Source organism: Urocitellus parryii, chromosome 13 (genome assembly GCF_045843805.1).
Source record: "Urocitellus parryii isolate mUroPar1 chromosome 13, mUroPar1.hap1, whole genome shotgun sequence".
NCBI classification, from domain to species: Eukaryota; Metazoa; Chordata; class Mammalia; order Rodentia; family Sciuridae; genus Urocitellus; species Urocitellus parryii.
Genome location: NC_135543.1, coordinates 15,701,969 through 15,846,147, shown reverse-complemented (window position 1 = coordinate 15,846,147; position 144,179 = coordinate 15,701,969). Strand labels below are relative to the sequence as shown.

The 144,179-nt window shown below is 42.1% G+C and overlaps 1 protein-coding gene and 1 pseudogene across 1 annotated transcript; both read left to right on the top strand.

Moving 5' to 3' along the window:
• The first annotated feature begins 45,382 nt into the window (after window positions 1–45,382).
• On the top strand, window positions 45,383–111,190 carry LOC144250020 (large ribosomal subunit protein eL27 pseudogene; annotated as a pseudogene).
• A 161-nt stretch (window positions 111,191–111,351) lies between these two features.
• Pmaip1 (phorbol-12-myristate-13-acetate-induced protein 1) lies at window positions 111,352–117,472 on the top strand. The gene is made up of 3 exons (XM_026393169.2): window positions 111,352–111,406; window positions 114,684–114,686; window positions 117,298–117,472. Exons 1-3 carry the CDS (start codon window positions 111,352–111,354, stop codon window positions 117,402–117,404), a joined length of 165 nt encoding a protein of 54 aa, XP_026248954.2. The 3' UTR covers window positions 117,405–117,472.
• The last annotated feature ends 26,707 nt before the right edge of the window (window positions 117,473–144,179 follow it).

Here is a 144,179-nt window from a genome sequence, read left to right as displayed (position 1 = left end):
TCAGTTCCTTTGCCCATTTATTAATTAGGGTATTTGGTTTTTTGGTGTTAAGTTTTCTGAGGTCCAGGCTAGCATCATTCTAAATGGAGAAAAACTGAAGGCATTCCCGCTAAAAACTGGAACAAGACAGGGATGCCCTCTCTCACCACTTCTATTTAATTTAGTCCTTGAAATACTAGCCAGAGCAATTAGACAGACAAAAGAAATTAAAGGCATAAAAATAGGAAAAGAAGAACTTAAAATATCACTATTTGCAGATGACATGATCCTATACCTAGAAGACCCAAAAGGGTCTACAAAGAAACTACTAGAACTAATAAATGAATTCAGCAAAGTGGCAGGATATAAAATCAACACGCATAAATCAAAGGCATTCCTGTATATCAGCAACAAAACTTCTGAAATGGAAATGAGGAAAACCACCCCATTCACAATATCCTCAAAAAAAAAATAAAATACTTGGGAATCAACCTAACAAAAGAGGTGAAAGATTTATACAATGAAAACTACAGAACCCTAAAGAGAGATATAGAAGAAGATCTTAGAAGATGGAAAAATGTACCCTGTTCATGGATAGGCAGAACCAACATCATCAAAATGGCGATATTACCCAAAGTTCTCTACAGGTTCAATGCAATGCCAATCAAAATCCCAATGGCATTTCTTGTAGAAATAGATAAAGCAATCATGAAATTCATATGGAAAACCAAAAGACCCAGAATAGCAAAAGCAAATCTAAGCAGGAAGTGTGAGTCTGGAGGTATAGCGATACCAGATTTCAAACTGTACTACAGAGCAATAGTAACAAAAACAGCATGGTACTGGTACCAAAATAGGCGCGTGGACCAATGATATAGAATAGAGGACACAGAGACCAATCCACAAAATTACAACTTTCTTATATTTGATAAAGGGGCTAAAAGCATGCAATGGAGAAAGGATAGCATCTTCAACAAATGGTGCTGGGAAAACTGGAAATCCATATGCAACAAAATGAAGCTGAACCCCTTTCTCTCGCCATGCACAAAAGTTAATTCAAAATGGATCAAAGAGCTTGATATCATATCAGAGATTCTGCGCCTGATAATAGAAAAAGTTGGCTCCGATCTACATATTGTGGGGTCGGGCTCCAGATTCCTTAATAGGACGCCCATAGCCCAAGAGTTAAATACAAGAATAAACAAATGGGACTTACTTAAACTAAAAAGTTTTTTCTCAGCAAGAGAAACAATAAGAGAGGTAAATAGGGAACCTACATCCTGGGAACAAATTTTTACTCCTCACACTTAAGATAGAGCCCTAATATCCAGAGTATACAAAGAACTCAAAAAATTAAACAACAAGATAACAAATAACCCTATCAACAAATGGGCCAAGGACCTGAACAGACACTTCTCAGAGGAGGACATACAATCAATCAACAAGTACATGAAAAAATGCTCACCATCTCTAGCAGTCAGAGAAATGCAAATCAAAATCACCCTAAGATACCATCTCACTCCAGTAAGATTGGCAGCCATTATGAAGTCAAACAACAATAAGTGCTGGCAAGGATGTGGGGAAAAGGGTACACTTGTACATTGCTGGTGGGACTGCAAACTGGTGCGGCCAATATGGAAAGCAGTATGGAGATTCCTGGGAAAGCTGGGAATGGAACCACCATTTGACCCAGCTATTCCCCTTCTCGGTCTATTCCCTGAGGACCTTAAAAGAGAATACTATAGAGATACTGCCACATCAATGATCATAGCAGCACAATTCACAATAGCTAGACTCTGGAATCAACCTAGATGCCCTTCAATAGATGAATGGATAAAAAAAAATGTGGCATTTATACACAATGGAGTATTACACAGCACTAAAAAATGACAAAATCATGGATTTTGCAGGGAAATGGATGACATTAGAGCAGATTATGCTAAGTGAAGCTAGCCAATCCTTAAAAAACAAATGCCAAATGTCTTCTTTGATTTAAAGAGAGCAACTAAGAACAGAACAGGGAAGAAAAGCAAGAGGAAAATATTAACATTAAACAGAGACGAGTGGGGGGAGAGAAAGGGAGAGAGAAGGGAAACTGTATGGAAATGGAAGGAGACCCTCAGGGTTACACAAAATTACATATAAGAGTTGGTGAGGGGAAAGGGGAAAAAAACAAGGGAGAGAATTAAACGACAGCAGATGGGGTACAGAGGGAAGATGGGAGGGAAGGGGAGGGGGGATAGTAGGGGATAGGAAAGGTAGCAGAATACAACAGTCACTAATATGGCATTATGTAAAAATGTGGTTGTGTAACCGATGTGATTCTGCAACTTGTACTTGGGGTAAAAGTGGGAGTTCATAACCCACTTGAATCAAATGTACGAAAGATGATATGTCATGAGCTTTGTAATGTTTTGAACAACCAATAAAAAAAAGTTTTCTGAGGTCTTTATAATGTGAAGAGAGAGTCTACAGAATTGGGAGAAAATCTTTACCACAAGTACCTCAGACAGAGCCTTACTCTCCAGGATATATAAAGAACTCATTCAACTTTTACTTCATGCTACTACTACATCTGGATGTGAACTTGAAAACTCTTACTGTTCATGCTGTCATTGCTGACATTACCTAACATTCATAAAGATAAATCTTTTCAACTTTTTCTAATACAGTAATTTATATTTTAATAAAATAACCTGAGTAGGTATAGAGAATTAGAATTTCCAAATTGAAAGCAACCTTAATGTCTTCCAATCATATCTCATGTTTGTAGTCTGGATGCATTTTTTAAAAAAGTGTTCATTCAACTTCTTTTTAAGTACTTCACTTATAGGAAATTTACCATCACATGATCAGAGTGTATCATTTAAAAATATCTTTCTTTTTTTTAATTTTTTTATTCCAGAGCCGGTGCGGTGGCACACACCTGTAAACCCAGCGGCTCGGGAGGCTGAGGCAAGAGGATCACAAGTTCAAAGCCAGCCTCAGCAGGTTAGTGAGGCACTAAGCAACTCAGTGAGACCCTGTCTCTAAATGAAATATAAAATAGGGCTGAGGATGGGGCTCAGTGGTTGAATGCCCCTGAGTTCAATCCCAGTACCAAAAAAAAAAATTATTCCAGAGATATAAAAACTTAGATTCACATAGAAACTTGTGCATAAATGTTTATAGCAGCTTTACTGATAAGAAACCCAAACTGGAATCATCCCAGATGTTCTTCATTAGTGAATAGTTAAAATAAATGCATACTATAGAATCCTTTTAAGCAATAAAAAGGAATGATACACAAAATAACTTGGCTGAATCTCCAGGGAATTATTCTGAATTAAAGAGAACCAATCTTTAAAGGTCACATGCTGAGTGATTCCCTTTATATAACATTCTTGAAATGACAAGATTGTGAAATGAAGAACATTAGTTATTGCCTGGAGTCAGGCAGGAGTACGGGGGAAGGAGATGAAGGAGGTGGTTGTGTCTATAAAAGGACAACAGTATAGGTCTTTGTAGGTGTTAAAGTAGGCCTTGAACTTGGATCTCTTTTCCCCTTAGTAGGGAAAAAAGAATCCCCTTTGTTGCTTGGTAAAGCTTACAAATCTGGCCAGAGACCCTAGTTAGCATTGAGACGGAACCTGGGATTCTACAGGTTTCCGTGTAAACAAAATGTCTAAACAACACAGAAACAGTGGAGTTTCCTGCTTGGGTTTGGGTCCTTCCCCACCCATCCCAATGCCTGCCTGCCTGCCTGCTGGCATGCTCGTTCTCTCTCTCTCTCTCTCTCTCTCTCTCTCTCTCTCTCTCTCTCTCTCTCTCACTGGTGCATGTGTGTTTGTTAGTCATCTGCTCTGAGAGGCGGTCTGTTTATAACTCACTTCCCTCCAAGAAGGCCACATCAAATATGTGCTGCTGTCACAGGACACCAATAAGGAGACTGCAATGAGAAAAATGTACTTTTGTAATTGAATATTCAGTAGGGCCCATTCAAGCTTATCATTTTTAGCTACAAAGTGATACAATAAGAAAATCATTCTTTCTGGGGTATCTGCAGGCAAAAAGTTTTATGAAGGGATTCCAAACTTCAGAACCCCAAATCATACTGGGTCACGACTTGCTCAAAGCAAAATAAATGTTCATTCCCTTTAAGGAATGCATGTACAGTATCTGGCCCTTTTAAGAGACCCAAGAAATCAAAACAACCTTTGTGTGTTGCCAGGTCCTGGATTCAATTGCAGAAAGAAGTGAATCATCAGGATTTAGCCATCCTATGATGGCTCAGAGTCTAGGAGACCCATCCTCAGAGAGTATTGGGCTTGACCTGCTCTCCTAGGACAAGAAGAATGAGGGAAACTCAGACAGGAATTATCCTGATTATTCACACTGCCCAGCAAGGCTGGAAGAAAGTGTCCAGACCAATAACCACCTGGACTACGCCTAATTAAGAAGGTCTCTTGTACCTGTTCATTCATGCCCTCATTCAGTCATCCAGTCATTGGGCGGATTTTTTTTTTTTTTTGGTGTTGACCTTCCATCTTTTTTTTTTTATTGGTTGTTCAAAACTTACATAACTCTTGACATATCATCTTTCATACATTTGATTCAAGTGGGGTATGAACTCCCATTTTTACCCCGTACACAGATTGCAGAATCACATCAGTTACACATCCACATTTTTACATACTGCCATATTAGTGACTGTTGTATTCTGCTACCTTTCCTATCCTCTACTACCCCCCCTCCCCTTCCCTCCCATCTTCCCTCTCTACCCCATCAGCTGTTGTTCAATTCTCTCCCTTGTTTTTTTTTCCCCTTTCCCCTCACAAACTCTTATATGTAATTTTGTGTAACATTGAGGGTCTCCTTCCATTTCCATACAGTTTCCCTTCTCTCTCCCTTTCTCTCCCCCCACTCGTCTCTGTTTAATGTTAGTCTTTTCCTCATGCTCTTCCTCCCTGCTCTGTTCTTAGTTGCTCTCTTTATATCAAAGAAGACATTTGGCATTTGTTTTTTAAGGATTGGCTAGCTTCACTTAGCATAATCTGCTCTAATGCCATCCATTTCCCTGCAAATTCCATGATTTTGTCATTTTTTAGTGCTGCATAATACTCCATTGTGTATAAATGCCACATTTTTTTTATCCATTCATCTATTGAAGGGCATCTAGGTTGATTCCAGAGTCTAGCTATTGTGAATTGTGCTGCTATGATCATTGATGTGGCAGTATCCCTGTAATATGCTCTTTTAAGGTCCTCAGGGAATAGACCGAGAAGGGCGATAGCTGGGTCAAATGGTGGTTCCATTCCCAGCTTTCTGCCACCTTATCACTTAGGAACTGTACAAACAAGTTACATGTCTAAGTTATCATGTCTCATTTTTCTTATCTGCCAAACAGAGATAATTCAGTTTCCTCTTCGGGTAATCACAGGCTTTATGTGAGTGAATGGCCAGTGCCTGGTGCCCTGGGAAGCACTCAGCTGTTGGCTCTGGTGATTGTTCCTGGGAGCCCAGCACTGCCACGCAAGGTATGGGGTTAAAACAGCCCCCAGTGTGAACAGACAGGGGAGTGCGGCCACCCTCTGCATTCATGATCACCACTCTTTAATTACCTAAAGTTTCATGGCTAGACCAGACCAGGAAAATCACCTGGGATAAGCCCTTTATTTTACAAATGAGGACAATGAGACCCAGTGATAAAAAAGAGGGGGGGGTCCTGGTCACAGTGGGTAGAAGCCCAGCCCCGGGGAGTCATGTCTCCCAGCCCCCAGCTCCGTGGTTCTGCTGTTCCAAAGTGTTCTGGACCACTGCATCTCTGTGGTGTTTTGATTGGTACTCCACTGGGGTGTGGCCGGCCCTGCATTCCTAGGAACTGGGACAGTGAGGGCAGCCTGCCCTCATTTTGCCTGCCCTGGTCCCTTACTCTATATACCCAAAACAAAATCTGGAGTTGTTCTTGATAGAGACTTAATAATGTCTGTCTCTCTCTCTCTCTCTCTCTCTCTCTCTCTCTCTCTCTCACACACACACACACACACACACACACACACACACATTTATATACCCAACAGTTTTTCAGATACATACTGATGTTTTAATAAAAAAATCCTCAGCAATCTTCATTATTAAGCTTTAATATTAGAGCATTTACTATGGGTCAGACACTGCTGGAAACACTTTCACATATTGTCTCTCTAAGGGCGATGTACTTACTTCCTGGCAGTAGGTGGAGAAACACTGACCTAAAAGAGTTGATTTAATGTGATGAGTTCCTTGATCTTGGACAGTTCAGATGTATCCAGTTGGGTTCTGTCCCAGAGATGCAACCATGTGAGCCACTGGATTAAGTAAAAGTCAACACAGAGATTCCCTCTAATGGTTGTATAAAAAAAAAATCTTCTAGCTGGGCCTGGTGGCCCACGCCTGTAATCCCAGCAGCTTGGGAGGCTAAAACGGGAGGATTGCAAGTTCAAAGCCAGCCTCAGCAAAAGCGAGGCACTAAGCAACTCAGTGAGACCCTGTCTCTAAATAAAATACAAAATAGGGCTGGGGATGTGGTCGAGTGCCCCTGAGTTCAATCCCCAGTACCCCCCTTGCCCCCCCAAAAAAATCTTGGGAATTGCAAACATTTTGATCTATTCCTTGGTTTATCTGGACCAGCTTGAAAAGCACTGACAGAAGTTACTGTTCTGTAATAATGTCTTTTAATGATAATTATCACTGCAAAAGACAAGCTTTACCCATAGCACACCCAGTTTGATAAACCGTTTTAAACATCAAAACTATCCCAGATGCATGTTCTTCTACAAGCCTCAACATCATTTCAGAATTATGCACATGGTTCTTAGAGATCTATTGTGCAGCCAACTATAACAGGGAGCTTTGCTTTCCTGGTCTGGTCTCTTTCTGGCTTCAGAGAAAGAACTCTGTAGGCAAGGTTCTAGCACATTCCAGCATACCACTTTCAAACTGTAGCTAGCTACTCAAGCTTTTTCTAAATGAAATGGAGACATATCTCCAGTTTCCAAATATTCTTGAGCATATTTTGGAACATGATCAGATCGAGTGTGATGACTGTATTTCCGTTTGTACATTTTTAGCAAGGGAAGAAACTGTTTCTCCTGCCTGACCCAAAGGAGGAGCATAGAGTTCATAATTTTCAAGTAGTGTTTGGGGGCTTAACACTTCCATGGAAAGTAATTTACCCTTGCTGTTGTAAATGACCTGTTACACCTACTCTCACCCTACACAGATGTCTTCTTTGGGCTATGGTAACAGGATTCTAATTCAATTTAGTAACCTATTAAAATTTTATTCTATCAGTTGTTTTATTTAAGTCAGGAGTCCGCAAACATTTTCCACAAAGAGTCAAATGGTAAATATTTTAGGCATTGGAAGCCATATGATCTTTGTTGCAACCACTCAGTTCTTCCAGTATGGTCCAAAACAGCCTCAGGCAAGTCATAAATGAACCAGCATGGCTGCCTGAGTCGCAATGAAACCATTTTGATAGACATTAAAACTTGAACCTTATATCATTTTCATGGGTCATGAAATCTTATTCAACTGTTGATTTTTTTTCCCTCAACCATTGAAAAAATGTGAGAATCATTATTGTCTCATAGACCATACAAAAACAGGGCCAGAGTTGGCCACAGGCCATACTTTGTCAACCCCTGGTACGAAGGATTCCAACAAAATAGTTGGCTGAGTCACAGAATATCTTCACTGACTGATTTGTTATTAGTGTTAAAGAGATTCCAGCATCCCAATATGCAGTTGATACAGATAACTTCATACTAGGACCCTAAGGATTTTTAAGCTTACATAATGTTGGCAGTTTGTAGGTCAGTCATTGTGCTGGTCAATTTATGTGTCAACTTGTCTAGGCCAAGATACCAAAACATTTAGTCAAATACTAGTCTAGCTATTCCTGTGAAGGTATTTTTTAGATTAGATTAACATTTACATGTATGGGTTTGGAGTAATGCTGATTATAATGTGGTTGGGCCTCATCAGTTGAAGTTCTGAAAAGATTGATTTCCCCTAAAGAAGGGGTAATTCTTGGGGCTGGGGATGTGGCTCAAGCAGTGGCGCGCTCGCCTGGCATACGTGCAGCCCGGGTTCGATCCTCAGCACCACATACCAACAAAGATGTTGTGTCTGCCGAAAACTAAAAAATAAATATTAAAATTCTCTCTCTCTCAAAAAAAAAAAAAACAAACAAAACATGTCTTTTTAAAAAAAAGAAGAGGTAATTCTTCCACAGCTCTTCTTTGGATCTCACAGCCTGCAGAATTTGGACTTGTCAATCTTTCTCTACACACACACACACTTGGTTCTGTTTTTCTGGACAACCATAATGAATGCATTCTACTTTCACAATCTTTAAGAACTGGATTTGGGTCCCGCATGATTTTTTTTCCCCTTGGTGCTGGGAGAGAGCAGGGCCTCAAGCATTGATTATTCTCTTAATACAGAAAATGTTCCTTCAGATTTAATGGTATTGCTCCTTAAATCCCTTTATGGACTTTTGAGGTCCAGGTCAAGCAATTTATTGGATTTATTGTCTTAAATCTTTTTCTTAAGTTTAAAGCAATAATGCAGCTTAACCATACTCCCAGGAACACTTAAAATGGTTTAGACCAATGCATCTTCTACAACCTTACTAGCCAAACAGACATTTCTGTACTGGCAGGGTGTGCTGCTCTTCTACTATGTTTTGAAATCAACACATTCTTTAATATACCAGACTTAAATATATCACAGCTGAAGTCTGTCAACATACTCAAGCTCACAAATATTTAACAACTAAATTAATAGGTCTTTGTGACTTCTTTTAGACTAATTTTGATTTTCTTAAAGTATGTTCTGCTGGCAATCAGCCTCCTTGTCTTAAAAGCTGGCCCCAATTTTTTTTTCCAGAAAAATAAGCTCTGGAAGCTCTTCATGCTATATGCCACCTGTGGAGGTTTTTTAATATGCATGGCATACTGAAGATTTGAGAAGTCTGGTAGCAAAGAAACCTGTTTAAATTTGTTTAATCCACTGTTTCCAAATGTATTTCACCATAGAGATTTTCTCTCTCTCTCTCTCTCTTTCTCTTTCACTTTTCCCATAACATCTATTGGAACACATTCTGGAAAATTATAGTCTGTCCTCCTGAAGGGTCATAAAAGGGCTAGAAAGAATATTTCCTTAAGGACAAGTGATAAAGAAAAGCACAAATTATTTTATGAAACCTAGTAAACAATCAAGGTACTGATGATCCCTGGTAACGAGTGCAGGGTCAGTTAAATAAACTATCCTTTGCTATCTACTCTCTGTTTATATTTAAATACAATGTCTTCTCTTCACACCATTACCCTGGGGACAGTCTGTTACTTCCTTTGTAAAGCTAAGCAGTTTTATATTTGCTCCCAAGTCTATGCAAAGGGAATGTGACATTCCTCTTTTGCCTGTTTTTGGAAGTGCCTAATAACCATAAATGTGGATGGGCAGAAGTGAGTGAATCCATATCTCCCAAGGAAGGGGGAAATAAGTCACTTGCTTAGTTTGTGCCTTTCTGCAGCTCCCTTCCATCCACTTGTGCAACTTGGCTGTTTCCAGCTGCAGAGAGCAGGCACCTGGCATGCAAGATATACCTGATGCTTCATGCATGTCTGCTGGGGCCTTTCTGAGCTTTCCCCAAGGCTGTGCAAAGGAGCTCTGGGCTCATGCCGCGGCCCCTCTGCTCCTGCAGACCCCTATTCATGGATGTGGACATGTCAAATGCACGACAGTTCCTGGGACAGAGAGTGGCCCCCTCAGTTCCAGCTACTCCACTCTACATTTCCCAGCAAAAGCACAGAGCCAAGGCTCTGCAGACTGCTAACTCAGCCCCAGTCTGGTGGTTCCCAGCCTTGCTGCTTATTAGGATCACTTGGGGAGCTTTCAAAATATCAGGAAGCCTGGGACCTCACTCCCTGAAGCTCTGATTTAATTGTCTTGTGGTTGGTCCTCGGCATCTCTAGCTGCTGTGAAATCTGGGGTGACTAATACGCAGCGAGCACGTGAACTTCTGCCTCTTTGGGACATGATGCAGGGAGGTTCTGGATGAGGGGCGGGTCTCTTGACCTCTCGTTCCAGGAAACACATGGTCTGTTTCTTAAAAAGAACTTTCAGGTGCTGCATGCATCTTATTCCCTGTTGATTTATTGGGATCTTAACAATCATCTGAAAGAATGAAGGCCTCTGGTCAAACAACAAATGGTGCATTATATGTATCTGAGATAATATCAGTGGGGTAGGAAAACTGCTTATTGGCTCTGGATTTTGTTCACTGGGAGAAATTAGCTGAAAGCGAGTCCCCCAGCACAGCCCGCCCTGTCTTCCAAGGCAGTCTCCACTCTTGGATCTGGGAACTCACAGTCTGTAGCTCTCTGGCCAAAATGTCAGAGGTCCCATCTCTCACTCAACTCCTGCCCATCAGGAAATCCAGTCTGTGGCTGCCAGCTCACCCACCTGCTACTAGCAAGCTTATAGGTCTCTGAGGGGCCTTGGCGGGCCATACTCTTTCAAACTTTCTACTTTGGAATTTCAAGTTGTGTTTATCTACTTTATTTTCTGCTTTCCTCTTATTTTATTTTTCTTCTCATGGAAATGGTTTTGCAAATCCAGATTCTCATCCTGGCTTTGCCTCTTACTGGTTGTGCCCTTACCTGTTCTAATCTGCATAATGAGGTTATTAACATAAGACTGGCACTTTTCTCAAGAGAATGAATTGTTCAGTTTCAAAGATACTTGGAATCTGTTGCACCAGGAACTCAAGGCCATGAACTGCAATGTCCTTGCTGCAAACACCCTAGGCTTCCAACCAATCCACATCAACTACAGAGAAGGGGGAGGCACTCATGTCACACCCTCAGTGTGACCTTGCCCCAGTTTTCATCCTAAAAATGATCAGGTGATTGTGTTTCCTTTTTTTTTTTTTTTGCTCCTGTGGACCACAGTGTGACATTCCTAAAAGCCATCACAGATAAATTGTCCTGTTTCTCTGGATTGCTCTAGGTCTCTCTCACTACTCATTTATTTCTGTTTAGACTACCCTGCCTTCAGTGGCAGCCTCTGGCCTTTCTTACTTATGTGACCCTAGACATGCAGCCCTGGCATGGAAGGTGTACCCCAGTGGACCTCAGCATCCTCACTAGATCTGGATCAAAGACACCCCCTCTACCAGCTCTGATGCTGGCCAGCCTGGAACATCCCTCCCAACCAGGGAAGGAGAATTCAAGAAGACTTGAGCCCTTAGAGAACAGTTCTTAGGAGGAAACTGCAAGGCTATAATAACATTTTGGGAAAAGCTCCAACACCATCTTCCCTTTGCATCAGTCAGATTACACTGAGTCATCTCCAAGGAAGATGGGAGTTCCAATGGTGCAGCCTCTGTTGGAGGGGAGTCTGGAGTGTTGGGTGTTTGTCTTGGCTCAGTTTTGGAAAAGATTTCCCTTGTCCTCTCTGGAAGATAGGGTCCTTGTCTGTAAATGAGGAGATGAGACTGGGAGGTCTCCAAGGTCTCTGCCCGCCCTGATGTGCTAATGGTTCTGTGGTTCTCCCTGTGCACCCTTCCGCCTGAGGTCACTCACCCTGAACCAAGGACAAGACAGCCAAAGTGTGGATTATGCATGATGAATCTTAAATACTTAAATGCCTTTAGACCAGATGATATTTCCATGGAGTTTATTTTGAAATTTTAAACAACAGCCAATTCCAGTGTAATATACATTGTTCAAATATCTCTCTCTCTCTCTCTCTCTCTCTCTCTCTCTCTCTCTCTCTCTCTCTCTCTCACACACACACACACACACACACACACACACACACACGATGGGAGACTACCAAGTTCCTTTTTTTGAAACTACCACTATCTGGCAAAACACTACAATTCTAAAACTCTACAAAGAAGAACATTCATGCAAAGCTGTAAATTGAAGTCAGGAGTCCATTAAAGATCTAGAAGAGGAAAATTCATAGAAGCCCTAAGTACAATAGTGGCTGGGGTGGGGGGGAATGGAGGGGAGGGAGGGGAATGGGGGAGGGAAGGGGGTGTAATTTAATGGGTACAAAGATTCTGTTTGGAATGATGAAAAAATTCTGGAAACAGTTAGTGGTGATGGTTACATAAGGTTGTGAATATATTTAATGCCACAGAATTGCACAATTCAAAAAGGTTAAAGTCATGATTTTTTTTTGTTATGTATGTTACACCACACCAAAAACAAAATAAAGATCTCCAAAAAAACAGTAGCAAAGTAAAAAAAAAAAAAAAAGAAACAATTACCTACCCCCACACTATGCTGATTTCTGATTTGAGGTACCATAGTTACTTAAGAGGTAACCACTGGGACAAACTGGATGAAAGGAACCTGGAATCACCTCGTATTTTCTTTATAACTTCTTTTCAACCTAAAATTATTTTGAAATAAAAATTCAAACAAAAAGGATGCATTAAAAGAAGGAGCCACCATAAACAAGAAGTATTTACCTATAAATACAAGGTGGATTCACATTTGGGGATCCTAATGTTTCTTACCTATAGCAGAGTTAAGATAAAGACTATAATTCTTTTTATATGCTTAAAAGATTCTAATTCATGTAGACTTCCCGGTAACCAATATTTTTCCTTAACATCACCAAAAAGACTCTTCTCACCAACAAACAGGCTTAACACTCCAGCATTGTAGCTACCTTTTAGTTTTTTGTTTGGTTGGGTTTTTCCTCTAGGGCCTCATGCATGCTAGGCCAGCACTCTGCCCCAGAGCTACATCCACAGTCCACGTATGTGTTTTTAATAAAATTGGAAGTAATACCGGATGCGCAATATCATTGTTACCTAACATTGTTCTGGAAGTTCAAGTTACTATATGGTCAGTGGCTATGACTGATGAGACAGAGGCTGTTTTTACCTGGGCCATCACCTTTGTAGGTCTTGGATATATCTTTTAACTTCTTGGCCTTGTTTTCTTTATTTTAATAGCTGGGGATTTATTGGACTAAACCATTACTTTTTAAATTGTTTAGTTTCTTAGCATTAAACATTTTCCTTCAAAAAAAAATTTATACCAAAATATAAAACAGGTAAAACTGAAATGGCTCTGATTGAAACAGGGGTGAGGCCCCCAAATCCTGGTCCATCCTTTCCTTTTCCCAGCCAGCTCTGCATGAAATAATCCCGAAGACACACCCAAGGACCCCCAGATGCTGAGGCCCCTTTCGAGTTCCGGGCAGGGGTAACATGGTACATGTTACTCTTTGAAGCCCAACAGATGAGGGGACCTATGGGATGTGGTATGGAATGCACTGTGTCAAAGAGAAAAAGCACCGAGTCTCCAAGTGGTCTCCACTGGACCACCTGACCCAATTACAGACCCTGCTTCTGCCTCTGGGCTCCTCTGTCTGATTGAGAGCCCTTTCCTGCTCCTTATCTGTGATGTGAGATTTGTTTACTTAACATTCATTCAACAAAAATCACATTACTTTGTTGTTGGATCACTTTTGTCACTGGAGCTGAACTGATGTCTGAACTGACCACAAACTCCATTCCACAGGCCACCTCCTTGAGCTGCTAAGAGTCAGCAGCAGCTAGTTCCTACAGTAGGACTCGCCCTGGCTGCAGGTACAATCACAGGAGGGAGCTGTTAAGATGGACACTCAGCCCAATTAAATCAAATTCTACTCACTGTTGTTAGAAGTTTCCCTATGATTCTTATGAGCAGTCAAGATGCAAAACCATTGCTGTAGCAGAAACATAGGATGTGTTTCTAGCACTTTCACTCAAAAATAAGATAATCTGCAAGATCTTTTCATGGTTGGGGTGGCTAGCTGATAACACTTGCCCTGAATATTTTCAGATCAAACTTGTCTCCATTTTTTCATGACCCAGAACCACACCCTCTTAAGCAAATCCCTGCCCATGTACCTATGCAGATTCAAAGCTCTTTCTTGAGAAAAATGCAGACCCTGTCAAAGAAGCTGTCATTATCAGTAGTTGGTTACATTGCTCTAATGCCTTGCATGACTGCCGGGCCACAGGCAGTCATTCCCAGCTCTGTTCTGAGGGTCTGAGGCAAGGTCTCCCCTTTAAGGGGTGAACTTGTTTCTGGAGAGAGAGAGACATTACATACATTATATTTGAAGGCAGTAAGTGCGTGAGTGACTCTGTCTGGTAACTCTGAGGCTCTGTCTTGCTGGGGGTTGCTGGGGAGGTTGGTACCCTGTCAGTGTTCACTGGATCACAAGACAGCAAGGAGCCCCTTTTGTGGCAGGGTCACTGGGTCTCCCCTGTCTGCTGATGGCAGGCATTTCAAGAGGAAGGCGGGTTTGGGTGACATCCTATGAACCACGTAGACCTGTTAAGGTGATCCAATTTCCAGAGCAGTCCTCCCTCCCTCTTAGCACGCGCTTATCCCCAATATCTCACGGTTTTGCTGTCATGTACGCTAAAATTCAGAAAGCAATGTTAGAGAGAAGAGTAAGTTGCTTAACTCCCTAAAAAAGGAGAGTTGAACATTCAGGAGTTTTAGAACAGTGGAACTATTCCATATGACACTATGATGCTGGATACATGTTTGAAAAAATCCATATAATGGACATTACCAAGGGTGAGCCCTCACGTGAACCATGGACTTGGGGTGAACCATGGACTTGGAGTGAGAATGAGGTATTTGTGTTGGCTCATGGACTGTCACAAATGCACTGGGGGGACATGGATGGTGAGGAAAGGCTGTGTATGTGGGGGGCCGGGGGAATAGGGGAGCTCTCTGCACTTTCTGCTCAGTTTTGCAGTGAACCTAAAATTGCTCCTAAATAAATAAAGTTTATTTTTAAAATAAAGAAGAGTTTGGAATTCTGCTTCAAAACACATTTTTTTTTTTTATCCCAGCTATCGGAGAGTAGTGAAACAAAACAGAGCCCTGGGGAATAATCTCATCTCCTTTACAGGTCTCTCCCTTTCACGGGAGGCTTAGAGGCATCCGGTCCTCCGTCCTCGGTTCCTGGGTCTCCTCACACACTCTTCTCACTGTTTCTTCCCTACTGATGACGTCTGTTTATCCTTATCTAACCCAGAATTATCTCTTAAATTCCAGGCTCTTCCATCCAAAGGATCCAAGAAGTCTGCCTTCAAATGTCCCTTAGGAATTTCAACATCAACTTGCCCCAAATGGAAACCATTAACTCCTCACCCCAACTCCTTCCTCCATATTCTGACCTTTAAGTAAACGAGGTACGACCGAAGGTCTGTATGGACTAGAGCTGTAGCTATCCTCTGAAATCTTCCCACCGAAATAGCAATAGTCCCACTCTCCTTAGCCGTAGCACATTGAATACTCTCAATACTAAGGGTACCTGTGTTCCTCCTAAAAATCCAATAAAATTACATTACAATGAAAGGATTTAAAAAAAAAAGTATGAACCATCAAGGACAAATCCACCATGGAGAGAGGACAACTACACAACCTCAGAAGACGGAAAGGAGAAACTAGTTTGACCAACTAAAGAAACCCTGAGCCCAGGCTGGCAATGGGAAAAACCCAGAACATGTTGACTAACAAGGATGAACCCCATAAGAGCTCAAGAAGGAAAGCTCCAGGCACCCCTTGAAGACACAGTCGAATAAATCACATTTCAGACAATGGGAGGTCTCATTAGCACAGCCTTCTGGCTCATGCTTTCTGTTGGAAAGCGTGGAGAGACTGTGCTCCACCAAAGCAAAAGAGGAAGCCAAAAAAACTGACGACCTGGGATTTAATGAAGGAGGGAAGCTCAGGGCCTGGGGCGTCCTGAGCTGTTGATGAAGGAATGAATATTCCAGCACTTGGAAGTCAAAGAATTTGCTTGAAATCACAGGGCTCATCTAGTGAGTGTTGAAGCTAGGAAACCCAACCCAGGCATGTTGGATGCGAAGGCCACAATGGAACATTTCTGTAATTGTGGAATTCTGGACTGGAGGATGCCTACTGCAGATAAAAACAGTTTCAAGACACAAGCTTACAATGAGAATAAAATGAGATAGCGCCCAATTCAGTGCCTAGCACATGGGAACCTAGCTATTGCTGTCTTCTAGTTAAAAATATACACCGTGATTGTTGCCTCTACCAAATGTTCTGTAAAGGATTAGTATTTTAGCTGGATCTGGAAAGGTAATAATTTTGGTGGTTGGTATCCTATTCATCTTGGGAGACTATAACAAAATCCTATGGACTCAGTGACATAAACAACAGATAGCCACTTCTCATAGTTCTGAAGTCTGGGACGTGCAGGACCAATGTGTTGGCATGTTCAGTTCCTGGTGGGGGTCTCTCTTCCTGCTATCCAGATGGCCACCTTCTCACTGTGTCCTCACATGGCAGAAAAAGAAAGAGAGAGGAGAGAGAGAGAGAGAGAGATACACAGACAGACTAACCCCATCTTGGGAATCCCAACCTCATGACCTCATCTATGCCTAATCGCCCACCTCCAAATATGGTAGCATCCCTCTTCCATGAGGGATATATTCTAAGACCTCCAATTGGTACCTAAATCCAAGGACAGTACTGAACTATATGCATATTCTGTTTTTCCAATACACAGATATCTATAATAAAAATTTAATTTATAAATTAGGCAGAGTAAGAGATTAACAATAACTAATAATAAAGTAATAACATATTGTAAATTATGTGTTTCTACTCTCTTAAAATATGTTATTATACCATGCTCACCCTTCTTCCTATAAGGATGCGAGGTCATGCAGTGCCTAGGTGACGAGATGAAGTGAGGTGAGGGGCGCAGGTGTTGTGACATAGCGTCGGGCAAGGAGGATCATGGAGCCATGAAGACGCAGGTGGTGAAACTGCACAGGGGGACAACCGCGCCAGCACATTGGAGATTAGGACTTCAACCTAAGAAGGAGGGACAAGGTTAACAAAGGAAGAGAAGACAACAAAGATGTCCACTTTGACCATTTGTCAAAGGATCCAGTTGCAAACCAACTACAGTTCAGCACTTGCCAAAAGTTTGCTTGAAATGTTTGAGATTTGGAGGAAATATATCATCTCTCCATTTCTCTAGTTTCTGTAAGCCCTATCCCTGAAGTAAATTAGATCATCAGAAAGGAACAAACCTGCACTCTATTATCTTAACTCCCCACAGACTAACTTGCATAGGATTAAGATTAATGCAATGCCCTTAAACCTTGGAGAAGAGAAATAAATCATCAGCTTGAAGAATATTTTCTTATCTTGTGCAAAATCATAGTTGTAGACAACATGTACCATGTTACCCACCTTTAAAGGGTCTGAAAAAGACTTTGTCCCTAGATAAGTTTGTACGCTTGCTTTTATCATGCAATGACAACTTCATAACCCAGTGCCAGGAGAAGATTTAGTGCTCAACAGCAGTAATTTAATTTGTACCAAATGGTTAAAGACAGCTCTTTTCTCCTTGCAAATATTTTTTAAATAAATGAGTTTGTCTTGTCTTATAGCCTTAAAAATATTGTGTGTTATTTTTAAACAGATTAGTTTTAGACAAATAAAATTTTGAATATGATTGAATTCTGGCATAACACAAGTGTCAGAAAGTAAAGAAAATCATATTACCTGATAGAATACGATTTGGGGACACCTTATATTTAATGAAATCTATGCATCTTTGTGAGGAGGAGATTTAAAATACCAGCTAATTTGTTTACTAAACTTTTTTAAAAATTTTTTTTTTAGTTGTAGATGGACACAATATATTTATTTATTTATTTTTATGTGGTGCTGATGATCGAACCCAGTGCCTCACATGTGTGAGGCAAGTGCTGTACCACTGAGCCACTGTTTACTAAACTTTTAACAGAAATATGTGGAAAGTACTGGTGGAAGTATTCAGTAGGGCAAATTTAACTATTAGAAGACATTGTTTCTATGCATGAGGAAAATCTTTTAATATCCTGTTTAAACATTCCACCATCATTAGTCAGTATTAGCTAGGTTAGACTGCAGTAGTAATAAACAACCCCAACCTCTTAGGGGCTTAAAGCATGAAATGTTTCTTTCTTTCTTTTTTATTTTTATTTTTTTATAGTTTTTAGTTGTCAATGGACTTCTTTTTTATTTATTTATATGTGGTGCTGAGAAACGAACCCAGTGCCTCACATATGATGGGCAGGAGCTCTACCACTGAGCCACCACCCCAGCCCCCAAAAGCTTATTTCTTATTTCCACATGTCCCTCTTGGGTGGGCAGGGTTCCCAGTCTACATTGTCCTCACTCAGGGGCCTAGACTGGGAGAACCTCCACCTTCTGGAACATCAGTGGTTGCTAAAGTTCTGAGAAAAGGAACATGGCAAAGGAAGCCCTGCATCTGCGAGTCTGCCTAAAAATGGCGCAATGATTTTCATTCATGTTTCATTGGCCAAAACAAAACACTGGCCTGATGAACATCAAGGTAGCCAGACAGTACCTTCCTTTAATGATTAGAAGGAGAACCAGAAATATTTATGAACAGCCTTAATAACTACCAGAATTTGCTGTTTTTACTAATGAACATTCAGTTTCTTTCTGTTTGCAAAATATGCAAAGGATACAATCTTCCAAGGATGCAATCAGAAAGTCTCATTCCGACATGGCTTTCACTGCTAAATGTAAGATCTGGGGAGATACACAGCCAGTTTTACGCTGGGGATGGATATAGGATCTATTGATTCTGGGACCTGTGACTGAGAAGCTTTTTTCTGCCGCACCCTTCAACCACGTAACAGTAACATGATAACTACAATGAAGACCCCTCTTCAGAAATGGGGAGAGTGAGGGCTGGGAATGTAGTTCAGTGTTAAGAGTGCTTGCCTAGCATTCACGAGGTCCTGGGTTCAATCCTCAGTACAGGGAAAGAAATGGGGAGAGAATAAAGCTTGGCAGACCCTGGTCTGTAGCAATTCTAAATCCAACACAGCAGATGTTCCACAGTCTCCTACTTGAAGATAGGAAAAGTTCCTTGCTTGGGTCTCAGTCCTGCCCTATCAAAGGCTTTCTTATCCAGTCACCCTCCTGAAGCCTGGCCCAGCACCTGGATGAGCCTCTCACTATTCTCTGGAGCTGCTTTTGAAATGGATGCTATGGTCTGAATGGTTCATTTGCCTTGCTCCTTTTCTCAGAACTTTGGCAACCACTGCTGTTCTAGAAGGTGGAGTTTATACCAGTCTAGGTCCCTAAGTGAGGACAATGTAGACTGGAAACTCTGCCCACCCAAGATGGACATGTGGAAACAAGAAATAAGCTTTTCATGTTTTAAGCCCCTAAGAGGTTGGGGTTGTTTGTTACTGCAATCTAACCTAGCTAATACTGACTAATGATAGTCCAGATTCCTATGTTGAAATCCTAACCCTTAAGGTGATGGAATGAGGGGCAAAGCCTTTGGGAGGTGGTTAGGATGTGAAGGTGGAGCACTTGTGAATGGAATTAGTGCCCTGAGAAGGAAGGTTCCAGAGAGCTCATGCACCATAAGTGGATGCGTCTAGAAGACACCATGTAGGTACAGGAAACAGGCCATCACTGCATACTGAATCTGTTAGAATCTATAGCCTCTGTAACTATATGAAGTAGATTTCTGTTGTTCTTATAGTTAATGGCATTTTGCTATAACAACCGAATGGACTAAGACAAGAGCTGTAAAGTGTGTCCTCCTCTGGGACAGGCATCTTTCTCAATCCACTTCCTGCTCTTGTGATTGGAGTCCCCAAGTAATTTACATTTTCAACCATCACCCTCTGTCTGTCCCGATTGATGGACACTTCTTTTGTCAATACAACTCTATCAAAAACAGAGCTCCTTTTGTGTTTTATTCTAATCAGCCAATAGCCACAGTTCCTTTTGAGGCATGATTCACATATTTATGTTGCTTTTCTTTCTTGTTCCCAGGTCTCTATCAATTTAATTTCAATTCCCTGAAGATATGAGGCTTTAGGAGGAGTTACATTTTCAGTCTCTTTTCCCTAAACCATTTTGTTTAGGTGAAAGGGTACTTTTTCTTTTGAACACCACACCATTATCTGAACTGTTACTCAGAGACATCTTGATACAGGCTTTAACAATTGATATGATGATGGCACCCTGAATTTGTCCCTTGATACAAGACTGAAGTTTTCATTGATCCCTGTTGCTGCTGTTTAGGACTGAGTCTTATTTCAGGCTTATCAGTCCCTGAATTTTTTTTTTTACATTCCTGCTTGAAAATGTATCCATTTCTTTTTAAACTCACCTCTTTCTCGTAACATCTTGCCAAAATAACCATCAGTACATGCTACTAACAATAATCATCTCTCCCAATCTTCTCCCCTAGAGGCATGAGATCATCCAGAACACAATCTGCATCCTAAATTCCTGCAGGCACAGCCTCTTGCTGCCCCCTCCCTCTTTATGGCCCTTATCAAGACAGCAATTCATTTCAATATCCTAATTTCTGTATTATTTAGCACATTTGTGGTTATGTTACAGGAAAAAACCATCCCCACATCTCAGTAGCCTAGAACAAATTATTGTTTTTCTCTCTTGCTACATGTTCAGTACAGGTCAGCGAAGGACACTTCTCTATATTAGCTTCATTCAAGGACCCAACACGACAGAACTTCAACCAGGTGGAGCATCACCAGTTGCCATGGAAGGCAGAGGAGAACATGAAGAATTGTGAATCTGTCCAAAGGTGACACGTTATTTCTGCTTACATTTCATTGGCTAAAACTTGTCATTTTGTCAATCCTAACTTCATGGGGAAGACAAATCTTATCACGTCTCCAAAAGGAGAATTGACAGTATTGGTAAGCAGTTCCAACGACTCCCAGGAAGCCCACTTGATAAAACTGCAAGTAAGTGCGGACCTCCCCCCACATACTGTATGTTGGTCTTGCAATCTCCAGGGCCTGCAGAGTCTACAGTCTTAACCTTCCTGTTTCTCCAAAACATTAAAGAGACTGAAATTTAATTCTCAGAGCTTCCAATTTCAAGTGAATGTTATTGGCATTGTTGACACATTAAAGAGAAAAGGGGTAAAATGGAGAGGAGTGTTCACACACAGGTACCAAAATGGAGCAACCCAGGGTGTATTCCTTTGCAAACGTGTTTGCCTGTGCATCTATATGTTTATACTTTTGAAACCAAGTGGGTCTTCTCTACACTCCAAAGCAAAGATGAGCATTAGTGATTTTGGATGCCTTAGACCTCAAGACAGATCGACCCAGCCCAACGGTACAGAATACAATTTGATCCGAGCCTCAGTTTTGCATTGGTTGTCTGGTTACTCAATAAATATTTGATTGATTGAGTAATCCCATGGCCCAGACAAAGACTGTGGCCACAGAAGGGAAAGCAATAGGCCAGATGAAAACAGAGATTCCATTCCAACCCATTTGGCCGCAGTGTCAGAAGTTTAGTTATAAAACTGGAAGTGTTTGTTCAAGGTTGGTGCTGGAACCGAGTGAGGCACTATTTATAAACTTCGAGGAGATTCTCTAGATAAAATGTTTTTAAATAGGCTTTTGGAAAGCGAGTGGCTTTGTTCATGTTATTGTCCAAACACTCTTTGATCCCTTAATTTCACATTTCCTTTGATTTTTTCCAAACATTCAACAGAGAAAGTTCATTTTTTCTTAATATGGTGAGCAGCACAAATAGCTTGCTCATGATGGAGAGACCTCTGAGCACAGTATCACAGTATCCCACGGAGCCCTCTGTGTCCCCGAGCCTCACCTTCTGTGAAGACATTGAAGGCAAAAATGTCTTCTTCACATGGGCACACATGACAAATGGCCCTGACCACACCAGAGCTGGCCTTTCTAAGGACAGATCTAGGAAGGATGCTCTCAGAAACTTCTGCAATTGCTTTCAGAGCCTTCCTTGCTCCCCCCACCCCCACCCCATGGTGACCCTTTTGCTAAGGCAAAGCTCCACAAACTGGGACATACCAGGGCAGAGCAAGGACCTCTTTGTGCCAATATAAAGTAGTTTATTATTGTGGCTAGGGCTTTTTAAAGTAATACTAAGAATCTGTCCAATCACATTCATAAGTACTGGCAAGGTTGGGATTTCAACAGATCTTTTCGAAAGTCACAATTAGACCTACAGTAGCTGGCCTTGAAGGATGAATAAATGCCCCTCAGCTGAATGAAGCATCTACATGGACTCTGATCTCTTTACACCAGGGAAAGTACAGTTACCAAGGTCTGTGTATGAACAACAGAACAGCAGCTCACCCCATAGTCCATCTGAATGTTCAGCTATTTCAATGAATTCCTTAGCTTTAAAGCATGAGCTCTGCAGACCTTGGCCATTAGCAATGGTCCCAGGTGATCTGCTTGGTAGTCAATGTAAATGTTATTTAAAGCTGGACATGTTGGTGCATGCCTGTAATCCCAACAGCTCAGGAGGCGGAGGCAAGAAGATTGCAAGTTCAAAGCCAGGCTCAGCAACTTAGTGAGGGACTTAGCAAATCAGCAAGACCATGTGGCTCAGTGGTTAAGCGTCAGGTACCAAAAAAAAAAGAATTATCTAAGCCCTGGTATCAAAGCCATCTGATCCATCCTCCTGCCTGCAGAAAGAGCCTCAACCACAAACTGGAGAAATAAGACTAGACATCTTTTAAAGATCTTCTCATCTCTATACATCAATGTGAGTTGGTTACAAAAACAAGCAGTCATCAAAAAGTACAAAGAAATTTAATATACAATAAGAGTGGCATTTTAAATCCTTGAGGGAAGGTACTTTATAAAAGGGGGATGTTGGGACAAATTGGCAAAGTAAAAAAAGAGTGAGAACACTCCAAATTCCAGACTGATCAAACATTAAATTTAAAAGACTAACCATAAAAGAATAATTAAAAAAACAATGTGAGGCTAGAGATGTGGCTGAGAGGTACAGTGCTTGCTGGCATGCATGAAGCCCCAGGTCTGACCCCCAGAACTGCAAAACAAAAACAAAACAACAAAAACATGCAACAGTTTAATAATCTCAAGAAAAGGGAAGAACTTTCTATGTATAAAATTAAAACCCAAATAAGGGCTGGGGATGCAGCTCAGTGGTAGAGGACTTACTACATGTGTGAGACCCGGAGCTCGATACCCAGCACCAAAAACAAACAAGTCCCCCAAATAAGAAAAGGTTGCATGTCAAAAATCATCCTAAAGCAAAGTCAAAAGAGGAATGACACACTGGAAAAAAGTTGCAACTCACTCAACTCAAAGGGCTCACTGACCCAATAAATAAAAAGCTCCTACAAATCAGTTTTCAAAGACCAATAGCTCCATAGGAAAATGGATCAGGTATAAGGTGACAATTCACAGAGAAGAAAATCAGAAGAAGGGACTGGGGCTGTAGCTCAGTGGCAAAGCACTTGCCCAGCGTGTGAGAGTGGGAGGCCCTGGAGTCAATCCCTAGCAACACACACACACACACACACACACACACACACACACACACGAAGTTATTAGCTCACTCATAATGAGAGAAATGCAAAATAAAAATACCATACATTTTACCTATCAAATTAGCAGTAACATAAAAGTCCCCTGATAATGCAGTTTGTTGGTGTGTGAAGAAAAGTGCACTCTTATACATTATTCAGTGGGATGGAAATTGCTAAAGCTTGTGATAATGATGAAAATATTCCTTGATCACTGGGTTTGGGGGTGCTTGCCTGTAATCCTAGTGACTCAGGAGGCTAAGGCAGGAGGTTTGCAAGTTCAAGGCCAGCCTCAGCAATTTATTGAGACCCTCTTCAAAATAAAAAATAAAAAGGGCTGGGGATGTAATCCAGTGGGAAAGCACCCTGGCTGTTTTTCAATCCCCAGTACCCAAACCAACAAACAAGGCCTTTATCTTCCATTTCAAAACTTGCAATATTTAAGTATTTTGCATACTTAACATTTTAAAGCCAGGTAGTAAAATTCCTTAATTTCTTTCTCAACTGAGCACTCAATAAATGAGGTCTTAACTTTTGAATCCTCACCCCCACTTGGTGAGACCGTACAATAACTTCATGTTCATACCTTCTGAGTGATAAATTGGCCTCTTGAAAGATGGGTTTATTCTCAGGTAAACTCTCTCACAAAAGAAAATGCCTCTTGTTTTTCTCATGTGAGGCCCGCCCTCTGTTCTCTCCACCCTCACACACACATAACAAGGATCGAACCTTCAGCCACCCTTAACCCCTCAGTGGCCACACGTCACCAAATCCCTCGGATCCCACCTCGGAATCTCTGGGCTTTCTCTTTCCATCTCCAGGAGAACCCAGGGCCTTGAGCACAAGGGCTGTCCTCACTGCCGCTAGATGTCACCCTCACCTAACTAACAAGCAGTGCTTTACCTACCAACTCTGTCCGTCCGCGTGGACACTGGAACAGCTGGTGAACTCCAGAGAGCAAAGCGCTGACCACAACTGCACTCTCGAGGGACATCGGGCAAGAAAAGGAAGACTTCGGGGGTCTGGCTAGAAGGGAGGGCTGCAAAAACATGAAAGAATGCTGCGGGGTTGGAATCTGAGATTATCACTCAGTTTGTGGCAAAATGGATCTGGATAAAGTAAGGAAACAAGAGAAGCAAAGGTCCTGGGAGAAGTGGAGACAGAGGTGCCAGCGGCCTGACGCAGAGAGAGTTAGTGGTGAGTAGGGAGGAGACTGCAAAGGTAGATATTGCAGGGCCTTGGAGGGCTTGGTAAAGTGTGTAAATTTCATTCTGAATTAAAAAAAAAAAAGAAGAAGAAGAAGAACTATTAGAAGCGTTCATAACTTCTGGGTTTTCACATAAGAGCCCCTAAAAATCTACTTGGGTATAATCACCAGGAAACATCAGAAAAACCCAAATGGAAGAGCTTTCCATAAAATAAGTGGCCTTGAGTGTTCTTTAAAATGTCAATATTATAAAGACAAAGGGAAGCTGGAAAACCCTTCCAGAGTAAGGACACTGCAGGACCACTGAAGGCAGTAGTGATCCTGGGCTCACAGGGAAAACACAGCACCCAAAAGGGCCACGGACAATGTGGGAATATAGATTGTAGGTAAGATGAAATTACGGTGAATCTCCTGGAGTCGACGTCTGTGGTGTGGGCAGGTAAGGTAACCTATTTTGAGGGAATTCACAATGAAGTTTTAAAGGGTTAAGCGGGAGGCTTGGGGGCCTCTAAACACCGCTAGGCATCGGGAAACCAGCAAATTGCTATATTCATGTGACACATGTGACCATTTAGCCACCAAACCAAAGGGGATAAGGAACCTCACCAAGAAGACTAAAAATCTAAAGTCGCTTTTACAAACCTCATTGTCCACAACCCTGTTCTATTTCGGCTGATTTTTGTACTCCATCCCTGTAATGGTTTAAATGTGGTGTCCTCCAAAAGCTCACATGTAGAAAATGCAAGAAGGTTCAGAGGAGAAATGACTGGGTTGTAAGAGTCTTAACCCAATCGGTGGATTAATCCCCTGATAGGGATTAACTGAGTGGTAACTGAAGAGCTAGGGTGTGGCTGGAGGAGGTGGGAATTGGGCTGTGGCTTTGGGGTATGTATTTTGTATCTGGAGAGTGGAGACCATCTCTCTGTGGTTCCTGATCATGATGTGAGCTGCTTCCCTCTGCCACACTCTTCCGCCATGAAGTTGGGCCTCACCTAAAGCCCTGAGGAATGGGGCCAGCCTTCTATGGACTAAGACCTCTGAAGCTGTGAGCCCTCAAATAAACTTTCCTTCCTCCTATAATGGTGCTGGTCAGATCCTTTCAGTCACAGCAGCAAATACAAAGCTGACGAAAACAATCCCCAAAGCAGTTTCTGTGGTTTCTGCATCTCTGGAGAACCTTCAGCAGAACAGCTAGCCAGCCACTCGGGAGGCTTCCAGAGTGCTTCCCATCTGAGCAGAGGACAGTCACCCTTAGATAATGTGATAAACTCTGCTCAGATACGGAAACGGCCTCAAGGTTCTCCATAACTCACACCCCGAAGAGCACTGGCCTTTTGGCAAGAAAATCATTCCCAGCCTGTAATCCTTGCACTTAGAGAAAGGCGGCTCAAAAATGTGACAAGAGATTAAGCCTGGACGAAGCAGTGGAAATAGACGGCAATGGTTTAGAGTCCACATTTGGTGTGTTTGCTAAACATGGATGTGGGAAGACATGGGAAATGTAACGGACAAGAAAGCTGGTGTGGGCTGGAATGCCCGCTCTTCAGCACCCATTAATCAGCTAGCATTTTTATGGGCACCAATCCTAGGCAAGATGGTGCACTGAGTGGTGTGATCCGCATAGAGATCACTTGGACATCTGTCTGCCTGGTTTGAGAACCTTCCACTATAGGACCTCGGTGAAGTTCAGGGAAGGTCCAGAAAGGGACTGAGATTCAATTTTATTTTATTTCTAAAATGCTTACATCTGGGGAGGCATGACTGACAACATCCCCGAGGAACTAGAAGGCCTGTCAACCATGGAGCAAGCTGCACGGGCTGTTAGCTTTCCAAAGAAAACAGCAGCAGCCGTATCAAGTGGGCACAGCCCTTGTGCTTCGGAAATTATGTAAAAAAAAAAAAAAAAAGAAGCAAATCCAATAAAAGATTATGATAGTGTAAAACAGTGTGAAAGGGTTCTTACTAAGAGAAGGCTGGAGAGATCAAGGTTACATTGTCTGAGGAGAACAATACTCCATTGCTGTCCCCCCTGGTGTGATGGATCACTGAAGGAGGAGGGTTCTGGTCTGGTTGCTCTCCAGCTTTACTGAGATATAAACAGAAATTTTTACAGAATTTTTAATCAAACGTTTGGATGTTTTGATCTTGGAAAATCAAACCCAGAAATGAGCTGCAATGGTTTCTGTGGTTTCCGGGTTCCAAGAGGACTTTCAAATGAAAACACAACCATCTCCTCTGCACCACTTAGTCAGATTCTCGCCTGAACAGACAGTGGCCACCCGTGGATGAGGCTGATACGGGGCAATAAGCCAAGCATGCCTGGGAGCTGGGAGCTCACCTTAGCCCCTCCTTCCAGATCCAGCCGTTCAAGGCCTCAATGAAACTGTAAATGGGATCCATGGGATGATACATTCACACCCCATCTCATTAAATTATCACATTAGTAAATCACCTACGGGGAACCTTAGTTAATGAGCGACAAAACAAGTAAACAAGTAAGTTTTGACTCTAGAGGAGGAGTGGGGAGGTCCCTGGGACCTGAGAAAGTCCAGAACAAGTGTTTTGGTGGTAGAGAAGGAAGGAGGAAACTGGAATTCTGGAGAGGAAACCTCCGGGTGGGCTGCCGTGGTTTGCAACTTCAGGGACCCACGGGACAGAGTGGGGAGCATCTGGGCTTGGCTTCTCCTGTCATGGGCCTGCATCCCTCTCCCCCTCCCTCTCCTCCTCTCCCTCCTACAATTCTTTCTTCAGTGATCACCAGGCATGGTTAGGGCTCGAGGCCCTGGGCTGGATTTAGAAGGTCTGCACGCATGCTAGCTCCCTTAAATTTCTCAAAGGGAAATGCTATTATTTGTGTACTGCACAGAGTCAAATAAATCATTTCACCTCCTTTAGTTCACAGGGACTCTCTGGAACAAAGAGAACGCTGCAGGAAAAACCCTCATCCCCGAGACCCTCAGCTGCAGAGGAAGTGATGGGCCGCATCCTTCAGACCCTCGTGTCCCCTAAATGGAACCCACATGATCCGACCAGATGGGCGCTCACCTTTAACTGTCAGGACTACCTGAAGTTGATAGCCACTTTGTCTGGTTCACTGTCATAGTTTATTAACCTTTTTTCTTAAGTCCAGAGAGCCTATTGTTTGTTTCTGTCAATTACAGGATAGCATTTGACAGTATTTCTGTTGTCTCCTAAGTACTTGGTGTGCAATTAATTTGTGAGGCCACATCTTGGCTTTGTTGCCTCCTCTGTGGCTTTTCATTAAAACAACAGTAAAAGTTCCTTTCAGTTTCTCCAGGCTCCGTGGTGCATAGCCTACAATCCCAGCTACTCAGGGGACTGAAGCATCAACCAATGGAGGCTGGCCTGCACAACTAAGCAAAGTCCTGCCTCAAAATGAAATTTTAAAACAGGCTGGGGAGGTAGCTCATTAGGGGAGTACTTGCCTAGCAAGTTCAAGGCCCTGGGTTCAATCCCCAGGGTCACAGAAAAAAAAAAAAATTCCCTATGAGTGTATTTAACTCAGAAAGTTCAACTCATTCAGCCAGGTAGTTTTGCATTGATTTTTAAAGTTTATTGCATCATGCTGTAAACATGGAGACCAAGCTGGGCCCTGTGGCACACACCTGCAGTCCCAGCCACTCAGGAGGCTGATACAGGAGGATCACTTGAGCCCAGGAGGTCAGAAACCAGCCTGGGCAAAATAGCCAAACCCTCTCTCATAAATATAAAATTAAGTAAGATAAATAAAGAAAAATATCAAACCCACTTTGTATTAGGAACAATAGTTTGCCATAGAGCAAAACTTAGAGGATTAGACACAAATATCTGCAATTTGAAAATCTCCCTTTTAATACCTAATGAGTACAATGCTCTCACCCCAGTAGTGTTTAGTGGGTGCCCACTGTACAGATAGCACCCCGCCAACCCAGTTACTGCCAAGGGCTAGCTTTCCCGTTCTCCACCCACACTTCTCACCCGGGGCCTGAATAAAACCAGACCTGGAGACAGGTGGTTCCACTCTGAAGACTCAGGTGTAAAGTTGATTATTGGAGACCCACAACCTGATTTCCCTGGGGAAGGGTGACAGCAGGGTCAGTTATATTCCAGTGCTGCCTGCAAACAAGCCGTGTCCATCTGCCTGCAGTGCCGTCTGCAGATCTGCCTCTGCTGCCTCCAACCACCATGGACACGTTGGGGCTCACCAACACCCTGCAGCTGCAGGCGAGAGGAACTCAGCTGCCCCAGGAATCCCTGCAAAGGAGAGAAACTGGAGTGCAGAATAAAGCCGATACCCCAGGGCACCGTAAATCATTTTGCTACCTCTGTTGGCCCAGGAGAAGGCAATTCTCAAAATGCAGGGAGCTCAGATGTTTCCAGTTGTGGATCAAAAGGCAGCTGAGTGCGTGGGAGGGGGAAGTGTGAGATCATTCATAAATTCTTTATGGCTCTCCGACTGGAAGTCAACAAGCCTGTCGTGCAAGTACATGGCACTCAGCTAGAGGCAACTTCAGCAACCTCCAGCTTTGAGGTTCTGGGCCACGCTGGCTGTGTGTTCTGTGTGACTCATCCCCTAGTGACTGTCCCCACACAGCCTTGGAGGCCAGTATCGTTCTGTACTAAAGTTTTTTATTTTTTTGTACCTGGGATTGCACACCAGTGGCACTTAATCACTGAGGCACATCCCCAACCCTTTTTATTTTTTATTTTCAGACAGGGTCTCAATAAGTTGCTGAGGCTAGTTTCAACTCATAATCCTCCTGCCTCAGCCTCCGGAGTCCCTGGGATAACAGGCGTGTGCCACCACACCTGGCCTTATTTTACTTTGAATCGACAAATAATAGCTGTGTACACTAAGGATATGTCGTGGTATTTTGATCTACATTATCAAGCTACATTATCACCTCAACAATTTATCATTTTTTATTTTTTTAATTGTAGTTGGACACAATACCTTTATTTTATTTAGTCTTTTAATGTGGTGCTGAGGCTCAAACCTCACACGTGCTAGGCAAGTGCTCTACCACTGAGCCACAACCCTAGGCCCAGTTTATCATTTTTTTCTACCACATTGTTCTCTCCTTTCTCGGTTGCACTTGGTCTTCTCAGTGTTGATGGAAAGATTACGAGTCCACCTCACTGAATCTCCACAGGCGTATCCCAGAGCACCAAGGCAGTTTACTGTGATACTTACTGTCCACCAGGCTCTTCTCCCCCAGTGGTCAGGTAGAACAGGAACAATTAGGACATTTTAATTTTTTCCTCCTCTGTTTTCCTGACTCCCCTCTGTCTTCCTACCTGCCTATTCACCTACCCACTTCTCAGCCACAATTGATCCCTCCTTACCGGGTGCCAACCACGTGGATACACATGACTACTATGCACCTCTGAAGTTCCAGGACTAGTTCTCAGGGTTGATCCCCCATGAGATAACACTCATTGAGGCTTGGGACCTTGTCCTACTCGCCTTCAACTCTCCTGTCAAATGTAGCAATAAGCATTCAGAAAGAGTTTGATAGGGCTGGGGAGGTAGCTCAGTTGGTAGAGTGCTTGCCTCACATGCACAAAGCCCTGAGTTCAATCCCCAGCACCAAAAAAAAAAAAAAAAAAAAAAAGAGTTTGATAAACAGACACCAGTGTCACTGATGTTTCAAGATGGAGGAGCAAGTCACAGCATTGGTGTCAACTCCTTGCCCCTCCCCCAGTATGTGTGGGGAGGCAAGGTACATAATTTGACACACATACGTACTCAATTCTGTCTCCCTCCAGAAACACAAAGGAATCACATAGTGCTATTCTCTGATGCAGAAGAGCTTGTAAAGTTTTGTAATTATTGTACCAGGCTTATGATTTTTAAAATAAATAAATTAATTTACTTTATAAAAATAAATTTATAAAAAGTTCAGGATTTCAAGGAGATGATAATTTCTCCGAACACTATGGCAACCCTCAAAATGGTATTAGGTTAGTAAGGATCTTCTTAAAATTCAAATTCCAAAGTCGATGTCCTATGGGCTGGGGATGTGGCTCAAGCGGTGGCGCGCTCGTCTGGCATGCGTGCGGCCCGGGTTCGATCCTCAGCAGCACCACATACCAACAAAGATGTTGTGTCCGCCGAGAACTAAAAAATAAATATTAAAAAAAAAAAATTCTCTCTCTCTCTCTCTCTCTCTCCTCTCTCACTCTCTCTTAAAAAAAAAAACAAACAAAAAAAACAAAGTCGATGTCCTATTAACTGTATTTGATGTGATTATTAAGCATAACAACACATGTCAAGACCAAACTAAACTTTATGGTACAGTTCATTAATAAAATACCTCATGTAGCTATTATTGAAATTTTTCAACTTTGGCCCTTTTTCATTTTGGCAATAGTGAATTCAGATAACGATTCCTCCATTCTTGAGTAATCATCAGTTAATGCCTTGGTGAGGTCAGGAATGATTTATAGTTTAGAGAAATAACCTTGCTGCAATACCTGCACATGAAGGGAGAGTGTAGACAGATCCCACAGGTGGGAACAATTAGGAAACTAATATGCACAAAATGAGCAGTGCAGTATTTTCTGTACTGCCTGAAATCATCTTAAAAATAAATTAGAAAGCAGTTGATAGACAATGAGAAAATCAGCTAGACATCCTTCATCTCCCTGAAAAATACACTCAGTTCTGGTTTATGCTGCGTGAACAACTATTCCATACATCTCTGGGTCTCATTTTTGTGGAATGAATGTCAGAAAAATATTTCATTAAATAGCACAGACATGTAATCAAATGGTTGATGCTAGGGTAAGCGCTTCCCCAGCCATCTGAGGAGCGGGGTGAGATTCCCAGGCCCCTCGACCTCCCTCTCCTCCTAGCCAGCAGCTAGCATATGTCAGAGCTGAGCATTTATTGATTGAAATAATGAGCAAACAAATGAAAGCAGAAAAACTTTTGTTCTAACTCTTCTATTCTCCCTTCTAATACCTGCCTTAGGCACCAAGGCAATATACAATGGCAACATTGTGCCACATAAAACTCTAGTTCAGAGTTAATATTTGACATCTACAAATATTTATGGAATGCCTATTATGTGCCCCATATTAAGTTCAATGATTGTAGGGAAAATATCTAATCAGATATCCTTCCCACTATTATGATGGCTGTTAAGGGATCCAAAAGCACATACAACAGAAGCTATAACCCCTGGGGAAAATAGAAGCAGAATATTGATTGGCACATACCAGCTACATTTCTATTGATTTGTACATATACATACACACCCAGACACACCCTTAGACATAAATATGCAATTTCTATTCTAATGTCCTCTCCCTTTGTAAAGTGAAGATAATAATAAGGTCCTAGCTTCATGGACCTGCTGTAAAATACTCCAGAGAAACTGGCTGTCAGGACTGTAGATACTACTGTTCTTGCCCAGCAACCCTGGGAAAGAGCACCTGGGAAATTTGCACACTAATTTGCCCGCCATCATGCCTGAGGTTGTACCTGTGGCTTCAAGATATTCATCCTTTTCCCTCTGCTTTTTCACAGTCCATCCTTGGCTTGGGTCCTTCCTTTTCTGTCTCTCCCGACCTCATCTGGCACTTGCTGTTTCTCACCCAGGGTGGCCACTTTTCATCCACCCGTGCATGTCTCTGTGTGGATACTCCTCAAGGGCAAGACCCAGCAAGCCTTGGTCTTCAGTACTATTCCTACTAAAAACTTAATCAATAATTGTGAGAAATAATTGATATACTATAAATTTTACTTTCTTTCTGATTAAATTAATGCCATCCTTTCGGTGGAGAAAAGTATCTAGCTTCCCTGGCCAGTTTCAAATCCACTTTCGGAATTAAAAGTTGGCATAGCTAAATAAAGATTTAATATACCCTGGTATACAGGGACCCGCCTTATATAAGCTCAGGGAAAAATAAGATTAAAAATGTTTTTCTTCCTTGAAACACACTGAACAACTGGTTTACTTTTCGGCAGTATTTCTCTGACACACCTGAGAATTTCCATTTGCAAATCCCTATTCTCTGCATTGTGTGCTCCCTGGATACGTTAGAATTTATAGGGGCATCAAGACCCTTCTTACTGGAAGGGTAAGATCTGTCTTGACAGGGATCCCAACACCTTTGTAAGAAATTAATATGTCACGGCCTCAAGTGCTCTGTCACTGGGCTAATCCCAGGCCCCTGGTTCTTCCTACAATGCCTTTCATCATACATTGGATGGCACCCACATTTTCTGAACCAGCAGGGCCCAGAAAAAGAAGACAGATGTCCCAGGTGGGAAACTAGGACAGCCAATCCAATCAACTTTCACCAGTTTTAAAACATTCAAGTTAGCACATGATCCCACCTTTACTCTTTTTTTATTTTTATTTTTTAAAAGCCTTTATTTTCTAAAGTAGTTATCCAATATCCAATCTCTGGTGGTTTTACTTGTAGGGAATTCCTCCAACTTTATTTTTCCCAGCCTCATTGTTACTGTCTTCTCTAGTGGACCTTCTCTCTGAACTCTCCTCCTCTCATTTTAAAAATCTCCTTTCCTGGCTATGAGCTGGGCACGGTGGCCTGTAATCCCGGTGGCTCAGGAGGCTGAGACAGGAGGATTGCGAGTTCAAAGCCAGCCTCAGAAATGGTGAGGCACTAAGCAACTCCGTGAGACCCTGTCTCTAAATAAAATACAAAATAGGGCTAGGGATGTGGCTCAGTGGTCAAGTGACCCTGAGTCCAATCCTCAGTACAAAAACAAACAAACAAAAAAAAACAAAACAAAACAAAAAAACTCCTTTTCTGGCTACATATGAGATGGTTGTTAGGAGCACCATCACTTGGAAGATTCCTTTTCAATGAGTTTGAAGGGAAAAATGCACCTGCCCCCTAACATGTTGTTAATAGTCACCCTGGAGATGAAACAATTGCAGGTTCTTCAGAGGAATATATGCTGCTCCCTGTCAATCAGCCCTCCTGGAAGAGTCCAAAGTGGTTTCAGGTCCTTCCTGCAAAGCCAACATAAAATACGGTGGAAATTCTATGGAGCAACTCTTTGATATTCAGTAAAGAAGTGACACAAAGTTACCCGGGGAGCCGGCTTCCACCTGGGGTCTATTCTGGAAGAGCCACAATCCATGGGTGAGGTCTCATGTCACTGTATCTGATTTTTGACTCCTCTTCCTTCCATGGTCACCAAAATATTCCAAGTAGCTACAGTGCCTAGCATGGTGCCTTTTGTGTGTGTGAAAGAGGAGTCTGCTCCAGCTTTTAGTGTTCCTTCCTGGAGCTGACAATGGACAGTCTTGCCTGGGGCTATGCAGTAACTACAGGGGGCCAGGCTTGGAGTCTCCAGAGCTGGACCTTTCTGGCTTTTGTTCTTAAGAGAGACAAGTCAAGTGGGAGAGGATAGCAAGTTTCCCACAAACCTTAAAGAGAAACAGCTGTGAGAGCTTGTGTGCTGAGTTCAGCAGGAGAGAAGCCACCCCCTGACCAGGTCAGATCTCAGTTCTGGTGTCTTTACACTAAATTGAAAACTAACCAGATGGTATCAAGAGACATGTAAAAAAAAATCATTACGGTCAAAGTTATTGTAATAATTTCTTTACTTCTGGATTTAATGGGCAATGTTTGTGCTGACCCAGGCTGAGTCTAAATGACTGCTGTGAATTCAATAAGAATTCACTTTTCAAAGATACAAAAGGACACTAGGACCACCTCTGTTTGATGGTGCATGTTTGGATGACTACCAGCAGGACCAAAAACCACCAGGGTGAGTAGCATTGGAGGCAGCCCCTGGCAAATGGTCTCCATGCTGGCTAAATGCACTTGGCATTTGTACAGAAACAGCTTCAACATAGATGTGGTTCATCAATGTTAGTTTCCACATTGATGAAACATTGCCAGCTAGCCAGGCGTCGTGGTGCACACCTGTAATCACAGCTACTCAGGAGGCTGAAGCAGGAGGATTACAAGTTGGAGGCCAGTCTGGACAACTAAGCAAGACCCTGTCTAAAAATAAAACTTTAAAAAGGGTTTGGGGATGTGGCTCAGTGGTAGAGTACTTGCCTAGTATGTACAAGATCCTGGATTCAATCCCTAGTACCACACACACAAAAATGCTAATTAATACATGTAAAAGTATTAGGTTACAGCTGTTCTCTGTCCAGTGGCCTGGAATAGTCACAACATTGCTGGACCTTACTTTCTGTATTTGTAAAATTCAAATGACAGTATTATGCACACTTGCTTACCTGGTTGATGCATATTGCATATGCAGGGTGCTTTAACCTATTTATTTTATTTAGCAAGCAGCTAACCAGTACTAATTTTCCATTGAAAGTCATAAAGACTGATTTAGAACCAGCTGTGAGCTTGGTAAAATCCTTATTCTTGGCCTTAGCCAGGACAAAGAAGTTTCTTTTTGCTATTTGCTATTCACACAGTAGGGTGTTTCAGTTATCTAGATGGTCAGTGACCAAGTCCCTGGTTAAGCTGGGTGACGACAGGATGTGGAGGGTCTAGACCCCACCGCTGCTGGGCTTGCTTAGTTCTTGCATCTTTCTGCAGGAACTGTGGAGCACGGAGTTTTCTAGCCATCACTTATCTTGACCCTCACCCACTTCAGAAAAGGAAGTATTTCTAACATCCACTATTTAACAACTGCTCCATGAAGATTAAGTAACTGCATTTAAATAATGTAAGGTGAATGCAGCCCCCTTCCAGCTGTGGCTTCCTGATTAGGGTACGTTCAATATCCCCCACCCTGCATAGGTTATGAATGAAATTTATTGCACAAATACACCTCATATTGCTAATTATGTACTTGAAAGATTTTCAAATACATTGCCACATAAACAATATAAGTGAAGGCTTCTGTTGTTCTTTTGGGGGATTAATTAGTGATGAGCAATTAATCTACTCTCTTATACACATATATAAGGTTAGTTTTGTACCCATGCTTCATTAAGTCTCAAACATTGGTAGAAACAAAATCAGACATTCAAACATAAATAATGACAAGTTCTCACACACTGTTTGTTGCAGAAAGGTAGAGTAAATTTTAAAACACTCATATGAATGATTTTCTTAGAATAACTTCCTAGTATGGAAAATGCTATGTCAAGTGCAAGCACATTTTTAAGGCTTTCAATGTGTTCACTATATGGATCTGCAGACATGGGGTCGATTTACACTATCCAGTGGCATGGACTTCTTCACACCCTCTGCCAAACCTGGCTGTCACATTTTATTATGTTATAATTTTATCATAATTTTATTATATTGTTACAATTCATGATTTTATATTACAAATTCAGTATGACTTTATTACAATGGAAAATTAGTATAATGATTCATAATAATAGTTGTTATTGGTTATAATTTTATTAACTTTGAAATAGTTACCAATCTTCTATAAGAATATTCTATAAAAAAGGAATCTAATTGTCATTATTTGGCTTATCTACCATTTCTATAAGATTATTAGTCATTTGTATTTATTCTTCTGGTTATTTCTCTACTTTTTTGTTTGTTTGCTTGTTTGCAGTGCTGGGTATTGTATCTGGGGCCTCACCCATGCTGGGCAAATGCTTTATCACTGAGCTACATTCCCAAACCTCTACTATTTAAAAAAAAAAAAATGTGTAAATGGTTCTGAGCGAGTGGCTTCCTCATGTTGTCATACCACCCTTTCTGGGGTCCGCTCAGGCTGGGGTGAGCCTTTTATTCTGATAATGCCCCATGGGAACTCTCATCTGTATGCGCTCTGTATCCATGCACCACCCACCCCAGCCATCTGGATGTGGAAAAGAAAACTGTAAAAATCAGGCCACAGAGAAGCTGTCAAGTGGGATCAGAATGAAGAGCAGCTTGTGCCTGTGGCCAGAACCCAGGATCATGGGGTTGGCCACAAGAAGGAGGAGACAGCAGAGGAACAGGGAGGGAAATAGCTGTGCAAACCAGAGATCAGTGGCAAGACTCCCTGTGGCCCCAGGACAGCTGTGAGTGTGTCCTCGCTGTCCCTTCACCCCTGTAGTTCCCAGGGTTGTGCCCTGTTGCCCTGTGCTCCCTCCACACTCCCATCCTTGGACGCCAGCCGCCCGAGTTCTCTGCTTTTGCTTTGTCACAGGAGAGCTTGAGTGGGTTGTGGGCAGCCAGAAGGAACCTGGAACAGGATTTTGCACACATTCTTTCCAGGTTTGATGCTTTTATCCTGAACAAGAACAATAAAGCCAGGTGCAGTGGCACATGCCTGTAATCCCAGCAGCTCGGGAGGCCGAGGCAGGAGGATTTTGAGTTCAAAGTCAGCCTCAGCAATCGCACTAGGCAACTCAGTGAGACCCTGTCTCTAAATAAAATACAAAATAGGGCTGGGGATGTGGCTCAGTGATACTGGTTCAATCCCCAGTACCAAAAAAAAAAAAAAGAAAAGAAAAGAAAAGAAAAACCCAGGGGATTGAGGATGTAGCCCAGTGGATACTAGCATGCAAAAGGCCCTGGGTTCCATCCTCAATGCTGCAAAACAGAGTAGACATTTTTTTCTACTTGAATGAAATCTGATCTAACCCTAGTTTCCTTTATGAATAAACAAATTTTAACATTGGTTTTACTCTTCAAATTATCATAAGTATCTCAAAATCATATAAATGTTAGCCCTTATTTTTTACTTTTAGTTTTTCTTATTATTTTCCTGTACTTTCCCTTGGGTTTGTTTGTTTATTTGTTTGTTTGTTTTTAACCCAGGGGTGCTTAACCACTAAGCCACATATTCAACCCTTTTTTTATATATTTTACTTAGAGACAGGATCTCGCTGAGTTGCTTAAGGCCTTGCTAAATTGTTAAGGCTGACTTTGAACCCACGATCCTCCTGCCTCAGCCTCCTGAGCTGCTGGGATCATAGGTGTGTGTCACTGTGGCCGGCTCCTTTGGTTCTTAATGTGTTTTTATTTTTTATGTGAACATCACAAATCAGTCCGAAGTTTGTGTGAGTACAGGTGTGCGGAACTAGAGACAGATGAGCCTTTACTTTCTCAATGGTTAAAGAAAAAGAAGTACAGATTCGAGGAAAAGTGGCAGGAATATTATTCCATATCTGAGCCAGTTCCCAATGCCTTTAACTGAGCTTTTGGGTTCAAAAAAGCAGTCACATTTCTGAGGTTGGTCCTTTGCTCCTGACTGATGTGTCTTCATGGATTCCTGGACGTGAATAGAAGGGGCAATGTTTGGTTTCCTTCTGAGAGTTCCGTGAATATGGTACCTGGGAGGGGAGCCCGCAGCTCTCACAACTCCCTCTAACTATCTATATAAATGTCTCCCAGCCTCTCGTGTCTGAAATAAAGTCACAATCAGCTTTCCCCTTCCCTTTGCTATGTTCCTGGCAAATAATGCTATGAAAGCTGGTCCTCTAGAGAATAACTAACCCAAGGACACTGTGTTCCGTTTGTGCGATGAGATGCATATTTCCCAAACAAGACAAATCCCTTGTTTCAAAGGATTGAAGGATGGTACTTCTAAAACATTCCAGCTGCTCACGCGAAGGGCACTGACAAAAATCAGATGAAGCTGTTAGTTGGCTCTGAGCCCACAGTGTGTTCATTTGATTGCAAACTGGATAAACTTTTGCTCATTCGAAGCTCTTGCCTCTCTCACTTAGTTCTAAAAGAGGACGATGTGTTAGATGTCACGTTGGCCCCGCAGTTTAATCTGTCCAACTTGAAGTGCATGGTTCCAAGGAGCACCATTCTTATTGACGTGTCTTCAACAATTAGGAGTACACATCAGTGGACAGCCTCGGTGCCCCTCTGCCGCTCAACCTACAGGTGTGACTACCAGGGCTCCCGTCTTTCTGTAAGTGTTTTGCCTGGTCAAAATCTCTTTTAGGGGCTAGGGTTGTAGCTCAATGGTAGAATGTTTGCGTAGCATGTGCAAGGCCCTGGGTTCGATCCTCAGCACCACATATAAATAAAGGTATCGTGTGCAACTACAACTAAAAAATAAATAAATATTTTTAAAAAAAAAAAATCTCTTTTAGCTCCTGTTCTACTTTCTGTGTACACTTCCTTTTCTACCTCCTTCCTCTAACTTTCCTGACTCCATTATAGAATGAATATGAAATATGTATTTTTCCATTGCATTTATAATTGCTAACTAGTACCCCCTGTTACCTTTGTTAAAGTTGAAATGCAGATATGCAAAGCATTTTTTTTTAAAGTTTCTGGTCAGAAAAGATAAATCAGATTGCTTAAACGGATGTTAACCCAACACTGGTAATGTTTTGTTCATTCATTGGTTTTGATACTGGGAGTTGAATCCAGGGACACTTTACCACTGAACTATATCCCCAGCTCTTTTATTTGAGCTGAAGTTGCTGAAGTTGCTGAGGCTGGCCTTGAACTTGGCAATCCTCTTGCCTCAGGCTCCCTAGTTACAGGCAAGGGACACTACCCCAAGCCCATGGTGATAGTGGATATACTTGGTTGTTTTAATTATTTGTTCTTGTTTTTGTTGTTGTTGATGCTGTTGTTTTTGTTTTTAATTCCAAAGCTCTGGATTGTGGATGGATCCTAGACAAAGATAATAAATGGTCCTTATCCTTTTCATTCCATTTTCCATTAAAGACTGTTGTGATTCTCCTCTTTCATTTCTTTTCTCTCAGTTCAGAGCCCCCTGACCTCATGCCCAGCTCCCATCTTGCATCCTGTCAATAACCAGGTGCCTGCGGGGTTCCTTGTCTCTGTGTATCACAAGCCAATTACATGGTCCACTCTCATTTATTCTGTACATTTTTGTGGTCTCACTCCCACTAGATGGTGCTATTATCTCCCCACTTACCTACAGCCCTTAAATCAGACACTGTTCCCAGAGTTTAATCTTCCAAAACAGAGAACTACTGGCTGTTTTTTTAAAAATATTTATTTTTTATCTTTAGGTGGACATAATATCTTTATCTTATTTTTATGTGGTGCTGAGGATAGGCAAGTGTGCTACTACTTGAGCCATATCCCCAGCCCTACTGGCTAGTTTTTTTGACTTGGCTGCCCACTGCTCCCCAGGCTGTGCTCAGGCCAGCACCTCACCAGGCAAGATCTCAAGTACTCACAGACAATATGGTGGCAATACTTTCACTGGTCCATTCACAGACTTTTGGCTTTGTTGACTGCAGAGCAGGTGTGTCACCTGTGCTAGAAGAAAAATCATACCTAATTTTCTTTTGTTAAGAGAATTTTCAGCTAGGTATGGTGGTGCACACCTATAGTCCCAGTGACTTGGGAAGCTGAGGCAGGAGGATCACAAGTTCAAGGGCAGCTGCAGCAATTTAGCAAGATCCTAAGCAACTTAGTGAGACCTTGTTTCCAAATAAAAAAATGAAAAGTGGCAAAGCGCCCCTCGGTTCAATCCTCAATACAAAAAAAAAAAAAAAAAAGAATTTGTAAAAATTCTGCTAAAATGTTTGAAAAATGCTGAAGGGTCCAGAAACCTGTGACTAATAGCAGGTCCAAAGGAAAAGAAAGTTTGTAGTTGGGTGCAGTGGTGCACTCCTGTAATCCCAGTAGCTCGGGAGGCTGAGACAGGATAGCACGTTCAAAACCAGCCTCAGCAACAGTGAGGTGCTAAGCAATTCAGTGAGACCCTGTCTCTAAATAAAATACAAAATAGGGCTGGGGATGTGGCTCAGTGGTTAAGTGCCCCTGAGTTCAATCCTCAGTAACCTCCCCATCCCCATCAAAAAGAAGAAATTTTGTGCCAAATGAGCTGCAGGAGAGAGAAGAGGGCAAGCTGGGAACCAAGACTTGTCATTTGAATCCTGCACAGTTGAGGTCTTCACATGTCTGTGGGTTTTTGCTTTTGTTTTAATTATCTGTGAGACTTTTTTTTAAGGTTTGAAAACCCTTAGAAAAGGTACCTGTTGTTTCTGCAGGCTGAAAGTGCCCTCCAAGTTCTAAAAGTAAAAAGGAACCAGAAAAGAAAAAGGGGCTCTGGACATAAGCAGTCAATAGGGAAGGACTCAACTGCTTTAGAGACTGAGTGACCTACAGGAGGAGGAAGACACCACAGAAAGCTGAAGAAAGGCTGGAGTGTGGACATGGAGATGGCTCCGTTACACCATTATAAATGTGTGTGTGTGGCCAGGCACAGTGGCACACGCCTGTAATCCCAGAGGCCCCGGAGGCCTAGTAAGGCACTAAGCAACTCAGTGAGACCCTGTCTCTAAATAACATACAAAATAGGGCTGGGGATGTGGGTCAGGGGTTGAACGCCCTTGAGTTCAATCCTCGGAACAACAACAACAAAAAATGTGTGTGTGTGTGTGTGTGTGTGTGTGTGTACACATATACATCTCCATCTCCTTTTGACTTCGTGAAGTTTTGTAAGTTATTAGCACCACATAATACCTAGCAATAGATTAAAATTAGGAATGCAAATACTTGGATGAATGAAAAAAATGTGTATCTGATAATGTTTGCCAAGTTTACACCTCACCAATTTAGCTTTGTTGGGAGACTAGTTGAATTATAACTGTGTATGGGAAGAAAAGACCGAGGGGTTAATGGGATTGATGATAGGTGGTTGTGAAATCCCAGGTTATGTAAATGTGCAGGGCTGACCTCACCAACTCGCCCATGAGTTCCTTAAGGATGGTATACAGGAACCGCGCTAAGCATAAAAGGAATTCCTATTATATTGGCAGAACAGATGTTAAAGATGATGTTTAAAGGAGACTGTGTGACTGTGATGTGCAGGATGGGTTGAAAGGGGAGACTGCGAATGCAGGTGGACCAAGCTGGAATGCGGTACAGCGCCCCCTGCTGGGATAAGAAGATATGAGCAATAGGAGAAGGCAGGTTCATAGCAGAATGAGGGTTGATAACCTGGTCCCTCCCACATATGTCCCAAGAAAAAAATGATATGTAGATGGCAATTCCTAGGTATAAACTAGTCACAGTAATAGATTAACAACAACAACTAACAACAAAAAATTATAGCAATATGCTGCACTAGAAGTTTTGGTCTCTCTCCCCCCTCTCATTCTATCCTAATCCTCATTGCAGTATAATATAGTTTGAGACGGTGATTGACCATGGGTAACTGAACCCCAGAAAGTGAAACTCTGGAGAGTGAGGAAAGCGGGGAGCTGCTGCAATCTGTCAGAAACAACAGGGTGTTTCAGTGGTTGGCAGGGTCTCCGTCGCTGGTCATGAAACCTCCCATGTCGATAAATCAGGCTGACCCAGATGACATAATAATCACTATTGACAAGAACAAAACTCAGCTCTTGTCATAGCATGATCTATTTGCACTTAGTGGGAAACTGTCACTGCCAAACTGCCTTCTTTTCGGAAACCACAAATGGAAACCTTGAATTCACCTCCTCATGTTTAGTGAAAAACAAAACAAGTTCAATACTGAAACAGTTGTTTGGGTTTGAGATTGATCAACTTTGTTACTGTCATCCAGGATCTGGCTCATGGGCACTGTGTCACGACATTGCCAGGGATGGCAAGGAACACTTGCTCCCTTGGGGATCCTGTTTGATTTTTCTCTTGGCATTTCCTTAAGACTCCTTCACTCCCAAGCAATGACACGCATTTATTTCTCAGTGTCCCGTCACCAGAGCCACCTCCAGTCGCAGACACACCATCCCGACACTCACACGAAATGCTCCTGATTTAAAGCACAGTTCTGTCCTTTTGTGAAATTTTTCCTCCTGGTTTTAATTAACTGAAAAGGGTCAAGATAAAGTTTTGATAAATGGCAAAAGACAGAGCATGCAGAAACCTGCTCTTCTGGCCAAGGAATGGCCTCAATTTGGGAACATAAGAAACAGGAAATGAAAAAAATAAAATAAAAATCTCTCCCCAGTTGTAAAGTGTATTAATAGTCAATAACCTTCTGGAGATCGATGCTCTTTAAATATCCAGAAATTGGCTCTTGGTGTCTCGCTAGTGAGTTGAGCGTTACCTTTTATGTGATCGGTGACGTAGATCCACACAATTTGGAACAGGATTAAACGAGCTCCATTTTCCCAGTGACGGTCAATTGGTTCCTTCCTTCTTTCTTGCCCTCCTTCCTCCCTCCCTTCTCTCTCTTTCTTTTCCTAAAGTTGTTAACGGGACCTAAATCTCTACAGAACATGAATTTTGCCAATTACGCTCTTTCCTTTGTGTATTTATATATTTGATGAATATTTATTCTAAACCTAATATACTTAAGATAACTGGAACACACTTTTATGTTTCCTTCTCTCTGCTTTCCTTATGATGTGATCCAGGAACAAAGAGGGAAAAGCCATTGAAGGGCAGCGACCCATTAGCGACTACTTGAGAAAATACAAGAGTGTCATAATCCAGGTGGCAAAAATCCACTGGGAATTCCCACAATTCTCTTTAGGTAAGGTCACCTGTAATTCTGGTTGTCCTGGGTGTTTCTAGCACATGCTTCTAGTCTTGGGCCAATTATTAATAGGGTTCCTAATCACTCTCCACAAAGGGCCATGTTCGAAAAATAAATGATACAGTTTTGATCTCTGATTTCAACTTGGGAGGATACAGGATCTAAATTAGGGGGAGGCACTTATTCCTGTCCCTCATGTGTCCCACAGCTAAGAGGCTTTCCACATGAGACCCCTGATGGGAAGAGAGTGATAGAAGTCACTCTGGATTCTCTCCCCTCATCTCCAGCTGATCGGCCTGCAGCCATGTGACGGGGACTGAACGTGCTCAGCTCTGCCTTTTCTGAGATTTTTCTCTTTGAGGCGTGGCTGCCACACGTGGGTACTTTCTGGTCTGCCTGCCACTCGGTGGAGCCTGTGGTTGTCATTCATTCTCGTTCAGTGCCTGGTTGGGTAAATCTTACTCATTGCCTTTGGGACAGATATCAATAAACCTCATTAGGCCTTGGATTTGATATCACATTCTTCACTCTGCTTAATCAGTCATTTACTGCTTGATGGTCATTTGTTTGCCTCCTCTGCCTTATTTCTTCTCTGCTTCCAAATCGGAGTGAAAATGTTTACTGAATTCCAAAACTCCTATGTCTCAGGATTTTGGCTAGGAAACTCAGCTTGACCTCCAGGATCAAAATACAATATGGAGATGGATGTTTCTGGTATGAAAAGGGTCAGAAGAATGAACTTAAGAAATTAGTTCTCCGGCCTTGGTGTGAGGGGTTGAAGCTTGCCTTAAACTGCAGAGGCGCAGCTAAGCCAGTGTTCCAGTGAGGTTAAAGCAAGGGATAATAGTTAGTGAAAAAAATATATATATTTGAACTCAATAAAGGCTCACTGCAAAGCAAGCAGAACAAAACTATACAGATATTTTAGAAGTCATCTTAATTCACTTTGTGCTACTCTAACTGAGACTGGGTAGTTTATAAAGATGAGAGATTTATTTCTCACACTTCTGAAAGTTGGGAAGTCCATGAATGAGGGTCTGGCACCGGGGAGGGCCCTCTTGCTGCCTCATCATGACAGAGGGGAAGTAGAAAGCTCAAGAGAAGACAGGCGCAGTGGTGCACACCTGTAATCCCAATGGCTCTATCCTGAGATAGGAGGATCACCAGTTCAAAACCAGCCTCAGCAAAAGTGAGGTGCTAAGCAACTCAGCGAGACCCTGTCTCTGAATAAAATACAAAAATAGGGCTGGGGATGTAGCTCAGTGGTTGAGTGCCCCTGAGTTCAATCCCCAGTGTAAAAAAAAAAAAAAAGGGCAAGAGAGAGAGAAAAGGAGGCCAACTTCATCTTTTTATAAAGAATCCACTCCTGGGCGCTGGGGATATAGCTCAGTTGGTAGAGTGCTTGTCTCACATGCACAAGGTCCTGGGTTTAATCCCCAGCACCACTAATAATAATAATAATAATAATAATAAAAATAATAATAATAATAATACAAAATAACCCATTCCTGAGATAATAAACCCACCATGAGATAGAACATTTTAACCCATTCCTGAGGGCAGAGCCCACCTGGCCCCATCACTTCCCAGGAAGCTCGAGCTCTGGGGATTAAATTCCCAGCACAGACTTTCTGGGAGACATTCACACCATTGGTGTGAGGGGTTGAAGCTTGCCTTTTGCCAAGAAAATAGATTAGTTTGCTCTCCTCTGTGTGGTGAGGTTTATAGGCATGCATTACATGTGCAGAGAAGACCTGAAATTTATATCTGTGTTAATAGGGCTGTGAACTGGTCTCATTAGGGAAATACCTAGAGCCACATTCTCCAGTCAGTATTATCAGAAATAAAATTCTTGTTTTGATCTTTGTATACCTCAATTGATTCCAAGATCAGAAGTGGAATAAAGGGATATTATTTATTAACTCTCCTCCATTCTTAATAATCTAGGCATATAAACAAATACACCAAGGGCTTAGCATTTGCAGGATAAAAAGAGTTTATTGTAGTCAGATGGAGTGGCAGATGCCTGTAATTCCAGCCACGCAGGAAAATGAGGCAAGAGGATTGCAAGTTCAAAACCAGCCTGGGCAACTTAGCAAGACCCTGTCTTAAAACAATAACAACAAAAATTGCTACAGATATAGTTCAGTGATAGAGTACCTCTGGGATGGATCCCCAGAAAACACACACACACACACACACACACACAGGTATTATTGAAGATTAAAAAGTCCCTTCTATCACACAGAGTTTCTGGCTTTACTCCAGTCTTCTTGGGGCCTCACTAACTAGACAGTGGCCAAGAATGAGAGGAAATTACCTAATATAAAAAGGACAAGTCTTTCTGTCTGTGGTTGATCCTGATGGTTATCATCAAAATGTACAAGTTCATGAAAGCTGAAAAAGTCCTGGCCAGATACTACTCTGGATGCAAAGCTGTTATTGGGAAGAACATTGATGACAGCATCTCAGACCACCTCTGCAGCCATGTTTCGGTGACCAGAATTGATCAATATCCCTGCATGGGCAAGAAGAAAACTGCCAAGAGGTTAAATATCAAGTCTTCGGTGAATGTGTAGAACTACTGTCACCTCATGTTCACAAGATGTTCTATGGGGACATCCATAGAACACAGAACACCTTGTGAACATGAGGTGACGGTAGTTCTACACATTCACTGCTCTTTTTGTGGTGCCAGAGACTGAATCCAGCACCCATGCATGCTAGGCAAGTGTTCTACCAACTGAGTCATATCCCCAGAGACCCTGCTCTTAGATGCAAAGCCTAATGGTAGGCCAAAGTCATGTTCAAAATGAAATACAAGACAGGCAAGAACAAGTGGTTCTTCCAGAGTATTTATTGTTTCAGTCATTAAAAAAATTAAATTAAAAAGTGCTATGGGACAGGGTCCAACTAAGCAAATAAAGAAGCTTCAGTGGGAAAAAAAACAGTGCAGGAAAAAGAAAAAAAAACTCCTCCCAAAATCATTGAGTTCACAAAGTCACAGAGAAGAGAGAGCTTTCACAAAAAATGAGGTCATAGGAAATGAAATTTTCAAATGTTAACAAGGAAAATACTGGACACAGTGGCTCACACCTGTAATCCCAGCAACTCAGGAAGCAGAGGCAGGGGGATCACAACTTTGAGGCCAGCCTCAGCAATTTAGCAAGGGCCTAAGCAATTTAGAGAGATTCTGTCTCAAAATAAAAAATGAAAAGGGATAGGGATGTAGAGCAGAGGTAGAGCATTCCTGGATTTAATCCCCAGCACCAAAAGAGAGAGAGTAACAAGAAAAAGAAAAGGCTCTTGAAAATTAAAACTACTGTAGCAAAATAGAAAAATTCAATAGAAAAATTCAATAGAAGGGTTGGAAGAGAGGCTGGGGCTGCGGAAATTGCCTCCCCCCCAAAAAAAAGAATGCGAAAATGAAGTGGAAAAGAGGAAAAAGAAGAGGAAAAGCTTAAATCAGTTGGGAAGGTCCAATATCTTCATAATAGGAGGTCCAGAGAGAAAGAACTTAAAAAGTGGAGGTAGAAATTATTTAAAAATTAATTTGGGTTGGGGATAAAGCTCAGTGGTAGAACTAGCATGTGTGATGCCCTGGGTTCAATCTTCAATTCCTGTCACTGAACAAACACACACACACACCAAAAAAATAAAAACAAATTGGTGGTGGTCTGTGGGGTATTTAAAGGAAATTCCCAGAACTGAAAGATATGAGTTTGTGGATTAAAAGAACCCACTGAGTCACTAGACCAAAAAAATTTTTTTAATTACACCAACACAAATCATTGTGGAATTTCAGAATAGTGAGTATAAAAATAAGATGCTAAAAGCATCTAGAAAGAGGAATACAACACACACACACACACACACACACACATCTCATATAAAAGAGAGAAGAGAGATTCAAGGGCTGGGGATATAGCTCAGTTGGTAGAGTGTTTGCCTCGAATGCACAAAGTCTAGGTTTAATCCCCAGCAACACACACATACTCACACACACACACACACACACACACAAAAAAAAGAGAGATTCAAAATCAGGGCTGGGGTTGTGGCTCAGCAGTAGAGTGCTCATCTAGCATGTGCAAGACCTTGGGTTCAATCCTCAGCACCACATAAAAATAAGTGAATAAAATAAAGGTATTGTGTCCAACTATAGCTAAAAAATAAATATTTTTTTAAAAAGAGAGATTCAAAATTATATCAAGTTTCATAAAAATAGCACTGAAAACTAACAGTAAATGGAGTGGTTCCTTCAACATTCTGAAATACAGTAATTTCCAACTTGGAATTTTATACCCTGCAAAAATGTCAATCATGTATGAGGAAAAAATAGAGACACTTTTATACATTAAAAAAAAAAAATCTTGAGATATTTCTTCTCCCACAATCATTCTCAGGAATCCACAGGAATATGAACCCCATCAAAATGAGTGAGTTAACCAAGAAAATGAGATGGGATCCAGGAAACAAAATGAACCACAACAGAAACAAGGGCAGTTTCAGACAAAGGCAAAGGGAAATCCAAGGCAACTTTACAGCAAGCCTTGAGAGCAACCAGCCCAAAAAGTTGGTAGAGGAGCTTCAGAAGGGATGCGTGAAGAACAAGGAGAATCGGGGGTAGGGGAACAGAAAGGGGAAGAGGAGGAGGAGGAGGAGAGGAAGAAGAAAAAGAAAAAGAAAAAGAAGAAGAAGAAGAAGAAGAAGAAGAAGAAGAAGGAGAAGGAGAAGGAGAAGGAGAAGGAGAAGGAGAAGGAGATGGAGAAGGAGACAGAGAAGAAGAAGGAGAAGAAAAAAGAGAGAGAAGAACTGAGAGGTGTTCAAAATTACTGAAAGGAGATTCATGTTTTTGGCAGAAAGTTTGAGAATAGATTAACGATACAAAGACCACTAAGCAAATGAAAAAATGAGCCATTTATTACTTCCAAGAAAAATAAAAAGCTGTCATGGCTCATCTGTGCTTCCAAATATTGATTTAACCAAACCCTATGGCATATTTACAGCAATAAGGAGGGCAGGGTGGGAGAAGAAATATTGAGGAGAGGAAAGATTAAGGGCAATAAATCCTCATCTTCCAAATAAAGAAGCCACAAGGGAATATTTTAAAATATTAAATTTAAAGCAGTAGTATAAGAATATATAGATGTATAAGAAATATGGAAATAGGGCTAGGAACAATAGCTAAAATATTTAAGTGAAAGAATTTTTTATCCAAAAATTGAAAATCAAGATTGTGAAGGAGTGGGGCAGGGGAATGTGGGGTTTTATTTTAAGCAAATAAAACTATTTAACTTTTAAAACTGTGCATAGGCATAAATTTAATAAAAATATAAATTAAATTTAAAAGACTTTTCCTGGGGGGGAGAAGTATGACTTGGCTTACAAGAAATTGGTTTTCATTCAAATTACCAAGTATTCCCTAAACATCTCTCTCTCTCGAAAATGGATCAAAACTTCTCAAACCAAAATGAACAAAAAGAGGCTAATTTCATTTATTCATCTATGCAATGTGTAATCTGTACAGAGATTATTGTTCTAGTTGCCTGGGATATATCAACAAACAAAATGGACAAAACTCTTCTTTGCTAGGTTACATTCTTCTGGGGAAAAGAGATGATAAACTATTGACCTAAAAGATGGATACTCTATAGTATTTTATAAAGCAGAACTGAGTATAAAGTGATGAGGAGTCAGGTGGCATGGAAAGAGGCCCATTTAAATAGAGCGGTCAAGCTGGCTATGACAGTGTAATCCCAGCAGCTGAGGAGGATGGGGGCAGGAGGATTACAAGTTCAAAGCCAGCCTTGGCAACATAGTGAGGCCCTAAGCAACTCGGCCAGACCCTGTCTCCAAATAAAATATAAAAAGGGCTTGGGGATGTGGCTCAGTGGTTAAGCACCCCCAGGCTCCATTCTTGGAACCAAAACAAAATATTAATTAAATTAAATCAAAATTAAAAGGGCTCCATGGTAGCGTCCCCTGGGTTCAATCCCCAGTCCCCTACTTCCCAAGAGAAAAGTTAACCCTTCGTATGAGTCAGACATGAGATGGTTCTTCGTGGAGTTTAGGAGTTCTTACTGTCTTACGGGTTCGAGGGCCTTCCAGGTAGATAGGTCAGGTACATGGATTCTCACCAGGAGAGGACTGGTGGCCGACCACGTGCTGTCACCCCCCGTATTTCACCAAGTCCCCCCCTCTCTGAGGAGCAACTGACCCTGCCGTGCACACTGGCCATCTCTCTTACAGTTTGGGGAGCCGTGGGCCAAGCACAACCTGCCCTCAGTCACCCAGAAGGGTTCTGGCAGTGCCTGCAGGGCACTACCTGGCTTTCAGCCTTCAAGTTTTCCTTCATTTTTTTTAAGAGAGAGAGAGAGAGAGAGGAGAGAGAGAGAGAGAGAGAGAGAGAGAGAGAGAGAGAGAGAGAGAGAGAGAGAATTTTAATATTTATTTTTTAGTTCTCGGCGGACACAACATCTTTGTTGGTATGTGGTGCTGAGGATGGAACCCTGGCCACATGCATGCCAGGCGAGCGCGCTACCGCTTGAGCCACATCCCCAGCCCCCCTTCATTTGTTTTTGCAGCACCCGGGATCAAACCCTGGGCCTCAAGTGCTCTACCACCGTGCCAGTCCCAGGCCCCCGTTCTTCCTACAGTGCCTTTCATCATACACTGGATGGGGCCGACCTTTCCTGAACCAGTGGGGCCCAGAAAAAGGAGACAGATGTCCCTTGAGAAACTAGCTCAGCCAATCCAATCTACTTCCACCTCTTTCAAAACACTGAAAGTAGCACAGGATCCCACCTTTACTCTTTTTGTATTTAAAAAAAAAAAAAAAAAAGCCGTCAGAACAGGTCTCATGGTGAAGTTGATAACTAAGCAAAGATAAAAAGGAAACAGGATATTAACAAAAGTGGTCTACTTCAGATGGAAGAAAGAGTACAAGGCCAGAGAGGGAGCATGCGCTCATTATGAGCCTTAGCCAGAAACACTGCCACAGTGTCAAACCTCAGTTCTAAACCTTGTTGTGGTTTAGATATGAGGTGTCCCCCAAAAGCTCATGTATGACACAATGCAAGCTTCAGCTCAGTGCAGGTTTTCCTGTCCATGACAATAACACACAGCCTATTCTTAGCTGACACTGTGAAACTGTCACCTCTCCAGACCTCCAGGATTGGTTCCTCAAAACCCTTTTCTGACCCCTACAGTGACTTGAATTTGATTCGCTCTTGGCACAGCATCTTGTAACCCAGTAGCTACCTTAACCTGCCTTAGATTAGATAGATGGATACATACATACATATGTGTATGTGTGTGCATGTGTGTGTGTGTATAATTTGTGTGAAGTGTTATGTGTGACTTGAGTGTTATATATATATATATATTATAAATAAATATTTGGATGGAATAAAATAACTTCTCAGCCTAAGACTATCAAGTGATCCATGAATATTCAGTGAATTGCAACTGATGAAAGTGAAGTATGTAGCCTTTGAACTTGTTGTTATTCAGTAAGTTCTGACAATGTGGAAAGACACAAATGTGGTTGGTCTATGCTAATGCATAGCCCACTAATGACTATAGCATTGTTCTTTCCATCCGTCAGACATCACTTTTACATTTTGTCACCTATTATAAGAGTTAAGAAGAAGGAAATAATTAGAGGGGAAAAAGCCAAATTCAATTTGAAGTAGGATCTTAATCCCTGTGATTTTATTAGAAGAAACACAATTGTTTCAGTCAACTTTGCATTGCTGTGACCATAAGCCCTGACAAGAATGATGTAGAGGAGGAAAAGTTTATTTTGGCTTATGGTTTCAGAAGTTCAGCTCGTGGTCAGCTGACTGAATAGGTCTGAGCCCAAGAGGAGTCAGAATATTCTGGTAGAAAGGCATGGTAGAGGACAGCTCAGAGCATGGCATCCAGGAAGCAGAGAGAGCTCTGCTCACCAGGGACAAAATATAAACCTTGTTATGGTTTAGATATGAGGTGTCCCCCAAAAGCTCATGTATGACACAATGCAAGAAAACTTAGATGTGATATTCTCTCATTGTATCTCAAGTTAATGTCTCTAGAGACTAGATTGGACTTGTGCTTCTCATTTATGTATCGTTACACCTTTGTAACAAGTAGGTATTAATAATAAAAATAATATTTATAAACTAAAGGTAAGTTTAGAGGTGAAATGATTGGATTGTGGGCTGGGGATGTGGCTCAAGCGGTAGCGCGCTCGCCTGGCATGCGTGCGGCCCGGGTTCGATCCTCAGCACCACATACCAACAAAGATGTTGTGTCCGCAGAGAACTAAAAAATAATAAATATTAAAAAATTCTCTCTCTCTCTCTCCTCTCTCACTCTCTCTTTAAAAAACAAAAAATAAAAAGAAATGATTGGATTGTGAGAACCTTAACCTAATCAGTGCAATAATTTATTGACAGATTAATTGGGTGGTAACTGTGGACAGGTAGGATGGCTAGAGGTCACTGGGACATGCCTATGGGATTTATATTTTAACCCAGATGTGCGGCACTCTCTCTTTCTGCTTTCTGATTGCCGTGTCCTGAGATTTCTTTCCTCTTCCACACCATTCCACCATGTTGTTCTGCCTTACCTTGGGCCCAAAGGAATGGCATTGGCCATCTGTGGACTGAGACCTCGAAAGCCATGATCCCCAAGTAAACCTGTCTTCTTCTATGCTGTTCTTCTAGGTCTTTTGCTCACATGGATGAAAAGTTGACTGAAATAAACCCCAAAGTCAATTACCTGCTTCTTCCAGTCGCACCCTACCTGCCTACAGTTACTGCCCAGTTAATCCATATCAGTAGATGTGGGTTAATCCGCTAATTAGGTTACACTTGTCATAATCTAATCATTTCACCTCTGAACATCATTGCATTGTTTCACACATGAACTTTTGGGGGACACCTCATATGTAAACCATAACAACAAAGTGGAGAAAACTTCATTACTACCTACTCTACATTAGTGTAACATCCCCAGCCATAGACGAAGCAGGGGTTTACCCTCCCCCCAAAAAATAAATAAACCAGCACCAATTCAGGGAAATCTTGTGAGTTCTGTCAGTCAAGAGCACTAATTAGAGAGAGAGGGAGAAGGAGGAGGAGAAAGGAAAAGAGAGGGAAGGGAGGGATGAAAGGGATAGGAGGAAAGAAAAGAGGAAAAACTATTCCACAATCTCAGCTAATGATTCGAAGTAGCAATAAAATCAGAAGATTGACATTTTGTAGCCCTCTGTATTGATCCAGGCAAAAAAATAAAATAAAATAAAAAACAATGGAGAAGACTACCCTCAAGTGAGAGACTCCTGGAGAGCTAGTTATTCACAGACTCAGAGACCACTCACATGTCACTTAGCACTTACAGAAGGAAAACCTATCTTAACCTTGGAGACATTTGGTGGACACTGTCTTAGAAAGTCATCAAACCCAGCAGCACCGTTCTGGACCTCCCGATGCAGTGAAGTAACACGTATACACGAATACCACTGCATATCATTCTTGGCAAAACTGCTCAACTTGAATGTGATCATAAGGAAACAATCAGACCATTTTAGAATATGGGACCATCTACAAGACCAATTGGCCTGGATCCTTGAAAAAAAAAGTGCCTTGAAAAAGAATAGAAGTTTGGAGGATGATTCTTGATTGGAAGAGACTCCAGAGATTAAAGACAGCAATTTGAAGAACCTAGATTTGTTCTTGGATCAGAAAGTAGAATAGCTACAAAAAGACATTTTTGGGGCATCTGGGGAAATTTGAATATGGATCATGGATTATATGATGCTATGGAATTAATATTCATTTTTAGGAGTAATATTCACAGAATGTTTATGTAGAAGATAGACTTATTCTGAGGGGATGTTGGCTGACATACCTAGAAATAAATTGTCATGGTGACAGCAATTTATTTTCAAGTATTTCCACCTCAAAAAAGTAAAGTAGTTTGTGGCGTGTGTGTGTGTGTGTGTGTGTGTGTGTGTGTGTGTGTATGCATGGAGGTGCACATGGGTATAAGTATATGCAAAGAAAGACTGATTAAACATTTGAAGCAAAATGTTAATTCCTGAACATTATGCTCAACTTTTCTGTTGATTTGAAATTTTTCTGAAAGAGAAGTTGGGTAAGGCCAGGAGCAGTGGTGCATCCCTGTATTCCTAGCAACTTGGGAGTTTGAGGCAGGAGGATCACAAGTTCAAGGCCAGCCTTCGCAACTCAGTGAGACCCTGCCTCTGGGTTCAATCCCTAGTACCAAAAAAAAAAAAAAAAAAAAGAGTGCTGATTGGGTCAAGCTGTTACAGTTTGGATCTAAAAAATGTCCCTCAAAGATCTCATGTGTTAAACAATGCAGGAATGTTCAGAGGTGAAAAAACTGGGTTATGAGACTGGATCAATCCTCATCAGTGGATTAATCCATTTGATGGATTAATAATTTGAATGGGACACTGGATGGTAACTGTAAACAGGTGGAGTGTGGCTGGGGAAGGTAGGTCACCATTGGTATGCTGGTCCCTGGAACCTCTCTCACTCAGCTTCCCAGCCACCAAGAGCTGAGTGAGCAGCCGTCTTCTACCACGCCCTTCCACCATGATATTCTGCCTCATCTCAGGCCCAGAACAACGGAGCCAGCCGACCATGGACTGAACCTCTAAAACCATGAGCTCAAAATAAACTTTTCCTTCTTTAAGCTGTTCTCACCAGGTGTGTTGGTCACAGCTGTGAAAAACCGACTAAAACACAAGCTGAAGGAACCCTGATTGCAAGAGTCAATAGGGACAGGAGACTGGGATCATCTGAATCCCCAATTTTCTTTTTTGAAAGCAGTGATGGCTACAGCGTTTTCCATTCCTAAAACGTTCCTAAATTCCAGCACAACAAAGAGTTCTGCAGGATTTCCAGAAATGTCTTGACTGTTTCCATATTCTGGGCAAACTCCTTCTGAGCATCCAAACAAAAATGAACTAGCTCCTGCCCCCTGAGGGAGAAAGAGGACAGAGCTTTTAGTGGCCGAGGGAGGATTCTCATCCAAAAAGCAAACGGGAACCAGCTTTCTGGTTTCCCGCAGAAAGGATGGCTCGCTGTGTAGCTGGAGGCACTGGGTAACAGCCAGAGGATCACAACTTGCCCTGCTCACGTACTTCCCTGAGAGGGGAATCTCACCGACCCACAGAGCCCAGTCTACTGCTGTGCAGTTTAAGAGGGTGTGGAAAACTTAGAGAAGGCTCCAAACCCATAAAAACAACCTCAAGATGAAGACCTGGAGGACCTGTTTTTCTGAGGAAGGTCAAAGGCAATGGGCTGTTTTGCAGAAGTGCAAGCATGTGGCCATTTAAGGATGCTTCTTCCGATGTACCAAGACAATGGCGACCAGATGTTCCCTGCTGCCACCCCACAGGGAAAAAGAGGGAGCTGCTTTGCCATGGGAAGGAGGGGTCGTTCCTAGGAAGAGAGCTGAAAAAGGGCTGGGCAAGGCCACGAGAGCGTGTCTGGAGAACTAGATATCCTCTCAAGCTGCTTCAGAACTTGCTCACAGGGACTCGGGTGGAAGACAGGACAAGAGCCTTGTCTGGGGTGTGTGAGGCTCAGGGTTTAGTTCTCAGAACTGCAAATCAACAAAAATGCCATCACAAAAAGGGCAGGGGTGGGCTTCGAACCCAGGACTTTATGTTCTATATCACTGAGCCACACCCCACCCTCTAAAATAACATTATAAAGGCAATTTGAGCTGTAAAAATTTTACTTGATCCAGAGAATTCCTAGGTTTCATGTAATCAAACAATAGTTCATCTGTCCCTTCCTCCCTCCCTTCCTTCTTTCTGTCCCCCTCTTTCTCCTCTTCCTCTTGCTTCTTCCTCTTTTTTTTTAAATCCACCTACTAGAGAAACAGGGTGCCCAGATCTTCCTTAAAGGGATGTAAATATTTCTTCATCCTAAAAGTCTGTTGATGACCAGACATGATGGAAAGTATATTTAAAGCAAAGATAAAGGCACCTCAAGCTCTAAGTTATTGAAATGCAGTATTTAGTGTGTTTTGCCCTGTGGCTTGATCCACCTCACTCTGTTTATTTCGACAAGCTTACTGGTCTGGGGTGAGAGGTTGAAGGTAAAAATTAGGAGGACAGTTTATATATGCTCAAGGGAAAAGATGAGTAAAAAAAAAAAAAAAAAGATTTTCAGAGGATGAGGTGTCCGAGGGACCCGTGGGACACCATCACTCCCTCAAAACTGAAGTTAGTTCTCTTCATCTCTAATGATTTTATCCTCTAACCTCTCTCTCTCTCTCAAAAAAAGTTATCTCTTTCTTTTCTTTTTGTAAGAAGGCATCTCTGGTTCTAACATGACAGGTGACATGTGAGAAAGATAGAAATTGTGACAAAAAAAAACTAGTAAAGCTGAGTAATGTGCGGCACATCTGTAATCCCAGCAGCTTGGGAAGCCGAGGCAGGAGAACTGCAAGTTCAAGTTGAGCCTGGGCAACTCAGTGAGACCTTGTCTATAAATAAATAAATAAATAAATAAATGGGGTGCAAAAAGAAATTAGTGAGAAGAGACCGAGGTTGCAATTTTGTTCACAGAAACGTTTACATGAAGTAATCCCACTGTCAAAGCTATCTGGCTTTCTATTAAAAGCTGGAGAAATTGAGACAAAAATGTGCTCATTGTATGAAGGCAGATTTACACAGTTCCAAGAGCTCCACAATGATTTATTATGCCAATTATTTTTGTTTGCTTTTTGCTTTGGTTCGTCTGTTTTTCTCTCATTTGCCCACACCCCACTTTGTTGCTTATGCCAGGCTATTGCTTATGACAGTCAGTTTTCCAAAAAAAAAAAAAAAAACATTCGAAAGTCATCACCCTCCCAATCCTTGCTAGATTCCCTTTCCAGCAAAAGTAGAAATTCACATGTGGGCTCAGCCCTGCAGCTTCTTATCAAGTATGTCAGAGAGCTGAGCCCTTGCTGAGGATGAGGAGAAAATGATTCTTCTATGCACTTAATTACTGGAATGAGCATTTATTCTGTGTTTGCAGGAGCCACTGAAGCCAAGAGAAAGCAAATTCGGAAAATCCCAGGCCGCCCTGTATTTATTTGGTGGCCTCTGATTGACAGGGAGGTAGCCAGGGTTCCACTGCCTTCTCTTTCTCTTGAATCCACAGCGCCATCTCTTGGTCTCCTAGTTAATAAGGCTCTTGGTGCTAGGAATGTGAAGAGATTCCAGAATACAGAGAAATTATCCTGCTTAGTGACAAGAGCTATTGCCACCTGAAAACAGCATAGCAAAGTGAACCCTTCATTCCGCAGTCCTCCTCATTTGAGATGGGTTTCTGGATTCTGATACCAGTGGAATCCCCTCCAAGCCACTGAAGTTAGTTCTTCATTTTATTCCACCAGAACCAGCCTTCTTCCACCAGTTACTTTTTCCTCTCCAAACATTCCAGAACATAAAGTATTCTAAATTATTATTCAGAAATAGTCACTTTAGCTGGGCATGGTGGCGAACACCGGTAATCCCAGTGGCTGGGGAGGCTGAGGCAGGAGAATCAGGAGTTCAAAGCCAGCCTCAGCAACAGCAAGGTGCTAAGCAACTCAGTGAGACCCTGTCTCTAAATAAAATACAAAATAGGGCTGGGGATGTGGCTTAGAGGTCGAGTACCCCTGAGTTCAATTCCTGGTACCAAAAAAAAAAAGATATAGTCACTTTAAAGATAGTCTCAAATTGTGGTATATATGTGTAATAAGAATTGTGATGCAAAAAAAATGTATAAAGACATGAATTGGTGTGAACATACTTTATATAAAAAGATATGAAAAATTGTGCTCTATACGTATAATAAGAATTACAATGCATTCTGCTGCTGCACATTAAAAAAAATAAAATCAATTAAAAAATGAATACTAGGTAAACTATAAAAAGAACATCTAAAACAAATTAAAAAAAAAAAAAGATAGTCTCTTCTTAGATGCAGATGTAGCCCCAGTGGTAGGGCACTTGCCTGGCATGTACAAAGCTTTGGTTCAATTACACACACACACACACACACATACACACACACACACACAATAGCCTTTTCCACTTGTGGAAGATTGGAACTAGAACCTTGGATCTCTTACCCTATTCAAAAATCAACTTAAAATGGATCAAAATATGTGAAAAAAATTGCTTCACATTTTTAGCCATCAGGGAATTGTAAATCAAAAGTACATAGAAACCAGGTGTGGTGGCACATGCCTGTAATCCTAGAGACTTTGGAGGCTAAGGCAAGTCCAAGTTCAAGTCCAGCCTTAACAACTTAGCAATGTTCTAAGGAACTTAGTGAGATCGTGTTTCCAAAATAAAAATGGCTGGGGATGTGGCTTGGAGTTTGAGCAGCCCTGGTTCAATTTCTGATACAAAAAAAAAAAAAAAAAAAAGTATATTGAAGCCATGTGTGGTGGTGCACATCTGTGTATCTAGTGATCCCAGAGGCTGAGGCAGGAGGATGGCAAGTTCAAGGCCAGCCTCAGAAACTTAGCAAGAGTCTCAGGAATTTAGTGAGACCCTGTCTCACAAAGTAAAAAGGTTGTGCTGGGAATGTAGCTCAGTGCTAAATGCCCCTGAGTTCAATCTCCAGTAGTAAAAACAAAACAAAACTATATTGAATTCCATCTGATCTCAATCTGAATGGATATTATCAAGAAAGCAGAAAATAACAAATGTTGCTGAAGATGGGAAATGTAAATGAGGGAAGGCACTTAGCAAACTGTCTAGAGGATCCTCAAAAAACTAGAAACAACAGGGTGCAGTGGGCCATGTCTGGAATCCTAACTACTCAGGAGTTTGAAGAGGTGGATCACCAGTTCAAGGCCTGGGAAATTTGAGAGACCATCTCCAAATGAAAAATAAAAAGGGCTGGGGATGTAGCTCAGTAGTAGGTCTCTGGATTCAATCCCTGCTACCATACAATCAATCAATCAATCAATCAATCAAACAGAACTACCATATACTATAAACCATTGCTTGGTATCTATCCAAAGGAACCAAAGTCAGCATATAAAAGTAATTGTTGAATATGCATGTTTATCATGGCACAATTCATAATAGCCAAGTTATGGAATTAATATTGATGCCCATCAATGGATGAATAGATAAAGAAAATGTGGTATATAGACACAATGGAATATTATTCAGAAATAAAGAAGAATGAGATCATGTCATTTGCAGGAAAATGGATGGAACTGGGGGTCACCATCAGGTTAGTAAACCAGACTCAGAAAGACAAGTGTAACTTTTCTTTATACCATAGTAGAAAAAGAAAGTAGTAGGGTGATTCGGAGGGAAGGGGAAGGAGGTAGAGGAAAACCGATACAATCAAAGCACATTATACTCTCATATGGAAATTTCATAATGAAACCCATTATCTTGTATAATTAATATTCAATAATAATACCAATACATTTTTAAAAGCCAGGCACAGTGACATGTGCCTGTAAACCCAGCTGAGGCAGAAAGATTGCAAGTTCCAGGTCAGCCTGGGTAACCTAATGAGACCCTGTCTCAAAATAAAAAGTAAAACGGGCTGGGGATGTAGCTCAGTGGTAGAGCACCTCTGGGTTGAATCCCCAGTATGGGGGTGTCGGAGAAAAAGAAAAAAAATAGAAATAGGCATTTTATTTATTTATTTATTTATTTATTTATTTTTAGTATTTGGTGGACACAACATCTTTTTATGTGGTGCTGAGGATGAACCCGGGCCGCACGCATGCCAGGCGAGCGCGCTACTGCTTGAGCCACATCCCCAGCCCAGAAATAGGCATTTTAGGTCCTGCATATACAGATATCTTTGAGGCCTCTTCTGGTCATTTTGGGGGTGTTACAAATAATAAAAATTCAAATATAAGAAAGTTGATTTCCAGTATGTAATTGCAAGTCTAGCCAAATTCTGTTGAAGATATATATATATATATATATACATTTTGAAACTTTTTAGACGCCAAAGACTGGGCAGATGAAGTGAGAAGATGAATGGGTAATTTCAGAGGGGAAAAAAAAAAAAGCTATTTCCATTTTCCTGAAGCATATTTTTTAATATCTATTTTTTAGTTGTAGTTGGACACAATACCTTTATTTTATTTATGTATTTATTTTTAGATGGACAGAATACCTTTATTTTGTTTGTTTATTTTTATGTGGTGCTGAGGATCAAACCTCACCTGTGTCCCCAGAGCTAAAGGAGAAACCTGGGACATCTTTTGGTCCAGCAGCTGCGTTCATTAACATGTAATTTACATGATTCCTTTCTGGATAACAAGGTGTCACGGCTCCCTCAGAGCTGAGATTCACCAGATGCTGCCCACCTTCACTGGCTTTGTCTTCAAGTTCCGGGTGACACTTTTGGAAAGGTCACTGTGTGTTGGGGCAGATGTTAATTGGGGCTTGGATCTGAATGGGACCAAAGCCCCCTTGCGGGGTGGAAACCAGAGGATCTGATCCCTGATAATGAGTTTACTATTAGCATACGGGAAAGGCTGAGACCTTGGTGACAGCCAAGCAGGACAATGGAGTCCCTGAGAACTCCAGGCGCAAAACAGATCTGGCGGGGCGGGGGGAAAACTCAGCAGGAGGGTGGGTAAGTCACGGGCCTGGCGGGGCTGGCCCTTCCAGCAAGCACCTCCCAGGTTCCCACCTGGCCCCAGCAGGGCCTGTCTGCTCTCAGGGATGTGGGAGGTGCCCTACTGGGAAACTGGAAGAATAGGACAACCTAAGGGAAAAACTGGCTGGCTGAGCTCCCAGGTGACCCTGGGAGGCAGAACTCAGAGCCAATCGAGCTCCTAGACTTTGATAGACTTAAGGAAAGGCAAAGCCATTTTGGCTCTGTGAAGAAACAGAAGAGAAAGATACAATCTGTCTGAACCCAGGGAACCCAGGGACAAACTGCAGGAGCACCACAAGTTTGGGAATGGAGATTAGGGTGTGCAAGGAAAATTCCCCCCACCCCGGGGGGCTCAGAGAAGGCAATAAAACCCTGGAAAAGACAGGACAGGAGAGGGAGGGTTGGTGAAATCTTGAAATTGGATTATTTCTGCAAAGCTGACCACAGTTTTCAGTATGTGTCTGGTGATGCTGAAAACCAATGTGTGAGTGAGCTACATTTTGCATTAAGATGCAAAATTGCACTCGTTTTTTAAATGAAAGGTAAGATTTCACTAATTTTAGCTAACCCGAATCTTAGAGTATTTCTCCACTATCCTCTGGACAAGAGAGGTCAGTGGAATAATCTGAGCAATTTGAACTTCCTGTGGATAGTGGAAAGGGAAGGAAAGATGAAAGTCAAGGCTTGAGAAGTAGGTGGGCAAACCAGCCAGAGCTTTTGAACCCCACTCCCTTTCAGAGTCACCCCTCCCATGGAAACTTCCTTCCCCCACCCCAGTCTCAAAATGCCCACTGCTCATTCTCCCTGTTCTATTGCAGCCACTACCTCCACCAATACCAAGTTTATCTCAAATTTTCTCTCCCTTTCACAGTCAAACGATACCTACCCTGTGCTCACTGTCAGAATATCAGATGCATTTTTTTTATTTTTAAAAATTTGTTGTAGTTGTTGATGGACAACATGACATTATTTTTTTATGTGGTGCTAAGGTTTGAATCCAGTGCCTCACACATGATAGGTAAGTACTCTGCCATTGAGCCACTCAGCCCCAGCCCAGATGCATGCATAGATAGATAGATAGATAGATAGATAGATAGATAGATAGATAGATAGAGTAGATGACACATATCTTTATTTTTATTTATTTATTCTTATATGGTGCTGAGGATTGAACCCAGGGCCTCACCCATGCAAGGCGAGCACTTTACCACTGAGCTACAACCTCAGCTCCCAGATGCATATTTTGAATCCTAGTAAAACTATCAACATATGTAAGTAGATATATATTTGTATTTGGGGACTGGGATAGCAGGGATTGAACCCAGGGGTGCTTAACCACTGAACCACATTCCCTGCCCCCTTTTTAAAAAATATATATTTTTTTAGTTGTAGTTAAAAACATTTATTTATTTTTATGTGGTGCTGAGGATCCAACCCAGTGCCTCCCACGTGCTAGACGATTGCTCTACCGCTGAGCCCCAGCCCCAGCCCCACATTCCCTGCCCTTTTTATGTTTTATTTAGAGACAGGGTCTTGCTGAGTTGCTTAGTGCCTCACTAAGTTGCTGAGGCTGGCTTTGAACTCTCAATCCTCCTGACTCAGCTGATGGAGTTGCAGTGTGTATCTCTGCACCAGGCTATATTCATTGTTTATAGTGAGATCTCAGAAACAATTCCTTAACTCAAAACTCAATTCTTAGCTTGGTGGAGTGGTGCACACCTGTATTGCCAGTGACTCGGCGGGAGGAGGAGGCCGGAGGATGGCAAGTTCAAGGCCAGCCTCAGCAATTTAGTGAGCTCCTATCTCAAAAAATAAAATGAGCTGGGGATGTAGGTCGGTGGTAAAGTATCCTCAGGTTCAATTCCCAGTATCAAAAATAAAAAAATAAAATAAAAAATTCTTGTCAGAGCCTGTCTGAGCATTTCCAAGCATGAGGGCTTCCTGTTCATTTTCACCTTGGTTATAAATCTATCCTAAGTTTAATTTATGATGGTGTTTTCTACTTTGTTCTGGAAGCCAGGACTTGGACTACAGTAAAGATCCTGGAAGCCCACCCAAGTTCAAAGCCCTGGGAGATGACCGCACCTCACAGGGCTCTGAAATGTGAGAACCTGCTCTTCACTGTGACCGGCACTCTGACAGCCACTCCCCTTCTCATCAGAAAGCCCATTCCCAGGAGATGCTGGGGTGGGTGTGGGGTACCTCTCTCATGCCCCTGGCTTGCTGGGCATGTGGAACTTGTTCTCACCTTGAAAGCAGGAGGGATCCCCCCACCGCCCCCCACCATGGAAAAATGAAAGAGCCTGTGTCCTGGAAGATACCACCGAGGGCAGAATTAACAGTCTTGGTCTAGATGACCCACGGAGTTCTTACCATTTGAGAAAACAAACACCATTGTTCGACCCATTTTCAGTTACTGATTCTGATATCTGTGATCAGATCACCATGATACAAAGCACTTGCCAAAGACTCCGTCAGGATTCAGGAATATGAACTGTCTTGATGCTCTTCCTGTCACTCAGGAGGAACCACTTCTGGGTGGCCTAATAATTTAAATAAAAGACCTGGGTGGTCCAGACAGGCATCTGGGTTCACCAGCCAGTAAAGACCAGAAAATGTAAACAAGAGCTGGCAGATTTTGACTTGCCTGTCTCTGCCCACCTCAGACCTTCACACATGCCCAAATGGAAAGTCAAATTAGACTCTTCAGGAAAGTAAAGGAGAATGGTATTTAGTGTTGCAAAGGATTCTGGCAACTAATGACAGTGTTCAAAAACAAACATTCCTTAAAGAAATGAAAATTCCTGGGGAATATGCATCCTCACCTACCTGACTGTAACAGAAATGCTACACCGGTAACAGTATTTGGGAAAATAAATTTGTGTCTTCCCATATTCGATTTGGTCCAATATGATGTTGCACTTAGAATTTGGGAGGAAGGGACCCCTAGGTGCCAAGAAGTTTGGGAAAGACAATGGGTGTTGGGCTGGTGCTTCCTGTCACCCCTCTCCACCCAGCACCCAGTCACCCTGCTTGCCTCCTCACAATTAAGCAAAACTCTGGCAGCTGGATGCAGCTTCCAGTATGCACAGGGTCACCCCACCCCTTAGTCAATAATGTGTTGCTTTACAATTGGCCCCTTGCTTAAATTAGAAAAAAAAATCCCATTCTAGGTCTATCTAATTTTAATTTAAATCAAAATAAATTTGCAAAGTGAAAGGAATACTGGTTGCTTGCTAAAATCATTCAGACAAATGAGAAACTGGGCAAGAGCAGGGGTCGGGGCCAAGCTGAGGGATGCCAAAGCTAGCTGGTTGGCTGGTGCATCTTTAGTTTTGCCTATGGCAGTCTCTCAGATGGAGAGGCTTCCCAAATGGGATACCTCCATTGGAATTTTTGATCAGCTCCAAAATGTTGTATCCTGGGATTGACTACAAAAGGGGCATGAGGAAACTTCTTGGAGTGGTAGAAATACAGAACATCTCCATATCTGATGCCTTGACTCTAGTGTCACCTTTAAGACCAATATTTGTCAAAATTCATAGAACTGTACATCTAAAGAGAGTGAACTTTATTGACTATTAAATTATCGCATGTAAATTTAAAATAAAGAAAAGAAAATACACCATTTGTGGTAATTTCACAATCCCAGGAGTAGCTAATTAGAGTGAAATCATTTTGCTATCTTTTATAAGGATGTTAGATTTTTTTAGTGGAGTTTTGGAGTTTTTGTTATTTTGTTTCTCTGTGTGTGTGTGTGTGTGTGTGTGTGTGTGTGTGTGTGTGTGTGTTGCTAGGGACTGAACCCAGGGCATTGTGCATGCTAAGCAAGTACTCTACCACGAGCTACATCACCTGTCCTATCTCTCTCTATTTTATCTACCAAACTCCTTCCAGGGAATACCATTTCAGATGCTGCAATTTTGAGTTCACTATGGAATCCTTATGAAATAGAATTTTATTCTTTCATTTAAAAACTTTATCTTGGAGATCTGATAGAGTGGCACATATCTGTAATCCCAGTGGCTCAAGAGGCTGAACAGGAAGATTGCAAGTTGGAGGGCCAGCCTCAGCAATTTATCAAAGCTCTAAGCAGCTTAGTGAGACCCTGTCTTTTAAAAAAAAAAAAAAAGTGTATTTAAAGAAAAGAGAAAATAATTTGTATCCTGGGTCTAACTCCAGGGGATATGAGAGATCTTGCAAATAAAGTACAGTTGTAGAAACTGCCTGAAACCCTGATCTGATCTTAAAATCATTTATCTTGCTCTCTTCTAATGAATTCCTTAGAGGGACCTGACTCTAAAATAATAGGAAAATCTTGTCTTTTCTGCTTTAGATTTCTTCAGCTGTGAAATGCAGAGTGGACTATGCTGACCTGACTGGCCGGGACCCACAGCTGCAGGGCTGACCTAAAGCGCTGAGTCCAGCAATCTACCACCGAGACCTCCCAGGGCACCAGCTTCAGGAGCAGAATCCAGCAGGGACACTGACCCCAACTCTGCACTTCCTACTGGAGTCCGCCCCATGGGGTGGTTGGGGACCTGTTTCACTTCTGTGTCCTCAGGGTCTCTCAGGACATTCAGGAACTGGTGTCACAAAGGCATGAATGGATGTGCCAGGCAATTTATCAGGACCTTTTCGCCTCTAGAGATCTAAATATTGAAACCATGACAGGCAGCGGGCCTCAAGTCAGGACACGTTGCCCTAGATAGAATGAGTTATCTCTGAAGTGTCCCCAAGACCCTTGACATAGACAGTCCCTCTCCCTCTTTCTTTCATTGGGTTCTTTTTTGCTGGGCTCAGATTTCGATTCAAGTTAAAATATACCTCCAGGCAGTATAAAAAGTGAAGTTGGTATTAACAGTTTTCATATTTGGGACTCGGAGGTGTGGCTCAGTGATACAGCAGTCACCTAGCATGCCCAAGGTAGTTTGATCCTCAACCCTGGGGGAAAAAAATATTTTTTAAAGTTCTTCAAGTAAAAACTCTCAGTTTTTTGTTTGTTTGTTTGTTTTTGGTTATGGTACCGAGGATTGAACCAGGGATGCTCTACCACTGAGCTACACATTCCCAGTTCTTTCCTTTTTCATTTGAGACAGGTTTTGCTAAATTGCTCGAACTGGCCTTGAACTTGGGATCCTTCTGTCTCAGCCTCCCGTTGGCTGGGATTACAAGTGTGTATCACTATGCCTGGCTCCAGGAGATTCTGTTGTTGTCATTGTTAAGGAAGGTGAAATAAAGTGTTGCCTAAGATCATGGATGGGCTAGTGGGGGGCTGCAGTGGGCTCCTGGTAGAGGGAAGTGTAAATCTTGCTGATTTCCCAAGTTTGCCCAAGGCCTGTCTTTGCCCCCAATACCCTCCCTGAGTTCAGGGATTCTAGGTGAATTACACAATTCTATGAGTTGCAGTGATCCAAACTGTAGGAGAAAAGCTTCACTTTAGTGTGTCATCCAATGATTCAACTTAAGCATAGGTTTAAAAAATATATGCCCCTGGGCTGAGGATGTAGCTCAGGGGTAGAGTACTGGCCTAGCAAGTTCAAGGCCCTGTGTTCAACCCCCCAGTATGGCCAAAAAGGAAAAATATGCATTTATATACTGAAAAAGCAAAGAGAAATACAGAACAATCACCTGCAACACTGTGAGCCTTCCAGGGTCTGTTCTCCCGTATGTCTTCCTATATGTGTCTGTGTACAAGCACATACTGTCACAGATCCATAAATGGAATTTTAATATTTAGTGTACCCCATTATCTTTTATTTTCACTTAACAATTTAATGACTATTAATAAGTACAGATTGACCTGGGGGGTGTAGCTCAGTGGTAGTACACTTACCTAGCATGTGAAAGACCATGGGTTCAATTCTCAGTACTGCAAAAGAAAAAAAAAAGCATAGATCTATAATATTCTATTGTACATATGATTAATATTTATTTTATCAAAAAAATTGCAGTACTAGGTATTGAATCCAGGGGCATTCTACCACCAAACTATGTCCTCAGTCCTTTTTATTAATTTTTATTTTCAAACAGGGTGACTAAGTTGCTGAGGCTGGCCTTGAACTTGCAATCCTGCTGCCTCAGGCTCCCAAGTCACTGGGATTACAGGTGTGCACCATTACACTAAGCTGAACACATCACATTTTGAAACCTACTGTCTATGTGTCTTTATGAATTTATATATATATATATGTATGTATATATATACATATATATATATATATATATAGACACACACACACACACACACACACACACACACTGATAACCCTAGTAGTAGTGATACAGAGACGACATGCCCATTTTCACATGTTTTTTTCCTGGGTTTTGCCAGTATTTAAATTTTGACCAAAAAAAAAGTTCTTTTTTGGGGGGAAGCCGGGTTTGAACTTGGAGCACCTGACCACTGAGCTACATCCCCAGCCCTGTTTTGTATTTTATTTAGAGACAGGGTCTCCCTGAGTTGCTTAGCAACTCGATTTTGCTGAGGCTGGGCTTTGAACTCAGGATCCTTCTGCCTCAGCCTCCATGGAGAGCCGCTGGGATTACAGGCGTGCACCATCACACCCAACTCAAAAAGTTCTTTATTTCTGAAGTTCCCATCTTGTTTTATACCCTTGAATTGAACTGAATAATCTTCCAGCCATGTCTACAAGGCACATAGGAGACTTGATAGCTATCTGGTTGTGCGTGCTGGAATGGCAAGGATCTTTCCCATGCCCACTAATTTGCCACTAGAGGGCAGAGATGCTACAGAAACAGAATCCTAAACTGGGCCACTTCTCAGAGTGACAGAAGGTGCTGTTAATAATTAGGCTAGGTCAACAGGAAGAGCTCAGTTTTTCCTTAGCACCCCCAGATTAAAATTAGCATGTTAGTGTGGTTGTCTTACTAGGAGACGTTTAGGATGATAACCAGGGATAATTTTTTCCAGATTTGTGATAACTGGGCTTTATTTAGAGGTATTCTAATAACCTAAATTTCTTAAAACAGTGTTTTAAAATCTCATTCTAAGTTAAGTATGTGCATATGACATGTTGTCTCTCTATCAAGCCCAAATTAACATTTTAGTTACCTCTGATTTACAACCTAACAGAGACCAAATATGAAAGAAAAATTTATATGATTTTTTTAAATTCAGGGGTTGGGGTGTAGCTCAGTGGTAGAGGCCCTGAGTTCAATCTCCAGCCCCCAAAAGAAAAAAGAGTAGATGTGGGCTTCTTAAGCAGTCAGTAGATGGGACCAGTTGGGACCTGAATTAATTCCTACTTTTCTGAGAAGACTGAGGCCATCTGCTGATTGTCCCAGCAGTAGAGCCCTTTCTTCATTGCCGGGTCTTGACTGCATCTGCTGCCTACCTCTGACATCATGGACGTATGCCCCTTTGCTCCTCCTCCAACAGGTTCTTGGTAAGAACTGCCTCAGCCAGGCTGAGTATTTTAACTTCTTACTATCAGTGATGGAGATGTGCAAAAGAATACAGGTGACAGGGATCCCACTGGCCAAATGTGGGGCACTTAGAGCATCAAAAAGAATAAGAGCAGTGATGATACCAACAGCAAAAAAAGTTTTCATTAATCAAGCAGATGGCAGATGGGTGGAAAGTTACTTATAGACAAGGGGAGGAGGCTGGAATGATCTACATGGCTCTAGATTAGACATGGAGACACCATGAACTCATGTTTAGCTTCATATAAATACAATGGACACATATAGGTGTATATGCACAGGTTCACACACACAGGTGTACTTCTTAGACTGTCGTCTGAGAGGGCTGAGAAGTAAAGACACTTCAGGAGCAGCACACCCAGCACCCGTGTCTGGGTTTCTTTCTTTCTCTTTTCTTTCCTTCTTCTTTTTTTTTTTTTTTTTTTTTTTTTTTTTTTTTGGTACTGGGGATAAATCCTCAGGGGAATTCGACTGCTGAGCCACATCCCCAGCCCTATTTTGTATTTTATTTAGAGACAGGGTCTCAGTGAGTTGCTTAGCACCTCGATGTTGCTGAGGCTGGCTTTGAACTTGGGATCCTCCTGCCTGGGGCTCCCAAACCGCTGGGATTATAGGCATGCACCAAGCGCCTGGCTGGGTTTCTTTTCTTTTCTTTTTGTTTATTTACTTATTTAATGGTACTGAGGATTGAACCCAGGCTTCACCCATGCTAGGCAAGTGCTCTTCCACTGAGCTACACCCTCAGCCCTCAGGCCTGGATTTCTAATGTCCACTCTTATTATTTTCCAGTAAAAGAAAATGAGGCTCCTAGGAGAAATGGATGACTCTAGGACTGAGGCGGAAAATATACCAGATGAGCCTGGAGCATCCTGCAGTGCCACAAGCAAGGGAATGCTTCAAGAAAAAAAGTAACAGCTGGGCATGGTGGTGTACGCATGTGATTCCAGCAGTTGGAGAGTCTGAGGCAGGAGGATTATGAGTTCAAAACCACCCTCAGGGCTGGAGCTGTAGCTCAGTGGTACAGCACTTACCTTGCACATGTGAGGCACTGGGTTCGATCCTCAGAACCACTTAAAAATAAATAAATAAGATATTGTGTTCATCTACAACAACAACAACAACAACAAAAACAGCCTCAGTAAATGTGGCTCAGTGGTAAAGTGCCTCTAGGTTCAATCCCCAATACCCAAAACAAACAAACAACAATAATAAAAGTTAGCTGGGCATAGTGGCACAACCTATAATCCCAGCAACTCCAGAGGCTGAGGCAGGAGGATTGCAAGTTCAAGGTCAGTCTGCATAACTTAGGAAAACCCTGTTTCAAAATAAAAAAAAATCAATAGGACTGGGATGTGCCCCTGGTTTCCATCCCTAGTAGCAGAAAGAAAAGATGAAACCCAAAGAAACTAACCCAAAGTATTGCAACGATAGAGGCATTCCAAAAGACACAGGAATCAACGACAAAAGTTACCAAAGTACAAACTGGAACAACTTGAGCAACAACATAAAGTAAAAAAGTAACGTTGGACTACATCCCAAGGTAGGAAATAATACCCATGAATCCACAGTGTTATAAATAAATGAATAAAAGATGTAAAAATGGACAGCCAGGGGCGTAGCCCTCCCTTGGGCACAGTGTTTGCCCACCCTGTGTGAGGCCCTGGGTTCCATCCCCAATACCTCAAATTAATTAATTAATTAATTAATTAATTAATTAGTGGGTGGAGAAGAGACAGATCCCTCAAGAGGATGAACACTAACTCCCCACTTGCTGGTGGTGGTGGGCAGCTCTGCTGTGATGGGATGAGAGCGCCATTCTCCCTGTGTGATCTTCATCCCCAAACACATACCATCCCTGTCCAATCCTGGGGAAAACACACCAGTAAACCTCATATGAAGGGCTCTTTATGAAGAGTCCAGACCAGGACTCTTCAGCACTGTCAAGGTCATAGAAATTGTGGCCACCAGAAGGGGCCTAAGGACCCAAGATGGCTAGCTGGAGTGTGGCTAACTGGAAAGGAAAAAAGGATGTTAGGGAACATTGAGGAAAAGTCAAAACAGAATGGACCTAAGCTGGGGATAATGTTATCGCTATTGGTTCATGAGTTGTGACAAACCATGCCTTACTCATATGTCAACTGTAGGTGACACTCGGGGAGGTAGCTTGGTGGCAGAGTGCTGGCCTAGCAAGCTCTGGCCCTGCATTCCATACCAGCACTGCAAGTGAGTGTCTCCCCCACCACGTGCGTGCGCACACACCACACACACACACACACACACACACACACACACACACAAGACCCTGAGCCCTCACTAAAACGCAGAAAAGGCGAATGCTGCTATAAATACAAGGAATGAGAATTTTTCTTACAAATTACTATTTTGCAGTCCTTAAGGTAGTAACTGATGCCTCCAAAGGCTCCTGCAAACTCTCAAACTATGGAGAAAAAACAGATAAACAGGATCTTCACTCAGCCTCCAGGTTGGAGCCTACGGATTACTATTAATGGCAAGAGACTAAAGGGTAACCCTTCTGAATCTAAACATTTAAGCTGTAGCCTCTCCAGTAGCAGGGTAACCTAAGGTCACACCCCTCCAACTACGATGCAATGAAAAAGGCCAAATATCCATGGTGAACCACGTTGGCTGACAAAGGTTTTGTTTGGAATTTATTCCCAAGAAACAGTCACAAGGTGGAGCACTCTACACAAGAGTCATTGCCAGCAGGATGCAGGGTGTGAGCTTGTAATCCTACGGGCTGCCACTCAGGAGGCTGAAGCAGGAAGATAGCAAATTCAAAGTCAGCCTCAGCAAAGTAGGGAGACAGGTCTCAAAATAAAGAATTAAAAAGGGGGGAAGGGGTTTAGGATATAGCTCAGTTGGTAGAGTGCTTGTCTCTCAAGCACAAGGCCCCGGGTTCAATCCCAGCACCATAAATAAATAAGTTAATAAAGGGCTGGGGATGTGGCTCAGTGGTTAAGTGCCCCAGGGTAAAATCCCCAGTACCCCCCCAAAAAAAAGTCCTTGCATAGGAAAGAAAAGACTAGGTGTTTGTGGTTGTGGTGGTTGTGGGCAACTGCTTTTGGTGAAAAGAATTTAAAGAAATATACCCTGGCTGAGGTTGTGGTTCAGTGGTAGAATACTTGCCTGGCTTGCGTGAGGCACTGGGTTCTATTGTCAGCAACAAATATAAGTAAATAAAGTAAAGGTCCATCGACAACTAAAAGTAAAATAAAAGAAACATACCAACCAAATGCAAAGTGAATCTTGAATAAATGATAAAATTTAGGGGCTGGAGCTGTGGCTCAACGGTAGTACACTTGCCTGGCATGTGTGAGGACTGGGTTCAATTCTCAGCACTGCATATAAATAAATAAATAAAGGTCTTTGAACAACTAAAAAAATTTCTAAAAAAAAATTAAATTTATGATACAAAAGAAAAAAATCTCAACGAGTTGTATCTTAAATGAAGGCTTTCAAAACAAAAATTAAAATAGACTCCAATACTAAGAGATTTTAGAAACAATCAGTAACTAGAGAATCCTTAAAAACAACTGGTCCTTGGCACCCCACAGGCTCAGTAGCATCAAATTATTTGGGGGGAGGATTTAATCTCAATGGAAGAAAACAACAACAAAGCGCCAATTCTGAGGCCTTTCCGGAGTGAAGGGACACCTGGCTTCCCAGACCTGGAGCCTCGGCGGTGACGTGAAGTCCCGGCCTCCAATCCTAGCCTCAGGGCATTCTCTCTACCCAGGGCTGGGAAATTCGCTCCACAAAACACCCCCCGGGAGGCAGGGAAGTCACAGTCATTACCACGCAGTTCAAATGCACAAGTTTCCCTTTAATGAAGCCCCGCAATCCTTTCCCCTCATTTGTCACAGTTTAATTTACATAATACAACACTGGAAGATGGGGGGGGGGGGCGTTGAGGGGATTCCCAGCCAGCCAGTGGTTACCAGTATGGGCTGGTTTGTTCCAGGCAGGCAGAAGACAAAGCTCAGGCCTGGCTAGGTCCTGGCTGCGTGGCCGGGCTGGGTGGCCTGGGAGACCCTGCAAAGGGGTCCCTTCAGAGCCAGGAGGGTACAAAGTGGCAGCCCAACCCCTCTGGGAGGGGCCCTATGGAGGGACCCTGGGGGGACACACTTACCTATGGAGAATGCCCCAGGTGCTTGTGGGAAGGAGTGAAAGTTGGGAAAGCGACCCCATTTGAGCCCTGGAAAGCAGAATCGCCTGGTCATCTTGCCAGACCGCCCCAGGCTCCACCGTGCACCTAGTGCCTAGCTCTGCCTCTGAGCCAGGGCTCACCCCTCACTCCAGTCCCACCTGCCCCAGCCCACCCCACTCACCCATGAGGCCAACAGAGGAGCAGGGTGGTAGCGGCGTCCGTCCGAGAGGACCAGCTCACCTTGAAAGTCCTTAGACCAACACCCAAGCTAGGGGACTTCATGTCTGCAGTGTCAAGGGTCTGGCTTGGAAGTGGCTGCCTGTGGGAGGCAGCGATGAGACTGCCCAAGGGGTAAAAGTCGGGGGTTACATTCAGTTTAGAGTTAAACTGGAGGGGCCTGGATGTTGAATGCTTATAATCCCAGGGACTCAGGGAGGCTGAGGCATGATGATCACCAAGTGGCAGGCCAGCCTGGGCTGCTTACCAAGACTATGTCTCAACATTTAAAAAAATAATAAATAAAAAGGCTGGGGATGCAGTCAGTGGTAAAGTGCTCTGGGCCCAATCCCCGGTACCTGGGAAAAAAAGTTCACCTGTTTCCCTGGATGATACTGTCACAAATATCCATTGCACTAATAATCTTGATTTTGTTTGTTTAAAACACTTCCTAATAATTTATGTTTTAGTGTATTGCATGCATTACTTCAGAGAAACTTTAGAATACCCACTGTTGGGCCCATTTCCAGAAGCTTATTGTCAGAAAAGAATCCTGGCAGGATTAAGAACAGTCAGATGACAATGGCCAACTGGTCTTGCATCTTGGTGCACAGGGCTACATTCTTGTCCTTCAACCTTCTGTCTTTAAAAGGGGGAAGCTCCCTGCTCTGCCTGCTTCTCAGGAAGACCCTGCAAGAAAGTCCTGTAAAAATATAAAGCCACATAAAATGTAAGCCAATGTGAATTTTATTTGGGGTCTGAACTTCCATGATGTTAAGCTCAAAATTGCTGCATCTTTAGGTAATTACTTGAGTGTTTTTGCAGGGGAAAGGTGGAGTAAATGAAGTCGGGAAAGGAGAACATTGTTCCAGAGTCAAAACAGGGTTAGCAGGGCCCTAGAGACACAATTCCTGTGCTACTCTCCTCAATTTTGTTCTCAGCTCTTTGCAAGTCCCTGTAAAACAGCAGCGTTGGGGGCAGTAAAATCATTCTTATCTCAGCCTTCTGTGTGTGGTGTGAAAGGCAATAAAATTACCTTCTCCCTGAGCATATACTTGAAAAATAAAATATTTTAAAGTTCTCCTTATCTTTCCCTAAAGCACTTTCACTCTCAGAATTGTGTTGGAGCCATGACTGGAAATTAACATAGATTTCTTTTAAAGAACGGATGGCGATTTCTAGCCCGATTAATGTCACTTTAAAACAGCCCCTTGAGGAAGCTACACTTCTTGCCTAAGATCTTTGTTTTACTTGAAACACCTGTGAAACGCTTCTGGAATTATTTTCAGAATGAATTTATAGGCCACACAAGATAATCCATCCCATGGTTCCAAAGTGGGTTTTAGATTCAAAATAGTGTTGCCCAGATGGAGCATGACTCAAAGCACCAAGTTAAACTTGTTTCTGGAAAGGAAAGGATTTGCTACCTTAGAGGATTTTCAGAGGATACACTTCAGGTTTGGAAGTTTCCAGAACTTTCTTAGCAATGACACCATTAAATAAATCTCTAGGAAAGCCCTAAAGGCAACTGCTCTTACCTGGAGGTAAAAGCTTTAGCTTAGCTTCTTCTAAAAATCGAGCTATTTTATTTTACTTTACTTTACTTTATTTTGCTTTGTAATTGATTGAACCCAGGGCCTTATGACTGCTATGTACATGCTCGACCACTGAGCTACCTTACTTGCCCCCAAACTGAACTTCTGTAATTACAAGGCTATTTTCAGAAACACTGATGAATAAAAACATCAGAACTTTCTATATAGCTCATAACATTGAATGAATGACAAATTGGTATTGGAATTTGCTTTTGTGCAAATAAACTCTCTGGGATTTATCAGACCCCAAAAAAATCTTCAATAAAAATTTGAAGTGGGGCTTGGGATGTGGCACAAGTGGTAGCACGCTCGCCTGGCATGCATGCGGCCCGGGTTCGATCCTCAGCACCCCATACAAAAAAAGATGTTGTGTCCGCAGACAATTAAAAAATAAATATTAAAAAATTCAAAAAAAAAATTTGAAGTGTTTAGGCATTGGCATTACATTTTTAATGTCTGAAACTACTGCTAGTTGGACTTTTGATTAGGTCATTGTAATAGCTTTCCAACTCCAGCCTTAGGACCCCTCTCTTTTACTGAATAGTTGACATTGGTGGGGGGAGGAGCTCAAGATTGCATCTTTTAATTTCTACCGTCCACTCTAGATTCCTGTGGACATCATTGAGTAGTTGAAATCCAGCAACACAAGTTAAAAATGCTTCATTAACTTAATTTTACCTGGAAAAATCATTGTTACTGTAATTGTAAGAATATCCTCAACCATAGCTCTGTTTACTCCAAGAAACAGTATTAAGCATTTGTTTCAAACTCTTATTATAATCTAATTAATTATTTTTTTATTGAATCCAGGGGCACTCTCCCACTGAGTTATATCCCAAGCCCTTTTTATTTTTTTTATTTTGAAGCAAAGCCTCACTAAATTGCCCAAGCTGACCTGGAATTTGTGATCCTCCTTGTCTCAGCCACCTGAGTCCCTGAAATTACAGATGTGTCCCAACCACACCCATTGGATGTATTGTTTCTTCAGAAAAACAAATAAATTGGGCTGGGGATGTGGCTCAAGCGGTAGTGAGCTCGCCTGGCATGCGTGCAGCCCGGGTTCAATCCTCAGCACCACATACCAACAAAGATGTTGTGTCTGCCGAAAACTAAAAAAAATAAAATATTTAAAAAAAGAAAAACAAATAAATTGAATAGTAGTGACTTCTAATAAAAAAAAAGTATTTAAAAGAAATGGAAAATATTATTTCCAAGTTACCCACCCTAAAGCGGCATTGAAAACTATAACAGTAAAACAATAGCAACAATAAAAAACAAAACAACCAGAAAATATACATAATTATGCTTCTTATAGAAAATCTAAAGCCAGGTGCTATACTCATGCCTGTAATCCCAGTGGCTGGGGAGGCAGAGATAGGAGGATCATAAGCTCAAGGCCAGCCTCCGCAATTTAGGTAGGCCCTAAACAATTTAGTGAAACGCTGACTCAAAATGAAAAAAAAAAGGGGGGGCTGGGATGTAACTTAACTCAGTGGTAGAGCACCCCTGGGTTAAATCTCCAGTACAAAACAAAAACAAAAAACTAAGTGTGTCTGCAGGCATGAATGTACCCTGAGACAGGACATTGTACTGTATTGAACAAGAAAACTATTCCTACTCTGTGGTCTAAACTTGGCCCTCCAATGCATGGAACCAGGTTAGGGTTAGGTGATTAAGCTGACCTTGGTGGCTGCTGGGGACAACTTCATCAAGGACAAAGCCTGACTACGAAACTCATCTTGTTAAACCATAAAATTTTACAGTTCCTTTTGGAGACTGACTAAGCCAACCAGAAAATAAAGACGGGTTTATAAGCCTAGTGCCTGTGGGTATTCAGCGATTCTAAGTTAAGCAACTTAGATAGGCTCCTAGATGCTTTTTAGGTCTGAGTTATCCCTAGATGGACCTACCAAAAATAATGGAGGGGCCAACAAGAAGGCTCCCATCTTGGGCTCCTTGGCCACCAGGACAATGTGAGCCATCAGCTCCAGTTACAGTGTCTCCTACTTCCAGAGTGGAAAGACCTTGTTCCATAGGCCCTCTGAAAATTCTCCTTTGCAGCTCCGTGAACTCTTTGCAGTGCTCATAGAACTTTCTAGATTTAGGCATGGTGGCGCATGCCTGTGATCCTAGCGACTTGAGAGGCTGAGGAAGGAGGATCTCAGGTTTGAGGCTAGCTTCAGTAACTTAGTGAAGCCCTAAGCAATTTAATGAGATTCTGTCTCAAAATAGAAAATAAAAGGGACTGGGGATGTGACTCAGTGGTTGAGCACCCCTGAATTCAATCCTTGGTTCAAAAAAAAAAAAGTTTCTAGATTTAGTAAAAATGGCAATAGATTCAGAAATGCACACTGCTGCCTGCTTCCCTTCCAGTTAAACCCAAACTGGGTACTTGATTCGTTTCCTTCAAACTGGAGACAATTCAGGAAACTGTGGAGCCTCTGTAACATGAAACAGATTGTCATTTATTGGTTAAAGGACAAAACCTCCTTAAAGGTGCCTGAGCAGCCCCACCTCTTGTCCTTTCCTCCTCTGTTCCTGGGACACTGAACCTGGCTCTGAAAACTCCCTGGTGCCCAGGCCCCAGACTGATTTCCTTTCTGATCCCCAAGATGCGGGTCCCTCTTTTCTCTTCAATACTAGCAATTGGGTCTCTTTCTTTTTGTCTTTTGGGAATATCTGACCAGTACCTGGCCACTAAAATTCCCTTGCTCTGCTCTTGCCAACCCCCATTCCGAGGATGGAAGTCCTGTTCCTGACACTAGAATGGTGACCACCTAGTCCAGATGATGTCCCCCTCCCCTCTGAGGTACTGGGTACTGGGTGCTCCTCTCTAAAATCATTGCACCTCTAAGCCCTCAGGATGTGTGGTAGGAAACGGACATTGAGAAGCAGCAAGCAGCCCTCGGAGAGAGCTCCAAACTTTATTTTACCCTGGCAGGCCCAGAGGAAAGAAAACCCTCCAAATTCTGAGCCCTGATCCACAGTTTCTCACAATATTTATGGGTTATTTGATGCTATCTTAGATCCATCCTATCCCTGAGGCTTTTTCTTCTTTTTTAAAAAAGTTTCTCATCCATGCAGCTGGAGGCCTTGTGCAGGGTCTCCAACATGGAGCACGCTCACAAAAACAGATATAAGAAGAACCAGCTCTGTTATTTTTCAAGAGAGAATAGTCAGACTCTTAGGGCAATTATTTACAATCCGAAAGGTGAGGAACCCATGGTTAATTCGGCTTCCTGCAGAAAGGCAGAGAGTGGAGAACAGAACTGACCGCTTCCCCAGGCCTAGGTTTCTTACCATAATGTTTTGTAATTGAATGTCACAACCAGGTCTGGTTTTGCCACCACAGGGTCACCTTTTGCATCAGCATTCACCAGGGTGGTCATAGAAAGGAATGAATGATGTCTCTGAATGACTAAGTGGAAAACCCCTGCATGAGTCTTGCTTCGAGGTTTGCATCCAGAATCTAAGTATTGGTCTGGCCCAAGAAAGATGCATTAAATCTTGGTTTAAGAATGGATGAGTGCCACGCCAATGTTGGTACACCCTTGAATGTCCCAGCAAGTTGGGAGGCTGAAAAAGGAGGTTCTCAAATTGAAGGCCAGCCTTAGCAACTAAGCAAGGCCCTAAGCAACATAGTGACACCCTGTCTCAAAAGTAAATAATAATAATAATAGCAACAACAATAACAATAAAAGGTCTAGGAATATGGCTCAGTGATCAAGTGCTTCTGAGTTCAATCTCTAGTACCAAAAAAAAAAAAAAAAAAAAAGAAAAGAAAAGAAAAGAAAAAGTGCTGTGGTTATTATGTGCTCCCAGGACAGGCCTTAGCACCTTTCATGTGAGAGCTCACACAGGGTCCCCTTGTTCTGCTTAAGTAACCTTACATAGGTTTCTAGATGTTGAACTGCTCAGGGAACAGGAATCAGTATCCATGTACTAACGGGCATTAATTCATTTTATATTTACCGAGTGTTTTCTCATGTACGGGGTTGCACTAGGTGCAACCTATGTAAAACTTCGTGGCCCCTGACAGAGGAATTCACTGTTTGGAAAAGGGCTTCTGAAACCTTGACTGGCATATGAATCCTCTGGGAATCTTGTGAAAATCAGTCTGGTCTGTAGCTCTGGAGGGGGGCCAGCGTTCTGTATGTCTAACCAAATCCCTGCTGATGCAGGAAGAGGTGACTGGTATTCCTCACACTGCAACCCCTGGGACTATCAGCTCCTGGGACCACCTGAGGCCATGTTACAAGTGCAGTTCTCCAGCCCTGTCCCATAATTACAGAATCAGGAAGTCTGAATTTGGAGTCCCAGGAGCAAGGCGCCCTGGAGGCACGGATGCCTGCTGAAGACCTGGGCTGGAGCAGCCTTCTGCAGCCAGGCCTGCACATGAGCCTCACCTGGGGAGTTTTTCAACAACGCAGGGTTCCCACCCAGACATATAGAATGAAAGCTCTGTTGGGGCTGGGAATATAGCCCAGTTTGTAGTAGTGCTTGCCTCACATGCACAAGGCCATGCGTTCTAATCCCTAGCAACACACACACACACAATCTCCATAGGTGAGGTCTGGCATCCAGAAGTCTTCCTTCTCACAGTTCCCCAGGTGATGTTAAACAGCAGCCAGATGGACAGCCACTGAGCTAGAAGAAAGCTGCCAAGCCAGCAGACGTTGTAATCCAAGTTTAAGAACTGTTACTGCCACATCTAAACGTCTGTCTCAGGAAGACAGGGGGCTTTCTTTGAGGAGGAAATGCATTTGAATGGCCTCTCAAACTTAGCCAAAGGGTTTGCCTGGTATACAATTAGGGACACACGGAGGGAGGGCTGTGTAAATGCACAGAGGGAAGGGTAGTGGGGGCGGGGCTGAGGCTGAGCAGGACAGGGAAGGACTGGTGGGGGGGGTTGGCATCGGAGTGGTGGGCAGGTGCACCTGTGCCACAGCCTGGTGTCCCATGCTGTGACACATTTAACCTGGGGCTAGAGGAGGGGCCTCCAGCCAACCAAACACCATCCCTCCTGTGTCATGGCCTCTCCTCTTCTGACCTCCCTCTGTCTTCCACACACTGGGAGTGCCTCTCTGATCAGAAGCATTCTGTGACTCCTGGGATAGAATCAAGGTCCTCTGAGGTTGGGTCCTGCATCCTCTTTTGCATTCTTTCCACCCTAACCCTCCTGGCTGCATGATCAGTGCCTTGCCAGGCCTGCAGCTCCTGCAGCCCCTCTCTGGCAGCCCTCACTGGCTCACCCCTTCCCAGCCAGGCTGGCCACTGCTAAGAGTTTCTTGTTTGGTTTTCACTATTTTTAGTTGTAGGTGGACACAATACCTTTATTTTCTTTATTTATTTTTATGTGGTGCCGAGGATCCAACCCAGGGCCTCACAGGTCCTAGGCAAGGGCTCTGCCGCTGAGCCACAGCCCCCGCCCAACTGTGAAGGTGTGAGTAGGATTCTTCTGGGCCACTGCAGCCAGTGCCAACAGAACCAGGGAGGGAAGGTGGAGCCTGAGCTGAGTGCAGGCAACCTCCATACCACAGGTGACAGAGCCCTGACTCCACATGTTGGTCCTGTGGCCCTGAGACAAGCCCATACCCACGCTGAGCCTCAGTTTCCTGACCTGTAAAATGCAACAGTATTCATCACTTGGCAAGAGTCCCCCAAATTTTGTGCTGCTGTGTGATGTTTAAAGGGTTTGACAGATGATCACTTCCTGCATTGGAGACTCTTCTGGACAAACCTACGTATGCAGGTCCACTTAGGAAGTAACAGTGGTCCAGATAAGAAGAGTGGAGATCATTGACTGAAAACAGAATGGTTTTGTAGTGTGTGTGTGTGTGTGTGTGTGTGTATGTGTGGGGTTGTTTTGTTGGTTTGTTAAATGGCTTTTTATTAGGATAACTCACAAACCATAAAACTCACCCCCTCTTTTTCTGATATTACCAGAGATACCCAGGGGTGCTTTAACCCCTGAGCTATATCCCCTGCCCTTTTAAAATTTATTTTGAGCCTGGGTTTCTGATCTTGACCATGGTTTCAAACTTGTAATCCCCCCGCCTCAGCTTTCTGAGTAGCTGGTATTATAATCCTGCACCACCATGCCCTGCTGAAACTTGCCCTTTTATTTTATTTATTTAATATTTATTATTTTTTAGTTCTCAGCGGACACAACATCTTTGTTTGTATGTGGCGCTGAGGATCGAACCTGGGCCGCACACATGCCAGGCGAGCTCGCTACCGCTTGAGCCACATCCCCAGCTCCTGAAACTTGCCCTTTTAAACTATAGCACTGACTTTGTTGCTTTGTTGTTTGTAAACACACAAAACACACACGCACACACACACACACACACACGATCAGAAAAAGTATCTATGGGCTTGTGCCCTAAATTGGGGTAAGAGTGCTCTAAGCATCTGAGGGGAGGAAATGTTATGCTTTTATGTCTAAATTTATGTCTGTTTGTGTTTTCTACTTGTTCCTTCCCTCCCTCAGTTCTGGGGATCTCACCCAAGGGCACTTTACCACTGAAATATATGCCCCCTTTTTATTTTATTTATTTATTTATTTATTTTTAAATTTTGAGACAAAAATCTCAGTAAGTTGCCCAATTTGGCCTTGAATTTGTAGTCCTCCTGCTTCAGCCTCCCAAATTACTGGGGTTACAAGCATGTTCCACCGTGCCTGGTGACTGTTTTCTGATTTTGTATGTTATAAATGTTCTGTTTCTATAATTAAAAAATAATTTTAGCTGCACAAGGTGACACAAGCCTGTAATTCAGTAACTCAGGAGGTTGAAGCAGGAGGATCCCAAGTTCGAGTTCAATCTGGACAACTTAGCAAGATTCTGTCTCAAAATAAAAAATAAAAAAGGTAACTCAGTGATAAGATGCCCCAGGTTCAATCCATAGTACCAGAAGAAAAAAGAATTCTAAAAGCAAACACATTATGACCTAGAGACATATCAAGATATGTGTCCTAAGGTATAAAGAAAAGTAATAAGTAAGCACAATATAAAACAGTATATGCAGAATGAGATCAATTTGTAAAAACAAAATAAAACAAAATGCATAAACACACACACAAAAGGCAGGAAGTTTCTCATTCTGGGCCCCTGGACCACCTGGGCTATGTGAGCCATCAGCTCCAGTTACAGTGTCTCCTGTTTCAATAGTGGAAAGACCTTTGTTCCATGGGCCCTTTGAAAAATCTCCTTGCAGCTCCACAGAACTCTCTGCAGTGGTCATAGAACTTTCTAGATTTAAGCATGGTGGCACACACCTGTAGTCCCAGTGACTCAGGAGACTGAAGCAGGAGGATTGCAAATTCAAAGCCAGCCTCAGCAATTTATTTATTTATTTATTTAAGACTATTCTTTCTTTCTTTCTTTCCTTTTAAAAATTTTTGTAGTTGTTGATAGACCTTTATTTATAGGTGGTGCTGGGAATCGAACCCAGTGTCTCACACATGCCAGGCAAGTGCCTACTGCTGAGCCCCAGCCCCAGCCCCAAGCCTCAGCAATTTAGCAAGGCTCTAGACAACTCAGCAACACCCTGTCTCAAAATAAAAAGTTAAAAGGGTTGGGCATGCAGCTCAGTAGTTGAGTGCTCCTGGGTTCAATCACTGGTAACACACACACACACACACACAAAAAAAAAAAAAAAAAAAAAGGAAGGAAGGAAGGAAGGAAAATGTAGCATTTAGTAAAATTAGAAAAACTGTATGTAATTCTGGAGAGGAAAAATGTCTTCACTTTCCTCTTAAACTGTGTAGCTGAAAATTTTTTTTAACTTGGGGTACTCTATCACTGAACAACATCCATAGCCCTTTTACCCTTTTTTATATTTTATTTTGAGACAAAAACTTGCTAAGTTACCCAGATTGGTCTCAAATTTGCATTCCTCCTGCCTCAATCCCCCAGGTAGCTGGGATTATAGGCGCGTGTCACTGTTCCCAGCCCAAATATTCTTTATAGGACAAGAATGTTCAAAGCACTTCTTCATAGGATAAGGATTTACACAGGAGCGATGTTAATACCCATGAACTACTAAACACGTACCATGTATTTCAATGCTTTGGGTTCATTATGTATGTTCCGCAGTCTAACACATACAGCTACCCAGCGAGGTAGGTACTGCTGCGATTATTGCTCATTAGAGACAAAGGAAATTAAGGTTAAATAGCCTGTCCAGGTTTGCAGGGCTACCTTATAGTTCAGCCAAGATTTGAACCCTTGTTTCTGAGGCCACCCCTTTAACAACTGTAACACACAATTTGCTACTCTAACAGCAAAACATCTATAGATTGGAAGAGAAAAGCAACAGTAGCTAGTAGACTAAAATGGAGTTCTAAAACTAATCTGCATACAATGTTACCATTTCCTGTGATCAAGTCCCTGTAACTGGGGTTGGGGGGGGTTCTTAGATAAATGCCCTAAAATTCACACTATGTTCAGGAGCCAGTCATTTCAGGGTTAGGAATTCGAGGTTGCAGGGTGGGGAGCACTTGAACAATACTGGAGTCCAGCAGACAGGTAGTAATGAGGTCACTTTAGATTCTAGAACATTCTAGGGCTATGGCAGAGACACCACTCCACACTCTTCCCAGTGATCTCTTGAGGGAAACCGCGGCCAGCCATAGGATATGATCGAACACTCTGGTAGTTCTGCAGATGGCAGCTGAGACTGAGACAGAATCAGGGGACAGGAATGACTGCCCCACTATCCTTCTCCGGAGGGCTCTCAGGAGTGAGGAATTTCAAGGAACACATTGTTGATTTCCCAGTTAATATCAATACCTGATGTCCTGACTTGGTTTTAGAACTCCTCCACAAGAGTGTTTTCCAGCACTTTCTACACGGTGCATTTCACCAGGCCAGGCATTGTTCTGAGTGATCCCAATTGCAATCTCATCTCTTACATCTTTAATAACTTTGGGGAGGTGACTCAGCATGGGAAAAGGCCCAACAGCCTTGGAGACAAATGAACTCCCAGACTCTTGCCATTCACAGCCAGGTGGCTTTAGGCAAGTTGCCTAATATCTCTGAAGATCATTCTTTGGCTGTGTAAAAAGATTTTGCCTCTGTCTTACAAGGTGATTGCATGCCCTGGAGGCATATCTACTGCTAGACTTTGGTGGAGACCCATAGGTGGTAACGATTATCATCAAATAATTGGAGGGACTGAATCAGGCCTGTGACTTTCTAGCACTTCATAATGGTCCCCGACATTCACATTTCTCTTGGATCCTTCTCAGTCCCCACCCCAGTACTAGATACTAGGGGCTCTGGAGACTTGGGCATGGATCTGTGCTGCAGGGAGAGTTGAAGTCTCTAGCAGAGGAGATAAGACTTGTAGTACAGGGCTATAAATCAAGGGAGAAAGAGATGAGTGTCTGTTTTCAATAGATAAAGCTGGTAGGTAAACAGGCTTCCAGGTCTGGCTTATGCAGAGCTCAGTTCTAGAAGAACCAGTAATTAGGGAGACAAAGACAGAGAAACAGGCCCGGTTATCTCTGTCGTGCCCACAGACATCTGGCAAGTAAAGAGCCCTGGAGTTCTCTAGTCTCTGGGGTGTATTTGGCAGAGCTGGCCCTGTGTAATTAGTGTTAGGATCAGGCATCTTTGTCTGTGACCACAGTGGTCACCCAGCTGGTGGACACACAGACTTTCATTTGGCAAAAAGTAGCCATCACTCCCAGATGCGCTGGTAAAAACCTAGTCCTCTCAACAAGACAGGAAGCACTACTTGGTTCAGCACCCCTATACCAGTATTAGAAGTGTCCACGCTTGCACTCACCTTGGAAGCTAAATGAGATTTTTAGGGCAGTGAAAATACAGTGTTTTACTACATAATGAACACGTGTTGAGATGCCTTTGTCCAAACTTACATTATACAAGACACTAAGAGAGCCCTGGCCAGGCGCAGTAATGTCCACCTAGACCCATCATACACCAAGTCACTGTAATCCCAGTGATTTGGAGACTGAGGCAGAAGGATCAAAAGTTCAAGGCTAGCCCCCACAATTTAGTGAGGCCCTAAGTCACTTAGCACCTGTCTCAAAAAAAAAAAAAGTGAACCCTAATGTCATCTGTTGGTAATAAGGATGTGTGTCAAAAGAGGTTCATCAGTGGTCACAAATGTGCCACTCTGGTGCCTTTAAGGGAAGAAGGGACAATTCTGTACCTTCCTCTCAATTTTGCTGTGAACTTGAAATTGCTAAACGACAGAAAAACACTCTTAAAGAGCTTCAGACCTCCTGGAGGGCAGAAGTCCCAGACAGAAGTCAATTCTATCCATAATCTCTGACTAGAAGCCCAAAGTGAAAAGTCCAAACCATCTAAAAGCAACTTGTACAATGCAGAAGGCTTTTTGCATGTTCCAAAAGCTCTGCACCTGCAGAGATCATTAACACAAATCATTACAGAACAATGGACCCAGGCCCTGGGACGCTCCTGGGTCTGTTGTTTTGTTCTGTGATTCACCTTCAGTCCTATGGAAAGTGTTTTTTCCAAGAAGGTTCACATTCTGGTAAACAACATTTGCATCATAGATTAGATTACTCTCTCCCCGGCTTGTCAAAACCAGCTCAGAAAAGGTGTGTTGTTGACTGAGAATGACTTACTGATTTTACAATGCAAACCCAGACAAAGGCCAAGGCAAGAGTTAAAAGTAAATAAGAAAGTAGGCAAAAACAAAACAAAGCCAAATGAAACCAAAACCAAAACCTGTCAAACGCCCCGTCTCTATTCTTAATAAATTCTAGAGAAAGCACTCACTTTTAAGACCATTTGGGGCAGATAAGGCAGATAAAAGCCCCTAATCATGTGTTATTTGTAAAGTGATTATGTGACTACATGATTGCCTCCAAATAAGAGGAACTTGAGAAACTATTAGTAAGCATAGTTAGTATGACTTAATAGAGGTTTGGAGTTGGTATTAAGGTTAAAAGACAGAATGAGTCCTCATTGAAATTCTAAGATTACAAAAGAAGCCTGAGATGGTTAAGTTACACAGGACTTCGCCATTGATTGTCAGAAGGGATGGGCTGGGGGCTGCTATTTCCATAGAAGCCAAATCTGTATTGGGGGACAGTACAAGCCAAACATGCATTACTCTTGATTTTACACTGCTGGTCTGAAAAGTTGCTTCTATCTTATACAGTATACTCTCCTATCTCTTCTGGTATCCAGTTCAGCAACCCAGCAGCCCCAACCTCTTCAACTCAGCTGCTGAGTAATTCAGGACTAGGTGGGACTAGTGTTTTCCCTGTGTGCACAGACCTGTCTCCTGAGTTTACAACCCTATCTTCAGGCTGGTTTGGTGCTCACCCTATATAGTGATGTGTTTTTTTCATGACAATAGGACATAAGGATTGAGTCCATCCAGGGTGCCTTTCTGCTTTGCTGACAGAAGATCTCTGTTTTCCTTGCCCACTTTGCCCTCTTTCTTAATTGGATGGGGTCGCTCTTTTCTTATAAGAAGGATCTTCTCAGGAACATTTCAGGCTTCGGAGAGTGTTTTGTTTACCCAATGAGCACATATGATGTAGGCTGTTATTATTGATTCCAAAGTTCAGGAATGAGGAAAAAGACATCAGCCATGACCACTGCACTCCAGTGGATTTGCAGTTGGAGCTGGGATGGTGGTAGAGGGGTGTGTAGTGGGGTTTGATGGACAGCAGAAATGCACTGAGACTAAATAACCATCAAAGTGAATGAATACACATCGATGACCATACAGAAAGCTTTTCAACTATTCTATAATAATAATAATCAAGAAACACTAGATAAAAGTGTCATTACCAGGCTCGTGACAAACAAAAATGCAGCACATGATGACAAAGGTCCAAAAGGGTGATTTTATCAAACACAAATATGTTAAGAGGCTATGTTACCTGCAGCAGGTACAAAGGGAGCTATTTCCTGGTATGGATGCATACCAGTGAGGTAATGTGCAGATACCTATGGGAAGGTGCACAGTGGCATGGGATGCACCATGTTCTCATTCCTTATGTGCCTATATTTTAATGAGACATCAGCTAAATGATGACATCACACACAGCTAGGTATACCTGTGAGAACACAGAACTCCACATTCAGAGCTTGGAAACAGTAAGATGCAAAAATTACAAATTTTGAGCCTTTGAGCTTTAAGACCCTGTGAAAATAATTCATTTTCTGAGTTGACCTGAGTGCATGGTTTTGGAGCTAAACCCTTTGTTATGATTTTAGAGCTCCCACTTAAGGGAAAAAAATCATTTTTCTATTATATTGCACAGTATTTTTCTGTATCTAATTCTCTGTTCTCACCCATGCAACACAGAGGTAAATCAAAGGAGAAAGAAAATGCACTCTCTCGGTTTATGGCACCCTCCAAGTATTGCCCAAGGACATTTGGTAAAGAATCCTGGTCTTTGAGAACCTCCAAGACCTACAGAGTCTCATGTCTTATAACTTTTCCTTTTTGCAGTGCTGGGGATTGAACCCAGGCCCTCAGGTGTCCTAGGAAAGCACTTTGAGTTACATTTCCAGTTCCCTTACAGCCCTTTGTTTATATTATGTTGAGATAGGGGCTGGTTAAGTTGCTCAGTGCCTCAGTAAGTCGTTGAGGCTGGTCTTGAATTTATGATCCTCCTGCCCCAGCCTCCCAGATTGCTGGGATTACAGGTATGCAACTTTACCTGGCTCTTACAGTCTTTTCTTGAGCCCAGAAAGCCCAGACCTGAAGAAACTTGAGCCACTATCAAGAGATGAATATTAACATAAGAATCGGCCTTGTTTTGTGGTGGCTGTTTTTGAAGGGGTTTGTTTGTCTCAATCTTTACCATAAACTGGAAAGTTTTCTCTACCTCCCCACCCACTAGCCCAACTTGATGTTTACCTCTGGTCAACAACAAAGGTTTCACAATCTGAAGCATCATCTGCCAGACTATCACACAGTTTAAAATACAATTCAAAATATTTGCAGCATGTATAATTTGAAAAGGGTCAATGTCTTTCACACTCTTGTTCCCGCTTGATGCTGTAAATGCTTATCAAAATGTAAAGAGCCTTTGCAAATCAAATTAAAAACAAACAAACAAACAAAAAAACTAAGTCCAGGATAGGAATGTAGCTCAGTGATAGAGTGCTTGCTTGCCTAGCATCTGCAAGGCCCAGGGTCCAATCTCTGGTGCTGCAAAAAAAAAAAAAAAAAAAAAAAAGATACTAGAAAGCCAAACTCTTCCCCCACCCGGCTTTTTGTGGTACTGTGGATTGAACCCAGGAGTGCACTATCACTGAACTTTATTCCCAGTCCTTTTTATTTTTTTATTTTTTGAGCAGGGTCTTCCTAAATTGCCCAGGCTGGCCTTGAATATGGGATCCTCCTGCCTCAGCCTCCCTGGTAGGTGGAATTACAGGTGGGTGGGCTCTTCCACACCCAATTAAATTGACAAGTCTTACAAAGAAAATAATGTGGTCAAGGACTTTTTGTTTATTTCCTTTCTTTGCATCCTTCCTTCCTTCCTTTTTTCCATAAGGATTGAACTCAAAGCCTAGTGCAGTACTAGACAAGCACTCTCCCACTGAGCTTCATACTCAGACCAGGGCCAAAAAAGTTAGGACTTTTATTTTCACTCACTGCTGTTGTGAGTATAAAGGGTTATAACTTTTCTGGATGTCAGTTTATTTAAAATTGCTTTCCTCTAGGGAGAAAAGAAAGAAGTATTTGCGTGGATGACTTCAACAATATAAAAGAAAGTTCTGGTGGAAAACATTTTTACAAGTTTGATGGAGTAGGATCTGCTTAGAATAGCACCCGGGATAAAACTAATAAGAAGAAAGAGAGGAACCTGACTACTTAAAATTTAAACATTTTGTGGGACACGGTGGCACATGCCTATAGTCCCAGCAACTCAGGAGGCTGAGGCAGGAGAATCCTGAGTTCAAAGCCAGCCTCAGCAATGGCAAGGCTGTAAGCAACTCAGTGAGACCCTCCCTGTCTCTAAATAAAATACAAAATAGGGATGGGGATGTGGCTCAGTGATTGAGTGCCCCTGAGTTCAATCCCCAATACAAAAAAAAAAAAAAAAAATTAAACCTTTTAATGGCAGCAGTGTAAGCAGTCTATCATAAAGTTAAATATTAAATTGGAGAAAATAATTTTTGCAGTGTGTAACAGACAATTTCTTGGTATTCTCAAATACCACTGAGAGAATATAAATGCATATATGAACTTTCTAAAGAGTAATGTATGAAAATTTTAAAGTGTTTGATTAAAAAATTCCACTTTGAATTTACCTACTAAGATATGTACTGAAGTATGTTAAGATACCTATATGTAAGGATATTCTTTGTAGCATTATATAACAGCAAAATATTGCACATGTGCAAAAGATTCATCACTAATAGATTGGCAATTAGTGATGGCATGTTTTGTTATGCCACTTAACGAGACAGAGAGATGGAAAAGATGTTAACATATATCTTTAAGAAGGAGATTACAAAACAGAATATACAGTGTAATCTACTGTTTCTATGTTTTTTAAGGTTTTTACAATAAATAGACATGGATTACTTATATAAAGAGAAATTAAACTTATATGTTAATAGAAAAAAATGAGGAGATACAATTATATTTTTCACTATCCTTACACTATTTTTTATTTTCCAAATTGTTATAATGGACTTGATAATACTGCAACATTACAGGTACAGTAAATACTTTTACCCAAATATCATGTAAAAAGAAAAACACAGAGGGCTGGCATGTGGTTCAATGGTAGAACACTTGCTTATAGCATGTACAAGGCCCTGGTTTCAATCTCCCCCATATTGCAAACAAGGAAAAAGAAGAGCAACAATTGTAATGTAAATGTTGTTCATTTTTTATTACGTTTTTTATACTTTTAAAACCCAGCACTAATGTTAAAGAAAGAGCATGTGTTTTCAAATAAAGAGATAAAAAGAAATCTCACCACTATTGAAGTGGGTTAAAAGGATGTCCATACTACTGAGTAATAGCTGTTTTGTGACTTGGGAGAAGAAGGACGGAGTAATTAATTTAAGAAAAGGGCCACATGAGCATATACCATGTTTTGTTTGTTTGTTGGGGGTCTTAGGTGCTGGGGATTGAACCAGGGTCTTCTGTGTTCTAAGCATGCACTCTACCACTGAGCTATAATCCAGCCCCTATTTCTGAAATTAAAGGAAATAAGATTACTTTTCTTGAAATGTTGGGGACTTCTTTTTAATGTTACACTATTCTTTAAAAATCCAGAATTCTTAATAATTTGACTTTTAGAATAACCAATTATGTTTCTTATTGCAATTTCTTTCAATGTTGTTCTTAGTATTAAAATAGAGGTTTTTTTTTTTTTTTAAATAGAGTTCAAGGTGGCAGCCTTGGCACAGGCCTGTAATCCCAGCAACTCTGAAAGCTGAGGCAGGAGGATCACAAGTTCAAGACCAGTCTCCACAATTTAGTAAGATTTTGTCTTAAAATTAATTAAAAAAAAAAAAGGCTGTAGCTGTAGCTTAGTGTTAAAGAACCCCAGGGTTCAATTCCTAGTACTTAAAAAATAAAATGGAGTTCAAGACACTAACTTAAATAAGCCACCTCCAGCTGAAATATCAATTTTAATCCAACATTGAGCCTTTTGTCATAGGGCCTTCAGAATTGTGACTTTGGATTTTACTCACAACTCTTAAAACAGACCAGTACAACTTTCCAAGTTTCTTCTTTGCATATGGGCAGGAAATTATTGACTCAGATGTTGATCTAAAACCAAGCAAGTGGCCTGGAGTTGTGGCTCAGTGGTAGAGCACTTGCCTGGCATGTGTGAGGCCCTGGGTTGGATTCTCAGCACCACATTTATAAATAAATGAATTCATTTATAAATAAATGAATAAAATAAAAGTCCATCAACATCTAAAAAAAATATTTAAAAAACAAACACACAAACCCATGCAGGCCATACCTTTATATTTGTGTAAACATGTCAAAATGAGCATGGAAAGTTCAGTTTGTTAGAATGAAAGTCCGGAGTTTATTCCAAGGTTCTGTCTTCATCTCCACTAAGAATTCTGGAAAAGAATGAGAAAAAGCCTGGAAATTTCTGGAAAAAGGGCAGAGGAAGTCACAGAAGGCTTCCCACAGTATAGGCTTCTTACTGTGAAATAAATTCTCTTAGGACACGTTTCTAAACTCAGAGGACTCTATTAGAATTATTACGATAGCCTTTTTATTTCAGTGTCTGCTTGAAATAATACTTTTCCAGAATAGCTTCAACTGAAGAAGGAATACAAGTCACTAGTAACCAAAGTAAAACTACAAAACATCCTTTGACTTTTATAAAGTTGTTTTAGGGTTTACAAAGTGATTTCACACCTATTTGAGCCACTAAAGAAGAAATCACTTAGATTTGAACAATCAAATGATAATCACATCGCTGACTTGTTTTCAAATGGCCTGCACTTCCCCTTGCCAGGCCCATTCATAAGCTAACAGCTTGATCCACCATTCAGCCTTTCTCATGCACCCAGAATACAACAGGACGTCAGCCATTGTCTCAGACTTCACTGCTGACATTCAAATTCAGACGTAGATTCCCCCCCCACCTCTGCCCCCCAGCAGCCTATGCTGCCCCCCCTTGCCCCCACCCCCGCCCCCAGCCCCCAGCCCCCAGGTTTGTTTTCTGGTGCTGGGAATTGAACACAGGGATCTGCTCACACCTGGCAAATGCTTACCGCTGAGCTACATCCCCGCACTTTTTATGTACTTCAAATTTTGAGACAGGGTCTTGCTAAATTGGTCAGGCTGTTCTTGAATTTGTGCTCTTCCTGGGTTAGTCTCCTGAATAGCTGGGATTACAGGCGTGTGCTAACACCCATCCCCTCTCCATAAGCGCTGTTCTTTGAAAATAGACTGGGGAGGTGGCATGGACCAATTAAAGATCTTTAGGGTCAGAAATTGGCATGAATTTCACAATTAAGGATTCATGATATTTTTTGTTTTTTTTTTCAAACTTATTGAGGTATAATTGACAAATAAAGATTGAAATACATGTTCAAGAAATACATGTCCAAGGTCTCCAACATGAAGATTTGTACACACACACACACACACACACATATATATTAATGATTACATCAATAAATTAATAAATACATCTCATCACACCAGCTACCACTTGTGTGTGTATGTGTGACAGTGCTTAAGATCTATTTCCGTAGAACATTTCAAATGAACAGTAGGGTGTACATTGTGCCTCCAGAACTCATTCATCTGAAAACTGGAAGCTTGTGCTCTGTGGCCAACATCTCCCTATTTCTTTCACCAAACTCTGGCCTCTGACAACTCTACTTTGTTAGTTTCCACATATGAGAATCCTGAGGTGTTTGTCTTTCTGCCTGTCTTATCACATTTAGCCCAATGCCCTCTGGTTCATCCATGTTTATTCGAATCCCAAATCTGCCCTACTTTTACCAGTTAGGTAGCCAAGGACAGTTTTCATATCTTGTAAAATCGAAATAATATTTATTTTACAGTGTGGAAGTGACAGTTAAATAAGACACAATATAAGATTTATGTCCCTGAAATTACAATCTAACCCACCATTTATGTTATCCTAGTTAGCCAGGAGCCCAAAGATATAAAAAGCAAACATAGGAGACTTATTAGCTGAATAACGATATAGAACTGAAAATTAGTGACTTAAAAGCAAAAACAAATCCTTAGCTAAAAATAGCATCTCAGAGAGATTCCCCTCCCACTGGAAAATGACATCAGAAACCACAGCCACAAAGAGGCTTCTCAACTGACAAAGACAGGGTTCTAGAAAGGGCAAAAAGGGAGTATTTTTTATGCTAGCCATCACTTTTTTGGTTTCAGTGGCTTAGAATTCTGTGCTTTTAAACCAAAGTACTTTTCAGATAGTAGGTTGTCCTTAAGAACCATCAGAAATCAGAAATATTTAACATATCTTGGGTCAGGTTGTGCATGTAAAACATGCATATTGTGTAATACCTACTATTAAAAAATGTAATTGAAGAAATCATAGAGATGCTGTGGGTGTAGTTCAGTAGTAGAGTGCTTGCATAGCATGTCCAAGGCCCCATGCAGGGGGGAAAAAAGAAAGAAAGGAAAAACAAACAAACAAACAAACAAATGAACAAATAAATAAATAATCTAATTTTATTGACTTGTACTAAGGTAAAGTCACACTTTTTGGAAGGAGGTATTTTTCTTTTTCTTTTTTTTCCTTCTCTTCCTCTTTTATGTATGTGAATATCCAAAATACTACAAATAAATGACTTCCTCTTTTTACTAGACCTTGTCCAATGAAGAAAACATTCAATTGCACAAACATTCCTAGGCCTCCCGGATGTCATTCTTCTGTTTATAATTTTTTTTGACTTTGGTTAGAAATACATAGATTTGTTTGAAATGATTTCCAGACTTCTGAGAAAGCATATCAGTATACGTTGTTTCTTCTTTCGACTTAGAAGCTATTACTCAAGTGAGGAATCAGGACTCATTCCCTTTCATAGCTCTTTTCATTTGCCCTGGTTATCATGCATGACTGTATGTGTGTGTGTCAGAAGAATGATCTTGGACATTGTTTTCAAATTATGCAAATCCACACCTCTGTCCCAGAATCTAATCAGACACATTTTGTTATTGAGTGTTATGTAGTCCTGAGATTGGAAATTGATGAACAATAAATTCAGACTGGGCGTGGTGGTGCTGATCTGTAATCCCAGCAACTCAGGAGGTTGAGGAAGGAGGATCACAAATTGAAATAACTGGGCTGGGGATGTGGCTCAAGCAGGTAGCGCGCTCACCTGGTATGCGTGCGGCCCGGGTTCGATCCTCCAGCACCACATACAAACAAGGATGTTGTGTCCGCCAATAACTAATAAATAAATAAATATTAAAAAAAAAAAAAAAACAAATTGAAATAACTTAGGGAGACCCTGTCTCAAAATCAAAAGAAAAAGGGCTGCGAATGGAGCTCAGTAGCAGAGTGTTCCTAGGTTCAATCCTCAGTACCACCAAAAAAAAGAAAAAAGAAAAATATGTTATTATTAACTATAGCAAACTTGTTGTGCAAAGGGACAGAACACCAGAACTTATTCCTTTTAACTGTAACTTTGCATGAATTGATCAATGTCTCTTTTCCCTGTCTCCCTGGACAATTTCCCCAGCCTCTGGTAAACAACCCTCTACTCTCTACTTAAGTTCAGTTTCTTTTAGCACCCACATATAGGTGAGAGATTATGGTATTTGTCCTTCTGTGCCTGGATTATTTCACTTAACATAATATCCTCCAAGTTTATCAATATTGTAATAAATAATAGAATTCTGTGCTTCCTATTTATTTATTCATTTATTAGCACTGGAGAAGGTTTTTTACCACTAAGCTTTATCCCTGCCCTTTTTCTTCTTCTTCTTATTTTTTTTTATTTTGAGACAGAGTTTCACAAAATTGTTTAGGGTCTGGCTAAGAAGCTGAAGCTGGCCTTGAACTTTCAATCCTCCTGTCTGAGACTTCTGAGTGCTGGGCATGGTAATTCACACCTGTAATCCCAGCAGTTTGGGAGGCTCAAGCAGGAGGATTATGAGTTCAAACCGAGCCTCAGCAATTTAGCAAGGCACTTAGCAACTCAGTGAGACCCTGTCTCTAAATAAAATATAAGAAAGGGCTAAGGATGTGGCTCAGTGGTTAAGCACCTCAATGGTTAAGACTCCTGAGCTACTAAGATTACAGGTGTGTGCCACCTCACCTGGCAGCCGTTTTAATTTTTTTGAGATAGACATGGTTTTGCTAAATTACCCAGGCTGTCCTTGAGATGGGATCCTCCTACCTCAGGCTCCTAGTAGCTGGGATCAGAGGCGTGCACTGGTCCCACCCTTTTTATTTCTACTAGAGGGCCAACTAATATTCCATTGTGTGTGTGTGTTTAATTCACTCATCTGTTGATGAACACTTAGGTAGTCTCCTTGTCTTGGCTATTATAAACAATGCTCTGTGAACATGGGAGTCCACAGATCTCCTCAGCAAGCGGATTTCAATCCCTTTGGGTATATACCCCGTAGTAGAATTCCTGGATCATATGGAGATCCTTCTTTCATATTTTGAGGAACTTCCATACTGTTTTCAAAAGTGCCAACGGTGTACCAGGGTTCCTTCCCTTCTCTCCAAGTCCTCACTAGCAATTACCTTTCACCGTTTGGATAACAGTCCATCTAACAGGTGTGAGGTGACGTTTCATTGCAATTGTCATTTGCTTTTCTCCGACGATTAGAGACATTGAACATTTTTAAAATATGTCTGCTGGCCATTCCTCTTTTGAGAAGCGTCTCTTTAGATCTTTTGCCCAGCCTTCTTTTTCTTCCTGTCTCTTTCCTCTTTCCCTTTCTCTTTCCTTTCTCCTTCTTTCTTCCCATCTCCTCATCCCCTTCTCTTTCTTTCTTCTTCTTTTTTAAAAAATACTTTTAGTTGTAGGGAGATACAATGCCTTTGTTTTATTCATTTATTTTTGTGTGTGGCTGGGGATGGAACCCAGTGTGAGGCAAGCACTCCCCAATGCTAGGCACACCCTCTACTACTGAGCTACATTTCCAGCCCTCTTGTTTGGTTAGTTGTTTTTAGAGACAGGGTTTTCCCTGAGTCTCCCAGACTGATCTTGAATTTGCTGTCCTCTTGCCTCGGCCTTCCAAGTAGTTGGTATTACAGGTGTGCACCACCATGCCCGGCTCCCTCTTCAGTTTTAAACAGGATGGGCTCTCTTGTTATGGAGTTGGTTGATGTCCTTGTATATTTTGGATATAATCCATTTTTACCCAGTGTACAATTTGCAAATATTTCCTCCCAACAGTAGGTTGACTCTTCACTGCACTGCCTCCAGGCTGCACAGAAGCTTTTCAGTTGGGGTGGAGCGTGGTGGTGCACACTTGTTATCCCAGCTGCTGGGGAGGCTGAGACAGGAGGATTGTAAATTCAAAGCCAGCCTCAGCAACTGCGAGACACTAAGCAAGGCACTAAGCAACTCAGTGAGACCCTGTCTCTGAATAAAATACAAATTGGGCTGGGGATGTGGCTCAATGGTTGAGTGCCCTTGAGTTCAATCCCCGGTACCAAAAAGAAAAAGAAGAAGTTTTGAGTTGGAAACATTTCCACTATTTTAGTTTTGCTTCCATTGCCTGTGTTTGGAGTCATATTCAAGAAATTGCTGCCTTGATCAACATCACAGACCCCTTTCTCCTATTTTCTTCTGGAAACTTCAGTGTCACATCTTGTGTTTAAGTCTTTTAGTCAGTTGAGTTGATTCTTGCATAAGGGGTGAGATCAGGGTCTGTTTTGATTCTTCTGTGTGTGAATATCCAGATTTTTCATCAAAATTTGTTGGGGATACCATTCTTTCCCTAGTGTACATTCTGGGCATCATTATTGAAATCAATTGACTGTGTATGTGTAGTTTTATTTCTGGGCTCCCCCTTGTATTCCATTAGCTTATGTGTCTGTTTTTATGCCTGTGCAATGATGTGTTTTTTGGGGTGGGTGGAAGGGTATGGGAGATTGAACTAAGGGACACTCGACCACTGAGCCACATCCCAGCCCTATTTTGTATTTTATTTAGAGACAGGGTCTCATGAGTTGCTTAACGCCTTGCTTTTCCAGAGGCTGGTTTTGAACTCACAATCCTCCTGCCTCAGCCTCTCCAACCACTGGGATTACAGGTGTGCATCACCACGCCTGGCTCCATGATGTTTTTTTTTTTTCTTTCTAAATACATATATTTTTTAGTTGTAGGTGGACATGATATTTTTATTTTTAATTTTTATGAGGTGCTGAGAATCGAACCCAAGGCCTCACACATGCTTGGTGAGTGCTCTACCCCTGAGCCACCACCCCAGCCCCATCCATGATGTTTTGATTACTATAGGTTTGTAAAATATTTTAAAATCCAGTGGTGCGATGCCTGGATCTTTATTCTTTTTGTCTATCTGGGATCTTTTATGATTCCATAAGAAGTCTGTTTTGTGGTGCTGGGGATTAAACAGGGCCTTGTGCATGTGAGGCAAGCACTCTACCAACTGAGCTATATTCCCAGCCCAACATTGGAATTTTGATGGGGATTGTTTTGCATTTGTAAATCGCTTTGGGTAGTAAGGACATTTTGACAATATTAATTATTCCAATCCATAAGTATGGAATAACTTTCCACTTATTTGTATCATATTCAATTTCTCTCTTTTTTTTTGGCAGTACTGGAGATTGACCTCAGGATCCTCTACCCCTGAACGACAGACCAAACCCTTCTAATTTTTTTTTTAAACAGTGAAATTCTTCTTTTTTTTTTTTTAAGAGAGAGAGAGAGAGAATTTTAACATTTATTTTTTAGTTATCGGCGGACCCAACATCTTTGTTGGTATGTGGTGCTGAGGATCGAACCCGGGCTGCACGCATGCCAGGCGAGTGCGCTACCGCTTGAGCCACATCCCCAACCTGAAACCCTTCTAATTTTTAATTTTGAACAAGAGCTAGCTAAATTGCTAAAACTGACTTGAATTTGTGGTCCTCCTGCCTCAGCCTCCTGAGTAGCTGGGATAACAGGTATGTGCTATTGAGCTCATCTCAAATTAAAACAAAATAAAACCCTGAATAATGTATTAGGTCAAACAAGGTGTTTATGTTTATGCTATTATTCCTTATGACAAGGAGCCCGTTTCCTTAGCTATTATCTGGCTATTAGAGCAAAATTTGATATATTAATTTAAATAAATAAAACTTGGCCTTAGTCATGGGTTAGAGAATTAAATCAATCATATTTAAGTAAAACATATTGCAAAAAAATTTTTAAAATAATAAAAAAGTGAAGATAGTTTCCTTTGTAACTAATACACTTCAAGCAGGACAAGATGATTAGTTAGAGAAATGTTTAAGAGGATGAAATCTTCAGGGTATAATATTTTGTGAGAAGAGTGTATGTATTTAATATTCTACCCATGTCTAAGAAAACAGGGCGAGTAAGAAGTTTGGATCTACATGTTATTCCATGTGGTTAGCATTTGAGAAGATTAGGCCTCCTTGGGCAGCCTTTAGTTCCAGTGACCCAGGAAGCTGAGGTGGGAGGATCACAAGTTCCAGGACAGCCTAGAGGCCTTGAATTTTGGGGACAAGAAAGCGATTCTGTTTCTGAGGTGGGATCCAACAGATTTTGGCCTACTAAGTGTTTGCTTAGATTAATTCCTCTGGTAATAAACTTTTAGGGCAGGGAGGCTGAGCTTTGAGGCTAAAATGAAAGAAAATACAGGCTAAAAAAAACAATGATCCAAGTCAATCAATTGTCACTTCAGTGTTGTAAGTGTGGGTGCAGGTGCCCAGCAAGGCCCGACAGCAACATCCTTCAGGGTTAGTTATGACCTAGGCATCAAAGAAGGCCACCTCACCACCCCGCTGCCAGGAGGAAGAAGATAGCCGAAGGGAAAAACAAGGGTGGGGCTTCTGCAAAGAGACGGAATGTACCCTCACTTTCATCAGGACCTAGGATCAGCTGAGCAGATGACTGAGCCCTTGACTGGAGTTCTGGAGGATTCAGATTAGAGAGGTAGGGGTGTGTTTGAGTGTGTGAGTGTGTGTGTGTGTGTGTGTGAGAGAGAGTGTGTGTGTGAGTGTAAGGGGGGTGGGGAGAGAAGGGTAGGAGTGGAAACAAGAGCCCCTGCATATTTTATAACAGCCATCTCAAAACAGCTAAGGAGGGCTGGGGATGTGGCTCAAGCGGTAGCGCGTTCGCCTGGCATACGTGCGGCCCGGGTTCGATCCTCAGCACCACATACCAACAAAGATGTTGTGTCCGCCGAGAACTGAAAAATAAATATTTAAAAAATTCTCTCTCTCTCTCCCCTCTCTCACTCTCTCTTTAAAAAAAAAAAAAAAAAAAAAACAGCTAAGGAAAGCCGCATGTGCAGAGCCGTTCTGAAAACCCTGGCCACCAGGACTTTTCTCTGCTGTAACCAGTTGTTATTATGACCGAGTGCTTCCTGTCTGACTTTGTAACCTTTGTCCTGCAGCTCAGACACTAATTTTCCTGGTAGGATACTTTGAGTTCCAGAAGGATAACAAGAGGAGGAACTCAAGGCTCAGGGAGAGAGGATGACTACCCTCAGGCAAAACCACAGTGTCTAGCTGCTGACTAGAGCCCACGATTGGAAACAGAAACTTGAAATCCTGAAGTTTCTTTCTTTCTTTTCTTTTCTTTTTTTTTTTTTTTTTCAGTTGTAGATGGACACAATACCTTTATTTATTTGTTTTTATTTTTATGCAGTGCTAGGAATCAAACCAGTGCCTCACACATGCTAGGCAAGTGTTCTACCCCTGAGCCATAACCCCAGCCCTAAATCCTGAAGTTTCTAGAAACTAAACCACACTGGGATCATGCAGCTTCAGATGGGGCTGCTGCCCTCCTGGGACAACTTGCAAATCTCTCACGATGAAGGCTGCAGAGCCCCTTTGGCCATGCTTACTGCAGCAGCTGGGGAGAAGGTGGATGGGGAAAAGTTAAAGAGCAAATTGGGATTCTTTTGAAGTCTGAGTTGAAAGAAGGAGAGAGGAAGAAGCTGAGAAAAGAAGGAACTATTGGAGGGGGTGACTCACCAGCAAGGAAACTCAGGTTCAACTGCCCTGTACACAGAATTGTCTCTCTACCATCAGTTCCACTATTTTCTCATTTCCTGTTATCTGAGAACCTAAAAATAGGGATTAATGAGCATTTTCTTTTAAAAATGCAATCCCCTCTGGGAACTGTAATAAACCATCAGCCATTCACACCTGATGGTGAACTAATTTAATTTAGCAAATGGGAATTAGAATGGACAACAGTAATCCGTCCAGCCTTCGTTTCACACCTGAGGAGCTGGTTCAGAGGACACAGAGAAGGCACAGGCCTGAGCCAAGCTGCAGCGACCACTCTGGTCACCTGTGTGCTCAGACCATTCAAGTTCTCCTGGCTCTCACTGAGACTGCCTTGTTTAACACAGGCATCTGTAGAGCATCTCCTGCCTGCCAAACGCAGGAGGAAGAGCAAGAGATAAAATGGACATGACCTCACCGAGGTTATATTTAGCTGGGGAGGCCGGTAGATGAATACAGAACCAAGAACCTGTACCCCCAAAATGAAGTGATAGCAGTTTCTGTAGGTTATGAAGAAAGAAAACAAAGAACAGAGAACCAGAGGGGAAACTATTTTAGATTAGATGGCAGATAAGGCCTCGGGCATTTCAGCTGGGACACAGGGGTGGGAAGGATCAGCCTCTCCAGAGTCTGGGGCATGAGGGAGTAAGTGTTAAAGCTTGAGGAAGAAAGGAGCATATGATCCAGTAACCAACAAAAGGTCACAGTGTTGGAACTTAGGCTCGAGACCTGCATTCAAACCAAACTCTGAGACTCCAGACCTGCATTCAAACCAAGCTCTGAGACTCCAGACCTACATTCAAACCAAGCTCTGACACCTACCAGTTTTGTTGCCTATGAGCCTTATACCTGTTGTTTTTTTTTCTTTTTTTTGGTGAGGGTGGGGTACTGGGGTTGAACTCAAGGGCACTTGACCACAGAGCCACATCCCCAGACCTATTTTGTATTTTATTTAGAGACAGGGTCTCACTAAGTTTCTTAGTGCCTCGTTGTTGCTGAGGATGGCTTTGAACTCGCAACCCTCCTGTCTCAGCCACCAGAGCTGCTGGGTTTACAGGCGTGTGCCACCGCACCCAGCTCCCCTGGGGTTTTGAGGTCCTAAGGTACAGGGGTTATTTATTGTCTCCATCTGATAGCCCTGGAGATTAGAACTCATCAATTTACATTTTGCTGACAGTTTTCAGTTCTAAGACATACAAAAATGTCTTTTACTCTCTGAACTCTTATGCTTGAATATTGTTACCTCTGTGGCTTCATTTCAAGATCTTGATATGGTTCCCAGCCATATATCCTATCTTTATGTCACTGTTCTGCTACTTGATAATACTGAAAAAGAGACCAAGTCACCTGACTTTCATTTTGATAGCACATTTTGTTCTGAATTTTAATTTCTGCTGTCCCTAACAACTGTTAGACTTTGAATTTATTTATTTATTTATTTATTTTTGGTACTGGGGATTGGACTCCAGGGGCACTTTAACACTGAACAACATCTCCAGGCCCTTTTTTCTTTTCATTTTAAGATAGGGTCTCACTAAGTTGCTGAGGCTGGCCTCAAACTTTAAAAAATGTTCTCTTTAAAAAAGAAATGAATAAAATGAGTGGAATTATCACCCTCTTGATTCAGCCTTCCCAGTCACTGGGATTACAGGCATGTACAATTACTGTGCCTGGGAGTACTAATTTCTTGGTACTTTTTGTGTAGGTGAACTCAATTTGAAAATTTATCACGCTCTTTTCTGTGTGTATGTTACATGTTAACTTAGGGTTAAGATAAATGGGTAGACAAATAAGAAGAAAAGATTGCATAAGGGTAGGAAAGTGTCATCCTGACGAGACCCACAGAGAAACAATACCATAACAAAATAAATTTTGATTCAAGCTTTTCCAGAAATCTCCAAAAGGTACCCATTTCATTCCATCTGTTAGTGGCAGTTTAAAAATTTGGCCTTGTTGGGTACAGTGTCACATGCCTATAATCTCAGCGACTGAGAAGGCTGAGACAAGAAGATTGAAAGTTTGAGGCCAGATTTAGCAACTTAGTGAGGCCCTAAGCAATTTAGTAAGACGCTGTCTCAAAATAGAAAACAAAAAGTGCTGAGGATGTGGCTCAGTGGTAAAGCATCTCTGGGTTCAATCCCCACTACAAAAAACAGACATACATAAAATTTAAAAAAAATTAAAAATAAATTAATAAATGAGTATTACTAATACCCCTAGAAGCCTGTCTAGGACCTTCAGTTTCTAGCAATGCTAAGGGGAGCCATTCTGACGTGCTCTAACTCCATAGGTTGGCTGTATCTGCCTTCGCAGACACGCAGTGTGTGCTCTTTCCTATCTGGCTTCTCTCTCTTTACGTGGCTTGCCATGCTCATCAGGCTGTTGCCTGGTATTGAAGATCACTTATTGCAGTTGCTGTTTGATATTTCATGGTGGGAATGAACAGCAATTTATTTTTCTACTCTACAGCTTGGCATTTAGACAGCTTCCAGTTTGAGATCACTACACATGATGCTGCTATGAATGTTCTTGTACATGTCTTTAATGAAAATGTAAATACATTTCTAAATAATGTTTACCTGAGAGGGAAATTTCTTGGTCCACAGACATTTGAATTTTGTGTGTGCATTTAAGGATTCAAAGGTTACAAAAGAGTATACAATAAATATTCTCCTTCTCCTTCTCCTTCTGTACAAGATTATGCTAAGTTGCCCAGGCTGACCTCAGACTTTCCATCCTCCTTCCTCAGCCTCCTGCATTCCTGGGATTACAGATATGTACCACTGTAACTGGCATTCTCCTTCTAAAGCACAAAATAGAAAACGATTTCTAAATTTCTTCCATGAGTCGGACTTCTGTCTATATAATGTAATTCTTTGAGATTTGGATCATGTTACTGGTTTCTTGTGAGGGACACTTTTTTTTTTTTCTTTTCTTTTCTGGAACTACCAAGTTTCATCAGTCACAGCTTTACAACCATATCCTGTGAACCTCTCCCATAATAATGCCAAGAAATCTCATGTGTGCATTACCATACAGCTCATGGCAGCCTTCTATAATCCACTCTCTCACTGATTAATCTTCTTCCAACTAACAAGGTAGGTCCAGAGTTAAGAACCACCTAACAGACAGGATAAGGGCCCCAGGGAGGTCAATCTTTTGCTTATGAACATGTTTTAAGTTGGACAGTTGGGAGTAAGTCTGGATTTCGGATCCTAAAAGGAGGTACTCTTCCTGTTGCTAAATAAAAAGGGCTGGGGACATGGCTCAGTGGTGTAGCGTCCCTGGGTTCAATCCCTGGTACCAAAAGAAAAAAAAATCACCTACTGATGCTGGCCAGCTGACCCACCCCCACCCCCTTCCCAGCCTGTTTGTGAGCTTGAGGTCTAAGGCTCAGAAAGTGAATCATTTCCTCTTTTTCTTTTAGTTTCCTTTCTCTGCCTGTCACCTCTTTCCTTTTTCTGAGGACTGTAACAAAAATGCTCCTGATTCTAATCTCGAAAAATCCAGGGACAGTGTGGCCGGTTATGTGTCCACACAAGCGCAGTGGCTGGGAGCGTTCCTGAGTGGGGCCGAGATGTGCACCCACATTAACATTTATTCCAGGACTTTCAAGGTGCAGCTCTCCCCCACCCACTTGTCCTGCTCCCCTCTGGGCACAGGGTGGGTGGCAGGTAGGTAGAGCAGAGTCCCCTGGGCTTGAGCCTCCCTGATGTGACATCCTGGGCGCTGATTGGCCTTTACAGTATCAAAAAGGCCCTTTAAGAAAGGTAAGATCATTCTTCTACCTTTCCAAATTGGGAAACAGGCTGAGAAGATAAGCAGTTTGTTTTAAGTTCACAAATTCAGCAAATAGTAAAACTGAAATACCAGTTAAAATAGAGAACCATTTCTAAATTTCTTCCATGAGTCGGACTTCTGTCTATATAGTGTAATTCTTTGAGACTTGGATCATTATTTCAGGTGATTATTAATTTCAAAGACATCAAAGCTGAAATAATAAAACCAATACAATACCACAAGGAATAGAAGCAGCTGAAATAGTTTGGAGGGGAGGTAGCCACGAGGGATAAATGGGGTTCCTGCCTTCCAGGAGAGTGCAGCTTATTTTAGGGAGCCCATCAATCAGTTTGTGGTATGCGATTCCCAAGGAGGCGGTATGGTATTCCCCAGGTGGAGATCAGAGCTGTCTGGGTGGACAGTTGGGAGATGGCTATGCATTCCTCAGCCAGGGGCTGAAGGCCATGGAACCGGAGTCTAATGGGTCTGGGAAGTTTGAAGGGTGCCACTGGCTGAGAAGGAAGGCATCCAGGTGGACTTTGCAGAAACACCAGGTGAGGTAACACGCACTGTTGGCAGAGGGATTTGAGAAGGAAGGCCAAAACCAAAGGGCACTTTAAAGGAAGATATGCAAGAGCCGATGACAACTTCAGGGCGGGGTACAGAAAAGTGCAAGGTCAAGGGTGAATGGCCATCTCAGGTGTTCTAGTTTGGGGGCTGGAATAATGAAGCCTCAGGTTTCTGCAGAAGTAGACTTGGATGCGCCAATGCTATTGCCAAGGGCTCCATGCTCCTTCTCTAGGGTCTTTCTGCATGACTTCTGCATGCCTAGTATCCCCCATAGAGACCCCATAGAGAGAAGCACAAGGGAGAGAAGTGAGGAGAGAGAGAAATGAGTGGGGAGAGGGTACTGCCAGAATCAGGGTGCCTCCACACCCCCCCAAACTGGCAGGAGCTGAAGGCCAAGTGCCTTCAGGCAGTCTGCTCTGCCCCTGGGGTCTGGCATTCCTGGGGACCTCAGCGTCCTCCCTGGGGCAGCTGTCCTGCAGGCTGTGTGGCATCTAACGCTGGCAAGGGGTCAACAGAGAGGCTGGCAGAGGGCCTGAACCTGTATGGCCTTTGTTCTTCAGAAGTTCTGATCTCGATGTCTTCTGACTCTGTTCATAGGGTTATTTCACCCATCAAAGTTTTACATTTCTAGGAAAGTCAAGTGTGCCCTTGAGACTTGGTTTTCACAAGCCCCAAGATTATGAAAATTCTCACCTATGATTGCTTCAAGTACTTTTTTATATGTTTGGTATTCATTCCCAAAGGCAGCAAACTATTTCTTCTCTCTCTGTGCTTGAAACTTCTAAAACCTGGGGGCTTATTGTTAAAAGGAAATAACTTTGTAGAGAAAAATAAAAAAACAGGCATATTTTAAATGCTCAGTGTCTGCAATCTCTTTTGATCATTGTCTTCCTTTCCTCTCAATCAAAAACTGTAATGAACTAGGGGAAGGGTAAGACGAACAATGGCTACTCATTTGTTTACTCGTGCTGTGCATGTACACAAATGATTTAACCTCCTCCAGTTTTGGTTTTCTACTATCTGAATGTGGGAAAGCAAAAAACTAGTCCACAAACTATCTTACTAGTAGAAAGTCCTTCTCAACGGGCCCCACGTGGCCTTGTTTCTATTTAACGCGGAGTCATTCAGTTTTTGCCATGTGCCTGGAATAGCAGGAACCAAAATATACAAAGTCTGACTTCCTTGGCTTCAATTCAAAAGGAAACGGTAAACTGGGTGCGGTGGTGCATGATGCAATCCAGCGGCTGGGGAGGCTGAGACAGGAGGCTCACGAGTTCAAAGCCAGCCTCCGAAACTTAGCAAGGTGCTAAGCAACTCAGTGAGACCCTGTGTCTAAATAAAATACAAAACAGGGCTGGGGGTGTGGCTCAGTGGTGGTTGAGTGCCCCTGGGTTCAATCTCTGGTACCAAAAAAAAAAAAAAAAGGAAGTAGAATATTAACAAGTTATAGTCAGTTTAATAGTTTAATAAAACAAATCTCATGATCGACAGCCATTTGTAGGGTAGAGATGGGAGATTTTGAACAGGATAGTCTGGAAGACCTAAGAAAGTAGCATTTGTTTGTTTGTTTTTTCTTTTTCTTTCTTTCTTTTTTCTTTTTTTAGAGTGGAAAGTGGAAGGCTTTCTTAAAGGATAGCAGAAAAGACTACCCCCAGAGGAAGAAGGGGACCTGAGAGGCGGAATCTTAGAAAGCAGCATTTATCTGAGTCCTGAGTGGACCAGCAGAGTGCAGACATGTCAGGACGAGGAGGAAGAGCATCCTAGGCAGAGGGACGAGCAAGGACAAGGGCTTGGAGGAGGGAAGGACTCAGTGGGTTTGAGGAAGAAGGCCAAGGGGAGGTTGGGGTGAGAGATCTTGGTCTCCATCACTTTCAAAGCCCCCAGCGGCTCTCTATTAGTGATGCTCAGTCTCACTGTGGGTGCCCTTGATAGATTACAATGAGCATGAATGATAGATACCAAGAATTCAGCCTCAGCAGAGCATGGTAACACAGCCTGCAATCCCAGCAGCTAGGGAGGCTGGGGTAGGAGGATCCAAATTCAAAGACAGCCTCCGCCACTTAGTGAGGCTGGAAGCAACTTAGCAATACCCTGTCTCTAAATAACGTCTAAGAAAGGGCTGGGGATGTAGTTCAGTGGTTAAGCATCCCTGGGTTTAATCCCCACTTCCCTCCCCCCATCTAAAAAAAAAAAGAAAAAGAAAAAAAAAAAAAAAGATTTTAGCCTCTCTCAATCTCCAAGTCTATCTGCCAGAATGAAATTGTATCTCCTAATGAAGGCAGTAGCCACTGATTATCCTCACAGATGGGTCATAATTTTTCACACAAGTTGAAATATTTGAAGCTTCCAGACAGGCAACATATCTTCTTTTTTCTTCAGTACTGGGGATTGACACGAGGGCCTTGTACCTGCTACCACTGAGCCACACCCCCTACCCTTTTTATTTTTTATTTTAGTTTAACTTCTCACTAAGTTGCTGAGGTTGGCCTTGAATTGTGATCCTCTTGCCTCAGCCTCTGGAGTTGCTGGCATTTACAGGGTTTGGCTGGGGCTTGTGCTGTGCCTGAGTATTTCTAGTCTGAGGTCAGGACTGCATTTTACATGAGCTCATCAATCAATCCTGAGGTTGTACACTGACTGCACTTGGACAATTGTTTTCTACTCTCCCACAAGAATGAATTACATAACTAGTAATTAGTCAGTAACCATGTAAACATAATTGTTTCACCAGACATTTGGGGTTTTGATAGACTAGCATTTGTTAATGGTCTCTTTTCAATGAAATCTCTAAACTAATTGGATTTATTCTCTTATTGAAAATTGATAAATATATAAAAAAAGAAAATTGAAAAATAAGCTAAATACCCAGGCAGTCCTAACCTACTCCCATCATTGTACTGGCTGTTTGTTTGTCTTTTTTTTTTTTTTTATTTCTCCCAGTGTTTATGATCAAATTCAGGGCCTCTTCCATGATAAGCAAGCCCTCTACCACTGAGCTACACTCCCAGCCTCTCACTGGAAATTTCTGAAACATACTATTGTTTATTTCTCTTCTGGAACCTTTGTATTTAAATGAAAATACACAGACAAGAGCACAAATGCCAGGCACAGTGGCCTACACCTATAATCCCAGCGACTCAGGAAGCTGACGCAGGATTGTGAGGTCAGAGCCAGCCTCAGCAATTTAGCAAAGCTCTAAGCAACTTAGTGAGACCCTGTCTCTAAATGAAATATAAAAAGGGACTAGGGATGTGGCTCAGTGGCTAAGCACCCCTGGGCTCAATCCCTGGTTCAAAAAAAAAAAAAAAAGAGAACACAAACATGCTTGATAGTCATTATCTGTGATAATCCACAAAACAGAAAGATTAGGAACAAGTTTGAATAAAATAAAGAATATACACTCTGGGTGTTGTATGTGCAGAATCAGCCAATGAGAAAATCAGAAGCAGCAATGAAGAGCTAGACCAGGGCTGGGGATGTGGCTCAAGCGGTAGAGCGCTCGCCTGGTGTGCGTGCGGCCCGGGTTCGATCCTCAGCACCACATACCAACAAAGATGTTGTGTCCGCCGAGAACTAAGAAATAAATATTAAAAAAAAATTCTTTCTCTCTCTCCTCTCTCAGTCTCTCTTTAAAAAAAAAAAAAAAAAAAAAAGAGCTAGACCAAACTGGCCCTAGGGGATCAAACTTTTGTTACTTTTTTTCCCCCTTAGATCAGAAGCATAAATAAAAAATTATGCCATGGGCTGGGGCTGTGGCTCAGCGGCAGAGCACTTGCCTAGCACGTGTGAGGCCCTGAGTTCAATTCTCAGCACCACATAAAAATAAATAAATAAAACTAAGGTATTGTGTCCAACTACAACAAAGAAATAAAATTTTAAAATAAATTATGCCATATCTGGGCTTCAACAGAAGTTAAACTGAAAATAATTTTTAAGTAACAAAGAAGGGGGTAGTAGCAGGGCTGGTGGAAGTGAGGGGAATAGGAGAGAAGAGAAAGACAAACCCCAAAGTTTTACCAGCAGCTGAATGGCCCAGTCTGTTGTGAGCTGTCCATTTGATCACCTTATTAGGAAAGAAGGAAAACAATGGACCCAAAGATAGAGAATTTACAGTGGATACATCCTTAAAAGAAATATACTCCATAGAATTTTACACACACTACATGCAGTTACAATGTTCAGAAACATTCACTGAAGACAGGAGTGTAAGTAAAGATAACAAAATTTGCATAATGGTTGTGTTAAGGTGCTGAGAATAAAGGAGACTCAAAAACCAGGTGTGGGGAGGGGTGGAAAACAGGTGCAGGGGCACACACCTGTAATCCCAGTGACTCAGGAAGTTAAGGCAGGAGGATCACAAGTTTAAGGCCAGCTTGGGCAATTTAGTGAGACCCTGTCTCAAAATAAAAAATAAATAAATAAAAGGGATGGGGAATAATAGCTCAGTGATAAAAGCGCCCTTGGGTTCCATCCCCAGTACCCAAAATAAATAAAATAAAATAAAATAAAAAAGTAAAAATGATGTCATTTTGGTCTGGGGTAGGCCCTAACCCAGCCCTAAGCTAATGACTAATGTCTTTATAAGAAGAGGGAAATTTATTTGGACCCACATAAAGCTGAGGCAGACACTGCAGTGTTTCATCTCCAAGCCAAGGAATTCAAGGATTGCAGGCAACCACCAAAAGACAGGGAAGGGAGGATTCCTTCCCAGGGGACTTCAGAGAGAGCATGAGAACCTGCCAACATCTCCATGTTGGACTGATCTCTTCTAGAACCGCAAGAGAATTTTTTTTTTCTCCCTGTTGTTTTAAACCACCCAGTTTGTGGGAATTTCTTACCACAGCCCTAGGATGCTAGTACAGGATAAAATGTTCATTTAAGCTGGGGGCGGGGGAGGGGGGAACCAGACATGTGCTACCTGGATGAGGAAATATGAGGAATTTTAATAAAACACGTTGAAATGGTGACCGTCTTTGCTGGCACTACCCTCTTGTATGAAAATTGTCATATACCTTTGCAAGTTAGTCTCAGGTCTTACCACAACCAAGCTAGTCACACTGTGGCCAGAGTGAGCTTCCTAGAATCTGATCATCTGCTTCAAACATTCAGTGGTTCCTGCGGAGTCCCCACAATAAAACCGAAATTCCCCTGGTGGCATCACTCCCAGCCTCAGGCAGCAACACGGTCAGCACAGTCACACTTCTTCCCCTTGGCCTCACTGCTGGGCCAACCCTTCATTTACGTATTAGGTCTCTATACTGATGCCCCTTCTGGCTGCTTAGCTTCCTTCCCAAGCAGTCCTGTCATCTGTCTCAATTTCCCTGGCACAACTTACTGCACCTGCCAGTCACTATCCCCGTAACAAAACATACAGGCTGTAGTCTTGCTGCTCAACCTTGTCCACAGACTAGAATCACCAGAGTTTGTAAAAGTTGCAGAATCTCACGTCCAGCCAGAGCTCCATCATCAGACGTGTTTTCTGACCAGGTGCTCAAGTGACTCTTATTTCACATGATATTTGTGAGTCTCTATCTTTCCATAGCCTAGCACAGCGTCTGAACTGCAACAGAGATTTAATTGATCAAAGCGGGAAATTCAGATGAATTTTCTGTTAATAAACACGCTACACAAGAAGAAGAAAAAAAAGTCCCTTTTATTGGAACAAACAGAATCAGGTCTACAGCTTGTATGTTTCATCACATGCTTCCTCTAAATACTCCTTTATGCATTTCTCATATCCTCTTGTTCAGCTGTCAAATCCTATTTTCTGCTTGAAATATATGGATGACTGTTCTATTACTAATCATGTTTATTGCTGTCAGTTTAAACACACACATATGTATCTACAGACACCTTTTTTTTGGTACTAGGGAATGAACTCAGGGGCACTCAACCACTGAGCCACATCCTCAGCCCTATTTTGCATTTTATTTAGAGACAGGGTCTCACTGAGTTGCTTAGCACCTCAAAGTTGCTGAGACTGGCTTTGAACTCTCATCCTCCTACCTCCCGAGCTGCTGCTGGGATTACAGGGGGGCACTACTGCGCCCAGCATCTACAGACACCTTTTTAAACAAACACTCTAAATGACAACACAGATTACCAGATCTTCCAGATTTTTACTGTCTTTTTCTTCTTTCTTCCTTTTCTTGTACTGGAAATTGAACCCAGTGGCACGTAAACACTGTGCCACATCTACAGTCCTTTTAATTTTTTGAGAAAGGGTTTCCGCTAAGTTGCTGAGGCTGGCTGATTTAGACTTGCAATCCACCTGCCTCAGCCTCCTTAGCCACTGGAATTATAGGTATGCTTTCTCTGTCATTTTTGAACTTGGTCCATGAAAATGAATTATCTGGTAATTATTATTGTTATTATTATTATTTTGTGGTGCCGGGGATTGAACCCAGGGCCGTGTGCATGCAAGGCAAGCACTCTACTAACTGAGCTTTATTCTTAGCCCTCTGGTAATATTTTTTAAAATAGTTACCCTCACCAGTCCTAATTTTTAAAAAAACAAATTTTGGGGAATTATAATGCTTCATGATAAATCTTTTTTTTTTTTTTTTTTTTTTTGGATCAGGCATTGATCCAGGGCATTTAACCACTGAGCCACATCCCCAACCCATTTCACTTTTTGAGACAGGGTCTTGCTAAATTGCTAGGAGCCTCACTAAATTGCTGAGGCTGGTTTTGACTTTGCAGTCCTCCTAAGTCTTCCAAGCCTCTGGGATTACAGGCATGCACCACCCTGCCCAGCTCATGATAAATCTTTAATCATTGTCTTGTTAGCTCAGTGGCCATAATATTCCTATTTTTCTTACAAGTCCAACATTAAATGATTCACCAGTTTTCACACTCTTCTTCTAATTCCCTTATTAAAATGTTAGTTCCAGAAAGAATTTTTTTCCCCAAAGTGTCTCCATCAGTTGCTTTTGAAACACTTCTGAGACTCCCCTCCCCTCCGCTCCCCTACTTCTTATTCCAAGCCAATTTAATTTGCAATTCTTTTAAAGGTAGAAATGCCTACAGTTTATGTCCTGTATGGGTCAAAAACATTTTATAATGATAATGTTAGAAGACAGAATTGACACACCCTTTGTAGATAAACAGTGTTATAATTTGTTTTTCTCCTATATGTGTGTATTCATTGCATTTCAGAATGCATGGTTTGCACAGAAGTTTACTAGTTTATGCAATTAAGAAATCAACTTTATTCTTATGAATTAAGGAAGTAGAAATGACCCTTCAGAGGGTCACAGTGGTTTTGAGTTAGGTTTAAGATAACAGATTTTAGGGCAGCATCTCCATTTGGCTTCCTGCGTCACGTGTTGATATTCACATCCTGAATTTGATCTGCTTTTGTCCCTAGCATTTACCATACTCAAAAACACCCAACATCAGCCTCAAAACAAAGTTGTTTAAACTCAAGAGTAGTTTTGTCCTATGCTTATAATATTGTCTATACCTTATTCAGGGTCAAGCAATAAATAAATATTTGCTGATTTGTGTTGATTGAATGATTTAAGATAAATAAACAAGCTCAGATGCCTACTGGGGCCAGATAATGTAAATGAGAAAAGCAAACAGCAGGGAATGTTGGTGAATGGGAGCCTCCAGGTCCCTCTGAAGGGGGTGACTTCCACTTCTAGCCTACTCTGCACTTTTTGCAAAATGAAAGTGTCAGAGCTTCTGGTTTCCCTAAAGATGCCAGACATCTGAGTTTTTAATTCAGCCTTTCATTTTTAAAATTCGTTCAGTCATTCAATTTTTAAGTTGGGAATCTATTCAAACCTTTACTTGTGACATTTTGCAGAGCAACACTGTGAACCAAAGCAAACTCTTCTAGGAGGTCCACGCAGCTGTATGCAACCGACTTGGAAGCTCTGCATTCAATTAAGTTGATGTAGAAACACTCATTTTCTAAGAGGTTGTGATTGCTAGGAAGGCCTAGTTGGATAAGAGGTCTTGCTCCCTGTGTGATCAGGCAGGACATGACTCTCTGCCCATGTGAAGCTCGGGCAATTTACTCAATATCGATAAACCTATAGTTTCTGCACCTGTTAAGTGGCCACGGTGCTAAGAAGGACAGCTTTCAATACTTGTTTGGGGGACAGAATGAGAAAAAATGCAAGCCAAAGCTCTTAGTAGAACTGACCCCCTATTGTATCTCTTAACTATTCCTAACTCTAGCACTCCTTTATACAATAATATTCAGGTACCAATCAAATACTGTGATAGCAATATCACGTTTCCAGGTATCTCATCCCTCCCTCTACAAAAGATTTGAATATTTTCTTACGATGATGACCCACTCTTTTTATCACCGAACATCCAGGAATATGCAATACCGACATATCCAAGGAGAACGTTGCACAGCTTTTAAAACTCATATTCCTACCCGGGGCAGAGAACCAGGCCCCTCCCACCACCTACCCGCACTCTCACCCCTCTCACGCACGCACCACGTGCGGGGTTCCAGTGTGCAGAATTCCCCAACACTCCCAATGCTTTATTTTGTTCTCGGACCTGATACTTTTTTCACCTGGCTTCGGGCACCTTTTCTACTGTTGGTAAAGTTTTCTTTTCACTTCCCCGGTACTATCCACGCTGAATTCTAAGTTTCCTGGTCCTAACCCTTCCTGGGGTTTGTTATTACATAAGTCTCTAATTGCCAATTTATGATAAGGAGGAGGCGCCTGGCCTCTCCCCAACCCCCAACTTTCCTCCTAGGAAACCCTGGCCTCTCTCTTCACCCCTAGCCCCGGTCGACAGCAGCCGTCTCTACCTGGGGTGTTCGTAGATTCTCAAAACCGACCTTTTTCTCCCATCCCCTTTTTAAAGGAAGTAATTGTGGGGCCGAGCGGGGTCCCTCCGGGCCCGGAGCCCAGCGCCCCCCGCCCCGGGTCGGCGCCGGTGCGGGTCCGGACAAGTTGCGCTCCGCAGCCCTTTTCCAGAATGGCGCGCGCTCCCGCAACGGCGGGGACGAGCAGAGGCGGGACGGGGGCGGGCCCGCGTCAAGTATCGTTACGTCACCGGGGAAGTCCCCCTATGACTCGCGAGTGGCCTCCGCGCGGGAGCTCTGAGGATCCCGGCACAGAGTGCCCTCAGGAACTCGGCGCGCCCGGTGTTCCTGTCCCGCTGGCCGGCCCGGCGTGCAGCTCGCGTCCTGCGGAAGCCTGAGCTCCTGAGTCGGGGGACAGAGTTCCCCGGATTTGCAGCGGAGATCGCGGCGGCGCTCGGGGAGATGCCTGGAAAGAAGGCGCGTAAGCGCGCGCCACCGAACCCCGCACGGGCGCCAGGTACCCAGCCGCTGGGGCAATCGGAGACCCTGGCGGGGCTGGGGTCGAGGTCGAAGTCGGGGCGGGTGTGCCCTCAGGGGCTGGGCGAAGAATGCCAGGGACTCCAAGGTCCGGCCATGTCAGCGCCCTGGCACGTGCCCTCGGGACCCCCCCTCCCCCCCGGGAAGTTCTTCTGGCGTTTCTTCCAAGAAAGCGGGACCCGCGAGGGAGGGAGCCCAGCCTGGGATCGGGATGCGGCCGCATCTTAGCCAGGCCAACCTGCTGCGTCCACTCTGGTTTCCCCTTTTCTCCACCTGGCCTTCCTCGGGGCCGCGGGGAGAAAAAGTGCAAGTGTAGGCGGCGCCCCAAAGGAGGTCATTGTCAAGACAAGCGAGGGCGGGAGAGGGCTCCGGGAGCCACCAGGCCTCCCGCCGCCTCCCTAGATGGCCCCGCTTCCTCTGGACCCCACTTCTGAGAGCATCTGTTCCCACCGTCCCCACCCGGCAGGAACAAAAGCAGTGTTTAAGGTTGACACTGTCCCACTCAGGACTGACAGGGGATGGATGGAGGCCCTGCTAGGAATCAGAGCTAAGGAACTTAGGGGGTTAGTTAACGTTTTAACAATCGGTATTGAAAGGAGTGGGTTGGGGTGGGGGAGCAGGAAGGAGTTGACCCTCTTTCTGGGTACCCAAACCCCCTCCCTGTCTGGCCAAACACTTGCAGCCCGGTCCTGTTTGGATCGGCCCTCCCCTCCCCCACTTATAAATCTTCATAAATTTTACTAAAGGCGGCAGTTACCTACTAAGGAGTTGTAACAAGGAGAACAATAAGGGTCGTCTTGCTATTACACCAGACAGCTATAGGCCACCATTTTCATTAATTTTATGGCACCTGTGGGGCATTAAGAGGAAGTGATACAAATGTGACCATGGCGAAGTTCGAACAGTCACTAGGTTGCTCTTTGCATCTTCCTTGAGATAGAAAAGTCTTCTCACCTTTTGTGGTGTTGACCGTGTTTCTGAAAAATATAACTAATTCGTGGTAGACTAACCTAGTTCTCAGTAATAAGGGACGACAATAATTCTCTCTAGCCTAATAATATATTAATAAATTTATTGGTGTGTAACTGCAATACAAAAAAAAAAAAAATGTAGGAAACAGGCCTGGGAGTTTAACTCAGTGGTGGGAGTGCTGACCTAGTATGGAGAGGCCCTGGGATAATCCCAGAATAGTTTTTTTTAAAAAGGGGGAAAAGTTTTTTTGTCCCCCACCCCCATCCAGTGAAAGGAATAATTTTTCCTCAATGAGTTTAGGGCTTCCAAAATCATATGTTAATATAACTATGTTATTTTTATTGATGGCAGTTTAATTGGAAATTGTTACTAGAATTTTTTTTATGAAAATAAGTTAATTACAGCACCTAAAATCTAAAAAGTTGTGAACATGTGAATTAAACTTATTTTCTACTTCATTCTTTCCAGTAAAGGCAATGAATTGTTACAGATTAGCTTCTAGGAAGACGCTGGTTTAGGTTAACAGGTAAATTTTAAATTATTTTAGCAAGTGTGGGCAGAATTTTGGAATAAGATTTTTTGAAGTGTTTTATGAGAAAATGTCAAGGAGTTTTTAAAAGAGTGCATAATGAGCTATGAAATAATTAATATTTGAAAAACAAATGTATTTATAAAGAATGCAATTGTTTTGAATATGATATGTGTTTTCTGGCCAACTTTAAATGAGAGACAAAAAGGATAACCACAGTTGGCTGCCAGAGCCAAAATTTCCAAATCTGAAAGTAAGATAACACTGTCTCATCCTGGATTTTTTTTTTTTTAAGATTAGAAAGTTAAGTATATTCTAAACTTTTTTGTTTGAGAGCCACCGTCTGTTAGTGTGTAGTGTGTGTGTGTGTGTGTGTGTGTGTGTGTGTGTATGTTCTAAGTTTTTCTCACATTTTGGGGGACAGGTGCACATAAAGGAAATTGAAGAGAAATGCTTCTTGGGATGTACAACTTCTCACTTTTGTTAACTTTCTGGGTACCCTTTGGTCTAACAACTGTCAATGTTAATTTCATGTTTTGCTTTCCTTTTCAGAACTGGAAGTTGAGTGTGTCACTCAGCTCAGGAAAATTGAAAATAGACTGAATTCTCTGGGTTCTGTAGCAGAGGTCACACCTATGGAGATGCCTGGAAAGAAGGGGTGGAAGAATGAGCAGCTGCCCCCAGCGGCCCCAGCGACCCCAGCGACCCCAGCATCAGCATTAACAGGTACCTGTCAGCTGGGGCCTTGGAGACTTGGGGCCCGGCCCTCAAACTGTAAGATCCTCAGGGACCTCAGGGTCAGGATCCGGCCAGGTCTGCCCCTCTGAGTTGCCTTTGGGATGCTTCTCTTTAGTTCTTCAGGGGGTTCTCCCAGGACAGCAAGGGAGGGAGCCTAGCTTGGTATTCCGACAGAGTTGTATTTTTTTTTTTTAAACTTTAAATTTTTGGTACTGAGGATTTAACCCAGGAGTGCTGAGCCACATTCCCAGCCCCTTTTATTTTTTATTTTGAGACAGGGTCTCACTAAGTTGCTGAGGCTGGTCTCTTTTTATTTATTTATTTGGTACCAAGAATTGAACCCAGAGTCACTTAACCTCTGAGCCATATCCCTAGTTCTTTTTATTTTTATTTTTATTTTTTAGTGCTGGGTATTGAACTCAGGGATGCTTTAACCACTGAGTCACATCCCCAGCCCTTTTTCATGATGCATTTAGAGATAGGGAATTGCTGAGGTTGGTTTTTGATCCTTTTGCCTCAACCTGCCGAGCTGCTGGGATTACAGGCACGTGTCTTAAAACCCAGCTTATTTTTTGAGACAGGGTCTCAGTTGCTGAGGCTGGTCTTGAACTTGCCATCCTCCTGCCTCAGCCTCGCCAGTCGCTGGGATGACAGGTGGCTGCAGCTGTGTTTTAGTCAGGCCAGCAAGCTGCTTTCCCCTTCCTTCCACTCGCCCTGCTAAGGGGCCTCAGGGAAGACAAGTGCAAGCCCAAGCAGCAATGGCAGCCCAGAAGACTGTCACTGTCTTGAGCAGGAGAGGGCTCTGGAAGCTACCTTCTCTCTCCTTTCATTCAGACTCCACCTCTGGAAACCTTTATCTTGCCACTGCCCCCACCCTAAGAAGAACAAAAGTAATATTTAAGCTGGATACTGTCCCACCTGGACTGACTCCAGAGTTGAGGAGCCTAGGGAGTCTTCTCCTTAGTTAACATTTTAACCATTCATATTGAAAGGGGTGGGCATAGCAGGGGAGGAGGAGCTGGTCTCCAGTCTTATACATCCACCCCCAACCCCCATCTCCTTCACAGATTTTCAGGTCTGCCAGCCCCATCTCATCCCAGGCTTCTTGTAAATCTTATCAAAGGCAACAATCACCTGCTGTAAAGGGTTGTAAAAAGGAGGGCTATTAGGGCTAGAATTCCCAATGGGTCACGCTGCTATTATCATCAGACAATTGTAGGGCATGCAGAGGAAGTGGGACATTGCAAATGTGACCATGGCTAAATTGGCAGCAGGCTGCTCTCTCTGGCCCTTTCTTGAGATGGAGAAGCTTTGTCCTTTTCTGTGATACTCAAAAGAGTTCTGACCATGTTTCTCAAACACAACCTATCTATAACATGCTCTGGATTGACTTCTAATTCCTAAGAACAAGAGACAGCAGAAAATCCCCCCTAAAAGACAGTAATTCTGCAATAGCAATTTTTCTTTTAATATTTATTTTTTAGTTTTAGGTAGACACCATATCTTTATTTTTTATATTTATATGGTGCTGAGGATTGAACCCAGTGCTTCATGCATGCTAGGCGAGCACTCTGCCACTGAGCCACAACCCCAGCCTCTGCAATAGCAATTTTAAAATTAAAAAAGATAACAGAACTATTTCCATTTTTTTTTCTTGTGAAAAAGATGATTTTTTTCTGGTAGATTGAGGACTTCCAAAGTTGTGTATTGGATGATATTTTTCTTAATCCCCTTGCCTGGAAGGGAACCAAGGGCTCAAGTATGCCAGGCAAACATTCTACCACTGAGCTACATCCCCAGCCCTGGATGGTAGTTTTTTAAAGAACTATATGTTAACATATCCCACTTACTAAAATGTAAATACTTCTCAACATTTGATTCTGTAGCCCATGAAGAATGGCATCTTGGAAGATTTATTAGGTCTCTTGGTAGGAGTTAAGAAAGATTCTACTTTTGTTCATTGAAATCTAGGTTTAAATATTTAGAGTATATTTACATTTTACTTTATTTTGATTTTTTTTTTTTTTTTTTTTTTTTTGAGACAAGGTCTTCCTAGTTACTTAGGGCCTGACTAAATTGCTGAGGCTGGCCTCAAATTTATGATCCTCCTGCCTAATCTCCCGAGTCTCTGGGATTATAGGAGTATGCCACTTACCCTGTTTGGTCATTGTCTTAGAAAGTATGAACCAAAGTGAACAACAACAACAAAAAAAAACCCTGATTTCTCTTTGAAATATTAAAAAATTGAAATTGTGAGCAGTTTAGATTTAATGTTAATTTTAGGCAGTAAAAAGTTTACTTGGAAGTTAGATTGTATGTAAGCATCATTTTTCTTTATTATAGCAGACTAATTACAGTATCTCAATTCTAAAAAGTAATAAACATGTGAATTAAACTATTTTCTGCTTCACTTTTTGTAAAGGCAACAGACTGGTACAGATTGGATTTATAAGAAATTGATTTAGGCTGGGCACAGTGGCGCATGCCTGTAATCGCAGTGGCTCAGGAGGTTAAGGCAGGAGGATTGTGAGTTCAAAACCAGCCTCAGCAATTTGGCAGGGCCCTGTCTCTAAACAAAAAAAGAGCTGGGAATGTGGCTCAGTGGTTAAGTGCCCTGGGTTCAATCCCAAGTACCCCTCAAAAAAAAAAAAAAAAGGTTGGTTTAGATTAAATTTAGATTTTCAAATTATTTTAAAGTAGACTTAATATTGGAATAAGATTTTATGAGAAGAAAATATCAGTTTTTTTAGAGGAAAAGATTTCTAATGAAGTGGAATTTGAGCTCTGAAATATTGCCATTTGAAAATAACACACAGTATTTAGAATTTGACTTATGTTCTCTTTAAATGAGAAAAGAGGATGACATCACTTAAATCTGCTGGAGGCTGACTAATGACACCATTTGTGGTATTTGATATGCAATATTTCTATATGTGAAAGAAAATACTTGCCTTATCCAGAATGCTTAAAAAAAAAAAAAAGATTTCAGCTGGGCACCAGTGACATGTGCTTGTAATTCCAGTGGGTGGGGAGACTGAAGCAAGAAGATCACAAGTTCGAAATGATAAAGGATAGTTGTCTGTATTCTCACCTTAAACAATTTTTGTGAGTTGAAGTGGGTCAGTGTCTACACGCATATTCCAAGTTGTTACTCTCACATTAGGAAAACAGAAACATAATGCAAAAAACAAAACAAACAAACAAAAAAGTAGATGTATAAAGGCATGAATTGACATGAACATACTCTATATACAAAGATATGAAAAATTGTACTCTCTATGTGTAATAAGAATTGTAGGGCTAGGGTTGTGGCTCAGGGGTAGAGTGCTCACCAGCATGCAGGAATGAGGCACTGGGTTCGATCCTCAGCACCATGTAAATGTAAAAATGTAAAATGAAGATGTTGTGTCCACCTAAAACTTAAGAATAAATATTTTTAAAAAATATATAATGCATTCTGGTGTTGTATTTAAAAAATCAATAAAACTAAAAAGAAAATAGCCACAGATAAAGCTAAAGAACTGTTTCCTGGGGTGGGTGCTCAGTTTGTCACCTGAATGGTCCTGTTAACTCTTGCTAGTTTACAGTCCAGACTATTGTCAGTGTTAATTTTGATTTCCTTTCCTTTTCAGAGGTGGAACTTGAGTCTGGCATTCAACTCAGGAGATTTGGAGACAAAGTAAATTTCCGTCAGAAACTTCTGAATTTGATTTCCAAACTCTTCAGTTTAGTAACCTGACTGCTTCAAAAGCCTTTGGGTGAAGGGAGTCCTTTAAAAAGGAAGTATCCCCAGTAGGTCCAATTTCATCAGAGGAGAGACTGCATTATGATTGAAAGGAATGTGAAAGAGCATTCACTTCCTTTTGGAAGTCTTTGGAAAGGGAAAACATAACAAGTCAAAAGATGAATTTCTGTAGGAGGCTTCCCAGAAATCATTCTTTGGGACGTGAGACCTTTGTGGAACCATGTTTTATTTTAAAACATGAATGGAAGAGCTTTAAAAATAGGGAAGTCATTGTTAATTCATTTCTTTTTTTGCTTAGAGATTATTCTAGTATTTTTGTTGAATGTTGCTGCCCAGCCTGGTGTCAACAAGAGTTGACAAATGATCATATTGGGCAGTGGGGAAGAAGTAGCTCTGTGTTTTTTCTTTTTCAGTTTGTTTTATACATTTAATGATGGTAAAAGAAAACATTTCGTTCTGATAACACTGGATGTTATTTAAAAAATATCATTTAAGAAAAAGTAAAGTTCACGGGGAACATTGATTGCATAGGTCACTACAAAATGTAACATAGTTCAATTCTTTTTTTTTTTTTTTTTCAATTCAGACTGTATTGTTTCTGTTCAGGTGACCTTTAAGTGCGTTCCTGTGAGCATTAACTGCGAGTGTGAAAAACTAGAAAGTAAATTTGAAAACATTTGATTATATAGTGTCAGTAAAACTCTAGCCAATTGAATATTAAATGATTAAAGAGTTTGGTGATTTCATACGACCAAGGATAATAAAAAAGGAACGAAATGTCCTCTCCCTCACCCCCTAGTACTGGGATTGAATTCATGGTCTCTGATCACTGAGCCCTGTTTTTCACTTTATTCTTGAGATGAATCTTGCTAAGTTGCTGAGACTGACTTCTCACTTGGCAGTACCCCTGGCTCAGCCTCATGAATTTCTGGGACTGACTTTTTAATTGGTAGAATTAAAACTTAGTAAAACAAATATTCACAGAAAGTTTCTAAAAAATTGAAGATGCCCTTCTCACAGTAGTTAGCGTGTGCATCCTGCAAAAAGTGATCTTTTAAAAGAAATTAGAACATTTTCATAATTGGGATATTATCAAAAAAGAAGAGGAACAGATATTTCTCATTCAAAATAAAAATTTCATACAGATATGAAGAGATATCTATATATATGGATATCTGTATAATTTACATTAGAGTAATATGAAGGCTCTTTGAAGAGTTTCATCAGTGTTTTTTGTATGAGCTGTAGACATGAAACTAAGTATTCAATAGCAAAACAAACAATCCTATTAAACTTGGTCAAGGGATTTGAAGAGACATGTCTCGAAGGAAGACATACAAATGTTCAACAGATAGAAGATTCCGAGTGGATGCTCCAGTGGTGCAACTGGTTAACACGTTGGTACTTTTACAGCAGAAGAGCCTGAGAAATGCAAATGAAAACCACAAGAACCTTATACCTGCTAGATTGGTTATTTTCAAAAAGTTTCGATAACAAGAGCAGGAGACATGTGGAGGGGAAAAGGAAACTTGATCTACCTTTTCTGGTTTTGTAAGTTAGTACAGCCATTTTGGAAAACAGTATGAAAATTCCTTAAGAAACAGAACTATAGTATGATCCAGGAACCCCACTACTGCGGTATATATCCAAAGAAATTGAAGTCAGTATGGTGAGGGGTTATGCACACTCCTGGGTTTGCTGCAGTGTTATTTACAACAGGCAAGACATGGAAACCGCCTGTGTCCAAGAGATGACTGAAGTAGTATGTAAACACCATGAGTATTATTGAGCCTTAACAAAGGAGATGCTACCATTTGTTAAAGTGAATGCGGTGAATCTAGAGGACATGCACAGAGATTAAATGCCCTTTGATCTCATTTAATCTGATCAAAATCAAATTCTGACCTTAGGATGGTGATTACCAGATAACCTGAATTTGGTTGGAGAGGTGGGGGTGGGGTGGGGAAAAGACTACAAAGTTGGAAATGAGTTCTGATGTTCTGTTGTGTAATTAAATAGTTAATGTACATTTCAAAACAACTAAAGGAATTTTGTGTGTTCTTACCACATGGAAAGGATAAATATTCTGATTTTATCATTCTACAATGTATCCATATATTAAACACATTGTATATACGACTTATCAATTAAAAATAAAACTAAAAAAAATTAAAAAGGGAATGATGCTGTGATTAAATTTGTCAGAAATTTTATTTATCTTACCTATTTATAATTATTTTCCATTTGGTTTGAAAACATGTATTTCATTTTTGTGGTGAGGCAAGGGTTCCTTAATTACTTGAGTTCTTAAAGTGAGAATAGCAATGTAGACTGTAGTAACCTTAGATGCAAAATTGTCTCAGCATCTGTCTTCAGTATTAAAGCTTGTTTATCACAAAAATTCGTGTTTTTGTTGTTGTTGTTGTTGTTGTTGTTTTGGTTTTTTTTTTTTTGCTTAGAGGCAAATGTTTTGCCATGTGGGTATTTAAGGTCTGTAACTATTTATATGTACATATGAAAGTTGATACTGTGTCAATAAACAATTAAAATTGAATCACCATTCTTCTTTGTGCATTTATTTTATTTTATTTTTTCAACGTGTGAGCTACTGAGTGTTCATTGTCAATCCAAAATATTTAAACGGCCTGACTTGCAGCAGCCGGCTTCACCTGGAGGCACACCGCCTCTCTGCAGCTTTGTGGTAGGAATAGAGACTAAGGTGCATTTGGTCTCTTCTCTGCCGTCAAGGGACTTGCGCTTTCATTGAGGGGAAATAGTAAAATAAATGGACATTAATGCCAGGTGTAGATGGAGGGATGCTGAGTGGAGATTAAAACCACCTAAGATCACGGTCTGATTGGGGGTCTAAGGACTGCACCGTGCACACTGCCTCGGTCGGACCCGGACCCCTCTGTCTGGCGAGTGGAGCCGCCGTGCAGTTTCGGTCCTGGTGACCACGCTTCTCCGGTGCCCAGCGCGAGCGCAGCAAGGATTGCTTCATCAGGAGCTGGTCATGCAGAAGTAGGTGCAGCTCGGCGGCCTTCCTGTTCCGAGTGTGAGAACTGGAAGACACCGCTGGTTTGTAGCTCAGATCTAGGAGCCGCATCTCTACTCCACCCCTGCTTGCCCTCCGAAGTCGTCGGCAGACATCGTGGAATGTAAATTGCTTCCCTTCGATGAAGTGGGGAGGGTTGTGTAGTTCGGGAGGGGGAGGGGAGGGAGCGTTCGGCTTCAGAAAGGGTGGGGCAATCTGCCTGATTGCATTTGAGGGATATTGCGAGAGTAGTAGCCTCTCCGCATAAACAGAACTGTTTTGCTAAAATACAGGAGTTAACACATGAAGACTTAGGCATGGATTTCACAGACTTATTTTTTATTTTTGCGATAGAGGGGGGATTGAACCCTGGGGCTCTGTACACTGAGCCCCAGCCCCAGCCCTTTTATTTTGAGACAGGGTTTGGCTAAATTGCTGAGGCTGTCCTCAAACTTGCAATCCTCCTGCTTCAGTCTCCCGGCGGGCATGGTTGGGATTATAGGCTTGTGTGCCAGCTAGCATTCATATTTTAATAACAACCTCTTCTGTATACTTGAAAAGTTATGTGTGTATCTACTCAGAATTAGTTGTTCTTAAGTTGAAAGATCCTTCTGCAGTGATTTGGGGTCTAGCCTTCCTCCTAATGACTGCAACCTCTTCTCCTCCAATCCTTGGGCAGGCACAGCAAAAATGGTGAGAATCTTGTTCTACTTCTAAACCCTTTGTCAGAGGGGGCAAAGCATCAGGAAGATAAAAGACACCTTAAAAACAGTGAAGACTGGGAGCCATGTCATGCAAAAAGCATTATCATACTTTGGAATCCTGAAGCTGGACTTTTAATACAAAGCCATTGGTGAGCTATGTGACATTGGCAATGAGTAACTCTGAATCAGAGTTTCTCTGAAATCAAGAGACCCAGATCATCCTTCAGGTCCTTTGTAGTTGGAGTCAGAAAGTGGTACATGGCAAAGGAGTCTGAATCCCCATTCCCCCATGAGCCCCTGTTCCTGTTCTCAGTTGAAGGAAGAGTGCAAAAAGAAGGAGAGTGGGGTATGAAAACGAAAAAAAAATCATTTCTGGGTTCTTCTTCCAATGTGCAGACTCTTTTCTTTTTCTTTAGTGCTGGGGCATCAAACTCAGGGCTCAGCAAGTGCTCTACCACTGACCTACTACCACAACCTAAAGACATTGATTCTAAATTTGCATTGAGTGGAGACTGCTTGGATTCGTAGGTGTTTTCTTGCAAGTGAGAATTTCTCGGTAAACTTGGCAGTGGGCAGTGGTGATACCAGGAGAGCTACTTATAGGTGGCTGAAAATAGATGGGGGTCACCTGACAGGACACACCCTACTGTGTAATCAGTTGAATATTCTCTAGTAATATCTCACAGTTAAAGAGCCAAGCCTTTGTCAATACAACTCAGGCACTAACTTTAGGTTCCCTTCTAAAGGCTTTCAGAAATCACTTTGACAAATTCAAAGTGAAGTTCTTTTATGGTCTTTTCCCCAAATATGCTATTCTTCAAAACCCCAGAGAAAAGAGGAAGTTGACAAGAACACTATAGATCCTTTACTAACCAATTTATTATTGGCATGTTCTAGTCCACCCAACCCATGGATACAGTGTATTCTATGCTCTCTGTGATTGAAAACTACACAGTGCAAGGAACCTGGGCTTGGGATTGGATTGAGCAATAGAGAGTAGAAGAGTATACAATGTGCAAATAGCCCCTTCATAACTCTTGTGGTTTTGGAAGAAGCTTCTATTCTTTTCATCATACTCTCTCACTATGATCTCCAATAAAGCTTATGAATTTTGCCCATTTCCAACCCCATATCTTCACTCAGCTGTTTTCAAAACCACAAGGTTTGTCTTTTCACAATTGTCATTGCTTCTGGCTTTGGAATCAGACTGTCATGTTGCCACGTACTCTCTGTGTGACTCTGGATAAATACTTGATCTCTGTTTTCTTTTTTAATATTTATTTTTTTAGTTATAGGTGGACATGATATCTTTATTTCATTTTTATGTGGTGCTGAGCTTTGAACCCAGTGCCTCACGTGTACTAGGCAAGCACTCTACTACTGAGCTACAACCCCAGACCTGCTCTCTGTTTTCTTATAAAATGTCAACTATATCTGTTTCAAGCCATCATGAAAATCCAATGAGATGAGAATGTGTATCGTGTCCAACTAATAGTCTGTTCAGAAAATGTCAGCCAGCTTTACCTTGAAGATGGAGGAAAGTGGAGATTAGCTTTCTTATAAAGCAATGGAGGATCTCACCCAGCAAATACAATTAGGCTAAAATGAAACACTTCAAAGGATTTTGATAGGGTGGTGATGAAGCCGGAGGGGAAGTGGCAGTTTTCCCTTTATGAGGACGTCTGCTTTTAATTTGTAAACTCTTAGTAATGCCAAACCCTTTATTTTTATCCCGTGTATAACATTTAAATGACCAAAGACCTTTGCAGGTATGCACATAAAAATCCCGGGGTCTGGATTTACATAATACCTCCTCAAGAAAAGGGAGAAAGGCACTGTCTGGTAAATTGGGATTTGAGTAAGGCTAGATTTGCATAGAAGAACAGTTTTTCAGCAGAGACTTTTGAAGCCCTCCCCCTCCCCCTCCTTGGCCCCCCCACCCCCACCAGAAAAGACTGGGAGAATTTGTTAATTTGGAGTACAAAGGTCACATCCAAACGGCTTTTGGTTTTTGGACTTGGGAACCATTGTTATATTGCTCTGCAGGGTGTTGCCACTGCTTCTTTATGTTTGTATTCATAAAAACAAAACTTTCACAAGATAAATGCTACTTACTGATCACCTGTGATGTGCCAGTTACTTTAGAATCTTAGTTTTATTATTTTAGTTGTCCTCAAAACACTCATATTCAAAAGGTATGGCTAGTTATCTTTCTCATTTAAACATTTTTTTTTTTTTATTGAATTTGGGATTGAACTCAGAGGTGCTTTACCATTGAACTACATCCTCAAACCTCTTTATTTTGTATTTTGAGTCAGGGTTCCACTAAGTTGCTGGGGCTGGCCTGGAACTTCTTGTGATCTTCCTGCCTCATCCTTTCGAATCATTAGGATTACAGGAATGTGCCACCACACTGGCATTGTTCTCGCTTGAGGAAGGTGCCTCAGAGGATCTGCCATTTTACCAAAGTCAATTTTCAAATGAGCAAAACAAACAGGATTTTAAGTCGGGGCTTCTCTGTGCTCAAAATTGTCTTCCCTCCTTATTACAAAACATCCGCCTCCCACCCGCTGTGGAGTAGGAGGAAAGGTTCCTCACCCAGAGAGAGGCTGGTGTGTTTGTCACCCAGCAGCTCATTAAATGCAGCCTAGTTTTATATCCCTAGGTTTCCTGAGGGTGGAAAGCTGATTATTAAGTTTAGCTGATACATGAAAAAAGATCAATCACCGTAGCACCCAGAGGCTGGGACTGTGGCTCATAGGAAGAGCACTCGCCTAGCCTGCCTGGGGCACTGGGTTCGATTCTCAGCACCACATAAAAAGAAAATAAAAGAGCCAGGCGTGATGGCGCATGCCTGTAACCCCAGCGGCTTGGGAGGCTGAGACAGTTCAAAGCCAGCCTCAGCAACGGTGAGGCACCAAGCAACTCCGTGAGACCCTGTCTCTAAATAAAATACGAAATAGGGCTGGGGATGTGGCTCAGTGGTCAAGTGCCCCTGAGTTCAATCCCTGGTACAAAAACAAACAAATGTATTGTGTCCATTTACAACTAATATATATATATATATATATATATATATATATATATATACACACACACACACATATATATATATACATATATTTTTTTAAATGTAGCACCCATTCACATTCTTCCAGTAAAGGGAGCCTCTCCAATCTCCAGCCATCAATGGCACCTAGAGGGGACCCATTGACCCCTCTAGTATGCCTGTAATCCCAGAGAACAGGGAAACGGAGGCAGGAGGATTGCAAGTGTGAGGCCAGCCTCAGCAATTTAGCAAGATCGTTTCTCAAAATAAAGAATAAAAAAGGCTGGGAATGTAGCTCAGTGGTAAAGTACCTGTGGGTTCAATTCCCAGTACTGCTAAATAAGTAAATAAAATAAGGAGGACCTAGATTATCCCTCTCACATTATTCCATTCTAAGAAACCAGAGGGAGCCAGCCCAGGGAAGGTAATGCCTCTTCCCGTTCCTGGGAGGGATTTGTGGTGGAGGAGGAGAGAATTAATTCTGAAAGATACAATGCCCACTGGCTGGCTTTTATCAGCTAAAGCCAAAAGAACACCTACTGAGACAGACTTGTTGGAGCTATTTGTAAGTGACAAAGAGAGGGATTGAAGGGCCTAGTCAGTCACAACAGTCATTTTGTGACCTTATCGCTGCCTCAGCAAATCTGCCTGATTCCATGAAGTCCAGGCAGAAGTTAGGAAGGGAGAAAAACTTGTTGCCATTATTAGAAAACAAACAAACAACAACAACAAAACCCCAAAATATATATTAAAAAAAAAAAAAAACAATAGAGTACATTCTAAGTCAACCAGTCCAAGCTGATGAGTCATTATGCACAAGTGTTGAGGGAGCGGCAAGGATCAACAGGTGGTTGAATTATGAAATCCTCTGGTTTTACAAAGGTTACTTTTTAGTAAGGGATTTCCAGATGCTCTGTCTTCCAGAAACATACCCATTTATCAGTTCCTCAGAAAAACACCCCCTTGGGCTGGGGATGTAGCTCAGTGGTAGAGTGCCCCTGTGTTTAAGCCCCGGTTTCAGAAAACAAACAACAACAACAAAACCCACAAACCCCCAAACCAAATCAAACCAAAACTCCCCACAAAAAACCCAAACAAAACAAAACCTCACACACATGCACACACACACACAGAGACACACACAGACACACACACACACACAAAAGACAAAAAACAACCCGATTTTTCTATCTGACAAAAGATGACAGGCTACACAAAATAGCACTGGCCACAGAAATGAGAAAGACTCCTTTTGTATACTTTACTAATGTCACATTAAAAAGAAGAGATTTCTGAGAACTATCCAATCATGACTAAAACGTTAGCTTTCTATATGAAGTTATAAAAAGATGTAAGGAAGTCGGCTCATTCTTTACAGATGAGTCCCTAGCAGCTGTGGGACCAGTGACCTCCCGTGGGGCCTTGGAAAGTACCCAGCCGGGATGATGCATCTTTAAATTAACTTAAATGAGGAAGAAGGGCAGTAGCAAGGCATGTGTGTACACTACTGCAAACCACACCAATGTTAGAATTGGATGGCTAGATTAAGAAGTGTATGTACCTGTTTAGAAACACACTCTGTTTTGATTTTTCACCCCCATTATTTGACAGTTACACCGGAATTCTCTTGAAAAATATTCCAAGTGGGTCATATATTTGGGCCCTTGGCTCTATGGCAGCATTTTATGGTTTGCTCTCTAAAGAATCTGGAAAGTTCTTTGGTCCTGGTCTCATAGGATGACCTTGGTTTTAAAATTGAAAGTCCCTTGTCCTGAACATGCTCTCAGTTACAGGGAAATCACGGTTGCTGGCCACTCTTGGATGGTTGTAAAGTGATTTCACTTGTGTTTTTCAGCAGATTTTCTTTTAAAAAAAATTCTGAAACTTTACCCCATTTCTCTTTTTTTCTCCACTATGTGTGTGTGTTTTTTTTTTTTTTGGTGGGGGATATAGGAGATTGTACTTAGGAACACTTGACCACTGAGCCACATCCCCAGCCCTATTCTGTATTTTATTTAGAGACAGGGTCTCACGGAGTTGCTTAGTGCCTCAGCACTCTCTCTCTCTCTCTCTGGCTTTGAACTTGCCATCCTCCTGTCTCTGCCTCCTGAGCTGCTGGGATTTCAGGCGTGTGCTCGGTGCCTGGCTTTTTCCACTTTGACTCATTGGTGAGAAAGGGATAATTTCTTAGCACTGTTCCTACCCCAAGGTTTATAGGGCCTGGCAGTTAGTGAGTTCCCAGTAAAAGGTTGCTGAAAAAACCACTTGGGAAGATGACAGGGTTTCTGAAAACCAAATGTTGCCGTGGTTGTTCTGGGATTATTGGGTTCCTACTGAGGGAAGAGATGAAGAAAGCCACCTTCTCACGCCGGGCCTTGACGGTGGAGGGAAACCAATGAGCACAGCCAGAGGCAACAGCTGGAGAGGGTCCAGAAGAACAGTTACCAACCAAGGGGGTGTTGACTGGAAGTCAGAATCAGGTCAGGCAGGGGCCTGTCTGTTTTATTTCAAAAATAAAGAAACGTGTTGCTTTCTCTATCACCTAAGTTGTTTCCTGATCAGAATCACCAGTGACTCAGAAGTCTTGGCAAGAAAAGCTACCCAGTTATCACTGGGACTGTTTCTCAGCACTGGTTTTCCTGGTTGACTTCCTCAAATGTACTTTATTTTTATCATCTTGCAATCTACCGGCCATCTCCATTTGTTCCCCATAGTTACTGCTTTCTTAAAGGTCAGTCACTGGTGGTCTCATTGCCACATCCCAAGGCCTTTATGTGTGTGTGTGTGTGTGTGTGTGTGTGTGTGTGTTTTATTGCATCATGTTTACCCTCTAAGCATCACCACTCTTTCAAACTTATGTAATTAGCACATGACTCCATGTGCCCCAGTCCTCTTACTCTTCTTAGCAAGTTCCTCTTCCCTCTGGTTCTTTAAATGTCAGTTGCACCAGGTTCTGCTTTCAACCATACTATTCAGGAGAAATGACCTCATGTGTCCTGCCTCTTTAAGCGAATTGATTCCCATTTTGCCTCTCCATCTGGCCTGTCTCCCTGCTAGATTTTTTCTATTTCTTTCTAGGTTTTGTTTATACTTTTCATCAGTTTTGGATTTCTTCTTTCCTTTCTCTCTCTCTCTCTCTCTCCTCTCTCTCTCTCCAGCCGAAACACTATTACCCTTGAAGGCCTGTGTCAAAATCCATTTCCTCTGAGAAGTCTTTTTAGATTGCCCTCATCAGAAAGGACATTCTTTTATAGTTCTATAGCACATGTTATGAAGATCTAGCAGTTAATGTGTTTTATGCCTGCCTCTTCAACTGGATATAAGTTTCTGCAGGCATAACATACATATAACTTATTTATTTATTTTTACCCCCTGCTTCACTTGGCAAAAAGACTTTCATTCACTTATTCACTCATCCATCCATTCACTCATTCATTCATCTATAAAGTAAACTTTAACTATGTGTGCCAAGAATTATTTGGCATTAGAGATAAAAAGAGAATAATCAGGGCTAGGGCTGTGGCTCAGTGATAGAGCGCTTGCCTAGCATGTCTGTGGCACTGGGTTCGATCCTCAGCATCACATAAAAATAAAATAAAGGTATTGTGTCCACCTACAACTAAAACAAATATTTTTTAAAAAAGAATAATCAAGAAGAGATACTATATTTTCAAAGGTCTCAAAGTCTGGTGGTGTTACCCACTCAAAAAAAGATAATTACAACAAAGTGTTTAAGTACAGTGTTTGGAGGCAAACCCAAAGCATGGGGGGAGCTGTGAAGAGGCTCACTGTGTGTGTGTGTGTGTGTATGTGAGTATGTGTGTGTGTGTGTGTGTTGACATAGATGCTCCCTGAGATGACTGATTAGTTTTATGTTACTGTGCCAAGTTTCTCCTAAATTTAATAGCTTACAACAACATGCATTGGTTATCCATAGTTTCTGTGAGTCAGGATTCCAGCCATGGGTTACCTGAATCTTCTGCTTCAGAGTCTTTCAACAAGGCTGCAATCAACGTGTTGGCTGGGCAGTGTCTCACCTGAAGGGTTCTGATGGAGAAGGATCCATGCCCAAGCTTTTCTGTGGTTGCTGGAAAGACTCAGTTCCTATAATATCATGGGCCTGAGGCCTCAGTTCCTAAAATGGTGGTTGGATAGAGGCCACCCTCGATTTCTTGCCACCCGAGCCTCTTTAGCTTCATAAAAGCAAGCATTCAAAAGATAGAAAGAGAAAGGAAGGGGGCAGAGAGAGAGAGAGAGAGAGAGAGAGAGAGAGATAAAAGACAGAAATCATAGTCTTTTATAACCTGATCATGCGAGAGCTACCATCTGATCACTCTCACTGTGTTCTACTTGGTAGAAACAAGTGACTAACCCAATCCATGCTCAAGGATGGGAATTCTAGGAATTAAGAATTATGGAGGTCCATTTTTGAAAGCTTTCCACCACCTTGATGAATCTCAAGGAATGAGAAATTAATTGGTTCATTTTTCTCAGCAACCAGGGTGAGCAAATGCACCAGAGAAGAGCACACATGGGAGATGTCTTGGTGCTGCTGGACCTTAAGGTTTCAGGCAGGACAGGTATTACTGGAGGCTGGCAAGATGAGTGGGTATGGCTTGTCATGTTGACTTTATCTTGTAGGGTTGTTGTGCTAGTGTCAGTCAAGAGTAACTGTAAATCTTCCTGTCTCACTCTAATGCCTATGGAGAATGGATTTGAGGGGGACAATTCTAAAATCTGGAAAACCAAAGAGATTCTTGCTTTTGTTTTTGCCATGCTGGGGATCAAACCCAGAGCCTCTCACATGCTAGGTAACTGCTCTACCACTGAGCCTCACCCCCAGCCCTCCAGAGAGATTTTTTTGTAGAAAGATGATGGTATCAGTGTGGGCAGTTGTTGGTGGGGTGGGGGAGGGTAAGCTTGAGATACAAAGGAGGTAATATTGGTTGACTTTTATTTACTATGTCTGTGAACTCTCAGGGAGGAACATCTAGCAGATAACATGCATGTATAACTGTGAAGCTCAGGAAGGGACTTAGCCCAAAGTTTGGGATTCATGGACATCAGTGGAAATTACAGGTAACAGAATTGATTGGAGAATGAGATGAAAATCGAACCCAGGGAACCCAAAGACTTGAGATATGTGTAGAGAAAGAAAGACCTGTAAAAGGGAATAAGAAAGAGCAATCAGAAATGGCCCAGAAAAAAAAAATAAAAAAATAAAAAAAAAATAAAAAATACATATTAAAAAATTTCCTCCTTTAAAAAAAAAAAAAAAAAGAAATGGCCCAGAGAATATCCTGTGTCTCTCAAGTTAAAGGAGAAAAGGTCGTGTTAACAGGGTCAGATGCAATAGAAATTCATCGAGACAAGGGAGGGGAAGATTTGAAGTTCATTGGACTAGACAAAGGGAAACGAAGGTCAAGGAGGCAGGGTGGGAATAGCAAAGATAGTAGAATGAATCGGACATATTTTTCCTATCATTATATATGAATACATGACCAATGTAACTCCACGTCACACACAACCATAATAATGGGATCCTAATTGGAACAAGTTATACTTATTCTATGTATGTATAATGTGTCAAAATATACTCTACTGTCATGTATATCTAGAAAGAGCAAATTAAAAAAAAAAAAAAAACTAGTGGATGATTTAAAAAAGAGAGAGATAAATACCGAGTATCATGTGAAAACCCACACAGTCCTTCATTCACTCAAGCCTTCATTCAGAGGCTGCCTCATGCCAGGCCCCGAGGTAGGTGTTGAGATAGGCACCTTCGGGGAACAAGGCATACATTTTGCTCACCCCTGCAGGAGTTACAAGGCAGCTGGGGAGATGGCCTTTAGAAACAGTTATAGGTGCCAGAAGGAAATAGAGTGCTGTGAGTGAAAGTGGGCAGGGAACAAAACATGCAAGTAGAATCTTCCTGAAAAGCAGAGTTGGAGACAGCTTTAGGGGGGTCCCATCAAGGAAATCTCTCCACCAGGCTTACGGCCTTCCTCTGTGACTCCTGCATCCCAGCATGGTGGTTAGATCTGTGGAATGATTAGGAAGTTGATTAGTTTCCAAAGGCAGCATACACACTACCATAAGCTAGGGACCTAGCTTGAAACAACAGGAATCTCTCCAGAGCCTGACATCAAGGCGTCAGTAGGGCCAGGCTCCCTCTGACCCTCCACCTCCTCCAGCTTCAGCCGCCAGTGCTTGGCATTCCTGGGTTTACGGACACATCACTTCAGTCTCTGCTTCTGTTGTCACACAGCCATCTCTCCTTCATAGGGTCACGTCCTTTTCTTATAAGGACTTCACTCAAATGATGAGGATTATCCTAATAACCCCACATTAACTGGATTATTCCTACACCCTATTTCCAATTAAGGTCAAATTCACAAGTATTAGGGGTTAGGACTTCAATGTATCTTTTTGGGGGGACGATTTAACCCATAATAGGAGTTCTTTGGGACAGTTAGATGGCACTAGGGACAGTTTCAGTAGACTGATGAATCTTAGTAGTGTTATGTAATCTGAGATCTGCTCAGGAAATGCGTTTGGTAAGATGAACAGTAAGAGCTACCTTTCTCCTTACTTGTGTTTCTGCCTGGAGCTCCCCACCCAGAGAGGAGAAAGAACACTGGCCTGTTTTATTTATTTATTTATTTATTTATGTTAGCTCCTGATCCTTGTTAGTTAGCTGCTCCCAGCATCCCTCGGGATTTGCCTGAAGAAGAGACCGATGAGGCAGGGTGACGTTAGGCTGTCCGTGTGTCCCCCCGAAATTGCTTATAAAAAGTTTTGTTTTGTTTTAATTTTCTTTTTTCTTCAAAAAGGCTTTGTATTGTCAAGGAAGTGTGTGACTCAGTAATATTTAAGAGCCACTGGCCTGGATGACCAACCTAGAGTTGCCATTAGAATCACCTCAGAGATTGAAAATGCCTCATCTCTGCCTCAGAGATTCTTACTCGGTTGGTTGGACGTCGGCCTTGAGCATCAGTGTTTTCTAAGCTCCCCAGGAGATCAAGGTGTGCAGCTGGCTAGGAACCCAGCAGGCACTCAAGTTCAGCTTCTGATGGGTGCCCCTTTGGCTGAACAACATGGCGTATCCGTGAAAGCCACCATCAGGGCCACGGGCGAGGGCTTGTCAGACCCATGCTGTTATGATTGAGGTCACTTCCAGCTGACACTTGGAGACACCCCCTTTGGCTTCTGGTGGACCTTTATGTGCTCTGGGGTGGGTGACTGGCTCCTGAGGGGTCTCTTTTCCAGGCCCTAGACCACTGTGCGTTCAGGAAGGATCAGCTGGACAGAGGGTGTAGGAAGAAGGACCAGGATGGGGAGGTGCTGAGGACGGAGCCCTCTAATGCGAATCCCAAGAGTGCGCCCGTCCCTGAGGATGGGCATAGTTGCCTTCGCAGCATGACTCAGGTTCACTTTTAGGAAGTGTTTTGTCTTTTTTTTTTTTTAATGACTCAGTGAAGGGGATCGAGGGACTGGGTAAGTCCATAGGACTGGAAAACATTTTAGTTTCTTTTGTCAGAGATGGAAACAGCCCCATTGTTTAACTGACTAGCATGAAGGTGACCTAGTGACTCACAGGGCACCTCTGCTTTTCTCCGCAGACTGATGTAGAGGCCAGGTGTCTTTCTGACACCAATACACAAGCCCAGGCTTGGAGGGACCCAGACGAGATGGTCATGTCACAGCTGATTGCCCAGATGCCCAAACACACGTGGCCTCCCACTTGCCATTTATCTGTCTACAGACAGGAAAGCTGGATGTGGGTGTGCAGTGGGTCTGGTCAGGGACATGGCCCCGTGGGACTTAAAATTGGCCTGCCAGCAGCTGGGGATGACTCAACTGCGTTCCTCTGCCAACTTCGCAGGCCTGGCAGGGTGGGGTCCAGTGCAGTTGAGCAGAAGAGACCTCCCCAGTGTTTCTATTTTAAGCTACAGGGTCTCTAACCGGTTTGGTAGGAAATAAAGTGTTGGGAGATTAAATAGTTTCTGGTTCTTGTTTTAATAACAGTTTACACTTTCTGATGAGTTGATGTGGGCCAGCTCCCGGACTAAGTGCTTTGTGACTAGGATTTCAGTCCATTCGACTGACAGTTCTGAGGGCTAAGGAGGATTATCCCTGTTTCTTTCCCCCCCCCTCCCTTCCCTTTCTTCCTCTTCCTACTTTAACAAAGTGGGACATTTAACATTGGGAGATGTGGAAGCTGCTCAAAGGCAGGGTTCTAAATGCAGAGATAGGGACAGAGCTCAGATTGGTCTGGGTCTAGAGCCTGTGTCCTCAAGCTTCCCAACACAGCTGCCCGTGGGGACTTTATTCATGGAGCATGTGTTGAGGGCCCACAATATGCCAGGTGCTGGGCTCCTGGAGAATACAATGCTGGGACACGTGGCTCATGTTATCGAGGGGTCAAAGCCTCTAGAATTACTCAGATAAATTGGAAGATGTTCCTGTTGGTCTCAATCCTCTCCCTCCCCAGTGCTGGAATTGTGACAGGTTTATGTAGTCTGAGATACGTTTTTTTTTTTTTTTCAGTTATAAAGTGAAGATAACAAGACTGTTGTGAATCCAGATAAGAGAAGGGATAGGGTCAGGGTGTTGAAGAGTGGCAGGTGCTGCCAAAGCAAAACTTCATTTGCGTTTCTGGATTTTAGCAGAATGGGTTCTAGAGCAATGTAGGCCATGACACCTCTTTTTCTGGACATCTTGTATCCTGTCACTCTACCAGCAAATCCTGGCAACTTTACCTTTCCAGGGTGGGTGGAACATGACCCTTGTCTGTTTCGTTCAATCACAGCCACCATCGCCCCTTACCTGGATTGGATATCAGCCTCCCACCTGGCCCCCTGCTCTGCCCTGACCTCAGGCTTGGTGCAAACACCAATTCCATCAGAGGAGCCTACTCTGAGTCCTAAAGAAATTGTACCCCCTTCACCACTCACTGAACCCCAGCCCGGCTTTATTCTAACTCACCATTTGACACATAGATTTGCTGCCTGATCTCTCCCTCTATAATGTGGGTCCCCAAGGCTGGGAACCTTGGCACTCCCATGCACTGCTGTACTCCAAGGATCAAGAACCTGGCAGATGACACGGGCTACCCCACACTTGATTTTCTGCAGTTCATTCTCAACCAGGTATGCCCTTCTAAAATTAAATTTTTCATATGAAAACATTCAAAATACAGACAATGTTGGGGAAAAAAGAGGAGAAATCATCTATAATGGCAGTCACAGAAAAAAAAATCACTGTTAACACATTTTAAAACATTCTGATATATTAACATAATGTCAAGAGTATTTTAATTACATAGATTAACTAACCCTCATTTCATCTCATATGTTTTGAATTTTTACATTTTCCTTGAAACAGCTGAACACTGGTATGACCCTAATTGGGGGTCTATCCTTATCATCATGAATATGTTTAGTATCATCAGCCAAAACTCAGCCACTTTTTTTTTTTGTGGGTATCAGGGATTGAACTTAGGGGCACTCAACCACTGAGGCACATCCCCAGCCCTCTTTTGCATCTTATTTAGAGACAGGGTCTCACTGAGTTGCTTAGTGCCTCACTTTTTGCTGAGGCTGCCTTTGAACTTGTGATCCTCCTGTCTCAGCCTCTCAAGACTCTGGGATTTCAGGCATGCACCACCTGTGCCCGGCGTAGCCAGATTTTTTTAAAAAAATATATTTCTATTTTAGTTGTAGTTAGACACAATATCTTTATTTTATTTATTTATTTTTATGTGGTGCTGAGAATCCAACTCAGGGCCTCACACATGGTAGGCAAGTGCTCTACTGCTGAGCCACAATCCCAGCCCCGTAGCCAGATATTTTGAGAATGATAGATCTGGAGGAAGCCCACCACACACTGTGGACTTCTCACTGTGTGTATGATGCTGAAGAACACATCACACCTTATCCACATACTCATTCATAAGACCCTTACCCAGCCCTGGCCGAGAGCCGTCTATCCAGTTCCCTCACGCAGTTAGGGCCTTGAGCAGCACGGGGCAATCATTCTCACCATTGTGCTGACTCTAGGGCTGCGCTGCAGAAGCCTAACTAGTGGTAATGGGGAGGAGGTTGGCTCAGCTCATGGTGGATGGATAGCTTTTCTGAGAAAGCCAAGGAGTCAATATTTTGAGTGGAGAAAGCCTTAGACTCAGAAACAGGAGAACCAGGTTCTTGTTCAAATGTCGCAATTAACTTGCTCTAACGCTTGGATGAGACCCACCACACACACCCACAGGCCTAGGTGTGAAAGCTTGGTCTCCAGGTGGTGGTGTTGGGAGACGTTGTGGACCTTTAAGAGATGGGGCCTAGTGGGTAGTCCTTAGGTTACTGTGGGAACCAGTCTCTTGGTCTCTCTTTGCTTCCTGAAGTGAGCAGTGGTGCCAACACATGTTCCCCACCATTGTCTTCTTATACCCTGGCCAGAGGCCCCAAACCATAAGGCCACCCAATCTTAGACTTGAATCTCCACAACCATGAACTAAATAAATTTTGTTTTCTTCATAAGTTGCCTCAGGTATTTTGTTGTCGTATAATAATACAAACCTGATTAATACACTTTCTGAGAGGCCTTGGAAAGTCACTCTCCTCCAGATGCCAATTTCTACCTGTAGAAAATGTCAGGGTAGCAGTGGGGTATAACTCCTTGACTCCCATTAATAATTCACATCTTTGCTAATTTTCTTATGATTTGCCACTGTTTCTATCAATTGAATGCAGGAGAAAACTAAACCGAACCTCCTGCCTATGGACCAACCCAATCAGTCCAACCACCAAACTCTTGTTTCAGTGACATTTCCCTCCCCTCTTCATATTCCCTGGTATTCCAGGGGTGAAAAATTGCTCTTCGTATTTGCTTTGTTTGCTCATGTCAATCTCTGACTAGTTCTGAACTGAAGGATGATTATCTTGGTCTTTTACTGAGGTTTCCATCTGCAGAGAAGGGTAACAATCTTTTTGTGTGTGTGCTGGGGATTGAACCCAGTGCCTCATGAATGTCACATTACCTACTGAGATACTTCGCCAGCCCTGAGGAGGGTAAAACTCTTGAGGATTTGACCTACCCTAATAATACTCTGAGCTAGGGTAAAATATTAATAGTTATCTGGTGGCTTCCTGTTGTGTCAAGTGCAACATGTCTTGAAATGATGAGAGCTTTTAGAATATTCTGTTCTTGACGCTTAATCAATGACTGTCAGCTGTATGTCATATTTTCCATGCTTTAAACATACCACGAGGGGCTAGGGTTGTGGCTCAGAGGTAGAGTGCTTGCCTAGCATGCATGAGAGCACTGGCTTGGATCCTCAGCACCACATAAAAAAATAAAATAAAGATATTGTGTCCACCTATAACTAAAAGGTAAATATTAAAAAAAATAACTAAATAAACATACCACGAGGTAACTGAGGGTGTAGCTCAGTGGCAGAGCGCATGCTTAGCACCCATGAGGCCCTGGATTCATTCTCTAGCACCAAAACAAAACAAAGCAAAGCAAAACGAGAACCATAAGGTTAACTTTTCAACGTTCTATGAAATAGGGAAATGAACCACTCTGGACTGGGTAATATTTAATTCTATGTCAAATGTATTTCTAAACCTTGCTCTATGTTACCTTGTTATCTAAACAGCAGAATCCTCCACAGCTTTAGCTCTGACCCGAACACCCCAGATGACATATGCCTTTGGAATGCCACCAAACATGACCATCCTTTGTAAGAGGACACCAGTGCCTGCCTGGCGACCAGAAGCTTTGTTTGTCTCTGAGGGGAGTTTCATTTCACCTGATAGCGGGCAACCTCTCTGTCAAGTACAGTATGACCATATCAACCCATCCGATTCTCTGCCAAGGATTCCCACAGGAGGACAGATGATTGCCTTTGGCTAGAAGTGTTTCTCAGATAACATGCAGTATTTTGATTGTTTCCTCCTTCAACCAAACAGACGCCAGGTGACATTTTTCCAGCTCTTTATTTTGATAGTGTGGCAGGCCGATGCTCTGATACATTAACTGAGTTTTTGGTGTGTGTGAGATGTTCCCGGTCATTTCATGAACCTCCTGCTGTTGTGCAGATAGAAACCAAGCTCATTGCCTCCAGGGAGAACTGACACAGCAGAATCAGAGAAACAGGAATCAAAACTTTTGGTTCTTAGTTTCAAAAGCCAACAGTCAGATGTAAGATGTGAAAGATTTGAAAGAGGAGGTGATCAAGCCGACTCAGTTTTGCCACCACTGAACATTAGATCATGTTGTCCAAGACCCAGAAGACTTGAAAAAGGGGAAGTTCAGTGGGACTCTGGGGACATGTGGACCAGGTGGTCTGTTGGAACAAGCACTGTTAGTTCCAAACACCAGGAAGCTGGGCGGGACCCTCCGTGGGACTCTCCAGACTGCAGGCTCCCTTCAGCCCCTTGGGGGAGGTTGCCGCTGGCAACACTTGCTGGAAGCCCAAATCTCCACTCAGCATCTTCTCACTGCTCCTGGGGGGTTCCCTTAGCAACCTAGCCTTTGCCATCAGGTGCCTTGGGTGCCTTTATGATTCTTTTTTGTTCCTCCCTAGTTTAACAAACAAGAATATTGGGTGCTGCAGGCCTCTTTTCTAGTAGCTACACAGAGACAGACCTAGGAGAGATCATAGAGCCCTGAGGGTATGGGGCTTGATCACTTTACCAAATAGCTACAAATGAAATAATTCAGATGTGCTCATTCTGTAATCCTTTCAGGCACATATAAGAATCAGAACTGTTTAGTCCACTTAAAGAAAGCTTGATTCAAATTATTCATACCACTCAACATTAATTAAGGTGACAATTCATTACAGAACCTAACATGCATGGTCAATTTCACCCAATCAGTCTCAGAGGATGAGACTCGAGCATCATTGCTCTTTATCTGTATTCTCTTCTTATCTCCTGAAGCTACTATGTTAAACCTGATTAATTACACGAATGGAGTCGGGAAGGATCTTCTTTCGCTTGACTTGATTCAGAATTCTAGAAACCATCTCAAAATGTAAATGGCTTCATAAAATTTAAAAGTTCATTTCCTGCTGGTGGAAAGTCCAATATGATACTTCCAGGGAGAGGCTTTCTACCCTGCTCTCTCCCAAGGGGCCATTTGGGACCCACAGTCCTTTCATCCTGAGGCTCCACCATATTTTGGCGTCAAGGTCACTGTTAGGCATTTAATTTTTGTCTTCCCTAAATTGAGATGTTGAAACCTTACCTGCAGTACGTCAGTCAGAAGGTGACTGTTTGGAGACAGTTCCTTTAAAGGTGTGCTTAAGTTAAAATGAAGCTGTAGGATGCCCCTAACTCAAACTTTCTGGTGTCTTCCTAAAAAGAAGAGGAAATCTGGACATACAAAAGGATGCCCCGGATGTGGGCACACCAAGGAAAGACCAGGCAAGGACACGGAGAGAAGGCAGCCATCTGCCAGCCAGGGAGGGAGGAGGCCTCAGGAGACACCAACCTGCTGGCACCTTGGTCTTGGACTTCGCACCTGCAGAACTGTGAGCAAAGAGAGTTCCATCATTTAAGCCTCCCAGTGTATGGTATGTTGCTATGACAGCCACAGCAATAAAGTCACCTTGTACATTTTTTTTTTATCCAAACAACAGTTGAGGGGACAGGGAATCTTATCTGGTAGCTTTTATATCTCCTTTCCTAATATGTCCCCTGACCCAGAATCTAGTCTGTGGTACAAGTGGGGACAGTTTCACAAGTGTCCAGTCATAATTATTTTTTAAGTTATTTGTGTCTATTTCTAACATTTTGATATAGATGATGCAAAACCAAAAACAACCCTCCCCCCAAACCCCCAAAACAAATAAAAACCGTACTCTGGCACATCAAAAATTTAGTAGACAGGTTAATTATCCCTTTTTCATTATATTAGAAATACTAGATTAGAGAGACAAAAGGGGGAAAATAATCCTTTTACTTTATTTCAGGTAAATCTGTGGTTTGACATTTATGCAGTACTTTTATATGTATTAATATAATTATATATATGCATATAAATTATATATGTATAATTTCATATTTGCATTTTAATTAAACAATGATTAATAGAACTGTTTTCATAAAAATAAATGATGCACACTTATAAATTATTTTGTTTTATAATTGTTACTAGTACTATTAGGTACTGAGTATTGAACTGAGAGTCACTTTATCACTGAGCTACATTCTCAATCCTTTTATTTTTTTATTTTATATTTTCAGTACTAGGGATTAAACTCAGGGGCACTCAACCACTGAGCCACATCCCCAACCCTATTTTGTATTTTATTTAGAGACAGGGTCTCACTGATTTGCTTAGTGCCTCACCATTGCTGAGGCTGGCTTTGAACTCAGTGTCCTCCTGTCTCAGCCTCCCAAGCTGCTAGGATTATGTGCTGGTCTGGCTCTTTCTTGTTATTAAAGTATGTTAAATGGTTTTTAGAAGAGACTTAGGTTTTTTGGGTTTTTTTTTGGTAATGCTGGGGATTGAATATACGAGTGCATACGAGTGCATAAGAGTGAGGCAAGCACTCTACTGACTGAGCTATATCCCCAGCCCAGTTGTTTTGTTTTTTTATAAGACTTCTCTGAAAATAACCAACTGCATTTCTTTAACCTAATCACATTTTTTCTTACAATTTTTCAAAATTCATGTTTTACTATATGCACATATGTGCATGCATTTCCTTCATCCTTTTTTTCTTGCAAAAGAGGACAACAATAAAGATGATTGGAAATGCGTAGTTGATCAAAAGCTTTTTCCATATTTTTCTGTTTCTATTGGGGGCTGCCATATCTTTTGGAGAGCAAGGTCTGAACTATGGTTTCCACTGATGTGTGAGACGATTGCTGTCACTGAGTCCTGTTCAGAAGTGTACAATCTGGGGTGTTAAGGGCCAAACTTCATAGCTAGGCGTGCTACCTACCTAACCCTTCTGTGGCTTGGTTTGCCCACTCAGGGGTTTGCCTCCTAGGTGTGGTCACAGAACTAACCTCATAGGATTGCTGGGTGGTGCAAAGAGGTAACACATGGAAGGAACTTCAGGCAATGCCTGGTACACAATAAGTGCTACTTCAGTGTTGGCTATTATTGTTATTAATTCCTAGCAAAATATTATCCTCTTCCATGCACATACAGTTGCCCATGTTTTACTATTTTAGCATCATAGTTTTCAGTAATGGTAGAAACTCTTGCAAAGAAAGGTAATGTGTTAAAGAAAAAAATAATTGGGTCTGGGTTTGTGGCTCAGGGTTAGAACGCTTGCCTATCATGTATGAGGCATTAGGTTTGATCCTCAGCAATGCATTATGAAAAAAACATTAAAAAATTATTATAAAAAAAACAAAACAAAACAAAAATGGATAGATGCACAAGAGGCCAAAATGAGAAAATGAGCACCTGTCTTGGGATTCACAATTCCAGGCACACTTCCTAACAGATGTCCCAGAATTGTATTCCTTCAGGAGGGATACTTAAAACCAGTGTCACATCGCCCCTACCCATCCCCCTTGCCCAGTAATGCAGACCTGCCGAATGGGAAAGACTGGGCATGCTGTCAGAGCAGGAGGATTGTTTTGACCAGAGAAAGGAAGCTACAATTGGCAAGAAAGACCACGCTTAATCTCCAAGCTGATAAATCTGGAAGCCAAGACTTGCCAACTGTGCGTGGGAGTGTCTCTGACTCTGGTGCTCAGGCTGAGTCAGTGTCAAGCTTGTTTCTGGAGAGAGGTGACTGCGACTGGGGCAGAGCAGACAAAGCTCTTTACCTGTGAGCCTTTTTTCCTTGTCTTTCTATAAGACTTTTTCCCCCTAGTGCTGAGGATAGAACCCAGGAACTCCTGTATTCCAGGCCTGTACCACTGGGCTACACCCTATCCCTCGACAAGGAATTCTCTCTCTTTTTATGTTTTTTTCTAGTAGTGGGGATTTAACCAGGGTCCTCTACCACTGAGTTACACCCTCAGCTTCCCACAAAGAATTCTTCCCCACCTCCCCCCCTTTTTTTTCTGGTACTGAGGATTTAACCCAGGAATTCTCTATCACTGAGCTACACCCCTCAGACTTTTTTTAAAAAAAATTATTTTTAGATGGTGTCTTGCTAAATTGCCCAGGCCGGCCTTGAACCTGCAATCCTTTTGCTTCAGCCTTCTGAGTTGCTGGGATTACAAGGGTGCACCACCACACCCAGCTCCGTGGTATCTTTGATTTTGGTAAACTGAATCCTGCGTTGCAGTCCCTGAAAGTATTACTTTTCATAATTTGTTATTTATATTTTCCTTCATCTCCAAGGTCAGCTTCATAGAGGCACAATATGTAATTTTACTTTCAGCTAACAGTTATCAATACTGCATTTCTTTGCCCTATGATTGTTCTCCAAATGACTCTGATGTTTATTTACTCAACCTAATAAGGGTATGAATCCTTTTTGTGATTGTTTTTAGGAATAAAGAATATGTCTATATGCATTCACCTATAATCAAACCATGAGGATTGCTTCAATAACTGATGATCTATCATGATAGAAATGTGAACAGCAATTTAATTAATCATTTTACTAATGGTTCTTCCCTACTATATCAACAGTCTCCATTTCCTGTTTCTTTCTTTCCTTCTTTTTTTTAAAAATATTTTTTAGTTGTAGATGGACACAATGCCTTTCTTTATTTCTGAGTGCTGAGGATGGGCCCCAGGGCCTCACATGTGCCAGGCACCAGCCCCAGCCCTTCTTCCTTTGTTCCTTCCTCCCTACTTTCTTTTTTTCTTTTCTTCCCTCTGCTAGGGATGGACCCCAGGGCATCACACATGCTAAGGAGACACTCTACCCCCTGAGCTACACCCCCGGGCTGTTCCCTGTTTTGCCCTTACAGATACAGAGTATTGTTCTTCTGAGTGTTAAGAATTATTACAGCCCTCCTTACCCAGAGACCTCATTTAAGGAGTGAAGTTTCTCCTATTAATGTGTAGGTTTGTAACTGGATTACTACCTGCTGTTTCTCTTGGTCTCAGCCCAAATCCCATCTTCTGACAGTCTCGATTTCTTTTTACCTTAGAAATAAATTCCCTGTTCATAAGTATGTTTTCTGAAACGACAAACCAACATCCCCTTGGTAATGGGCTCCTTATTAATTAGCTTTCTGGAGTTGTGATAAAATACTTCAGAAAATCAACTTAGAGGAAGAGAGATTTCTTTTGGTTCACAGTTTCAGAGGTTTCAGTCCCTGGCTTCTCTGCCCCATGGCTGAGGTCCTGGGATCAATAAGAACATCCTGGCAGGAGCATGTGGCAGAGCAGAGCTGATCACCTTATGGCATGCAGAGGGGGAGGGAGAGAAAGACAGAGGGAGGAGGAATCAGGAAGGGCTGGGGACAAGACATGCCCCCACTCACCTGCTTCCTCCAACTGGTTGCCATTTGCTGCAGTTTCCAGCACATTCAATTATGAAGCCATCAGTGGATTAATCCATTGATGTGATCAGAGACCTCACGATCCAGTCACTGCCCCCAAAGCCCCACCTCGGAACGTTGCTGCATTGGGGGCCAAACATTCTACAAATCAACCTTTGGGGAACACTCCAGAGTCAGACCATAGCAAGTCCCCTTGATGTTAAATAGGGGAAATAAGGCACAGGGACCAGGCAAGGCCCTTGACTTACACTGCTTTGCAGCCACAATGGAAACTAGAGATTATTGGCTTAGTCTGACCATTAACCTACATAGTCATAACAGCATAGATACTTGTCCATTAGTGAGATTTACCCTAAAGCACAGTCAAGTTTAGTCTAATACCTGATTTGATGTTTTGATTTTTCTATGCTGTGGTCTAATCTTGTAAACGTTGAGTTGGTAATTGCTACTTGTTTACCTAGATGACCACAGTATTCGAGAAAGCTTTGGAGAGGTGAGGGAATTATATAAACTATGCTGCTGAATCACATGAACTGAGACTTTGCCTATGAAGCAAATACCTTTGGTTCTAGGAAGTACAGGGTAGCTTTCATGGTGATCAGTAGTACATTTAAACTTATGGCCAGCCAACATAGGATATGCATTAGACTGACAAGCAAGGATTTTAGAATTCGAGAGTCGGGGTCTCATATATACACTTTTCTTAATGGCAACTCCCATAGGTAGCCATTAAATATTGCAAATTGGGAGAAAAGAAGAAGAAAGAGGTCTGACTTTTGGATGCTACTACTGTGATTTGGTGTCTTTAAGCATTTGGGGAATGTCCTAGTTAGTGATTATCATGAGAGACAGATGGCCTCTTAGGTCACCAATTCTATAGATTCTGTGAAAGAGTATAGGGTGGGTAGTCAAAATATAGGCATCAAGAAGCAAAGCGGATAACAGGACTACTACAGAATTCTACCCAACATTTCACTGGATTAGCCATTATCTTTTCTCTGCAAAGCCCACAGTTCCAACTATTGGTGAGTTTTCTTCCATAACATCAATAGAAAACCAATAATTTATGTCAGAACAGGGAGATGGTAGTTGTGATTTTAAGATCTAAGGTTCTAGCTTTTTATACTTTCTTCATATCTTGTTAGATATAAGCATGTCATGTTCATTTGCGATTCTGTGATTTTTTTTTAAAAAAAGGTCCTGAAAAAATTTAACAAGTAGAACCCCAGAAAACACGTATTTGCATCCCTACTTGTCAACACGGTGTGGGGAGAGATGCGTGGAGGAAACATCCTCTTGATGCAATGATGCTGCCCAACTCAAAACTTGTCTATATAAAATCGATACTTAGCGCCCAGGTTTTTTTGTCATTTAGGGACATCATTGAGTCACAACATGTCACTGTGGTACAACATGAAGAAAGGATTTGAAACAAGAGAAATTTTTACTGTTAAGAAATATAATAAGAAATAGTGGCTTGCTTTATTTTATGATTTCGATGCTTTCTGATCACATGAGCTCTACACAATTCATAGGGACATAATAGCAAGGATTTCCTTTTCCCTTTCTTTGGCTCAGCTTTTTGGGAAATCACCACTATGACTATCAGGATACCGTAAGTGTTTAATAGAGAGACAGATGCCTTGACATGGACTCAGTATTCACAATATCCACCAAGGATAGTGGGCACTGTGGGTCAGTCACTCCTCACTAGGGAACATGGCTTCTTTCTATTTTTATAGATTTGAGTTATGTAATTAATAAAACTATGTAGGTTTTCTATGTGATATGTTGTGTGTCAAATTTTCATAGTTCATTATTGAGGTTTATAGTAATTGATAATAAATAGAAGTAATCTAGATATTAAGCACAAAAATCTTTCATTTTTAAATTTTTTTTTAGTTGTAGATGGACACCCAATATCTTTATTTATTTTAATGTGGTGCTGAGAATTGAACCCAGTGCCTCATGCATTCAAAGCAAGCACTTTACCACTGAGCTACAGCCCCAGCCCCAAGCACAAAAATTTTAATGAATAAAATCGTAGCCCAGAGGAGAAAATTCAACAGCTACTCAAAAGGAGACTTTATACATCTTGTGTTAGGTAGCCTAGTATTATCTGAGTGTGTGTGTAGTGTATGTGTACATGGATGTTTGAGTGTGGGTATTAATTACAGACTCAGTGGCTTAAGCAACGGACACTTGTTTTATCACAGTTCTAGAGGCCAGAAGTTTGACAGCAAGTTGTTGACAGGGTTGGTATCTTTTTTTTGTGTGTGTGGTAGGGGGTATCAAGGTTTGAATCAGGGGCACTTGACCACTGAACCACATCCCCAGCCCTATTTTGTATTTTATTTAGGGACAGGCTCTCACTGAGTTGCTTAGTGCCTTGCTTTTGCTGAGGCTGGCTTTGAACTTGTGATCCTCTTGCCTCAGCCTCCTGAGCCACTGGGATTACAGGTGTGAGCCACTGCACCTGGCAGGATTGGGGTCTTCTGGGCCTTTCTCCTAGACTTGTGGATGGTGGTCTTCTCCCCATGTCTC

Excerpts from the sequence above, each read along its gene's own strand:
- Pmaip1 (XM_026393169.2), top strand. The coding sequence starts at position 111,352 with ATGCCTGGAAAGAAGGCGCGTAAGCGCGCGCCACCGAACCCCGCACGG.